The following is a 112,871-nucleotide window of genomic DNA, read 5'->3' as shown; positions in this document are numbered from 1 at the left end:
TGTATAGGTCTGTAGGGGATAAAAGTCCGAGCTGTGCCTGTTGCACACAGGTGTGCCCAGAACCTCGATGTCGGCAGGAGAGGGGAAGGATCCAGGAATTTCTGTATTTCCTGGGCACCCCCTGCAAGAGCGCAGCTGTTCTTGGCTGCGGCAGGATGCCTTTGCCCGCTCTCTCCTTCCCTGCCCACCCCCAGGGATTAAGCAAGGGAGCAGTTAGGACAAGCTGTTGGGAGGGCAGGCTTTCCTTGGGGGGGGATTGTCTAAGAAATACCACATCTGAGTTTTTCCTTAATAGACATTGACAGAAATATTCCCATAGAATAAAGTAGTATATTTGTATCTTAAGAGAAACGTACTCATTTTTCTTTCTCTGAAGACCCTCACTCTTCTCTGTGAACGCTTTCACGGACGTTAATTTTTCCCAGGTACTTGGAATGAAAGATGTTTGCCTTTCATATTTTCTCAGCAAGGAAAGTTAAATCACTTCAAGCTTGACTGGCTGAAAGCAAAGTTGTTAAACATTGTGCTAACTCCTTTTACTTAGTGGCTCTGAGAGAGAAAGGTTTCAGTGCAGTTCGATGATATAATTAACAGAACAAGTAGTTTTAATTTCGATTTCTCTGGTCAGTTACCTTCTGCTTGGAGGCCCTTTGGCAACGGTGCGTGTTGTCCAGAGTGTGCCTGGGCTATCTTTGCCTCTTGAGGAATTTCTAGTCAGCCCGGCTAGAGTTCATGCTGACTTACAGGATGGATTACCTTGAAAGATTAAAATATATTTATAGATTATACATACAGGATCAAAGTTCTGAACACTTAGACAAAGTTGTTTATAATAAACATACCTGAATCATTTGCTGACTGTGCAACAATGTTTATTACTTGAAATATTCTTTTAAAGAGAAAAATCACGCTGTAGTCTCAGTGTAGACAGAGAAACGACAAAGATGAGTGTGAGAAACAAAAATGGAAGATGATGCTTCCTGCTAACAGGGTTTCTGTCGCTATGCCTTCCCACGGCTCGACACGCTTGTTTAACTCCCCTTAATTTTCAGCCTGCAGGGACGACGGCATAGCTGCGCAGACCAGTTTGAGAGCGTGGAAGTGAGCGTGTCGTGTCACTCGTTACCGAGTGTATTCACAGTTCTGGCTGCTAACGCAAGTCTTTGGATTTTGCAGAGATTTTTGTTTAAAATGCTTCTGGGGTGTGGCTAGTAGCTCCACGGCGCCGGCAGTTTCCTGGCAGTTCTCACTGCGGGAGGTGCTCGGTGCAAACCTGCTGCTCTCTCCTGGCTTCGGTTGACTAAAGAATGAAACTGGGGGCACACTGAATGCCACAGAATTAGGTGCAAAAACAAGGTAAATTATCCTATGAATTATTCTGCCAACTACTGATCTAAAAGAAGCCCCTGGATTTCTGTGGCAGTAGTCTCCAGACGAGTGATGGCTCCTCAGAGACTTGAAATAAATCAGCGGCAAAGTCACTCAATTCTCGTTTCCCCAGAGTGTGTTCCCACAACGGCGCAGCTCCACCAGTGCTGTTTTAGTGCCAGGGTCATAGAAGTGACTCTGAATGTGCAATAAAGTCTTTGTTTTTTGGTAACAATCTCAGTAACTCTTCCCAGTCCCTCGAGCAATAGTTTCACTGTTGCCTTAAATAAAAATTAAAAAAAAAAACCAGAACAAATGCTCATGTATAAAATCCTTACGGTGCTCTTCTCAAACCACTGTCACCGTTCTCGCCGTCTAGGCTGGAGTTTTGCTCCCATCAGCACAATAGGTGTCCCCTCTTTTTCTTTCATGTGTCATCCATTTTAAACATTCCTAACAGAACAGAGGCAAAATTAAGATGTGCTGTCTTTTATTAAATAGCTGCTCGTCCGCAGTATGTCCCCAGTAGCATAGTCAGCCTTACAAGCCTTAAAGAAATAACAAGTTTTGAGCAGTTTAGTTACTGAGCAGTTATTGTTCCTTTCTTTTGCAAGAGAAACTAGCCAGTTTTGAGGACAGTGTTTTGTAACCGAGTGTGAGCACCAAAAATCTGTAAAAATCATGGACCATTGCTAAGGAGAAAGTCTAGAAGGAGTTTTAGGAGCAATGAAGCTGGATGGGAGTGTAGGCTGCCTCTTGGAGTTGCAGCTCTTGCCTCGCTGATGGCTGGTATGAGTGGAGCAGGCATGAGCCAGCGCTTTTCATCTCCTCATCCTCGGCAGAGGAAATGGCAAGACTAGTCCCTACACGATCACCTCCCTTCTCGTCTTACTGTGGTCAGCTGCTTGAGAGAAATCTCTTTCTCCAGCGTGATGGCTGCAGATGTGTCAGGCAGGTAGGACTAACTCTGCTTTTGTGTCTTCCCCGGGAGGAAACGGTTGGCTTGAAAAGGGGGGATAGAGTGGTTTTGCACAACGCTATTGCATTTGTTAAAAAGTTGACTCCAGCCTTTTCTTAGAAGTTGAATTTTTTAACCTAAGGAGAAAATTACTCATTTAGTCTGACCACTGGCATGAACAGATCCCCTCTAACTTCATCCCATGGCACCTATGTCAAGCCCATAGCACCTGGCTGGGCTGTAAGATCTTGCATTTTTATCTTCAGTTTCCTCCCCCTGCCATTTCCAAGAAGCATTCGATAATTTTTGTGTGGTGCTTTATGAGGAAACTATTTTGGACGCACCAGAAAGGGAGTAATAACGGAGCGAGCGGTGGCAGAGGAGCCGTTGCAGGGTGCTGGGAAGGGTCTGGGCGGTGGGATGCTCTTACTGTGTCTGGGCTGGTTTGGGCAGGTGGGCAACTGTACACGGCAAGAAACTAATATGAATATTTAAGTGTCTGGGTTTCATCATTTTATATTCAAATTGGACGCTATTAAGAAAAATTAGTGAATGTGGGCACGGGTCATAGATAGGACAAACTTAGAGACAACCTGGATTTAAAAGCGTTTCAGTTAAAAGTATGCTTGCTCTTCTGCTGTTTTGTGGCAAACTGCAGAATCCACAACAGCTTTTTTATTTTTCAATTTTCATCAATAGATGCTGCTGCCATGGAGGTCATTAGCGCGCAGTCGATGGCACCAGTGCTAGGTCTGGTCCAGGGAGTGGACTGGTTTTAAGAGTCATAAAGGCTCGAAGGAGCCCAGGCATCTTGGATTCTTCTAGCCACGCTACTTCAGTGTCCTTTGGACAGTAACATTCACTAAGCTGATGGTTTTTCAGCAGAGATACGGTTTTTATTAAAGAAACAAAACCTGAAATATCTTAGATTATCACCTGCTTGGAGGGAAAGGGAATTTGTTACAATTAAACAGTCAAGCTAAACAAGGCGTCAAACACCAAATCTCAAAATGTGTCCCAAGTGCACAATTTTAATTAACACAATCCTGGTGTTCAGACTTGCCAATGCAGGCTAAAATAGCCCCGTGAGCTACAGCTTGGTGAATTTTGTGGTTCATAGTCAGCTATTAGATATGCCAATGGACGGCATACCTAGGGTCTTAGGTCTACAAGTCTTGGACTTTTTATTCTCTCTTCTACATATTTGTAACACAAGAAGCCAGAACAATTTGAAAAGCTCTTTTTTCGACCTGCTGGGAACCAGGCTGCTTCTTTTAAGAGAAGGGTATGGGTGACAACTTGACTTTCTCCCCAGTTAAGCCACTGACTCCTCTTATAGCCCAGGAGCCAGCATACATGTGATGTCACTACTGTTGTATCGATGAAGCCTCATGTTTCGTCCCTTGCCAATGTGTACCTCGGTTGTACCCACCTGTAAATTGGCCAGATTTTCCTACCTCGTTTGGGCATTATGAGGCTAAATTCTGTAGGATGCTTTGCAGCCCCGTGATGAAAGGTGCTATATAACTGCAAAGTGTTACTTCAAAAGATTTAAATAGGTCACCAGTGCATCATAACCTATATTAAAAGACTTTTTCTTATATGAGAATTTATAGAGTTCAATGTATGGTATTAATAAGTGAATTATTGAGACCCCAAAAATAGTTTTTGTTTGAATCGTATCTGTATTCTGGAAAAGTGATTAAAAACCTTTAACCTTAATAAAAGAGTACATCCTCATTTCCTGTATGATGTTGGAATCTAAGTTTAAAAGCAGAATCTCCCAGATTTTAAGGGGCGGGGGGGTTAGTTGTTTCTAAGCCAGCATTTAAATAGCAGTTTAATATCTTCACAGCAAGGCTTGGTTTTTCCCGCATAGCCATACAGCAGCTCACACTGAGTTTTGCTCCTCTGTGAAGCCTCTGGGATTGGCTGTAATTAGATCAATCCCCAGCAGAGTTTATTATACGCACCCCTGCCCCCAAACCAAATGCAGGAGAAGTGGCTGTTTGAGCGGTGCCTGACGCCATCAGCGAGCAGGAGAGTCCTCGGGACTGAACATCGCCTTTGCTCCGTCGCCCTGAAATGCCAGAATCGCCCAAGAGCCACAGTAACACAGAAACACCATCGCTGAGAACCTGAGACCCCCTTCCTACGGCGCGTGGTGTGGCTTCCAGCAAAGGCAGGGAAAGTCTCACGGGTTTCCGAGCGAGGTCCCCAAGCCTCCTCTGTGTTAGGAGCCACCAGCGCTTTACTCAGTGCAGTTTCTAAGGCCCCGATCGGGCAGCTGGTTTACACCTATTTTGAACTGTGCTGGTGCAGCCACAGCCGGCTGAGTGCGCGTGCAGCCAGCATAGCCTCACTGGGGGAAATAAGGGAAGATTGGCGAGGAGGATTGTAAACATGCTCAAGCGACTTGCAGCTGGGGTGTCGGAAAACACGTATATCACACTAATTGTTGTTCCGCCTTGTGTGTTGGACAAGTAGACCATCTGTGTTTTAGATAAAATCCCCAGGCACTTGGTGGGTACGTGGGCCCCGACCCCACACCAACCACCACAACACCCCCACGTGCAAACCACCTTTATTGGTTTCAATGCACTCATTGCTCAAGAGGATCCGCAGCTCTTAAAAGGGCGGCCAAGTTGCTTGGGGGGTCTGCGGGGGCTTCCCAGTGCCTGCCACATTGCCTGGCAGAAACCCTGGGCTCAGGCACCTTCTTGGCTTCACTTGGGTTCATCATCTGGAGTTGTTTTCCCTTTGAACAGCTTGACACCGGCTGCTGCACCGAGCAGTCCTAGCGTAGACGTCAGCCCAATTTTGGTACCAGGGGAGAAACCTGCAGCTCCTGCAAGGACAGAAAGAGGTGGAGTGCCCCGGGAGCACCGATGCTGCGTGCTGAGGGACCAAGCACTGGGCAGAGATAGCCAAGGACTTCTCCTGGGCAGAGATAGCCAAGGACCTCTCCAGACTGTGCCGGGGAGCTGGCCTGGAATGGGCTCTGCTCCCTGAATACAGCCAGCCCCTTTCTGGCTCTGGCTAGTGCTGCCGACGAACGCAGGCATTGTTCTTGGCAGAAGAGCAGACGCCTCCTGCACAGCCCCCGATGTCCTCAGCCGTGGGTGCCCTATCCCAGCAAGTCCTGACTCTTCCTACCCCATCATAGATTTATCCCTTCCCCACAGTCTTGGGTGATTCAGACCAACGCTGGTTTGGCCCTACAACAAGCTGAGTGTATAACCCCGTGCAGCCCTCGGGGATGAACCCAGCGCAGCTCAGCTCCCCTGCCCTCCCCACTCACCGATCGACTGCAGCACGGCCACAGTGCTGCCGGCAGCCACTCCTCCGTTGTTGTCTATGGCAGCTGCCGACATCATCTTGGCAGCCACGGACCCAGGGGCGATGCCGGTTGCTGTAAACCCCAGTGCACCGATGCCCGCCGGGATGCCAGCGAGTGCCAATCCTGCAGGCAGGACATCGTGGTGTCAGTGTGGTCTCTGTGACCCACATCTCCCTCGACACCAGCATGCAAGATTCAGCCTCCCAGAAAGGACAGAGGCATCAGAGCGAGGAGCGAGGGCTGCGGGGTGCAGGGATGGGGACACCCCACCCTCGGGGAGGAGAGGAGAGGCGTGCAGGGCTGCAGCAGCGGGTGCAGACAGATTTCCAGGCACAGGCCAGCGCTGTCCCCTCCCTCGCAGCTGCGCCCAGAGTCTCCCCGGCGCTCGCAGCCCCCCAGCCTGCTCAGGTCCCCCACTGCCAGCCCGGGGACAGGGCCGGACAGCGAACCCAAGCGCTGCTGATCCAACGCCAGACCCTCACCTACTCCGACAGCGGCTCCAGTGATGGCTCTTTTGAAGATATCTTCCATGGCTAAGAAGGGAAAAGGCAGGCAAGAGGGCGGGCAGGCAGCAAAGCTTCGCTCGGACGGGGCCGAGCGCGCTGTGCCGGGCAGGGCAGGGGCGGCGGTGCCGGTAGCGGCCCCCTCAGCCCGGCCTCCCCTGGCTTCGGCCGCCCCCGGTCCCTGCAGACCCCTCGGGAAGCGGCCGGCGACGGGAGCGACCCCGCTGCTCCGGGGTCGGGAGGAGACGGGAGAAGGGGCGCACCCCGCGGTGCCCACCGCCCAACCGCCCGCCCTCCTGCCCTCCTGCCCGCCTGCCTGCCTGCTCACCTGCCTGCCTACCTGCCCTCCTGCCCGCCTGCCTGCCAGCCCGCCTGCCTGCCTGCCTACCTGCCCTCCTGCCTGCCTGCCTGCCTGCCTGCCCGCCCGCCGTACCTGCCTGCCTCCTTGCCCGCCCGCCCGCCCGCCTGCCCGCCGTACCTGCCTGCCCTCCTGCCTGCCTACCTGCCCTCCTGCCCGCCTGCCTGCCTGCCTGCCTGCCCACCTGCCTGCCTACCTGCCCTCTTGCCCGCCTGCCCGCCTGCCTGCCCTCCTGCCTGCCTGCCTACCTGCCCTCCTGCCTGCCTGCCTGCCCGCTCGCCGTACCTGCCTGCCTCCCTGCCCGCCCGCCCGCCTGCCCGCTCGCCTGCCTGCCCTCCTGCCGGCCCTCCTGCCTGCCTGCCCGCCGTACCTGCCTGCCTCCCTGCCTACCTGCCTGACTGCCTGACTGCCTGTCCGCCTGCCTGCCCTGCCCGCCGTACCTGCCTGCCTGCCCTGCCCGTCGCGCCCCGCCCGTCCCCGCCCCGGGGCCGCCCCCGCTCGGCGCATCAGGACCCGGGGGAGAAGGCGGAGGTCTGTGTTGGGACGTCTTTATTTGGAGGGATCAGATACAGCGGGGGGGGGGGGGGAACGGGAGAGATGCAGGGGGTCCCAGAGGGGGTTCGGGGCGGTCGCAGCGGGGGTCCGGGGTGGGGGGTCACGGCAGACATCTGTGAGGGTCCCGGTCGGGATCCGGGGGATCACCGCAGGACGGACGCGATGGCAGCCCCGGTGGCTGTCACGGCAGCCTTCGCAGCTGTGGAGAGTCCTGTTACGCCTGAGGAAGAGGAGGAGAAATAAGCCCGAGCCCCCCAGCCCAGCCCCAGCCCCGGCATGGGGCCCCCACTGCGCCCCATTTCCCGGGGGAGCACCCCGAGAAGGGGGAGCACCTCCCAGACCTCACCTCCCCGCTGCCAGGCCAGGGCAGCCAGCGGGGCTGCACCGGGCACCCCAGAGCGGGTGGGACCCCAGGGATCCCCACTCCCGTGGCCACCCCCGGCCCTCGCCACACTGCTGGTACCTCCCGGGGAGGCCAAAACACGGGGTGCACTGCGGTGACCCCATGGGCGTCCCGCGGCACTGTGCCGGGAGCACTCACCGAGCGACTGCGCTGTGGCCACCAGGCTCCCGGCAGCTATGCCTCCGCCATTGGCTATGGCCGATAGAGACATCATTTTGGCGGCCACGGATCCGGCTGCAATTCCTGCGCTGGTGAAGCCCAGAGTGCACAGGACTGCCGGCACTATGACTGTAGCGAATCCTGCACCAGAGAGCAGCAGCGGTGACACTCCCGCAGGCACACGCGTGTCCCCAGACTGCGAAACCCTCAGCCCCGGGTTGCCCCTCTGCCACACGCGTCCCCTGACCCCGAAACAGGGGGTGCATGGAGGCAGAGCTCCAGCTTGTCCGGGACAGCCCGGAGCAGAGCGGGTGGTGCAGGGTCCCAGGGCCAAACCTCCCTAGCCGGGGCAATCAATGGGGTCCTGCGCACGGGCTTCCTGGGACAGGAGGAGGCAGTGTTTTGGGGAAGGGGCAGCACCCCCGAGAGGGTCTGTGCGTGCAGAGCAGCAGCATGAAACCCTGGGAAAGTGAATTATTTCCGCATGGTGTCAGCCATCCCCGTGCCCACCAGCACCTTACCGATCCCTGCGATTGCCCCGATGGCAGGACTAACAAAATCTGTAACAAAGGAGAGATGGAGGGCGGTCAGTCGGCAGGGCTGAAAGCCAAGGCAGCACTGCAAGGGGGTCCTCCATCCCCTGCCCGCACCCCCAGGCCCCCTCCTGCCCGCTGGAGCAGCGTGTGCCGCTTCCCGGGAGCATCCCGGCGCCTCACACCACCGGGACAGTGGCTCACGCCTTTTCAAAATGCCAGGGAATGCCCTGATGCCCACAGCCAGCCCAGGCCCTGTCCCACGAGAGCCCCTCGCCCCTGAGCCCCCCCGTGCTTCACTCAAAAGCAGAGGGGGGTTTGCCGCACACCCAGGGGCCGGTGCCCCGTGTCCCCCGCGCTGTCCCGCTGCAGGGCCCATGCCCCTGACCCCGTGAGCTTACTCATGGTGGGCTGGCCGGAGGGGGCAGCCACTGCAGTGAGAGCTGTGTCGGATCCGGTCTGAGTCTGGTCCTTCAGGGAGCAAGAACAAGAGTTTCTTCCCAGGGCGGTGTGGGCGGCGAGCGGGGCCAGCGGAGCCTTGCTCTCCTGCCCGGGCGCCCACAGCCACCACCCTCCCACCCCGTCCTGCCCCCCAAGAGCCCCCAGCCACTCCACAAAAGCAGAGCCCCCCTCCCCAGCCTCTGTGTTTCTTCCCAGCCCAGGGCTCCCTGGTCACTCTGCCAGCCCAGCGGTGCGAGCAGCCCCCTGCTTTTGTCCCCCCGCTTGGAAAAGGGGTGCTGTCCCCAAACACCCCTTATGGGGTCCCAGCTCCCCATGCCACCAACCTGTCCGTTTGCCACCCAACGAATGTGCTGATCAGTGCTGGAGTGCGCCTGCCGCTGGTAGGAGGGGCCTCAGGTGACGTCAGGACAGCAAATTTCCGAGAAACCACTCTGCTGAGTTTCGTTTTCTGTGAATTCTTGGCCCGTGTCGGTGTTTACCCTTGTTGTGCCTGGCTCTGCCGGCGCAGGAGGCGGCCGGGCAGCGGGGCAGTGGCTCGCCTGTCCCTGGGGGTCAGACCCCGGGGCTGGTCCCTGCGGGGACCCCTCTCCCCCCTGACCCTCTCGTGGGGACATGGGGACAGGAGGTGCCGGGACTGCGGTGGGGAGGATACACCGATGGGATACACCGTGACGGCTGGGGCTTTACGGAGCATTTCCCAATGGTTCAGGACCAGTGAAGCTCCGCGGTTTTTGACGAGGACTACGAGCAGCACGGAGATTTCCACTGGCTGGCGGCAGAGGTGCAGCCCCTCTGGCTGCCTCCCCTCCACCAGGCATCCTCAAAAAACGGCCAAAGCGCCATTTTGCAAGCCCCCTTTCCCCGACTCCCTGCACCCACTTCTCACCCCGAGCCCTCTCAGGGCAGGACGCAGCCAGCCCACCCGGCGGCAGCCCCTCTGGGCCGGGGCGGCGAGGACGCAGCGGGTGCCGTAGCACATGCGCCGCTGCAGCTGGTTGAAGGGGACCAAATCCAGTTGCAAGTTGATCTGGTTCCTTTTTACCAGCCCCAGGGACGCACCATCTCTCCGGAGGCGCCGCCTGGGCTGGTGCTGGCGTGGGGGTCCCGGCACGGGGGTCCCAGCCCAAAAATACATACTTCTTAACATTCCATAACGCCGGCCGACTCCATATGGGCATATGAAGAAGTATGTAGGGTTGGGAGGGAGAGGCGGGCGGCATGGGGCTGGGCATGCAGGGCACAGGGCCACCCGCCGCTCCCGGCAGCGCCCGCTGGCTCTGGGCTGTGGGAGCCTGGAAGGAGCCGGAGGCTGCAGTGAAGCCCGCAGCCGGGCAGGGGCTGTGGGGAGCACCTCCTGCCCACCCCCCGATCCAGCCTCTGCCTGCGCCCGGCCCCAGGTGCATCCCCAGTGGTGGCACTGCCCGTAGGGTGCCGTAGTGCCCACGGCCATGCCAGAGCAAGGCAACCCGCGTGTTTGGAGAGCGAGACAGTGCCATGGCCAACACGTGTGCCTGGGACGCAGAGCCTCTGCACCGGCCGGACGGCGCTCAGGCTGGCGACGTGCCCGCTGCCTGGCATTCTGGCCGGTGGCTGCCCTTCGTGGGCAGTGGGACGCTCCAGGACACGGCCGAGGCTCAGAAGTTTGGGCCTTGGGGTACCATGGGGGGCTGCACCTGTGAGGAAATGGGGTCACGGCCAAGTGCCGAGTCCCGTGAGGCCGCACGGGCCAGCACGGATGGTGGCGGTGGGTGCCTGCACTGGGAGCCGCTTCTGGATTGGGGGTCCCCCATTGGTCCTGGCTCTTGGCAGGGGTCCCCACTGCTGCTGCGGCGCTGGGTCAGGATGCACCAGCTGCACCCCCCTGGCACCCTGCCCTGCCCCAGCACCCTGCAGCACCCCAGCACCCCCCTGGGCTCCCCCTGCACCCCACACCGCCCTGTCCCCCGCCCTGCTGCAGCCCATGTGCCAGAGCAGTAGTTGCAGCTTGGTGCAGCTGGGGCCAGCGCTGCGGGGGACCCACCTCCCACACCCCCACCCGCCCTGCCCAGCTCGTTTGCAAGGCCGGGAGAAGGACCCGGGGGTCCGGGCCCTCCCCACGCCGCAGCTTTGGGCAGGGGAGGCCGGCGATGCCTGTGCCCATGGGAGGGGGGTTCAGCTGAGATCTCAGGGGCTGGAGACCATAAGGGGGCGCGGGGGGACTCCCCAGCCCCGGCACAGCGTGGCCAGGGCAGGGCAACGGAGGGGGCAAGTGTCACCACAGCCCATCCGTGCCTTGACCCCAGTGACCTTCCTACCCCTAAATTCGTGGCTGGAGCGGTGCGACGGCGAGGCGCAGGGAGCCATGCCGGGGGTCCCAGCCCTGCCCCCTCCCAGGACGGGGGAGCGAGGGGTGCGTGGGGGGCCGGACTGCAGGGCTGGCCAGGCCCGGCGCGGCTGTGACTCAGCGCCGGGAGCCGTGGCCACACGCGCTGCAGCTCTCTGCAAGGAGCCGGTGGGTGCCAAGTACGCGCTCACCACGCCGGCCCGGCTCCGCAGGCAGTGGAGACACTGCCTGGTGGCCCCCGGAGCCGCCAGCCGTCGCCATGGGGTGCAGGGCTGCTGCCAGCATGGCCACGGTCCACCCGGGATGCTCTGCCAGCACCCCGGGGCCTCCCACATGGCCAGTCCCCAAGGAGCCAGCGCTGGGGACCCCAGAGACATGGCTCCCAGGACCCAAGTCCCCAGCCCGGCAGCAGTGGTGGGGCAGAATGTGTCCAGCTGGACCAGCACCCCTGTCCCCCCCAAAAAGCAGACTGAGCGGGCATCCTGAGGCCGGAGGCTGCGGAGGTGTGCCCTCTTAACCCTTCGGGCTCCGCCAGCCCTGCAGCGCAGCGGGATGCTGCCGCACAGTTTGGCTGTAGGGGTGCAGGGGATCCCAGGGGCTGGCGCGGCTGTTGGGGTGCAGCGGGAGCCGAAAGCCGGCAGTTGCCCCCACCCCAAACCCAGAGCCAGGGCGCAGGGTCAGGGCTCTCGCGTCCCAGCCCGGTTCAGCTCCGCCACCTCGGCCGACCTTGGGCAGCCTCCCAGGACTGCAGTGCTAGAGGCACCCGGGGGCCACACGGCCCCGTCCCATGGCTCTCCCGGTGACCTTGGGGGGCCGCACTCAGCACCGCGGGATGCCCACCGCATCGGGGGCGCCCCATCTCACCCGACCCCAGTCCGGGCCATCCCTGCCCATTCCCATCACCCCTCCTTGCCCCTGCCTTGCCCCACAGCCCATCTCTGCCCCATTGCCCTCTCTGTGCCCAGAGGGTCCCAGTCATCAGCGCAAGCCCCTCCGCAGCCCTGGGGGTGGCCCCACCGCTGCAGGCAGCCCCAAGCCCTCCTGCTGCCCTTGACGGCTGCAAACGCGTCCCTGAGCCAAAGCCTCTCCCTGCCTTCGGCGCAGGGAGCTCCGCGCCGGAGCAGCCCCTCTCCCACGGCTCCTCTGTGCCCCCACACCAGCCAGGAGCCCCTGACCTGGGCAGCCCCCGGGTCCCCCACCTGCCCCAAGAGCAGCTCCCTGCCCCTGGCAGGGCAGCTCGTGGGCACCTGGGGCAAATGGCCTGGCAGGGGGAGGCGGAGGAGCCGGGGCCCGCCGTGGTGGCACCCACGCTCTTGCATGGCACCCAACAGCCCCAGCCTGTCTATAAAAGGAAGCGATTTTTTTCCCCGCTCCCCCCAGCGCCGCGTGCCCGGCCGTGCTCTGCAGTCGCTGCCTCGCAGGGCCCTTTCCAAGTTTTACTATTCAGCGCTGCCCCCCCCGGCTCATCCATCCCCGGCAAACCCACTGCAGCAGCCACTCCAGCCGCTGAGCGGCTTAAAAAATAAAAAAGAGGCCCAGCGAGGAGGTGGGAGGTGGGTACAGGAGGAGCACTGGTGGGGGGTGCCTGGGGGAGCACCCCAGCCCCTATGCTGCTGCCCCTTTGCCTGCGGGCATTGGTTAGGTGCTGCGGGCGCATGGCCCATGGAGCCCTGGTGCACCCAGCTGCAGTGGTCAGTGCTTCCCCCCATGCATGTCCAAAATACGATGCTGAGGTGCCCAGGAGTTGGGCTTCCCTTCCCGCCCCATCCCACCGGCGTGGGGTGTCCCTGCTTTGCACGGCCGAGGGCACCCTGGCTCCCTGGGGAAGGGGCGACCGGCCCTGCTGCAGGGGGGCACCCGCAGGCAGATGGGCCGGGCTCTGCCCCGCTGCGCTGCCCGCCGACCCAAGCACCCACCACCCACGACCCCCCTGCAGCCGGGACCTGACAGGGGTGCCCCATTGCCCCCCTCAGCCCCACAGAGAGTTTGCTGCCGACCCCGCTCCTCCGCCTCCACCAGGGCCGGCCCGAAGCGGCGGGGGGCCACGGTGACCCCCAGCCCCGGGGCTCCCCCCTCCCTGCCCACGCCGAGCCGCTGCCCGGAGCTGAGCACGGGGCTGCGAGCAGCAGCAGCATCCCCAGCCCGAGCGGGGCTCGGCACCAGCCGGGCTCGCTGAAGGTTAAATGCCGGCGGCGGGGAAAGCCCCGCTGCCTCCCACAGACCCCGCACGGCCACTTACGGTCCTGGAGGTGACACCGGCCGGGCGCGGGCTCGGCTGGCAGCAGTGGGCTGCGGTGACATCCGGCACGAGCACGCCGCTTCCCCGCTCGCCTTGACTTTGCCACAGGACTCCTCCGGCTCGTCCGCAGGAGCTTGCAGCATCTTCCAGTTCAGCGGGAGAAGTTCCTCGCCAGGGAGGGAGGGAGGGAGGGATTTAAGGCAGACCCTGCCTGGGATGCGGACGCCTCCGGGTGCAGGTGAAGACCCTCCGCACGCTGGGCACCCCGCAGCCCCCTCCTTGCGCACCCCGTCCCAGGCTCCGTGCCCCGGCACACAGCTCGTGGCATGCCCCGCTCTGGGGATGCTGCACAGGTGATGTCTGCCGAGAAGTCCTCTCCCTCCTGGACGAGGCTGCCAGGGCTGCCAGCAGCACGCAGCCACCTCTGCCCCCCACCGCTTGCCCTGCGTCCCCCGGGTGCCCAGTGGGGGTCCCAGAGCACTGCCGTGGGGAGAGCCAGCGCGCATTGCTGGGCCCAGCAGCAGCCTGGGGCAGCTCGGAGGGGAAGCGGAGCCCGTGAGTCGCTCAGGAGGGCGAAACCTGTCGCCACTGCAGCCGCAGGGGCTCCCCTGGGCCGGGGAGACCCCACGGGGCTGGGCATCCCCGGGCTGCCCTGGACCACCCACTCTGGGCGTCCCCAACATTCACAGGGTGGCTCTTCTAGCATCCAGAGCAGCAAAGCCCGGGGGTACAGGGCTGCTCCGCCGACCCCAGGACCCTGCCGTCCCTGGGCTCCCGCCAGTCCTACCTCTGCCTGCGGAGGGCTGGCGGGGCGAGGGGGACCCCCCGCTCGGGGCTGTGGCAGGGGCAGGACTCCGGGAGACACCTTATTGTGGTTCCCAAAGGGAAAAGCCAGAAAAAGCAGCACGGCGTCCCTCCCGCGGCGGTCCCGGCGGCTCCCTGCCTGCCACGACGCCCTCCCCACCCCGGGTGCGCTCTGTTTGCCTGCTATTTTTGGCAGCCTCCTAAGAGCTCCTCTCAGGCTATTAATAATGAGAGTGCGAAATTCGTTTGGCCTCTCCTATATAAGGAAAGGTAGAGGCTTAGAGGCAGCTAAATATACTGGCGCGTGCGGGAGCAAGCGGGGAGGCTTTGGCACCGAGTGTGGAAAAGAGATTGTTTGAACAATGGAAAGACGGACTCACTCGGTGCACGGGGCCCCACATGGATGGACGGACAGACAGTCAGAGGGGTGGATGGAGGGTGACGGTGCCCGTGGGCCTGCACCGCAGCACCCGCATCGCACCCCGATGCCCCTCGGGGCCCTGCTTCGGCAGGATGAGCAGCGGGAGAGGGGAGGAGATGCTGTGCAAAGCCCCTGTCCCCAGCCAGCCGTGCTCTCCCCAAAATGCCTACAACTAACCCACCGGGCCAGCAGCGACCAGGGACAAACACTGGGTCTGCGCCCGGCCAGGAGGGATGGGCGGGTGTCGGTGGTGGGGAGCAGGGCGGGCTGCGGCAGGGACACCGCCAACATGGGGCTGGGGTTGCTCCTCCAGCCGAGCCTCCCGCAAATCCCGGCCTCTCCTGGGGCAGTGACCAAACGCTCCTGCCCCGGCGCTGCCACCCTGACACGGCCCCAGTGGCAGCTCCCGCAGTCGGGGACCATGCCAGGGTGCCATGGTGTCCCCAGCTCCCCGGGAACCGCCAGCATCTTTGCAGTGCCCTTTGCTGGCAGGGGCTGCCCACACCCATCGTCCCAGCGACGCTGCCGCAGAGTTATTCCCCGCTTAATGAGCAGGTCGTTACCGTTACCATAAGGTGTCACCTCCGCTGCTGCAGGGGCCCCAGGCGAGGTGTGGGAGCTCCTGCCAGTGCGGCCGCCGAGGCCGGGGAGAGCCCGGCTGGAAGAGGTAAAGCAGCAGCAATTCAGGGAATCCTAATGGCAGGAAGGCGCTGGGGAGCAGCGCCAAATCCACATGGTCGGAGCAGGGACAGCACAGGCAGAGGGGTGAGAACAGTGCGCAGAGAAAAAAAACCACGCTCTTCCCCCAGGCTCCAGAAAGAGCCTTTTTCTTTTTTAACTCCTCCTAGCCACAGGCACTGCTTAGGGAGGGACAAGGGAGCCAGGGAGCTCGGGGTTGTATTTGCGGCTACACTGAGCTCCCCCGCTCCGTCACCCTGGTCTCAGCCTCGGCCGGCTGCAGCACCGCAGCGCCAGTGGCCGCATCCATGCGCCCCCTTCCCCAAGAGGCCCCAGGGCTTCCCTGGGCGGCTGAACCACCAACCTGCGAGGACGGCCACAGCAGCGGTGGGCAGAGTCCCTGAGCTGCTGCCTTGGCCATGGTCACCGCTGCCTCGGTTTCCTGAGCTGTGAAACTTCTGCAACAAAACCTGTTTTTCTGAGATTTCTCTCAAATGATGAGCCTGGGGTTGCTCTGAGGCTCCAGACCAGACCCAGACCCCCCCGGGGAGGTGATGCAGCTGCGGGCAGGAGCAGCAGTTTGCCCTTGGGGCAGCGAGAAATCCTGGCTCTCTCCCGGCGCTGCCCTGGGGCTGGTGCAAGCTCCCCCCCCAGAAGCCAAGCCCCGAGAGCCCGCAGTGGGGGACGTGGGGCTCCCTCGCCTGTGGCCACCAACCCCTGTCCCAGCACTCGCTGGGTTTCCTCCCGCTCCTCTGCAAGGAGCCAGCAAATGCTAAGTGATGCAAAGGGAGCTGGCTGGGAGCAGCAGGGAAAGGGCAGCCCTTTGGAGAGCTTCCCACAGGGACAGCGAGTGAGCAGAAGGGAAAAAATAGAGCTGGGTGACACAAAGCAGAGAGCACGAACACAACTGGAAGGGACCCAGCTGAGCACCGACGGCAGAGGGGCGGCAGGCAGGAGCCTTCGCTGCTTTGGATTTCCAGAGACAGGGGCTGCTCCCAGGCAGGTTCCTGCTGGGGGACAGTGGGGCTACACCTGCGCTGATGCCAGGCAGAGCTGGGCTACAGCATCGGGAGCTGTTTGATGCCCAGAGAGGGTTGGGGTGGCTTTATTTTGAAGGCAGCTGCTGCCGCACTTCTGGGCAGAGGAGCCCAGCAGATTTGGCTTCTCACGTCCTTAGGTGACATTGAGCAGTGTGAACTCCCCCACCACCCATGGACCACGTGAGATGCTCACGGACAGAAGGGCAGCTCTGAAGGCGAGTCTCCTCCCCCCTCTGAAAAATCCGTGTCCCGTGGTGCCATCAGGTCCCTGGTGCTAAAGTGCGTTCCCTCCAGCAGCCAGCCACAGGGACAGCTGGGCAGCCGCCTTAACCTCCTTCAAGGACTCCACTGATGAATAAATGTTCCTCTCCTCCATTAGGAGGAACGGTTATCCCAGGTGTGGGTGCAGCTTGAGCCCCGACACTGCTGCTATTTTGCTTTCGAGTGAAATCAACAGCCAGGCCCTGCCTCGGCTGTCAGGGAACAGGTCCAGGGGACTCCGTACCTGGTCAGCAGGAGACCAGGGGCAAGAGCCGTTGGGGGCTTAGGCCGAAAGTCAGCTTCAAGAAGCAGAAGTGAATTTTGGTTGTGCTAAAGCAGGGGCAGATAAACAAACCAAGGGTCAAAACACAAGCGCAGGGCCTGTAGCGTGAGGCTCAGCATCTCCTGCTCCCCATGCAAAGCACAGCGAGCAACACGTAAAGGTTGCTGCGCTGGTCGCCGAGCAAGGCGCGGACTTGGCTGGCTGTCAAGCAAGCTCTTGGCAGCCCCGTTAGCTGCGCTGGCAACAGAGCCCCAACCGCTCCAGCGGCTGGAGCAAAGGCAGCCCCTCGTCCAGCAGCACCCGCCGAGGCCCCGCTGCCGGGCACTGGGCGAGAGGAGCGAGGGAAGACTTCCAACTCTTACACAAAGAGCACAGTGGTGGTGTTAGGAACTGTCCCACAGCTGAAACTGGAGAAAGAAGCAAGTTGAGCAGCAGCAAAACATCTTCCCTGTTTATTTGCAAGAAACATTTTGTTTAAAAAAATTACTTTTAGTCTTGATCCAAGTAACACTGCAATCAACAAACATTGTTAAATCAAAGTTCAGACAGGTTGGGCAGCCCCTGCTACACAGAAGAATGAAGAAAAGATTTAAGAGCAAACTATTTTAAAACTAGATTGTAACATTTGCCTCAAACATCTTAACTAGTGTTTGAATACGTTAAAGAAGAAAACAAAATCAAGTGAAGCTGGTGGTTCATCTAACAGATGTCTCAGCTTTTAACTTCCACACACGGGTAACTTGTAGCCAGCGTCTCTAATTGTGAAATCATAATGCATAGCAATGCAGACACCTTCCCGAGCAAGGTCAGCCCCGCTCGTGGTGCTCGGGTAACAAAACAGCAGCGATATTAGTGATGCCACGGGGGAGGAGGGGAGCGTGGCAAGGGATTTCAAAATAACGCGTTTGGTCTTTGTGCACGCCCCTTGGCAGAGGCCTGCGCTACGGTGCACTAAAGCAGACAGTCCGCCCCGTCCCTGCGTCAGGGGGTTCCTACGCCGGGCCAAAAGTTACTGCCTTCAGCCTGGGAGGGTCTCCTCGTCTCCGTCAGCCTCCCAGGCCCTCGTGCTCCCACGAGGCCGGGGGGCGGTTGCTGCGTGTCCCTGTTTCTTGCAGCCCCGCGAAGGCGAGGGCTCAGCAGCACCGAGGGTTAACGTGTGGAGCGAGGAAGACGGCTGCACAGCCCGGGAATGCTAATGGGAGCCAGAAGTCTAACGGGAGCTTGCGCTATGCTCTGTCACAAACCTGCACTCAGCGATGACAAATGACTAACGAGCCAGGAAGCCGTCCTAACCGAACCGCTCGGCGCGGAGGGAACACCACAGCCCACCGCAAAATCCAGCCCTCGCGGGCGGTGCTGCCAGCTGACGAAAGCACCCCAACCCAAACGTTTGTTACCCCAGTGAAATGTAAGGACAAAGAAAATAACCTCAGCTAAACAGAGGTGCTGGCGATAACAGCTGCACAGATTTTAATTCTTCCCTCTTCCGTAACAAGAAGCCAGGCTTGCTTGAAAGCACGCTCTGCGTCTCCTGTGAGCGGTACCGATCTCCGCAGCAACGAACGCCCGATGGCCAAACCACTGCACCCAGCCCCCACCTACGGCAGGGGGGACTTCCCTGGGGACTTCCCTGGGACCGGCAGGAGCAAGAGGCTCAAAAAGCACAAGCCCCAAGGATCAGAATCCGCGAGAGTCCAACAGCTCTCCTCTAACAGCCCAGAACACTTTCAGGCACAGTCCCAGGACCACATCCGATCGATCCCTGCAGCTTCAGAACCTCATTTTCTCGCAGTTTGTTCATCTTACATCCAAATGAAGGTGACACCACGCATCAGAGGGTGGTGTCACCCAAGAGTTAAGTGCCCGGCCATCCTACAGCTCGCAACAGCGGCCGCAGCCAGCGCTGGGCCGTGCCCCTGAGGCACGCCGCAGGGAGCATCCCGTGTCAGCCATCCCCGTGTGTGGTCCCAGGCGGGCTCGGAGGGAAGGAGCCATTGGGAGAGCGGGTGCAGGAGCAGCCCGGGAAGGGGAAGCCTGGCGCGGAGCACCAGCTGTGCGCCAGACAGACAAGCCGGAGGGTGGCCCGCACCGTGACGCAGGCAAGCGAGAGGCAAGCCCTGTGCCTGGCGGAGTTGGGAGGGCACGAGGCTACTGCCTCTGTACTCGGGAGAGCAGCAGGCTCCAGCGCTGGTGCCTGAGGAAGACAGCTGATTGCCCAGAAAAATAAACTTAGCAGCAGCCATGACTACATTCAGCAAGGAAACATTCCCTCGCATTCAATAGTGTTTAATCTTCATCTAGCTCAACACAAATCAGTAGTGCAGCAATATAAATACAACCGAGGAAGTTAAAGCCTTTCGGCTTTCATAGCTCAAAAAAAAAAGTCAAGGAAACAAGTTTCCAGTTTTTAAATTAAACACAAAGAAAGGCAATAAACTGCCCACCCATCCACAGAGGAGCAGTGGCATCCTTCGTGCCAGCAAGAGGCTGACTTCTGCCCGAGGACAGGGGTGCAACTCATGAAAGCAGCACAGTGAGACAAAGGAGCGGAAAGGACCGCCACGCACCCGCCTCCCAGAGCCCAGGCAGCAGAGACACACGGCCACTTGCTGCTGGCACTCACCATGCGATGCCCTCGGGTACCGAGAATTCCCTTTTCCACTGACTAAAGGACACCAAGTGTGTACCTTGCGCTGCACTAGGAGCAGGCAGGGCTCTTCAGCCGTAACAACGTGAGGCCACTAAGCTGCCAGCCAGAGGGACCTGCCAGCTCCTGGGGACTGAAGATACCAACCCCTGTTTACTTGGGTTGTGCAAATTTTAAGGAAAAAAACAAACCACAGTATATAGTGTTTCATAACTGAGATATGGTTAATGACCAGACTCACGGACGGCTTGGCAACCAACAGAAGGTGCTGGGGCCACTGAACAACATCTCACAGCTTTGAAATTTAAGCCAGACGTTAGACAGAGGTACCAAAGGTGTGTGTCCCCTCCCGGTTCTGGTACCCAGCAGGAGAGCTTGCTGCAGGAGGGGGTCTCGCAGCCCAGCCAATTACCGCAGACAGGTCAGCTCTTCACATCTGAACAGGCACCATATCATCAACGCTCCCAGTGAGAAGACCCTGACAGTAATTTCGAACAGCTACAAAACCCTCTCCTACCTGCAAGCTGATGGAGTGTGACCATAGTGTTTAGATTCCCCCTCCTCTACACTCCAAAAGCAGCCGAGTGCATATGAAAGGACAAGTCTGAATTAAAATAGTGCTTAAACCATTAGGGAAGGTGGGAGTAAAAGAGAAGAAAGCTGTTCGACAGCAAAAGTAGCCCCGGTAGGCTACTGGAGCCTGAAGGGAGCTCAGAGCACAGCTCAAAGCACAGCCTTGACCTTCCTTCACCGATGAGCTCCCAAGGCAAGTGAGCTGGAAGTCCATGGGTGTTTCCTCCACTGCAGTCTGAGGTGGGGCAGGAGGGTCCTGTACATTCACAGTTGCTCCAAGTGGTTCTGTCCTGCCGCTCTCCAGATGCCAGCTCTGTCCTTTTCTGATGCTTCGCCTGGGGTTCACAGTTGCCTTCTCCTCCCCTTGATTTCCCTTGAAGTTCAAATTCAAGTACAACCAGTTTTAACTGAATGAAAAGAAACCCACAAAAACAAAGTTATTTTCTGTGAAACGAGTTAGCAGCGTTGTCCTAATCAAACTGGCCTCCAAAGGCCCTTGTAGGATAGGGACAGGAGTGGCCTTTCCCACCGAGCTCCAGCAAAAGGCCACCTGAGGGAAGCTATAGGATTTCCTCCCTCTGGTTCTTGGGTTTCAGCATCACTTGTCCATTGCGCAAGGAGCCATTCTGGCTACGGAGCAGTTTCCCTTTTTCACGGTCAGGCCATGTGAAGATGGCTTCATCGCTGTCCAGTTCAGACTCCGAGTGCATCAGGCTAGTGTTGAGGACCTGGGCTTTCTGTCTGCCGCCTTAGAAGGAGAGAGATTCTCAGGTTAAAAATACTTTTAAAACTGGTAACAGTTTTAAACAACTTCACCCTACTCCATTCCCCCTTTAAGTCTCCTCTCCTGTCATGTCAAAGGGGCAGCCTAATCAGACTTTCCTGTGTCTGTCATTTATTCCCTCAAATGCTGAAGCCAAAGCAATCCTGTTTCAGATACTCTGGCATGACGGAGGTCACAAAGACACTTCGAGACAGTGCAAAGCACAACAAACAGGTAGGAAAGCAAATTACGTTACCAGAAGGGGCTGTGAGTATGCGTGGGAGCTTTGTCTTCCTGACCTTGCTCGGGGCATTGCCTAGAAAGCTCTCTGAGGGCTAACAGCTGTAGTAAAGAGAATATGCAGGTGTGCAAGGGAAGTTCACTGCCTTCTTACTACCCTCCCTACTCTCATCTCTGCTTCTCTTGCCTGCAAGGGAAGAGAGATAAATTAGCGGGCTGAATTTAGATTAATGCGAAAGGACAGGAGAGAGACATTTACCGATATTGTCAGCAGAGGAAATATTTAAATTTAGCTTTTCCTTAATGGAGAAATGCAACATCTCTGTTAGCAGAATGCTCCCTGGATATACCTAGCAGGGAAAAAGGCTTTAGTCAGCAGCCAGCCTCGGAAGAAGCAAGATGAGTTTAGTTACCAGAGAGCAAACGGTTGAGGCACATTTGCTACAGACTGCAGCACAATGAGCCCTTTATTTAACAGTGGGGCTCTTCTGTGCGAGGTGACAGATGGTCAGATTAAAGCAGAGTTGGGTGCTGAGGGAGGAAAACACACACGGTTTTTCTTCAAGGGTATCCACATTTGTGCAGTTGGGACAGCCCGGTTCTCAGAGGAATTGTCTGATCAGCTCTGTCGCTGCAATGCCCTCCGATGCTGCTGTTAGGCACTGTTCGCTTTGCTGGAACACCATTAAATGGGATAATACTAGGATGAGCAGTTATTTTCCACTAGCAAACAAGTATCAGGGACCATTTCCCACGCACAGTCAAAACAACCCCTCCTCTTAACAAAAACAGGACAAACACTTGTATTTGAAACACGTATTTCAGCAGCTGAAGTGCTTTGGTGGGGCTGTGCTTTGCACATACTCTTCCACGTCTCCCTCCGTTCTGGTCAGTCAGCAGGTGACCACGGCTCGGTTCAGGTATCAGATACAATCACAGCAAAAACGCTCCAGCCTGAAATAACTCAATGATCTTTGCAAAGCACCTGACAGGCATTCTCAAGGACAGCAATGCAGACAGGAAAATGCTGGCTAAGAACACTGAAGACAAATGACTGCCTTTCCGGAATGGGCCAACAGGCCTGTAGCCACATGGAGCACCAAGGACTTCATGGGTCTCCCCCCTAAGATAAGCATCTGCTTCCTGGAAAAATGAGAGGGTGAGCTAAAATGTGAAATTTTCAGAGCCTGATGCTCACAGGACAAGAATGAATAAATTTATGAACAAGTCATTTGGGGTGGGAGAATATGGGGGCAGAAATAAACACCGCTTTCTCCAGTCCATGAGTATTTTCAGATTGCTTTCAGGTGTCCCTTTGCTTACTAGGGAGAGTCGATCAGTTTAGTGAAATGCTTAGTGACACTGAATTCATGCTTTGCTGTATAACAAGTCCAAGGAATTGCATATTGGCAAGAAGGAAACTACGAGAATCCAGTGGAAAACTTTAGAGCAGGAGAAGTTACAGTCAAGACCCAGTTTTGGGCTTCCTGGATCAGGCTGGTCTCTGCACAGCTTACACGTATCCACTTGCTACTTCTGTGATACGAAGTGGAGGCATCAGGACCAGGCCAGTTTCAGCCCCAATTTCTAAATCAGAGAGTTAGATAACTTGACTAAATACCCTGTATACAGATCTGAAACAAGCCCTTAGGTCTTCTGAGACTCGTCTGTCAGTGCCTAACATCACATTTGTTTCACTCTGTGATTTTTAGTCCCCTGAGGAAGAGTGTTCTTAGTCAGCGTTCTGGAAACACTGAGCTCTTCCCTCTCATGTTTTACCTGCTTTGGGATTTGGTTTTAACTCCAGGCTTTCTTGATCTGTTGCATCCAAAATCTTGTATTTGCTTTTTCTTTTGGATTTTCCTTTTCGTCTAAAGGGGAAGAAAAGGAATTAAGAGGCAGGCCATTTCTGAAAAAGCCAGAAGAAAAAAACAACTCTGATCTTCAAAGCTAGAGTACTTGCTTATTTCAGATTATGTTCATATCAGAAAGCAAAACCTTAAAAACATTGGTTTAGTTGCACATTTATAGGCTAATCCAATTCTCGCTTAACTGAACCCAAGGTTCTAGGACTTCCACGTTTCACTTGAAACACTAAGTGACAAAAACTAGTATCCCAGGGCTAAGCAGATGACCTGCTGGGATGATGGGTTTGAATCTTTCACCTCCTAATGAAGCTACTTGGCTCTGAAGCACTGATACAGTGCAGGTTATGGCCTCAGTCTCACCTCTTGCAACAGCAGATCACCATCCAGGATAAGATTCCAAAGGCAACCACAATGACGAAAGATGCAATGATCACATACAGCACACTCCACTCTGAAAGCAAAACACCCCAGAGATAAAGACGTTTTGGCACCTCATACAGTTGACAGTGTGCACTTTAGATGACTATTCTTGAGAAAGAAAAAGAAAGGCCCGACGCTTTGCAGAATTAGAGGCTAGCATCCACCACTGACAGGACTACTGACTCACCTACGGAAGCCAGAGGCTTGATATCCAATATGCGGGCTTGCTGCACAAGGGCATTTTTCTAAGTGTATTGATCTATAAAATTTGCTTTCCTATGGCAGGAAAGCCTCTGTAGGGGCACAACAGAAAAGAGCTGTCATTTATACACCTCTTGAATGGACTCAACTCTTTCTGAGTGTTCACCAAGAGGGTCTGAAGAGAAGTCGCTTCCCTATCAAATATCGCCTACTTAGAAGCTACGCGTAGCGAGACTAGGGCAGGGACTATCTCCTTGCGTGAGCGTCGTGTCAGAGATGCTGGGAGAAAGCAGGTACCTGCTCCTCTGCCTACCCTGGGTTTCAAACACTGTCTGCTTTCCAAAGGTGAACAATCCCAGGGAGGTTGCACGTACCACAGTTGCTTTCGCCGTCCCCCATCTGCACCCTGACGAAGTTCTCCATCCAGAAGGGGTCACAGACGCAACGCTTGGTGAAGGAGTCACAGCGTCCGTGCTCAGAGCAGTTCAGCTGACACGCTAGGGACCAAAACCAGCAAGGTGAACTAAATGACTCGCACGTGAGGCAAAAATGGGACAGTACGGTTCAATACAGCCAACCCCCGTAGGCTCTAACTTGAACCTTGTCGCTCTGTACTTCATCCTCTTAGCTTAGCTGTAATCGCAAGCAGTGAGAAGTGCAGACATAAGCACCTAGGCCTCATGCCAAACTAAAAAGTCCCACTTCACTAACAACGTAACACGGTGGCTCTTACTTACTGACTGTGTTAATTTCTAATGCCCGGAAGATGAGGAAGTCTGACTGTTGTTTCCGTAGTTCGTTTTTTAGCGTCCAGGCTACCTCTCGTCCTTTGAATATTTGATGAGGTGGCTGGTTCTGTACAAAAAACACCATCTTCGTGCTGGAAGTCAGACAAAAATGATTATCTGCTGCTTTTCCAAACATCAGGCAGAGAGCCATTCTCCCCAGTCTGTCATCAGAGGGACTTATTCAGAATCCCAAATTTATCTGAAGACCAGACTTCTGTCTCCATCTTGGAAGCAGTAACATTAGACCTGGTCATACAGTAGAAAACCCTTTGGGGCATCTGATCCATCCATATTTTCAAAGCTAGGGCTGGACTGTTCTTGAGTTTGCTAATGGTTTTGTCAAGTCTAGTTTCAAACACCATCAAGCACATCTTTGCATATTCACACTAAGTATGCAAATCCCCAAACTTTAAGGTCCTGCCATTTTCATAATCTCCTCCCTCGCTGTGGGATCCTTGGACCTTACTACACATGGAACTTGGGGGCTCATTTAACTGCTCAGCACAGAGCTCCAGCAACAGAGAAGACAGTGAAGGTTTACAATCTTTTGCAAAGCTTAGTTTGAATGCGCAAAGTGTTATAGCCAGAAAAAAAGGACAGGTGTAGAGGATACTGTATTCTGCACCTTTTAATGCATTAACTTTATGATAGAAGACCTCGCTCCCCTAGGCTTGCTAGCCTTGCAGAGCCCTGTGTATCCTTCAGATTCACAAAAGGATGCATGGATGTTTCAGGTTTATTATTACCAGTGAGCCTATGAGTCAACAGGATATTAGTCAAGCCCACAGAGTATGTGAAAAAACAGCAGCTGGGGAAAAAAGGTATTTTTTAAATAGTACGAGTTACTTAGATAGTTGAGGCAAAAACGGGATCTTAAAGACATCTGTCAGAAAATAATCTCTGCTCTTTTGTAACACTTCCCACTCTTTTGTCTACTTACTAGACATATAAACAGATGAAGCATTAATTACGAGAATCCCTTACTTGCCTTACTTGGTGAAGAACAGTGGCAACTGGTCTGGTCATGGCAGAGACAGAAAGGTAATATTACAACAGAAAGTGCTGGCTCTTCCGTTCTGAGCTCTTTAGGTTTGCATGGACAATGAACTCTGATTTTACTGCTACAGCAGGCAACATGGACATAAAGAAATCGATACATTACTGAACTCAGGAAAGTCTAAAGTATAACTGCAAATTTATTGCTGACTTGCTGCATGACTTTAAGCACGTCCCTTAAGTCTTTTCCAGTGATTTATCTACCTTAAAGCTACTTCACTTTCAGTAAAAATTAAGTGCAATATTGCACTTATTTCCATAGATTACCACTCTGCCCTTGATAAGCTTGTTGCCAGGCCACTCACATGCATGTTCAGGCATCCTCAAACACACCTACAGTAACGACAGGCTGCTGTTAGTACAGATACGTGCAGCTGTTGCTGTGACAACGCTGAAGTTTTCTGCAGAACAGTGAATTTCCCAGAGCAGCCATTTGTGCAGAGGTAAGAAAGCTAAACTCGATCAGGTACTTTCATGCCAAAGCAGCACGGCTGGGATCCGGCTGGGCCAAACCATCCCTTGTCTGACTTGCTGGTTGCTGTACTTGGAGCTGAGCAACACTGTCCAGGCGGGTAACATGACCTTGGCCTACAGCCCCGCCTATAAGCAAACCTCCACTTGTTTAGAAGAGACCAGCAGTAGTTTACTGTAAGCTAAATAGCAATCAAAACCAAGTTTTCCTTATCTCTTCAAACAAAAATTACACTGGTTTTCAACATTTTATTTTACGTTAAATTTAAGCAGATATTAGTTTTATATTAGCTCTACTGCCTGCACAAAGCTGGCATGCAGGGCTACTGCTAAGGGGATTGCTACACCACCACCTCTGGTGCGGCGTCAGTCTTTCACCAAACTGCTCCTGTTCCAAGCCCCATTATTTGTCCAGTTATAAGTCACAGCTGTAGAACATCCTTCAGATAGCCTTCACAATTTTCAAAACCAGATCAGATTAGTTCTTAGTTTACAGATTTGGGGGGCAAAGACATTAGCAGCTGAAAACAGCTTTTGAGGACAATGCAGCATCTCCAAAGGGGAAAGACACCTGCTTGGCAACCCACCTTCTCTGACCCAAGCAAGTAGGAATATCAATTTTAAGCAACATCTCCGCATGTTCCGATTGTCCAGTCTGCTTCCCAAGAGAAAACAGCCCTTGGTTTACTTAACCCTCAAGCAATCCCCCTCCATGTACACTCACAGACGAACCCTACCTTTGTTCGGTGTATGGCTGGATCTTCTGCACAGTAATGTCCGAGTCGAGGACCCCCAGCAGAACACCTATTTGTCGGATGAACATGCCCTTCTGCCTCTCAGTCAGCTGGCTGACATTAACATCCAGAATTATCTCCACGAGGTTATTTTTCCTAGGATCTAGTGAGAACGTAAATAATACAGATCTTTAGAACTTCTATTTAACAGTCTGGATACAAGTCAGGTTTCTAGTGTCTTTCCAGATGGATACTTTCTGTTTTGAACAGAAGAGTAGAGAATCTCAGTGTAGGAAAGGCTGTAAGTCTATGACTTTCACAGGTAATGGCAAGCAATAAGAATCAGCCCCCAAGAACCACATGAAAATACAATCACATCCCTCAAAACTTTTGACCTTTTACAGTTCTGAGCTGGACTAGACTACACACTTCATCTCAGCACACTGTATCCAGAAAAACAGAGGGCTTGCTAGTGCGCTGTAGGCAAATGTGGTACAGCACGAAACCCAGACTGACCAGGTTTGACTTCCACTGTGCTCCTTTCCACATCACTTTCTCCTTTGGCATCTGTTACTCTGAGGTGGAATGTGTAGGTCCCTTCTACCAGATTGGACAGGAGAAGAACAGGATGATGGTCTGAATTATTTAAGACTTCCTGGAAAGCAGAGCAAAATAAGTATCAGGAAACAAAGGATCAGACTAGCATGATACAACATCATACTTAAGGATATCACTAGAAGGTAACAGGTGCAACAATCAGCTTTACATTTCCTCAGGAGCTGCCAACACTACCTCTCACTGACTTTTGTGATGCTGCAGACTACCATTTAAAAAAGAAACCTCACCCCAGCTGCAGGGCTCCCCTCGTCCCGGGTCCACAAGTAGCTGACGATTCCCTTATCATCAGAAGACTTTGATCCATCCAACTCAGCCGTATTTGTGGGCAAGGTGATGACAACATTCCCAGCAATCTTTGCAACTGGTGGCTTGTTTATCTCTAAGTAAACAGAAAGAAAGCATTTGGAGAAAAATCTGGTAATGCCCAATCAAAAACTACTGCATTAGCTCTCCCCTGTAACCCAGAAATCCATATCTAGCCCTGGGGGAAGTGAAGGAAAATTACGTACTGCAGGATTCAGCTGCAGATACTGTTCCTCCAGAAAAGTGTAAACCCCTGACTTGGAGAAGGCCGTTTCAGTGCTCTCCACATTATTTTTCACCCATTCCTTACTCTTATTTTGCCTCTGAACACAGGTTTTGCTGAACTGCTCAGAGATAACCCGTGTCTCAGGCTGGACATACCTTCTTTGACAATGACGTTGACGGAGCTTTGGCTCTGCAAGTTCCTCTCATCTTTAACTGTCAGAGTAAACTCGTATGTTCCAACTTGAAGGCCTGTTACAGTGGCAATGCTGCTGTTGGCATTCTCCAGCTTGACACCATCTGGGCCCCTAACCAAAGCACAAGAAGATCAGTTTAAACTTTGCATAGACCATGGGAGCTAAACAGGAGGCTCAAGCTCAAGCAGAGTTTATCAGGATGCAAACAGACAGTTGCCTGGAAATACAGAGTCTATGACAAAAAGCAAAATTCTTTTCTCCAGTTACAGCAAGATAATCAAAAGAGTAAGTGCAGCATTCAGAACAAAAAACATAATTTCTGTGGTTTAGTGTTTTGGTTATTTTTAAACCAGGGGAGCACCGATACCAGCATTTAAGTAGGGTTTACAAAAAGTGGTACTTTCAGCAAAATTGGCTCACGTGAACTGCACAATAAGCCAATTTTTTAAGAAAATGTATAGAGCAAAAATAGTTCCTTCATTTATAAGAGCTTTGCACAGACTTTGCATTAGCAAACAGAAAAAGCTACTGCAAGTTGCTCATAGGCTTTTTCCTGCATTCCCTAAGCACTTCAGGGAATTGAGTCTGAAGGGAAGCATGACAACGAGAAGAGAAGAGCACTGCCTCATTCAAACATACTGTAAAGGATCAAGTTGGAAGGCCTTGCTGTTATTTGATTACAAGAGTCAGTCTCTTCATACGGCCAAGACCACATTACACTGCCGTGATTCGAACAGCCGGTCTCCTTTACATGCCACAACCACGCTGAGAATGGGAATCAGGCCTAGAGATGAAGGCAAAGGTATTTCTAATGCTCAAACAAAACTCCACCTCTCTCCAATTACACATAAATCCTTGTCTCATTCTAGTCACTGCTAAAGCTTGTCAGGCCTGATGTGACCAGGGTTTAACACAAGGGAGGTATGTGGGGGCATGTCTTGTTCTAAATGAAAGACCAAGATACTTCCATAAGAACAATCTGGAAGATGATACGCACCGTGTTTTTTCCCAAAGAAAGGAGACTATCTTCTGGTCATCTGAGCTCTTGCTGCCATCTAGAGTGGTGCTGTCCACAGGAAGAGTTAATTCTTTATCTGGACCAGCATCCGCCTTCGGGGGCTTATTGTTCTCTGAAAAAGGATTGCACGATTTTTCATACACATGCCATAAAAGGTGGAGCTTAAAACCCCAGCATTAAAAAGTTTCTCCATGATCCATAGTGTACTTGTTACCCGTTATCTCAACCTTGTACTCAGAGGAAGTGAGGTTAAAAGCAGTTAAGAGTTCAGATCAGTGTTTCATGCACACATCTGCAATAAAATGAGAACGAAATCTAGGAGTTCTGATTTTTGCTCTCATTCTCTAAGCATTACTCCACTTTTCCTGCTCCTGTACCAGGACCAAGCACTGTGGGCAGAGACAGCTGCTTGGAAATACAATCCTGCCATTATGGTGGGATAACGTCAATTAGACTACATTGTGTAAAATAAAAGAACAGCCTAGAAAGGCAATATTCCTAGAAACTTTCTTCTGTTGGTTTATCAGCAATATACCGGTCCAGAATGGTCCTAAATTAGAGCAGCTTTTCTGAAAGCAACACAAAGCTACCATAAGATCTAGAGTATGTTGACAGATTGATGCTCGCCTCTAACCCCTGGAATGGAAGTGGCAAAATCACCTAAGGGCAGCTTACCTGGCTGGACTATCACAGTGACCTCTGCAGTGGACTGGTGCCCAGCAGAATCAGTCACTATTAGCTGGTAAGTGTAATCACCTTCTTGCATTGCAGACAGCTGTAAGACTGGTGTCCTCACCCCCTTTGAGAAAACATATTCATGTATTAAGAAGAATCTTTACACAGATGATGATAGACCAGAAGGCTCTGCTTTTAAAACAACTATTATCGGCAGATTCTAGGGGCTTATTATTAACTCCTGTTATGGGCCCAGAAGCCTGTGCCACTTAAGCATGCAAGGCACTTACAGCTAAATTTATGCACAGCAACAAGGACACTGTTGCGGAACATAACAAGAGTAATGCCATATAGGTGTTCAGAGCTTTTCAAGAGTTAGCAACCCAAGCAAAACCTCTGGGGAGTCCTGTGCAAATTATACACATTGTGAACCTGATTCATAGACTTTCTTATTCCATAAATTTGACAGTAGTAATAATCTTTAAAAAAAAAAATGATGACACAGAAATAAGTTCCAGCTTTTACTGTTTAGGACTGAGGAGTGTCTGGCCAGTATCAGCAAAGTTTAGACTCCAAGGTTCAACTCAAAAGATCCGGTCCATTGTGTCTGCCCAGCTTAGGAAATGCACGACCTGGCACAACGGGTTATCCTGTGCACCTAAATGCCATCCTGATGGATAGTTACCTAAAAGATCACAGAGTCTGGCTTCCACACCTGCTGATCACACTTAAGCACCCCTATTATACCATTATTGATTTAGCTATTACTGATATTCTGAGAATTCAGCAACTGAACAGAGAAGGAACACACTTCCCTAGCAGCCACATAGGTTAAAGTGAGATACATGGGTGTGATACAACAGGTGCTGAGACCTGTTGTACGGGACATCAGAATCCAAAGCCATAAAGTTCCTGTCTCTCTCAATCCTCCATTCTTGAGCAGTATTTAAAAGTGCATTGCTCAAGAAAGGAAACAGGATGCCATTGAAAACCTGTGGTTAGACTGGTGCACGAGCTCAGCCACTAAGCCAATACCAGCTTCGTGTGGATTTAGTTTTAAGTATATATTTAATCATCACATGCTTGCTCTGTAAGATTATACAAAACATTTGCTAACAGTCAATTAAAAATGGTTTGATTATAGAAAAAAAAGCCAGCTAGTGAGTAATCCAGGATGAGTACGGGAGACCTGCACTGACCTGCATCTCCATCACTTTCCCTTTGCTGTTCGGGCTGAGCAGCCACTCATAGCTGACAATGCTGTGATCATCGGTGCTCTGATTCCCGTAGAGGGTGATGGAGTTCTGAGGCAGGGTGATCACTTGATTTGGGCCCGCATTTGCCACTGGAGGATAATCCACTGCTTTGTTCACAGTCAAGTTTGCAGTGGTGGAGTTGCTGGCACCGTCCGAGTCCACTACTGTTAGACTGAAGAGGGGAGGAAAAAAGAAAAAAGTGAAAGCAGCGAAGAGTCATGATTATCAGAGCTGAATACAAAACACTGGCTGGAGTTAACTGAAATGCAAAAGAAGAGTTAGAAACTTAAGACACTTTCAAGGACAGGATAGTGGGGGTTTTTTCAGGAGTGAAAAAAACCTATGGTTTGAGGCAACTGTGCTTTTTCTGAATAGAAACTTCCCCCACATGCCCAATTATCAGCCTCAAATCGATGCAAGAAATTCAAGAGTCATGTCCATCTCTCACTTGAAATCTACCAACTAGTTCCAAGATAAAACTGTGCTAGTGAAAGATCACCAGCTTTCACATACACAGTTGTGATGGAAAAGACCTCCCTGAGTATGACACTGCCTCCCAACAGAAGACGTTCATTAACATGGACACACAAGTTCACACAAGTGGCCTGAACACAGTACGCCTCTTCAGGTAGGCTAGTACCATAAAATAGAACTGCTTTTTGCTAAATCTAGATTTGAACATCGATCTGATTAGTTCATATACCAACTGCTTAAGAGGAAAACAGTGTTCAGTTATAGGTCTCAGGTTTATTTTATTTTAAATAGATCTGCTGATGCAGTGCATGGACATCACACCAAAATGCAGACCAAAGGAAAAACACAGAACAAACATTAAAGTAAAATCAGCCACTATCTATTACTCAGAAAACCATTAGGTCTCATTCACTTATCTGGGACAAACACATTGCACTTAAAAACTGGATTTAAAGACCGCATTTCTTCCTAAGCCTTTACCCAAACAGCTTAGATGTGACATTTCAAGAGACATTTTGTAGTGCTGGCAGACCATACATTCCCTTCTGCCATCATCTTAAACCAGTGCTACAACTTAAGAATAAGAAGTAGCTGGATAGTTTATCTCTTCTGAAGTGAAAAGCCATGCAACTACCTGAAAGTGTACGAGTGGAGAGAGTACATCACAAAATAGAGTTCTCTCCCTGTTGTTTTGTTGGTTTGGTTTTTTTGTGTGTGTGTTTGTTTGGTTTTGTTTTTGTTTGTTTGTTTTTTAAACCAGACTAACACTTCAGGAATCTTGTACATGACAGCTGATCAACTTTTCCAGATATAACCTACCTGAATGTGTAATTCCCGGGTACCAAGTTGGTCAGCGTCAATATGGCAGTATCGCTAGAAACTTTCTCCTCCCGCAATGGACCCTTCAGTTCTTCCCAGTGATAGCTGACAATTTTATCATCATCGGTGCTTTCTGTTTCAATTATGGGAGAAAATGCACGTACAAGGAGTTAGAAAATGCTGCTTCACAAAGCCCAGATGTTCAGTCCCCCACTTCAGCATTGGGTTTAGTGGGCAAAGGCATTTTGGTCCAAGCCCAGAGCTCTCTATTATGTGCAGATACCCAAACTGTATGCTCTCCTCTGTTTCACAGGTATACTCGAACACCCTTAATCCCAGGTTTGCATATATGCTGAGGGAAGATAAAAAAAACCCAAAACAAAACGCTAACAAAATAATACTAGTTGGGGGTAAGACAACCTGAACATATTTAAAGAAATTCCTGAAAAACTCTAGTGTGGGCCAGGATCAGTAAAGGTGGTGTGTTAGCTAACTAATACATTTGAAGCTTAACTCAAGAGGCTAGTAATTTTGACTGAAGGTAATTTTTTTAATTCTAAGCAGCAGCCTCTAGAGCTTTTCCTTTTTTAGGAGATTGGCTCAGGCAGTGCCCTTCAAAGGGGAAACATGGAGAGGTGCTGTCGTGTGCGTATTCCCCTCTCCTGGCAAGAGAGGGTGATTCTTTTCACTAAAGTGTGTTTGATAGTATCACAGCCAGTTCCTCTTAAACTTTATCCAAAGGGCCAGCGCAGAAGCAAACACACAGAAACCAGGCTTGCTAGACTACTGCATTTAAAACAGCAGGTACTCACGGCTGCCATCAATAACAGTTGAAATGGTTGGCAGTGAAATCTCCTGGAACTGTGGGGACACGATGGCAACAGGAGGCTGATTCACCCGAGGCTCTGCAACAACACCCGAGCTGTTACAATAACGTCTACAAGCAGATCACGATAAAAAGCCCTGGCCAAGGAACTCTGCAAAACTACTCTGCCGTTGTGCACCAGGAGTAGCAAGCAGAATACATATGGCACATCCTCTTCCCCCTCCCCAGCCCCATCTACCCCCTCAGTCCTGCAGTCAGCGAGTCCAGAAGAGGAGTCCAAAGAGTGGAATTGCTGTGCCACACAGCTCTGAGACAGCCACTGATCAGACTGACTGCGGAGAACTGCACAATCAACGACAGTGATTCGTGCTTTCAGCAAGTTGTACACCAATGCGGGGAAACAGTGCTAACAAAAGTGATTTAAAAAAGCAAGGAGGTGAACTGCCGCCACACCAGTACTTTGGAAATGGCTGCACTCAATCAGTTCTCCCATACTGGGTCAAGCGTGCAAGCACAGACCATTCTAACAGAGCAGCACCTAGCGCTTCTTGCCAAAGTTTGGCTGCTGCTCTGAAAAATGAATGATTTTGATGCATGCTGCCAGCTGCAGATTCACTGCTTATAAGGAAATGATCAGCAACAGCATCCAGAAGGCCAGCCACACACTCTTGCTAATTTAGGGCGTGCAAGAGCACTTCTTTGCCCACAAAGGTTGTAGAACAAGTCTCACTGAAGCGTGCAAATTAAAGGGGTTTTTTGCATAAAAGGAGATGCAGAACCTGTGGTTGCCTCTTTACACAGGCCATCTAAAAAGTAAGACCTGGTGAGACAGTCAGGACGAGCTACTGTATCCACAGCAGCTCATCTGCAAACCATGCTTACAGTAAGGAATGACATTTGACTTCACCTGCCTGTGGCTGGGAATGATATTCTTTACCAGACAGGGAAGAAAAGAACCTCCAAAGGAGCTTCAAAGCTCTGGCTTCCCCTCATTTTTTGCTCCTGCTGCTATAAGCTTTTTGCCCGGTTACAGCTAGTTTTTACTGAAGCAGTGGCTTTCCAGGGTGAGGCATTTGCTAAGCACTTTTGTGTCAGTATTCCAGCTCTTTTACTGAGTGGTTGGCCTGTATGCAGTATCGCAGAAATAGCTACGTCTATTAGCAATAGTTTCGCATCTCAGGAAATGACTTGATACACATACATATATACCGAGTTCACAGCACAAAAAAAACAGGGTCCAGTCAAATAAGCAAAACACTGTGAAACAGGTATCATGGTTTGTCAGAGACAGATGAAGTTAAGAAAAGATACAATTCTACCAACTCACTTGGATTCACTGTTACATTCACGTAACCCTCTCCACGTGCGTTTTCACCATCAACAACGACTTTGAATTCGTACAGACCAACAGTAAGCTGGAAGTAAACACGAAAGATTATTTACCTTCAGGATGGTAGCACCTTGTCAGGAGCTGTTAGAAGGTCAAGCTACCATGCTTTGGCACAGCAGCACATTAGCAGCATAACACACAGGCAATTATGCTTCAACCTCTGCATACACAGCAAAGGATGGTTTCCATGCCAAAATGGTATTACGCATCTTTTAGTTTACAATGGCTATGCAGAAACCAAAGACCAATATTCCTTTCTACCACAGGTGCCATAGGATTGTCAGTCAAGCTTTATTTTCTAGCAACAATAGGCAAACAAAAGAGAGAGAACAGAGATTAGTTCAGGTTGTCTGGCCACAGGAATCTGTACTAGCAGATTGCATTTGAGATGAGAAAGGCTGCATGTAAGAGAAGAAAATCTCTTCTTGTGTGTTTTTAAAAAGGAAAGTATTTCTTCTCTTCCTTCTAGGTGACATGAGTCAGGCAGTCACCCCTTCATCGTTCACTGTTGAACCAAGATGAGAGGGCGAAGGACTAGATGCTGGACAACAATCATGGTATCCAAAAGGCTGAAACCCTAACAGAGATAGAAACGCTCCTTTCGAAGGGCTTCTCTCTGCATGATATTGTGACTAAAGCCTGTAGATTTTTTCCGAGTGCAGCAGAATCCAAGATGCTCAAAGGAATGTCTCATAAATACAGAACTGTATATTCACACAACATTTAAAGCCATTTCCTTGTTAAGAATCCCCACGTGCAGAAACCGTCAATCCTTTCACTGTTAGAGCTTTTCTAAAAGCAGCAGCCAGGGACATGCTACAAGGTACTCCACAGCACTCATTAATGGAATCAGCAAGTCCCTTTTTCAGAGGGTAGTACAAGGCTTCAGACCTAAACAGACCACCACACCGTTTCACTAGCAGAAATATTCACAAACCTTTGTTAATGTGAAATTGTGCCATTTGTACGGCTCGACACACTACTTGTAGGCAGCTTTTAAATCCTGAAATCAATTTCTTCTTTCCCTCATGCCAGATCAATCTCCTTTTTATAAGACTTAAAATAGGGCCTGCCTTAGAATGTTGGCTGCCTGCCCATCATGCAATTTCCTATTCATCCTGAAATCACATACAAGTCTTTCCTGGCTGCCAGGGTCCCCGTCTTCTCCATTTGGCATTTAACACAACACGATACGAAGCAGCAAAAGCTTTACCTTAGATAACTTAAGGGTCTGGGAGTGCTTCCCTTCCATTTCTCCACTGTAGTCTTTTGGATGAGTAATCAATTCCCACTCATAGGAATAAGTGGTTCCTTAAAAAAAAAAAGGTCCACACATTTGTTTTTAAAAGACTGCCTTTCTGCCATGCTAAAGAAAAGCAAAGGTATTAAACATTTACAAGGCACGTTCTGCTGCACTGTGGAGAAATGAGACAGCTTGGAGTTTGGGCTGCAGCTTTTTGGGAATATACCCAGGAAAAAGAGACAATCTGTGCTTCTACACGCATTTACTCTGGAGCCAAAACCCATCTTTCAGCCTCTAAGGCATTAAAGAGCTTTGGAACAATCACAGCTTCAGGATAATAAGAGAGAAAAGTCTTATTATGCCCTCAAATCCTGCAGACACAACATAACACCAGTTTTTGAACAGGAATGCATCTATCCCTGTTGCTGCACATGTAACATGCTTGCCTCTCCTCTGCAGTCTCCCACTGCCATTGTGGACAGAGCTATAGATATGAACTTTACAAATACCTGTGAACAATTTGCATGATGAAATGAGGAGTGTATAGAAATGTGTTCCTCAGCATGTCAAATCAGATATAAATCTGCCAAATGAGAGATCACTTGCTAAGACAGCTTATCACCTATCAGTAAATATCACAAACAGATGCTGAAGATCCACTGCTTCCTCACATACCACTTTAAGAATATGCAATCTCCCAAATCTAATGACTTTGTGGCACTTTCAATGCTTTTTGCGTCTTGCTATTTTCTGTGAGAGGTAGCATGAGGTAATAGCACAGAATGAAAAATTTCTACAGGAAAGCGTTCTCTGACAAAAGAGATTTTCAAGATTGTCCTTATTTAATGCTGTATATAACGCCTATTTGCCATTTCACCATCACAAGCCCTTAGCAGAATTCCCAGGGAAGCCTTACCAAGTGGTGGTTCAGGAAGCACAAACGCATTCAGCTGAACCTCATTCTTTGGCAGGGTCACTTCGACGCTGTCTCCAGCGGAAACTACCAGCTCCTTCATAACTGAGAGGGAGAAACACAGAATTGAAAGAGGAACAGGAAAAAAAATTAGATATGTACATAAAAACTGCCTTGGCTTCAGAGTCTGTGGACTAAAAACCAGCTACAAATGGCTGTATTTTGTAAACATCCCGTCACTTAATATAGCTCCCGTTTCAGGTTTCACTCTCATTGTTAATGCAAAAGCACTAATGGGGTTTTACCATTTTAAGGCAAGCCCAAAATCACTCAGTCATCTCTCTCTCTTCGCAGATACTGCGCAGCTCCTGCGCCTTTTCTAAAGAGCTGAAACGTGACCCTCGGCCCTGTACAGGGGAATCTATTCACCCAGGTCCAGCAGGATGGGAAGGGTTTTACCTGACAGGTTTTCGCAGAGAACCCAGCTGCAGTCTCATGGCAGAGCAAGACAAACACTGCTATTTACCAAACTGCAATTTCAGATCCTCACAAATATATGAAGAATCCACGGTATTTCTTTTTTGAAAAATTGCTGGGGGGCTAAGAGTTTTTTTTGAAATCTGCATAGCTACCACACTGAGTACGGGAACTGAACATACAAACCTGTTCCTTTTATTTGTATTTTCTTTTCATCCCTTTCTTAAGACTTTTCTTGCCATTCCATTTCAAATAAATTGACAGGTAGTTTGTTTTTAAAGACTATTGGGTAAAGACTTGAAAACTATGGCTGGTGACATTTTTTTTCCTGCTTGTTATTAGCATTAAGATGACCAGAAAGGTGACCACATTTCTTAAGAGTACCTCTTGGCCTCCTCATCCTACTCTTTCCTCCCCATTTGCTTTATTTTTGTCTTTTTATTATCGGGCCTGAGAATTATGCATAGAAAACAAGAATTAAAGTTGCTTTACCCTAGTTTGACCCTGTCAAAGACAATGTTTCAGAGATATGCACAAAAAATCCAAGTTAAAAAAGATGGAGAAAATGTCATTAAACATTTAGCCTTTCTTCCATCTGTTTATTAGCTACTGGAATTAACCAGTTAACTAAAAGAAAACAAATTCATCAAACTCTCATTTTCCCCTCTCAATTACTCCAGATCCTGGGATATTACAACTCCATCAGTCTTTCAGCTGCTAAGAGTTCCAAGGCAAAAAGAAATCTGAATTGAGCAGGAAAAAAACCCCAAAACACAACAAACAACAAAACCCCAAAATCCCGCTTGGAAAAACTACCCTTCACGTCATCTTTGTATTATTTAGCAAAACAAGGAGGCCCTCGCTACGTTACTTTTCCAACACAAGCCACTGAAGACATTTGAAATATATTTTCCAGTTTTAGCTGGGGTAAATACTAACTTGTTAGCACAAGCATCCAATGAGCTTCCTGCCAAAAATGTCTTTGGATGCAGCGTTTCCTTTACACTTTCCATTTTTTCCCTTGTAAGGGAAAGGAACCCTAAATTCGAAAGAAATTCAGCTGTGAATACTTCAGCAAACTGGATTAACTGAATTCTGAGATATCACATGACCAGTATACACCATTCAATGTACGTACACATCCTTAGAGGGTGAGCTAATGGCCTGGGTGAATTAACAGAGCTGTCCAAAGTGCGTTTTGGCTTTTATGCATTTTCAATAGTTTGTTTTAAGAAATACCAGTGCGAACAGAAACATCATTTTACTGCAAAGCAAAGCATGGGCTAATGGCCAAGTACACTGCTCTCCACAGCTGAACTGTGCATTGACATTTCAGGGACAGAAGATAAAAGAATCAGTTACACCCCATTTTGAGTAGACATTAAGATTTCTGCTCAACTTGATAGAGAGCAGTTTGTCAAGACTACTGAAAGAATGCTTCACAGGACTACGCCTTGCACCACGTCTCAACTTTCACTTTGGGAATTAAGATATCACCATTACTTTCAAGCTGTTCCTGGAAATAGACCCAATGGTCACGTGCAGATTTATGATGCCAAAGTCCCATTCTCAGACCTCATGAGGGAAACCCCGGGGTTCAACCGGCACGTGCGCTGAAGCATGTATCTCAGCACTTTTTCAAAGGTACCATAATTTCTGAAATTATCTCGTATTTTTCAATACTGCAATGGCTTGTCAGCAAAACCTGAACAGATGACATTTGCCGGAGCACTGCATGTTCTGACCTGGTGTGGTGGCAGTAGTACTTGGTGATGCAGCAGTGTTGGTCTGGATTGTAGAAACACTGCCATTTGTGGGAACACCACTTGGCACAGAAGTAGCTGTCTGCATCTTCGTTGTGCTTTTCCCCGGCATGGGGCTGACTGTGGGCAACACATCTGAGGAGTCAGGATGGACCGAAGCATCATCTGGCTGCCCAGGCTTCTCGGTCTTCCCTGTGGCCGTCAAGCCCTGTGCTACAGGACTGGAGAATGTAGCCAACACTGATGGTTCTGATGCAGATGTTCCCGTGTGGATCTGTAAAGAAAAAAGTTGTCTTAGTTTGACTTGAACACTGAATGTCAGTTTTGTTTTGCTGTGTTTAAGTTGTACTTCACCTCCTCCAGTTAGGGAGGCTGAAAAGTCCCTGGTTTGTTTTTCCCAGAAGCAGGATATTTTACTGCTTCCTCTTCTCTCTTCTGAATTGTTTCTCCATGTTCTTCGTCCACCACAGATAGGCCATTTCTAGCTCAGCTGAACACCGGTTAAGACCATAGATTTAACTACAGCATCTTAAGTACCATGGCTGTTGATGTGGCAAACGTGACAGAAGATCTAGGTTCAAAACTGCAGTGAGTGGAGCTAAAAGAACATAGAGGTGGGATAAGAAGAAACAAGAAACAGGGACCAGGAACTGGCGTTCATTTGGGCCATTTATTTTGGTCAAGCAGCCCTTTTTTCTAAAGCTGTGCAGCTGGCAAGCACAAAGCAGAAGGATTGCAATGGCATTTTTATGTAATAATCAAATCATTGCAGCAAGAGGAAATTTATTAAGAATCACTCTTCAAAGCAAGGTGACCTGATACAAACAGTTCCCTGCGTGCATGCCACAGGAGACGCTGCTGGGGCAGGGAGCTGAGCTTGCGGGCAGAAAGTTTGCTCACATCCATACAGGATGAGCCACTTTATTGAAAATAATCAAAGTGGCAGGAACAATTTCCCTTCTTTCATCAGAAAATTCCTTTTACAGTACCCAGCCCCATTCCAGTTCTTAGCCTGCCAGGCAATACTCTTGACAATTCACCTTCCACCATGAAGTACGTGTGTGTGTCACATTTTGTTGAGCTAACTCTATTTTGAGAACATCTGCTAAATATTTAAAATGGAGCAATTTACTGTCTTTGACTTGGGAAGTGTTTTGGAGCTGAATTGCCCACCACTACTCCCCACTAGAGGAGCTGATCAAAAGCTCATATTGGAGGAAATATTCTCAAGCTTTTATACCATGCTGTTGGCATTCAGTCCAGGAAACAGGTACTGGAAAAATGCTCTAGACCACGGTGGGCAACATCCTGGTCAGTAAATGGGCTGGGCTTCAGAAAACACTGAATGCCAGTTGTAAAAATAAAGCTGTGCTACACAGCTGTACTAAACAGCCAGCCAAGCCAAGGGTAGCAATGAAGGCATTGAAGGCTTCTCTGCAAGAAGGTTTTTTTGCAGTCTTGGGCAAATCATTTCCTCTCCCCATATCTCAGCTAACTTTCCCTCAGTCACAGAGTTTAAAACATCTCAATTCATTTGTACATTTGATTAACGTCTGAGCTTCATGGACCAAAGAATCAAACACTACTTGTTAGTGTTATGGACATAAGCTGTTTTTCTCTATTTGCTTACTTGTTGATGGGCTTCCTTTAACAAAACTATGGATTCTTTGGAACAAAGATGCAGGCAAAATCTGGCATACTGTTCTGTGCTGCTCTTCATTGGCTGTCCCAAGCAGTACCATCTTACACCCATCCGTAACTCTGGCCAACTCAGGATACTGACTCCCTTTTGCCAAGTAATCCAGTAAGATAAAGTTAGAAATATTGGCACAACAAGAGGGGAACAGCCAGGCAGGAACTCAGACACTTGAGACAGACTCTTTAGGAAAGGCACAGGCGCAGAAAGTCTCCGTGACTTCATACCGCTATGGGGAACCACTTTTTGCTTAGCAAGCATCAACCCAGACAGGTCACAAGAACAGCTGTCACAAACAGCACGCAGGAGACCAGCATCCGCCCGCTGGGCACAGCAGCCGAGTCTCCACTTTACTTGGCAATATTTTCAGTGAGCTGGATGCTTCCTTGACTCACTTTTTAATGACTAAAAAAACCCAAAAACTTTACAGTTAAGAGAGATCCTCTTCCTCCCAGAAGTCTTCAGGATGAATTGACAGCCAAATGTCTGCGGAGAACTTGAATTAGATAAGCTTTGCCTGGGGCAACATAACAGTCAAAAATGCCTCTAATGCTTGCAAGCTGAGACATTTCTTACCTTTACTCCATAACCAGGAATTCTTTAAAGCAAAGAACAGAAGATTTCATTCTTGGGAATAAACAAGGAAGAGACTAGAAGTTTGCCAGCTGTCCTACCTTATTAGCTCAGAAAATAGAGAGAAGCGGCATATTGGCCTGAGTGAATGTAGGAGTGTCAGACACTTCTGATTCCGATCCTTAACTGCCTTTGGCCTGGGACAAGTGACCTGGTCTCCCTGTCTGAGAGTTCTATGCCTCTAAGATGGAACTAGAACAGCTATGTGCATCAGAACCTGCACTGAACCTAAGTTACTTGAAAGAAAAATACCTGTGTTCTGGAATTTTCTTTTATTTTTTAATTTAAATGGGCCTTCCTTGGCTAAGCCTAATCTGAATTTACAAAATAGGCTCTTTTCAGCTTAGATTGTATCCTTGGTTGTTTGCACTAGGTGCTGTGTCTGTGAAGACCCTTAAGACACAAAAATGTGGGTAACGTCACAAACCATTACAGAATTAGTGCTAGCTGTGAAGAGAGACCTCTCCTCCTTCTTCATAGGGTAAAAAGCACCCAGTACTAGCAGGAAGCATAACAGAAGAGTCAAACACCAGTAGCCAGAATTGTGAGTGCTAGAATGAGCTCTCTGGCTCCGTTGTAACAACTCCACTTTAAAGGCTGCAGCTTTTTCCATAGTTTGCCTGCAGAGCTGCTGCAGTGCTGCTGCAGCCCTGGTCATCAGCAGTGCTGCGCTTAAATACTTCTCCTGACCGGCTATTAAATGCATTGCTATATCTTAAAATTGACAAGTATTTCTACAACGAGGCAGAAAAAAATTGGTGCCTGGAAAATGCCACTCACTTTCATGGAAAAGCACAAATTTCTCTTCCTTAGTTAAGGGCTGATGAGCAGGGTGCACTGCAGTTTATCCTGGTACACTCTCCTTCACCCATCTCTGGCTCTATAGCATGGATATAGTAAAACAACAAATTAATGCTAGTTGCACATTAGCAAAGAACATTGCAGATGGCTATGGAGCTATCAGAACCGCAAGAGGAAAATTAAAACTCAGTGAGGCAATGTTTTCCTAAAACAGTCACTTGACTTCTCCCTGAATCTCTAGGAGCAAAAGAAAAGATTTGCCTCGCCACACATTCAATGCTTGTCAACAAAAGGGGGGAATATCCACATTAACTTCCTTCTCCTCTTCTAGAGAGAAGTTAAGAGCCACTTTGACCTCAAATGTCCCTCCCCACTTCAGATGTTTGATGCTTTCAGGTATGAACTGCTTTGCATGCAGTAACAGTCCAGTATTCTCCCGACCTTCTAGCCCACCTGCCAAACCTTCTTTAAGAATACATAAGTATTTTTAAATGCACGGCATTCACCTGCTGAAGCCATGTGTTCCATGTACTGGACCAAATCTAGCCCAGGTGAAATTCTACTGATTTCAGCATGTGTATAACTTTACTTACTCTGGCCCATAACCAACCCAACTTGGAAAACTCCCTGCTTTAGCATCTCCCTCCTGCAAAGGCTGGCCACGTCCCAAGTACACAGCCTTGAATGTTATATCCTTGGCCTAAATTAAACTGCTCTCAGATCAGCAATGCAAGGACAGCTGCATAGCTTGCCTTATATTTTGCCAGTGAAAGCTGGATGGTTCAATAATCAAGGAATTAGCCCAGGGCTGGGTAGAACCAGCTTCAGCTCAATACTCCTGTTAAGGTGGATTTTTTAATTCTTTCTCCTCCTCAAAAACTCTATCCTAAACCTCAAAAATGTGACTGCCAGGAATTCCATCACAGCCAAATATATTTTAGTAAGAAGTTTTTATTTTGATGAACGTGCATTTTTTCAAGAGATACAGACTTTCCTACTATCAAAAACCAGTAAGGAGAAGAAAAACTTTTCCCCAGCATACATCCAACAGTGCACCTTAATGACAATGGAGAGCGCTTCCTAAAGATGGGACATCCTGGATACTCAGCAATATTCAGAAGCTGATTAATCCACATCATTTCGTATTTGCAACCAGTTTACTGACAGGCACTGAACAGTAATAATACAACTCAGAATGCAACACTTCAAACTGAACAAGCAGGGACATATAACAACTATTACCCAAGAGCAACAGAAGACATTTAAGACTGGCTGTGAAGAAGTCTCCCCAGACGTTGCATGCGTAACAACTGAGAGAATGGGGTCACTGTGTAAATCTCACTGTGTAAATTAGGAGGAAGAACGAACAGGCAGAGTGGAAATGCTGCAATACTGCAGGGGAGAGAGAAAACTGAGATCTTGAGTCAGCCCTAAATGCTGCGGGGTTCTGGAAAATCAAACATTTGTAAAGTTTTAGTGCATGATTTCACACACCACCCGGGTTGCCCTGGAGCTCTCAGCGGTGTCCCTTGGCTGCTCTCCACATCCTGCTCTGCAGGGTGGTGGCTCAGACCAGTCACAGCCCTACCTGGAACCAAGATTTGAATACAAGGGAAAGAAATAAATTCAGTCAAGTTTCCAGAACAAGAATCTAACTACAGGAAAAGGCATCAGGCTTCAACAGTGGCAAATCTTAGAAACGTGGCAAAAGGTATTTAAAGAACAGTTTCACAAAGTAGAATTCTTTCTATTTCACCATAACCATAAAGTGCATGGGCTTTTTTGTATGATAAGGCTCAAAAAAATATTTGCAGACTTAAAACGACAAACACCATTTAACAATTGAAATGTGCGAATTTCTCTTTAACATCTAGATTTACTAGATTAACATTGTACATGTTTGGAGTAGAGACTAAACTGGTTTCATTCAACCAATGCCAATGTAAGCTTTTGTGGATTTGAGAAACTGAAGCAGTCTTAAAAACAGAACAAAAAAGTTGGCATTAAGATGCCAGCTCAAGCAAGCAGGCTGACATGAAAGTACACTGGAAACTCTATGCATGAGTCTATAAAATAATGTATTTAACTGCCTCAATTCAGCACTCAAAGGAAAACAGCTTATTTTATTTTGTGGACCTAAAAAAGTACTTTTACAGGTAACAGTTTTCAACTCCCAGGTACTTCCCACTGACATCACATCTCACCTTTCCTTCTCATCTGGCAAGTATGCTGTGTGATTACACAAAGGATAAGCATTATCATGACCTCCACCTCCCCTCAACTTCCCACAGACGGTTTATCCCAGCTAGGAAGAGGGGGAAAAAAAAACCTTACCCCCCAAAAACCAAATAAAAAACCCAACCCTTGGCCTTGCCTTGTTGACAGGAGGCTGAAAACAGGCATCCAGAAAAGTACCCTATCACTTAAGCATTTTTAAGTCGAAGTCTACATAAAGCAAGACTGAGCAGGAGGGTGACAGCTGTCCAAGAAAACCCCATTCCACTCCCAGCAATCACACTTACCTGTGGCAAACCAACACTGTCTGCATCGCTTGATCTATTCACATTATTGCTTTTAGGAGAGAACAGGCTTTTGGTTTTCTGCTCTCCTGGATTCTGTCCATTTGTCAGCGAGTCTTTCTTTTGATTTGGATGGCCTTCAGGAACAGGCGTGTCTGCCACTAAGTGCTTCAGTACTTGATCCTTCAAGCGCTCTGCTTCACTTCGGCTGCTCCTAGATTTGCTGTCTGATGCTCTGGCTGCAGCCTCACTGCTGGGGCTCGCTGCTATATCCCTTTTCAGGAGTTCCACCCTGTTACCTGCCAAGCTCCACTTCTGGAATGACCTCTGCAGTCTTTTTTTCCCCTGGACAGGGATGCCCCAGTCCAACCACTTGTGAAACCAGGTCTTCACATCACCTTCTGTTTGAAACTTTAAGAAGTGCTCTGTGCTTTTTGATTTCTTTAAAAACACCAAAACAGAGTCAGAAAAGCCAGTCCTGTTTGCCTGACACATGCCAGGCATAGTGCAGTTCACCTGGATGCACATATTTTCCAAGAACCAAAAGGCATCACAGGTGGGGCTCTGGCAGCAAGCAGTCTGACAGGACCGTACAGTATGAAATCCTTCCAGAAGCTGTAAATGGTGATCTTCCCACGATCTCAAACGGCCACCAAACAGGATCTTCCCTGGCTCGCATTTAGATCTGTTCCAGTTTGCATCTGGGAAAGGAGAGGGAAGACAAAGACAATTCTCAATCCTTTAAAGCAGTGTACAATAGATCCTCATCACTATTGTCGAGATGAATTCAGGGCACACAAGCAATGTGGGAGAAAGGGTACAGGACAGTAAAACGGGGGCTTCTTGGAATCTATACCTGCCCTCAGTATCTAGTACTTGCACAAGATTTTAAGCAACAATCCACTATCTGCACCTCCTATCAACAGGGCCACCACGCTTCTTGATAGCAGTGCAGCTAAATCCATCTACAACAAGATTCGTGAAAACAGAAACATTCCTGTTCCAGAGAAGACTGTAAGGCACAGAGTGAACAGTGAGGGTGAGGTTACACAGCAAGTTAAGAGCCAGAAATTGAACCCAGGAATCCCGAGTGCAGTTTCGTACTATAATCAGTAAACAGCATTGCCTCTCTGCCCACGTTTGCCTCGAAGGAGAGCTCTGGAAACAGTGACACTGGCTTGGTTCATAGTATAAAGGCATGTTTTCCTCTTCCATGCTGATGTTTGAAGTCAGTCAACTTAACTGAAATTGCTCCATTTGAGAAGTCATTACATCTCCTAAAACAGAGGTCTGCAAGGCCTCTCCTTGCCACCTGCTCCACCGTAGTGCTTTCTGTAACAGAAATTATCTGTCAAACATGTTTTTTAAGAGTCAAGTGACTTCAGATCTCAGATCAGCGGTAAAGCAGCAACTGCTTTGCATATGGATTTTTTTTCTTTCTTAGCACAAAACATTAGAGTGCTTGCGGGGATCAATGGATTAAAGGCTTCCAAAATTCAGAGCTCTGAAGATTAAGGACTCCCTAAAAATAGACTAGCGACCTATGGGACTGTTACACTGTGCCGTGTTCAGCATCCAAGGGATAATAGGTCACTGGAAGATTACTTTAGAAACTATGTCGCTGGACTCTGAGTAGTGCAGCTGGAGAATATGCTCCAGACCTAGCTCCCTGCCTGTCAAGAATGGAGTTCTTGAACACAACACAAATGGGAAACCTTTTTCTCCATTAAAATAAAGAAGTCTGAATTTAAATTATAATACCCTGATCGCCATTTCTTGACAGCATACAAAGAAAAGTTCAGTAACATATTACTATTCCAGTAATTCTTAATGAATACAGACTTCATGCTGCATTATACCCACGTTCACTACAGTGGGAACTAAACAAATTAATAGGCATGGATATAGAGGCTACTGATCCATCTGTCTTCCCTGAGAAGAATTCTCACCCCACTTCTCTTGTCACTTCCAAGTTACAAACACGTTAAAGATGGAATATGTTGAGGCACAGGAGAAAGACCACACAGATCTCCATGTCTCATCCACCAAATAAAAGTAATTTGGTGATGGTGCTTTTTATGATGCTTTTTTTTGGTGCAGTGCTTTTTATGATTCTTGGAAGAAATCATGCAAGGTCCCCACTGCCCGGCACAACTCCGACAGCACTGCTGAGCCACAGCAGGCTCACAAAGCAGGAAGCTTTTCAAGTGCCAACCACAACACAGACAGAAGTGCAGAGGGGGAAGTATTTTTCTGATCAAGTCAGGAGCTCACAAGCAGTCGTCAACCTCAACGTCCTGAAGCACCAGTCCTGGAAAACTCTCTGTGAGACTAGAACAGCACAGATGGATGCAGGTGTCTTCCACTCTGGCTGTTTTAGGCTACTTGAAGCATTTGACTTCAGGACTTTAAACTCCAGCCACAAAGACACTTACCTCACACTGCTGAGATGGCAAGGAACTCTGACCCTCTGAATCATAGCTAATACCCAAAGTTAGTGATATAAAAGTGCTATGATTTTCCCCTTCCTCCCGCACCATCCCCCAGGTGCAGGAGGAAGGAGAAAATCATAACACTTTTATAACCTTGTATGACCTGGATAACCTCATATGACCAAAGAAAGCAAGTGGGGAAGACAGAGGACATACTTCATTGTAATTTAGTTATCCCAACCACCACAGTAGGTGTAACAGCTTTTGTACTCCTGATCATTAAAGGTATCCACGTACAATGATTTTCTCACCCAGAATGGATTAGACACTTGTTTAAAATAAAGGGTGATGGCCATATTCCTGTACCTTTCATGTGGAATCTCCTGCTACACCAAGAATTTCAACCCAAAAAGGGAACTCACACCATCACGAGGAAAAGTTTGTTTTTGAGACTTCAGAAAGCAGGAAGCAAAAGTGTTATTTATAGCTTATTATGAAGCCAGCTCAGCAAAGGCAGTTTGAAGACAAGGCTCCAGAAAGTTGGAATCATCTGCAACAGAATGCACTTGAGATCTGTGACCAAGCCACAGGGGACCAGAGCTCCCCGTGGGTGTCTGAACTCACAACTGCACAGAAGGAGGGGAAGCTCTTCACTTGAGAAATGTCCAACTGCAACGTGTAAATGAAACTTTGCCTGTGTTCAACAGACAGAGAAGTTGACAACAGCACCTTTAAAATCAGCACCATCCTTGTCACACTTCATCAACACAGCATTTCCTTCGAGAGCAAGCAGACGGGCAGCCTGTCTGCCCAGGGCAACAACCGACCTCATTACACGCCGAAGTGCTTGGACTGACTTGGACTGACAGTCACCCTGACACGACTGTGCACACAAGCAGGGACAAGCACCTGGCATTAACCTGATGGGCTTGGAATTAGGACAGAGTACAGCGTGGGAGAGGTGTACACACAAAAGGTATGTGTGTGTATATACAGGCCCCCAGACTTAGAGAAACAAGTAACAAATGGAAGGATAATACTATTGTTGTGAATTTCGAGAGGATCTTATCCATTCAGACTCAATTTAGCCTAAAAAAAGTTCACTTTCCGTTAAAGGTGAAGCACTGTCCCTAATATATCCTGTGCAAAAGGGAAATGCGCTGCTTCCCACATCCCTAAAATCCCTCCTCCTCCCTGACCACTGCTCATCCATCTCTCCTTAGATGTCAGCCCTGGCTCATACATACTACTCAAATTAAGGTTTGATACAGAACCCACTGATATTCAGCAGCAGCTTTCTAGTAACAGGCTTAAAACTAAGCACAGACAGAACAGGACATATTTAAAAAAAAGTCTTCCCAGGGAAGATATCCCTTGTGAAAAATCACTACATACACAAGTATTGTATTTATTCGTCTAAAATGTAAAACCTGAATCCCCATAAGCATCTCCTAGGTATGCCAGAGCCGTGACTTAGCCCAGACGACACACTACCATGCTGAGAGCATTCTGCTTCTCTTTTAACCCACTAAATCAAGATGCAGAGATTTGAATTATATTTTGGCCAGATTTCATTTCCAGAACCCTGCTAATGCCCACCTAGAACATGTTTATTTGAAATTAGCCAATATGACTTCTGAATTGCTGTACACGGATAGCTTAAAACTCAGTTAACTCTCAGGAACGATAGAAGTGAACAGGCAACTCGCAACACGCCAGCCCAACATTCTAGATGTACATTTTCCACAGAACCATACTGATTTTCATCTAAGCAAGTCCCATGGTCTTTGGTGGGCATCACACATTCAGACAAGTCTATTTAAGTGCCATGGCAGAAAGCAGAGCTCCTCAGTCTACACTTGCATTTCATCTCTGAAAAGATGAAATATTTTCTGCCAGGAAAATTCACCCAGCCTGTTCACAAAACACTTCCTCCCTGAGAGTCCTGCAGGAACACACTATGGGCCAAACGAATTGTTGTGACGAGAAGCCACACGTTGCTATTCGCAGTCTTGCAAATGGGGACCTCCACAGAATCTGGTGCAGCACCTGCACTAGGTGGACATGGACCTGCACCAAATGAGAGAAGGCAGCTGTGAGTACCGGCAGAGCTACTAACCCCTGCTTACTGACAGCGCAGCCTGTTCAGTCCCTTCCAGTTCCTTGTGCTGGACCCTAGGCCACCACAGGCGTGCAGGAACTCGTAGGGTGGGTCAGACCAGCAGGCCAGTAAATCCAGTCACTGACAGCAGCAATGCCAGCAGCTTCAGAGAAAAGCACGAGAAACCCGTCGGCAGGAATGTCCCCGAGGACGAGTTCCCTCCTAAGCCCCAGCAGCCTACCCAGCCTAGCACAACACAAATCACAAGACGCCTGCACAGTGGGCGTGCTTAGTCACTTCTTAATATTGTTTTTGTCTTTTTTCTTCCCTAGTACAAAAAACGCTGCTCTTCTCAGGAATTTGGGAGTTCCTGTCCCGGCGATGCAGCTCACAGTTTTGCTGAACAGCAGAGGAATGGAACAGACACAAACAGTTTCTATTAATAAGCTCAGGTTCACAGACTTGCTCAGGCAGTTAATCCCTCCTGATATCAGATTAATGATTAAAGACTTGACTCTATAGACTTTTTAAATCTGTCACATGTAACCAATTATGTCAACATAGTTCCTCTTACGCAACTCCACGTGACCACACTGATTTCTAGGCCGCCATAATTCCTCTTCAGTTTAACAAACTCTGCTGCCTAAGTGACACAAACAAGACCAAAAGAACAAAAACTCTACAATGGAAAAAGTGTCTACATCAGGATAACTATGTCACATATAATTATATTTATTTCCGCACACGCATCAGCCTCCATGGTTTTAACTCTCCCAAGCAGCCCAGCCCTCAAACACTGCAGCACAGTCCGGAACACCCTCTAAGAGTGACACAGGATTCACAGCTCTCGCTCTAGACTTCTAAGATATTACTAAAGACAGGAAACGCCACGCAGGAAGCCCAGTCTACAAGGAAACACGCGATCCACCTGACACACCATCCAAACACACGGCGCTGAGAACCCTTGGCTAGGACCAGGAATACAAATATGTCTTTCCAGGTTCTAAATTAGCAAATTAAGGTCACGCAGCTCATTAGCTTAATCAAATCTGTCACTCGGTAAGTGTCCAGGAAGGCCTGGTGAAACCACAGAGACACTGCAGCAGCCTAGAGAACATGTCCACATAACCAAGAAACAAAGCAAAACAACCCCCATTTCAAATTTTGCTACCATCAAGACATAGCAGCCTTCCAGCAAAAAGAAAGCAGCTGGCAGCTGTCACACAGGTTGACATATACTGAGGTCACCACTGCCTCAAACCTGTAATTCACTACAACTTGAACAAAGAAAAAGAAGAAAAGGCACAGGACAAACTTTCTTAACTAGGATCTGGTGAATGCTACATACACGCATGGGAAAAATACCACCTCTCGGTGAAGATGTGGCCTCAAAACACTCACAGGAACTTAACACGTCTCTCTGAAAAGTCAGAATCTGAACTTTTTAAATAAAAAAAACCCTACACAATCCATTATGTGAAAACTTCCATACAAGCCACTAACTTGGTTATTTACTTGAGCAGGAGGTTGGTTACTCAAGTTTGAACAGGAAATAAAAAAACAAACTCAATAATTGCCTGTAGGCAAATACAGATTATTGACATACTGCGTTTGCGGAGTCTTAAACATTTGAGGGCTAAAAGAACGTCCCTGCCTTCCCAGCTTGCTTCAAGTATTCCTTAGGTGAAATTATTTTGCAGAGTATAACTTGTTCATTTTGCAGAAGAAAGATTCTCAGCTCAGAGAAAGCTCTCTGAGATTACAGGCAAGTGCCTGAAAGCCAACACCACGTGTGAAGATGCACACCACTAGCTGCGTGGGACAGACAGACACCCTGCTGCTGACCTCTTGGTTACTCAGAATAGCAGTTGGTTATCGGAGCAATACAGTGTTATGAGACGTGACCCCCTCACGCTCCACATCTCTCCTACCCTTTTGACAGCTCATTCAGTAACTATTACGGGTGGGGTTTTGTTTGGTTTTTAAACCAGCTACAATGTCTAGCAGCAATATTTTCACCTTCCTCTTAGAACATTTTAAACAAGCGAGAGGGATAAATATCATAAAAAATATAGACACAGTCCCAGACAGAACAGAAGAATCACCTGCTGAGGAGCACAAGGCACACAGGCAAGCGCACAGGTAGAACAGCTGCAGAGTTCTCAGCTCCCTCGCAGGTTTTCCCAGGCAGTATCGTGACAGAAATCGGGCGCTAATGCTGAACTTGGCTTCCAACCTCTTCTCCATGGCCTTTGTGGGCAGCAGCGGGGTTCTAGAAACACACAAGATATGAAACACAAAACATCCCCTGGCAATTGATACGTTCTTGCACAGATTCAGTTGACACTATGGAGCATTTGCGGAGGAAAAGGAATGTCTTGTCTTATCTGCTGTGACTTAGTCCAGCTGCTGCTAAGTAACTATCAATACACGATACTAAAGTGAAATCCGTAGTAGCAAAGTTTCCAGGGTTGAACTGCAGCGGGCCACCATGATGGCCTTTCCCATTACCCTTGTGATTTCCTTCTCCAGACCACCACTTTCAGTGGCAAAACATCTAATATCCGAGTCTACTGGATTCCAAAGACGCATTTGGGAAATCTCAGTTTCAAATACACCACAAGGAATGGACACCCGGCCAGCACCCCGAGCATAACACTGGCGCTGATAAACCCAGCACATCTGCCTGGCGATGTCATCCCTTGCATGTTGGTGCTGGCCGGTACCAGCCAGAAACCCACAAACAGAAACAAGAAGACAGCAATGCTGAGAAACACAGAGCCGAAGACCTGTTTTGCCTCATATTTTGCTCCACAGGGCACAGATCACAAAAGCATTGATGCTCCTTCTCAGCCTTTCTAATGCCAAGGGCTCTTTTACAGCCTCGTATGTCACTGAAATCTACATTAGCTCTAGGTGATGTGATATGAAAACATTAATTATTTCACAAGTAATAAATATGATCTGTTTTCAAAGAGTAATGAAGCACCATCAAGCACAAGGAGTTAAATCTGCCATTTCTGAAGAATCAAAAGGGAACATTGTCAGAGATCTGCCACTGCATTGCATAAAGACTCATCGTCCGTTAAACCTCGAGGGAATTTCACTCAACCCTCCGTGAGCTGCAGGAGCACTGGCAGGGATGGGCACAGGAGGAGAACAGGGGGGCTCATCAACCCGCGGCTGTTCAGCCGACAGGTCGGTAAGGAAACTTTCCGCCCCCCGGGTCTCCGGTCCGCCAGCCCCTGCGGAGACCAAACCGCGCTCCCGCGGGGGCTGTCCAGGCGGGACGAGGTGACTCGGGGCCGGGGCGTAGGTGCCGACCAGCCGGGTTCCCCCCGCACCAGCCCGGCTGGCAGGACACGCCGAGGGCCGAGGCCCCCCCCGGCCCCTGTAGGGAGCCGCCCGCAGCCTGTCAGTGCCCCCGGGGCCGGGACAGGGCCCCGTCGGGACGGGCGGGAGGAGGGAGCGCACCGGGCCGCCGGCGGGTACGTACCAGGGGCGCATGGCGAAGCGAGCTCGGCGGCTCCTCGGCGGCCTCAGGCGGGCGGCGGGGCCGGGCGCCGGGCGGGGCCGGGCCTCCAGCGCGGCGGGCCGGGGGGCAGCGCGGCCTCCTGCCCCGCGGCCATGGCGGCGGCGGCGGCGCCTCGGCAGCGGCGGGCGCCCGCTCGCTCACCCTTCACCCGGAAGCTGAACCGCGGCCTCCCGGAACCGGGACCGCCTCTGCGGGCGCCGTCCAGGTGGGTGCCGGGGCTCCGGGGCCGGCTCTCCGGGCTCGGCTCGCGGGGCGGCGCGCGGCGGGGCGGGGCCGGGCCGCCCTCCCGCAGCCGGCGGGTGAGGAGGCCGCGCAGCCACAGGTGATTTGCCCACAGGCCGCGCGGAGGCGGTGGCTTCGGGGACTGCCCAACAAGGCGACAGGCGGTTGGCCAGCGGCGCGGTGGCGGCGTGCGGATTGGCTGGGAGGCGGCACGGGGACGCGGGCGGCCTGGCGGAACACGGGTGAGGGAACGGGCTGAGAGACCCCGGGTGCCAGAGGCGCCGGTTTCACTCCCTGTCCGTAAACCGACCTGCCTGGCCATGGCCTCGGGCTCCGGAGACAGAAACTCGACGCTGAAGAGGTGCCTCGGTGTGCTCAGAGACGCGAGGAACGACAGCGAGCAGTTCGCAGCCCTGCTCCTGGTAAGGGACCGCCGCGGGCGCCGTCGCCTCAGGAACGGGCAGGGGGAAGGTGAAACGTGAAACCCGCCGCTGGAAACGGGAGTGCTTCGGGGCAAGGCACTTCAACGCCTTGGTGTTCCCGTCAGCAAAGTGGAGGGAGCCTGGCCTTGGCTTGGGCGTGCTGAGGGTTAGTCAGCGTTGCCGCACTCTTGAAGCGCCCTGGGTTAGCACTTAGACCAAGGGCCCAGCTCAGTGGGTACTAATGAAAGTTGTTTAGGCTGCTTCTTTGCCTGTTCCATCCTGTAAATTTAGCAAAGCCTCTTGCTATGCTGCGCACTCACCCCTGGTTTGCCTTACAGGTGACCAAAGCGGTCAGAGCTGGAGAAGTAGACGCTAAGACCCGTCGCCAGATCTTTGACGCAATTGGATTCACGTTTCCGAATCGCCTGCTCACCTCCAGGCAGCCCCCGGCAGGCTGCCCCGAGCACACCTTCCGGGCACTGGGCCTTACTCTGTTGGCATGTTTCTGCACCGATCCAGAGTTAGCTGGTCACTCTCAGATCCTGAACAAAATCCCAACCTTCAATGACATCCTGGTTTCCCCCTGCAATCCGGACAGCACGTCCATGATCGATGACGTATACCAGTGCCTGAGTGCTGTCATGGCCACTGCCAGGGGCCCCAGAGAGTTGGTGACCAAAGGGACGGTGTCCGCCCTGTGCCAGGCCTACGTGAATTGCAGTTATGGCTCTGACCGTGCTTTGACGCTGCTCCTGGGGCTGTTGGCCATAGCAGAGGCAAAGTGCTGGCAGAGAGACGCTCCGCACCTCCTGGCCGTGCTGAGCAAGCTCTCCGATGATTTTCTCAAGGCTGAAGACATGACTAAATTTGAGTTGTGTGAGATTCTGCCACACTTTGTCCCCCTGTCACCACCCCTCACACAGGACTCGCAGGGCTGTGAGTGCCTCCATAGACTTTACAAAGGGCTGGCTAACATCTTGGGCAGTAAACTCAGCCAGTCGCAGCGGGACCCTGCTCTGAAGCTTGCTGCCTGCCTCGTGCAGGCCTGTGGATCAGAGTGGATTCCAGCAGGGAGTGCTGGAAGCAAGTTCCTGGCCTTGCTGGTGAACTTGGCTTGTGTGGAGGTCCGCCTGACCCTAGAGGAGCCAGATCCCTTGGAGGTGGAGGGGAAGAAAGAAGTGGTAACAGCCTGCTATGTCCTTATTGAGATGGGGATCCAGGAGTGCCTGAGAGAAGAGAAACCGCTGCTAGAAGAGGTGCAGAAAATGCAGCTCATGAGGATCATGGAGGAGGCATTTGGAGCTGTAATATTCTACTTGAGACAGGTAATGCAGGGCTTTCAAGCAAAGAGCATGTTTTTGTGGGTTTCTCTGGGAGGCTTCGATCGCTGTTCACTGGGACGCTTAACGGGCGCTCAGCAGCTCATGGCCACAGCTGTGTAGAGCAAAATGTGCATCTTGCCCCACGGTGGTTTTCATAACTGCGGTAGCTTGATAGGACAGCAGCCCTAATGTGTCATTTTCTGTCTGCTTTCTTCTTCATGCAGGTTAAACAGGAGGAACTACAAGATCCTTTCATATTTGCTTCTGTTCGAATCCTTGGAGCCTGGATGGCAGAAGAGACATCCTCCCTCAAGCAGGAAATCTGTGAGCTCTTGCCTTTCCTTGTTCATTATGCCAAGAAGCTTTTTAAAGAGGGCAGCCCAGCTGCGAGTCTTCCCCAGCCAGAGCTGGTGAGCGCCGAGGGCGCTGGCTTACCCCAGGATGCTCTGAGGTGTGTATTTTAAGCACAGAGTTGATGCATTTTAGCACAAACCTGCTCAAAGCTTTTTCTATTTTCCGTTCTCCCTGCAGTGCTGATTCCATGGCTCTCTTTTCCCCCAGTTGGATGTAAATGCAGGGCTTAGACCCATTCTACCTCACGTTCCCAATTTCTTTCCCCTTCCAGATTTCTGCTACCTGGCTTTTGCCATTTAACAGCAGAGGACAGGCCCCGGGACATCCTCATCTCAGAAGGGGCACCAGCACTGCTGTATGAGTACTTCCTCCATCAGTGGGAGGTGCTGACCTCCGAGCCCAGGCCCCTGACTCCACTGACAAGCACTGAAATGAGTCTACAGACTGCGTGTGGGATTTTCCTTAACCTGGTCGTGACTGCACCGGACCTCATCAGGTAACAGAGCCGCAGGAGCTTGCTTTAAGATTGTCAGTGGGAAGAAAGAGGGTGCGTTGTGAAATGAGCTTGCAGGATCTTTTAAGACACTATGCTGAAAAAGGGATGTGCCTTTTTCGACACCAATTACGTTACTTTTTTGGTGCTGCATTTAACCTCGATGTTTTCAGGTGCTTCTGGCTCTGCTAAGGAAATGTGTCTCAGGGTTTGCTTTCTCTCTAGGCAAGACAAAACCTTTTCCTCCTTGATGGACACGTTGCTGAAGTCTCTTCCGCTTCTGCTGCCCCAGAAAGATCACCTGGTTCTAGCAGCGAACATTGCCACTCTGGGCCTGTTGATGGCCAGGATCCTTGCAAGTTCAGCAGGTAAGAGGACTTCCCACTGACAAAGTTGCACGTTGCTCTGCGTGGGCAGAGACCAGGTCTGGGTGGTTGGGCTGGAGAAAGCAATACAAGGGAAACAGGTCCAGTTTCTGTCATTGGAAAAGCAACGAAACCAAAAACCTGGAGGAGCAAGGAATATGCAGAAAATTCAGTAGGCTGATGGGCTAGGATTAAGAGATTTCTAGGGCAGGAGGATGGTATTCTGCAGACAGACCCACCGAAGGGTCCCTCCTTTGGCCAAGCGAGCTCTGTATCCAGTCATTATTTCCTTTTTCTTCCAGTTCTCCAGGGGACCCAGTCTGCCAAGGAGTTTTTCGGAGCCGCCATTCGCTTCCTATCACAGGCCCACACCGCCCAGGCAGAGCCCGGTAGCGACGGCTTGGCTGCGGCCGTGTCGCCCGCCTACGCGAGTGCCTGGGCTGATGTCCGTGAGCTCTGGTTCCTGGGGATGCAGGCCTTGGCCGGCTGCGTGCCGCTTTTCCCCTGGCTGCCGCCAGCCGTCCTCCAGGCGCGGTGGCTGGAAGGCCTCTCGGAGTTACTGACCCGTGTCGCTCCAGCCTCGGTGGATTTTGAGCTCGTCGCTGCTTTCCAGGGCGTGTTGGTAGAGCTGGCCAGAGCCAGCAAGCCGTGCAGGGACGTCATCCTGTCACACCACGGCAGGGAGTGGGCCAACCTTTACGGTATGGCAGCTTTGGAACAGTGTCTGTCTGAGCAGTGAAGAGCCAGCAGCACCCTGCTGTGGGAGATGAAGCCAGACACCTGCACAAGATCTGTTCAACATTGCTCATGCACCCTTTGGTGCCGGATGGGGACAAAAAAACACATTTAAATGACCAAACTTTATGAAACTGGTGTGATGCAGCAGAGCTCAGCGGGATTTGCACTGTCCACAACCTGATGTGCAGAACTGTTGCTGCCTCAGAACATTTCAACATGCACCTGCTTGACCTTCTGTCAGTATTTCTTTTTGAAAAAAAGTACTTTTTATTATTAAAGATGTTTTCTGTTGCTTTGTTTTTCAAACTCCTGCAGTGTTGGGATTTATTTCTGCCCAGGGCCCCGAGAGGTTGCCTGCTTCTCCCTTTAACATGCTCTCCCAATTTTGTCACAGTAAGCCCTTCAGCATGTCACCTTATTTTCTGTCAGAGGCCTGCACATGTTAGTAAAGTAACTTGGCATTACACGTAGAAAGCTGCAAAAGGCAGGAACAGGAAGAGCTTTAAAATTTACCAATAGCAGTGAGAACAACTCTGTAACTTGGCACAGACCTGTCCCCTTCTGGGGTGAAGTTGCACCAAGGCCCTTTAACCGTGCTGTGGGACGACCCCCCTGCTCGTATCCGCGACTGGTACTATCATCCCAAATTCACGCCTAGAAAACCCTCACAGCACCACTTGCCGTTGCCTGTTTTGCCCTGTAAAACACCCGCGCACGGCACGGCCACGAGGATTTGTATTTGCTCAGGCTCCCTCTCGCTGCAGGGATGGGATGTACAGGGGGAGTTTTCCACTCTTGCGAGGCGAGGGGTTCAACCTGCAAAGGCCTTGGCTCCCTTTAGAGCCTTCGGGTAGGGATTGTGAAAGCAGAAATGCGTGAACTACACCTCGCTGGCTCCCTGCAGACCGAGGAGGGCTTTGCTTTACGGAAGAGAAAGGCCCCACGTACGATGGGGGAGTAAGTCACCTGTACCGCTGGCTTTGCAGCCTGGGCTGCCGGCGCCCGGGTACCCCGTGAGCCCGAGCGTAACAACTCCCAGAAGGAGCAGCCGGGACGGGGTGGTGTTTGGGAGCCTGGCTGACGGAGGGTGGCTCGGGCCGGAGCAGAGCTCCCTGCTCGGGCTCTTCCAGCAGGTGTCAGCCGAGGAGCTCTTCGGGAGCGGCAGCCTCGCCGGGACCGGCCCTCCTGGCAGACCGGGCAGAGCGAGGCACTGCTCCAGGCTGCCTTCAAAACTCGTGCTCGGGGGGCTGTGGAATCCTCTGATTGAGCGAAGATCGAGCGAGGAGCTGTCTCAAAAGGAGGGCTGAGCCTGGGTGCATTCCTGCTTTATATATACTTTTAGCTCACCGTTTTACAAAAGCAAATGTCTTACACAACCGGAGAGGACGCGCCTACTGTTGCTCAGGAAAAGTATCTTTCTGATCTTTCCAGCTCAGCCCTGAAAAGTTAATGCAAGTCGGAACAAAGGTAGGTGCTACCAGAAGAAAGCGAGGCAAGCCAAACAAGCAAATGAGCCTCCTGGCCTTGGAAAAGAGCATAACTCTGCTAGAGCGTGGGCTGGGAGAGTCTCCCCATCCTGCCAAGAACACCTCATCCCTGCACTGCGGGGAAACATCAATGCGTTGGAAGAGTCAGAAACACATTTCAGATTGTCAGAAAAAACATCCAAACCTTCAAATGCTTACCTTCGACTATTCCCAGTCCCGTACACTGTTCTGCCTCTGGTCAAATGGTGTGGGCTTCCCATTAATGAAAGGCTATCATTAGCACTAATGAGAGATACATGCCTGTATCAGCAGGAGGGTGCTCTCCTCTCTCCCAGCACTGCACTGGGCTCGCTGTGGTTAGCGGTGCTGGCTTGGCCACCGTTCATCCCCGCGGGCAGTGGTAGGAGCTTCCACAACACCTTGACCGGAGATCCAGTCTGGGCCTGCAGGACCCCATCCAAGACCAGAGCAGTCCTAGACCCAGAGGCCTTTGGCTGCTGGTCTTTAATTCCCAGGCAGGCTACCTGCTCACGGCATAGCCAGGCTCCCTGGGAGCAAACCAAGAGCCCAGGGAAGTCCCCCAGTTTATCCTTCACCACATCCCAGTGGGTTTTGGCCACCAGCAGGTGCCTGGAGAGGAGCACCTGTCCCTCGTTCTCACGCTCTTCAGTGGAAAGTCCCATCAGGTGCGGGAAGGAGCATCCATGCCTCGCCAGATCTGGACCCTCCCAGAGACCCTGATGGCTCATCATATACTTGTTCCTTTGCATAACATGAAACACACCCCTCCTGGCTGCCTGTGAGCTGAGAGAGGACGGGGTGAGACACCTTGCTCTGGGATGTTACTGAGCTGAACACCGGAGGAGATGCATTGTGTAGATGCTGGGGCTCCGTGAGCAGTATTATTGCTCTCTTGTCCCAGGACATCACTTTCCAAACACATTCTTGGACAGAGCACCCTTCAAAGGCTGGTTTCCCTCCTGGGACTCCTGGGCTCCGACAACAAGGAGTGCAGCATGTTCAGGAGGGGAGAGCACCAGAGCTGGTGGAGGCCTCCTGCCATGCGGGTATCTCCCTTGGCTCTGCTTGGGCTGGTCTGCAGGACCCGGCGTGCCCGGGGCAGCTCAGCCCAGTGCGAGGGAGATGGTGCCCCTGCAGCCTGGCCAAGGCTTCAAAGGCTGCGGGGTGACTCCTCGGCCACCTCGAGCTTTGCAAGCCCAACCCAGGTTCTGCCACTGGCAGCTGGCATCTGTGGGCATCGATCCTCTAGTGCCAGAAAGGTGGATGATGGTATCACCTAACGTCTCCTGTCTGCCCCAGCGCAGTGGAATCCCAGAGCAAACTGTGCTTTATCTCCCAGTGCATTTTCAACGCCAGGGCGAACTCTCCAGGAACGAGATGATCATTCACCATGGCTGGGACAAGATGGATAAGGCCCCAGAGGAGCAAATGCACATTCTGTCTCGCTTTGACAGCTTAAATGTCATAATGTCATTGCAAACCCGACCATGGCATACGTTATCTTACAGTGTTTATTCATATCACCCCAAAAGCACTGGCAATAAAATTAAATATTTCATAAGGTTGTTATTTGGCTGCTGTGCTGCAGGAACCAAGCACAGCCCCCTCCCACAAACCTCTTGCCATGAGATGTAACAGTGGTGCTGAGGGTGGGAGGCCTGAGCAGCGAGGGGGGCTCTCCCGTTCCCTGCCCACCCCTCGACGGGGTCCCTGTCCTTCTCCCCGAAGCCCTGCCTGGCTCTCCAGCCCCCTAGCAAGGAGCTTCTTTCCCCACCTGGATTCCCAGGGAGGGGATGTGGGAAATGTCCAAATTTCTCTGAGATGTCGGGAGCTGGGCTTCTGGAGAAGAACCAGTTCATCTTTGGCTGGGGCAGAGACCTGTGCTCACATACTTTTGTTCCCGTGCCCCTACCGCCCTGCTCGGCAGGTATTTTTGCTGCTGACCCCCGAAAGCAGAGGTTGCTGCCTCGAGCCACTCGCACGCTCCTGGAAGAGCCGACACACGCATTGATCTCCCTGGGAAGGAGCACTGGGATCTTTGTTACAAAACCAGTTTTTCAGAGATTTCTGGCTTTGGATGCAAATGCAACAAGTGGTCCCCGGGGTGGAGACACGGCCCACACTGAGAGCGAATGCTCCCCATAGCTGGGGGGCGAGGGGGCAGCTCTCGTGTTGAGGACCTCAGCATGATCATGTCATTCTGTTAGCAAACATGAAGGATGTTTGGCAGAGCAAAACACGAGCGCAGCTGGATGTGCACATGGTCCTTAAACTGGGAGGCTAAAGAGCAGGTAGTGGAGAGCTGCGTTGGAGCGCCCTGTGTTTAGATGACCCCCAGTAATTGCTCTGGCCAGTAACAGAACCAGGCAGCTGCTGGGACAGCATGTGTGCAGCACCCGGTGTGACAGTCCCTGGCCCTGTCTGGGACCTCGGGACAGCAGGTTAAAAAGAATAGTTGTTCGTCATCACCATAATGGCTTAACAGCTGCCTCCTGCCCATGGGAGGCCCATGGGTTTAGTTTGCTCTCGTCACCAGGTGGGTGAAAACGCTCTTAGCAAAGCTGTACAGAGGGGATGGGGTGGTGAGGGACTCGGGCAGGTCTCAGGCGTCTTGCACGGATTGTTCGGGTGCTTGCGGGGCTCTGAGTGGGTTGCTGGGCAGGACCAGAGGGCTGGGAAGGTGCTGCTTGTGCTCCCAACGGAAAGGGTGCCAGGGCGGAGGAGCTGCTGGGGGCTGCACAGAGCCCCGGGGGAGAGGAATGGTCAGAGGTCGCCTTTGGCATGGACACACACAGCCCCCAAGAGCAGTCACAGCCACTTGCTCTCGTCTGCTGCGAGGTCCCTTGTCCCCTTCCCGGGCACCGCTGGGCTGGGGAGGTGAGAAGCCCCAACCCGACCCCCTGGCAGCCCCACCAGGGTCGGGCTGCCCCGGCCCCCTGCCCAGCCCACCGCATTGCCACGAGCCCGGTTTGCCCGGCATGTTTGGTGGCAGCGGGGCAGCTTTGCCTTTTGTTTTTCCTTCCCTTTGTCTGTCAGTGCTGCAGGTTTCCTCTGTTCAGTCTTATTTTTGGGTGGAAACACGGCTTCCCTCCGAGCTGCCACCGGGCAGCATCCTCCCTCTCGCCCCACGGACCCATGCGCAGGCCGGCTCGCAGCCCTTCCCGCCCGGATTTTGCACAGTTTCACCTCTTTCTGATGAATAAAGACTCAGCATTATACGGACTAGACGAGCAAGGGACGTTAAGAATGAACTGGAACATAACTGCAAAATACAGCATGTCCAATCCAATTTTTTCTAGCAAATGAAACAGATCTGGTGGAAAATAAATACAGAACTTTCAGGAGCAGCATCCTTGAACAGCATTTGAGGGGGGATGAAGAGATTTGAATAGATCAGTCCTTTATACCTCTGCACATCCCTCCTCCCTCCCTTAAATGCCATCTTTAATAGAAATAAATTAGAATAAATGATCAGCCCTTGCCTCCTAAAGACAGGTGGCAGGGTAATATTAAAAGAAATGAATAAAAATTCATTTAATGAGCATTGTTAATTAAACCTGGAAATCAAAGAGGTCTGAGTTGTGGGAATTCAGAGGAAAAATGAAAATGAAGGGAGCTGTAGCTTGGGGCAGGAAGAGTGGAATTAAATTAAATGCAATGTGGGATTGTGTTTGTTAATGTCTATCACACATCACGGTGTATCACAGCTGGGGGTAAAGGGTTTGTTCTCTGCTCGCACACAAATTACACGCCGCCACCAATGGAAACTCCTGCACAGCAATGGGCAGCCGGCTCCCGGCGGGTGGCACGGTGAGACCGTGGGGACCCTGCGGGGACACGGCCACCCCGGAGCCCAGCCACGGCGCCCGTGGGCCGCGCGGGGCGTGTGCGAGTGCGCGTGTGTGTCCGTGGGTGCCCGGGTGCCGCGAGTGTGTGTCGGGGTGTGCGAGTGTGCGTGTGCTGGTGTGCATCCCCGTGCATCGCTGCGCGGGTGCATCACTGCACCGGCGTGGGCGTGGGCGTGTGCAGCCGCCTGCGTGTGCGTGTTACCGGTGGGGGGTCAATGGGGATCACTCTGTGCCGCTGGCAGGGCCGCCGCCGCCGTCCCCAAGCCCCCCGGGGCCGCCCCGTCCGCCCGGCTCGCCCCGCCGGTGCCCGGTGCCCGGTGCTGCGGGCCCGCCTCGCCCTGCCCCGGAGGGAGGGCCCAAATAGAGGGAGGGATGGAGAGGAGGAGGGAGGGATGGAGGAGGGAGGGATGGAGGAGGGAGGGCCGGGCCGGGGAGGCAGGCACGCTGCCTGTCGTTGCTCCCCGCTTTCCCCTGGCTCTGCCTCGCCCTCCCGCCCGTCCCCTCGGGCAGGGAGCCAGGCCCGGAGCACCCCCAGACACTTCTTTCTCTCCCCAGGCCCGGGCTGGGGCTCCCCGCTCCCCGTCGGGGAGAGGGGGAAGCGCCCCGGGGGGAGCCCCGGGCTCTCCCGGCAGGACCGGCCCCTGGCCCCGCTCCGGCCGCCGCCGGGGCCCTCGTTGTGCTCACGGCCGGGGCACCCGCCTCCCTGCTCGGGCTAATAAAGTCAAACTGTAGAGCATCGCCGCGGTCCAGCAGCCCGCCCGCACCCCCGGGCCCTCCCGGCCCTCGGAGCTCGGCCCCCGGTCCGGCCCGGGGCGCTCCCCGACAGGGCTCTCAGGCGGCGTGGCCCCGGGCGGGGGGAGCCGGGGGTGGCACCGGGGGAGGGGGGGGGTGCGGCACCGTGCGGCACGGGAGCGGCGCGGGGAGCCGCAGGAGCGGGGCCGCCCGACGGCGCGGGGAGCGGCACCGGCCGCGCTCCCGGGGGCGGCGGGTGCCCCTCGCCCCCCGCCCCGGCCGGCTCCCGCCGCCGTCCCGCTGCGCCCGCCGGCCGCCGTCGGGAGCCGTCGGAGCCGTCGGGGCCCCGCGGGAGCGGGCGGCGCGTCCCCGGCCCCGCGCTCTGACGCGCGCTCCCGGCACGGCGGGCGCGCCCCCGCCGCTATAACTGGCGTGCATGGAGTCGGGGCCGGCGCAGAGGAGCGGGCGGGCGATGGGAGACGCCGCTCCGGCGGGATAGAGGGGCGGAGACGGGGGCACCCCCGGGGCCCGGCCCGCCCGGGGCTCGCCGCGGGCCCGCACAGATGCTGGTGCACAGCTACCCGGGCATGGTGAGTGCGGGCCGGGGCGCGGGCGGGGCGGGCCGGGCCGGGCCGGGGCCGGACCGGGGGGTCGGGGCCGGGGGGTCCGCGCCCGCCTCACCGCCGCTGTCTCCGCCGCCGCAGGACCGTGCCGAGGGGCTGCCCGGGGCGCCGGCCGGGGCCCGCCTGCCGCAGCTGCCCGCGCTCAACCAGGCGCCCTACGGCTCGGCGCCGCCGCTCTGCCACACGCCCGCCGCCGACTTCCAGCCGCCCTACTTCCCCCCGCCGTACCCGCAGCCGCCGCTGCCCTACCCGCAGGGCCAGGAGCCCGGCTACCCGCACCTGGGGGACCCGTACGCGGCGCTCAGCCCGCTGCACCAGCACCAGCAGCCCGCCTGGCCCCCGCAGCGCGGCCGGCAGGACGACGCGGGGCTGCTCTCGCAGACCCACCGCGCCCTGGGGCTCGACCCCCGCCGCGAGTACCCCGCCGTGCCCCGCCTGCTCCACGGGCTGCCCGACGGCGGACACGGCCTCGCCGACGGCCCGCTGGGCCTCCACGGCCTCGGCCACCACGGCATCGAGGACATCCAGGTACCGGGGGACGGAGGGAGGCCGGGGGAGTGCCCGCGGGGCGGGGGCGGCACGGCGGGGACCGATCCCGCCGCCGCCCGTGCGCCCGGGGGGGTCCCGGCCGGGCCGGGCCCGGCCCCGCGGCGTCCGTACTCCCGGGCAAGGAGGGCCGCCAGGCCGGGAGCCCCGTTACCGGGGCGAGGCCGTGCCCGAAGGATCCCTCCTGGCCGGGGGCAGCGGGTGGACCGGGCCCCGGCCGCTCTGTCCCCACGCCTCGAGCGGCCGGTGCCCGGCCGCACCGGGAGCCGCCGGCTGACGGCTCTTGCTTCGGTGCTTTCAGGCCGTGGACGACGGCGGGATGAACCTGCTCGATCAGTCCGTGATCAAGAAAGGTAAGAGCGCGGCGGCACCGCGGGACGCGGCACCGGGCCGGGCTCCGCGCCCCGCTCCTGCCCTCGGAGCTCCCCCGCGTCGGGTTTCCCCCCGCGACAGCCGTCCCGCGGGGCCGCTCCCCTCCCGTCGGGAAGGGCTCGCTGCTGTCCCCGGCGAGACTGAAACGAAAGCGGCGTGTCCCGGCGGGCCAGCGCGTCCATCCGCCCCCGGCCCGCTGGGCTCCCTCGGGCGGTACCGAGGCCGCCGCTCCTTCCCGGTACCGGGGACCGAGGGGCCCGGACGGGCGGACCTGGCTATCGGGGAGCCCCGGGGGCCCGCCGCGTCGGCGGCCGCGGGCGGTTTGCGTGGGAAGCACCGGGGATGCCCCGGCGGGGCTCGGCGGCAGCTCCCGGCGCTCTCGGTGCCGCCGCCGCCCCGGGCCGGAGCCCTGCGCCCGGCGGCGGGGGAGGCAGCCCGGGCCACGCACCGCCCCGCACCGCCTCGGGCGGGGAAAGCGCTGGGCCATGGCGGAGCGGGCCCGTTCGTACCGGGGGGGAAGGACGCCTTTAACGGGGGCGAGGAGGTGGCGCGGCCGTAGGAATCGGTGCTGCCCGTCCCTGCGGACGAGGAGCATCCCGCAGACCCCCGGGCGGCCGCCCACGTCCCACCGCCGCGGCTCGTCCCCCGCCCCGGCAGCAACCCCGGGCCTGCGGGGACTCCCCGTCTGCGGCTGCAGAAACGGGGCTTTGCCCCGGGGACCGGCGGGGAGGCCAGCCGCTCCCTCCCGGGGCCGACGCGGGGAAGCGGGGCTGCGGGCAGGGGCCCCCGGTGTCTCCCGCCGCCTCTCCTAATTTACTGCCGATTCTCCCCGACCGGCTAAGCAGCCCCTCCGCTTCCAGACGAAGCCCCGTAGTTAAAACAGCTCAACTCCGTAAAAATATTTTTCTAATAAAATCTTCAGAGGGGCATTGCTGGGAGCAGGGGGGACGCAAGCGATTTATGCGGCTGCTCGGGGCGGTAGCTCGTCTGCAATGTTCAAACGCGGCTCTTGGCTTCTCCCCGCGATTTTTTGCAAAAATCTGTAGATGGAAAGGACGTGTTTAACTGCTGCTCCGTGGTACGGTCTCCAACACAGGCGGGCAAACGAAACCGTGCGGGCTCGGCGGAGGGTTAACGGGGCAGGCCCGGTGCCCGCAGCCCAGCGGGGTGCGGGCTTGCCGGGTGAAACGCCGAGCGCCCCGGGGGCAGGGGAGCTGGCTCCGGCCGGCCCGGGCCCGGGCAAAACGCCGCTGAAACCGGGAGGGTTTAGGTCATTAGCAGCGTCCGGGGCTGCAGCGAGCTCCGGTCCCGGTCCCGGTCCCGGTCCCATACCGGTCCGCCGCGGCCCGGGGGGACCTTTCCCACTGCCTGGCCGCAGCCGAACCGCCGGTAACGGCCCAGCCCCAGCAATCCAGGAAAAATATCCCGATCGTGCGGCTCTTCCCCCACCGATATCGTCGGTGGCGGTCGTTACACGGGGGAGCAGCGTTCACGGTGCGTTACAGCCCCCTTCCCATGAAAATTGTTGTTCTAAGAACACAGCTTCATTACACGCGGCATTTCTGTGGCGCATTAATGACCGTAATTATTTTAGCTTTAATTAGAACACATGAGAGGCATTTCATTAAATATCCTTGCATGAGAAATGGTTGCAACAAGCTGCGGGGTGCGGGTGCGCTCCGGTTAGGCGGGAGCGCTGGCCGTGCGTTCGCTATTCGGTGTGTGCCAGCGGCACTCGAGGTGCCTTCATAAAACACTCGGCAATGAGAATATTTGTCTGGAAGTTTGGTTGAAGTTTTTTGTTGGTTGTTTTTTTTCCCCCTCCTTTTTTCAAAACACGCCATTATTTAGAAATTTTCGTCTCTCATCGGGAGGATTTGTTGTTGTTTAGTGCCAGATTTGTGCCTGCAGATCCTCTCGTCTCTCTTTCAAAAAAAAAAAAAAAAAAGAAAAGAAAAGAACCAAATAACCCTGGCTGAAAAGCGGGGCCCGTGGGTGCAGGGCGCCTGCAGCCCCTCTGCCTGCGGACTCTTGCTCTGCCCACCCCGGTTCTCTTGGTTTTTCCCTGCTGTGTTTGGCATAAAGATGCAAACTCTGTTTTGGAGAATAATGGGATTCCGACGGCAGTGAGGGCGATGCTGCCGGGGTGTCCCCGTCGCTGCTCGGGAGCTCAAAGCCCCGAGTTTGCTGGAGCAGCCCGAGACATCGATAAATCTAAAGTGAAGTGTGTGTTTGGGGGGGGACGCGGCGCGGCCCCTCGAAGCAGCCAGCAGCGATCCCGGGAGCGGCGGCACGGCCGGGACGGAGACGCCGGGGGGGGGTTCTTGTAGAGGAGCCGGAGCGCGGGACCCCCGGCCCCGCTCCGGGCGGCGGCAGTACCGGGGGCCGCGCGGGGCCGCGGCTCCGTCCCGGGAACCGACGCGGCGGCTGCGCCGCGCGGCCGCATCCTGCACCGCTGCCCGGGGCTCGGACCGGGCTCCGGCGGCGTCCGGGTCCCCGTTCGCCCGTATTTCGATGGCCGCGCTCCCCGTTCTCTGCGGGGCGGCCCTGGAAGCGATGCCCCAAATCGAGCGATTTGAGCTCAAAAAAAAAGCTGGGGAATTATGGAAGCTGCAGCCGGGGGGGGTCCCCGGTCCCGCCGCAGCCCGGGTGGCCGGTGACCCCCGGGGACCGGGACGGGCCCCGGGCGGGAGCCGGGAGCGGCGGCTGATGGTGTGCGGATCTCCGAATCACCGGGCGGTTTGCTCTGCGTTGGGGGAAGCTGCCGGGCGGTAGCGGCAAACGCCGCTGCCCTCCGCTCAGACCGGGCGAATTAATTACTTTGCAGTCTGATTTATTTAAATTTTTTAATATATAATACGGGGTCGTTTCTACTTCGCTGGCTCTGTCTGCTTTGGGCTGGCTCCCGGGACTACAACGGGGGCGAGAGCTGAGCCCAAGGCGAAGCCCCGGACCCCGCGGCCGGAATGAATTACACCCTCGGAAAAAAAAATTTAAAATATCGAGACAAATCCCGAGCGGTTTCCAGTGAGGGCGAGGAGGTGTGCAGATGAACAGCGGGGATTCTCGGTGCGCCTGTCTCCGTGGGGAGTGAGGGTAAACGTTAAAAAGCACAGTTTTGTCATAAATCGCGCCGAGATCTCAAATACCGAACCGGGGGTGATTAATCCTTGAATTCCTGACGGTATGGCCCTCGGACAGAAACCTGATATAAATCTGTGCATGTGAAAACAGATAAATCTCTCCTTAATTAGTTGCCGAGATACTGTTGTCCTGGTTCAACAAAATATTAATCACCTGCCCCAAATCCCTAAAACCACCTTTTAATTCCTCTACTCGCAGGGGCTTTTCCTCCGAGCCAAGCGCAGGGACCCCCCCGTCAAAATTCGCACGAAACGGGGGGGAAGCGCTTGCAGCCCCCGGCGGTGCCCCCGCTGCCTCTCACCTCCCGCGTCCCCGGGGGCTGCGGGGCCCGTCCCTGTGGCGGGGGGGCCGTGATTGCAGATGTCCCCCCCGCACCAACCGGCGCGGGGGTTGCTCTGCCCGGCGCTGCGGGAAGGAACCGCCCGGAGCCCCGGAGCGCGATGCCAGAGGATCCCTGGCCGCGTGTTTGCTTTTTCCCCCTTTCCTTCCTAAATAAACTTCAACGGTTTTAGCAGTTAACATCATCGCAGGGGATTTTGTTGGAGATCTGAGGGATGCAGCGCCCTGAGACACCCCGGGTGTGTTTTGCCGAGCCCGCAGCGCTCCGGCCCCTTTTGCTGCAGGTGGCCTCGAATTTAGCAAGCGCGGAGGGAGAGGAGAAGGGGGATATGGCCTCGGCAAGGGCTCGGGGGGCGGCTCCGGGGTCCCCTTCCCGCAGCCCCGGCTGTGGCTGCGCGGCTCCCGCATCGCCGGGCGGGGGTAGCCGGGTCCCGCCGGCGGGGTCAGCGCCGGAGGCAGATCCGGGCTGAAAACAGGCGTTCAAAATTCAAATTTCCACGATCGCCCCCGGGACTGGCTCCGGTTCGTTGTCCCCGTGGACAGGCCGGAGGTGGGGGGCGCAGCCGCGGGTGATGCGGGGGTCCCGGGGGAAGCCCGGGGCGGGGGCTCCGGTTCGGCTGCGGGGACACTGCGTGCGACGGGGGTAGAGCTGGGATTCCACTTCGAGCGCGGAGAGCTGTGAATAGCACTGAAAAACGGAGGATGAGCTTCCCCCCGTACTGGCATGACAAATAGGGGATATATTTAGTTGGGAATTAAATGCATAACATCTTGGCTAGGGCAGCAGAGCTTTTATGAATATCTTTTGTATACACGTTTGTTTGTTCTCCCTCTTTTTCAAAAGTATTTCAGAAATGGTTTTCTGTGTCTTTTTTTTGTTGTTGCTGTATTTGTTTTTCTTTTGCCTCCCAAGCATTTCTATAAGACCAGGAAGATATTTGACTTGAAAACAGTAAAATTAACTCTGAAAAAGTTTAGTCCGATGCTCTGGCTGCTTTAAGCTACAGCAGCTACGGGCATTTTCTGCTCTGTTCACCTGCTGCCCCGGTGTTTCGATGCCTGGAACGGCTACTCACGTCCAGATGTGAAGCCCCCAGACAAATGGCTGGAGACCCAGTGAGCCCCGAGCAGCCGTTGCTCCTGGTGCGGGTCCTTCCCTCGGCTGGGCAAGGAGAGGATGATTTTCTGTTTATGAAATCAAGCATTTTGCCATTGCACTCGGTAGCAAAAAATTCTGCAGCTTGGTCATAAAATAAGGAGGGGTTTTATTGCTTTGACATGCTTTCAGGATCAGTGGAAAGCTTCTGATAGAATCTTTTTATTGCAGAGAAAAATACAAATCTCTCCCCTGGCACCTGGAGCCTGGGGGCACGCTGGGGTGCAGGAGCAGCCCGGGGTCCCGCCGGCCATGGGCCAGGGTGAGACAGGGCCCTGCGAGCAGCGGGAGCGGGGAGAGCCGCAGGGGCCTGCACACCCGCTCGCGGGCAAGCGTTTTGGCTGCAGCATTTTACAACCTGGAGTACAGACGGAGCAGGGTGTAGCCAGTGTGGGCTTGCGCTGGCACCCAGGCATGCACGGTGCACAGGCGCTGCATGGCTGCCGGGAACTGAGCTCCCCTGGCTTCGCGTTGGGGCAGCAGGATTCGGCCGCTGCACTCCCCTTCGTGTTTGTGACTTGTTTAAATTTCCATCCGAGGCTTTTCAGCTGCTCCGGAGTGGCAGCACTAGCGTTTCTGCTCAGGAATGTGGACCTGTTTGGCTGGATGCTGGACAGACGGACGGAAAGCTGTGCCTCAGAGTGCTCCGAGCCCACATTTAGAAATATTGCAAGAAGTAGCTGTCACTACTAAAGAATGCAGCAGAGGAGGGAGATTAAGACCGAGATCCTTAGATCCACTCGCCACTGCATGCGAGCTCCAGGTTTTGATGCAAAATCTCCCCATGAGCTTTGCGTGCGGGGCTGCTGGTGGGACCGGGGTGCCGGCGTGGCAGCAGCGGTGCCATTTCTCCTTCATTTCAGCACGAAGAGGGATTGAGCTGTAAAAAATGCTGCGTGAAGCCAGATGTGGCAGGAGAAAAAAAAGAATTCTGAAAGAATGGTAGATTAGATAAACATCATTTCCTGTGACGAGCCAGGTAATAAATGAGGTCATCCCGTAAAACACCCGGGGCTGCGAAGACACGTCTTTTATAAGACTGTCCACGGATGTGGGCGGAGGTGCTTGGACTGCAGTCAGATGCAGGGTGCTGAGCTCTGCTGGCAGAGCCCTCCCAGATTTCTGCAGCTTTATCTGCTGCGGGAGTTTGCCTGAGTGGGAAAAGGGGCTCACCTGGGACAAGCCGGGTCTTGACTGGAGGCTTTGCTGCCTTAGCGCTGCTCACAAAGGCTTTAAAGTTTAGACAAGCCCTCGCACACACCAGGAGATACAGCGTTCATCAAAACACAGTCACACCTCCCGATCCGGGCGCTGCTCCCTCGCGCACACATGCGTGCGCGGCAGGAACACCTACTAATCAAACAGAGAAACTTAAAAGAAAGTTTTTACTCTGAACTGCATCCAGATCACCATTCCTCCATTAAAATTATATTTTTAATGTCCTATAATTGCACCAGGATAAAACCAGGTGTGTGTTCATGTGAGATAACACACGCGGGTACTGGTGAAGGCGCTGGGCTTTGTCTCAACCTCCCCGGTGCCTCCCAGGCATGTGTTATCTCCAAGTTTCATGTACCTTGTCATGACTTACTGTTTAATTAGATGTTTTTAAATGAATTTTTCTCTTTGTTAGAAGTAAAGAGCAGTTCTTAAAGGGTAGGTTCAGAAAAGCCAGCTTGGGTTGCTTTTTGGCATGTGGCTTGTGAGTCAAACCAACAGCACTTCTCCTCCAGGAGCGGGACCCCAGGTGAGGCTTCTCCATGGGACAGCACCCAGCGAGGCACCGCGGACACACTGGGCTGGCTCTGGAGCCGCTCTTCCTTGATTTCTTGATTTCTATTTTTGCGGCTCGGTGGTTTGGCCGGCGTTCGGCTGCTGCAGACCCTGCTCGTTGGGGCAGGCAGGGTTGCAGCCACGCGTGCTCGTGGGCGAAGGGGTCACCAGGGGCTGGCTGTCCCTGGCCACCCATCACCCCACGTACTCCCTGTGTAATTTGAAGAACTGTGTAAAAGCGTGAAAGCTTTTGGGGAAGAGCACATGCTCCCACCCTCCTGGGCAGCAGGTCACTGCCACGCCACAGCCCCGGCTCTCACGGGGACTGCTTTGTCCACTGGTGGGTTGGCAGCAGGGCCAGCAGGAGTGGCCTCGGCGGGGTGACAAACACGCCATGGTGCTTGTCCCCACAGCAGCTCCACAAAGGAGGTGGTGCCAAGATCTTCATTTTGCAGACGATGCCACGCAGCAGGCACATATCTCGCAGGGCACCAGCCCACGGCGGTGTGGACACGGGCAGACCCATGGGAACCCATTCATGTGCCTCCAGCCCAGGGACGTGCCCAGGGTCACATCAAATCTGCAGTAGAGCAGAAGCAAATGTAGACCATTCCTCCCTGTTTAGTAATATTCCAAGATACGTGATCTCAGAAAAAAAATGTTTGCAATCTGTCTTAATTATTTGAAGAGCCTAAACAAGGTTCTCTGAAGTCCTAGACTAGCACCCTAACCACTAAACCATCCCACCCTTTCCTGTGTGATCCTAGGGAATTACTCATTCTTGCTGTCCTTCCATTTGTTTGTTTATTTTAATTCTTAATGGAGGAACTAATTAGCAAATGTGGATATTATGCTTGGAGCTGCTGCATGCTCAGCTCTCGTCTCTGTGCCCTAACCCACACCCAGGTGGGTATCACCTTTGGTTGGGAGAGAGGTTAAGTTTGTGGCTTGGCAGAGAAAGGAGCAAGAAAGAATTGCTAGAAATGAGCCCAAACTACCCATTGCAATGAAATATCCCAGAATACGTTGTGTCCACAGCTCAGGAGCGGGACGAGAGGAGCTGCGAGCAGGTTCACCTTTGCAGCATAAAAAGCTGTCGCAGCTTCTGCAGCGTCTGCGGCGCATGCTTGGGATTCCAGCCGGGCCGAGTCTCCCCACCCTCTATCTCAGGCATTTATCTGGCATCAGTCACCCAAGTGCCAAGGCGCCAGGGAGCGAGGGATCGGGTCAGGCCCTATTCCCTCTGGACTGGTCGGACAGGTCCCAGGGAGCACGCGGTGTCCCCAGCGAGGAGGTGGCTGTGTGGGGATGGCGCGTCCCCAGGGCTCCCTGGGAGCCCCGAGGTGGCCCCATGCGCCGGGGCTGCAGTCCTGGGCTTGGCGAGGCGTGAGCGGAGGATCTGACCAAGGGTGTTCAGGGTTGCTTCAAGCACAAGATCCAAGTTAGCAAGAGAAGGGGGCAGTCACTGAAGAAACGTCATGAGAGGGTTTGTAGACACCACAAGAGCTGCGCCGCAGTCACCTGTGTGCAGACGCGTCCCCTCCCGCGCAGCCGGCTGGATTCTCCCCGTGCTATTCCTGTGGCTGGGCAGAGTTGTTTTCCCCATAGAAAGACGTGGAGGTTGCTCCTTTCCCAGGGCTCCTCCCCGGCACCGTGCCGGGTCCCGGCCACTGCAGAGGGGTTTCCCGGTGTGCGCCCTGGCAGCCCTGGCCGGGGCATGGTGCTGACCGGGCTGCAACGCGTCAGGTTTGCCCGATGTCCCACCAATGCACAGACGTTAGAAACCCAGGGCATCTTCTGTGCAAGGAAAAGTAAAAGCGTTTTAGCTTGATAGTGGGCGAGCGGTGCCTCTCCCCAGAGCGATCCCCAGGCGAGCCGGCGACTCCAGAACTGCAGGTGAACCGACAGATTTACATTGCTGCGGTCTGAGGCTCAGATCGAAACCCTCCCGCATGCTCTGCGGATTGGCATAAGTTCTATATGAAGAAAAGTATTTCTCTATTATTATTCATGTCTAATCTTTGCTGAAGGGTCTTTTGCCCTTCAGTAATCTAAATACATTTTAACAAATTGATAGCAACATTACCATGGCTTACATAGGATCCGCCGCCGCTCGCAAAAGACACTGCATCTTTGTTCTCCTTTTAGATTATGTAGATCCAAGCCACACAAATTCAGGCGCTTCTATAGGGAATACAGGGAAAACCTCTCAAGCATGTTACTGTAAAATGGATTATACTCTTTAAACACATAAAGATCGCGTAGACTGGTTGCCAGAATGTAATGGGAGTTTGTGCTGCTAAATGAATAAACCTGTGATGGTTAATGCTACAGGGCAGAGCCGTGGAGCGTGTGCGAGTCCGGGAGCGCTCGCTGCCGCGCGGCACGGCTGAACCGGGCTGGGGGTGACATTGGATGAGAAACTTTCCTTGGCGTCAGCACGGAGCAGCGCAGGTTTCCCGTTCCTCTGGCTTAAATCCTCGGGCTCTCCAGCCTCCCGTTGCAGTTTCTTGCCTTCCCGACACCTGCGTGTTTTGTGCTGTGGAACACACGAATTCTATACAAGCAGAGGCAGAGCTACGTAGGTCCATCCAGAGCAGTCAGCAATTGAACTGAATTTTAAATAGTTGTTATTTTTCTAATGTAGGTATGAAAGGGATTACCTGCAGATTCAGAAAAAAAAAATTTTTTAATCGGGGGAATGAAATAATCTGAATTACCGCACTGACTTTTCAAATGAAGTCGCAAAGGTACGAGTGAGAATTGCAGCGGAGGGGGGACGGGGACACCGCTGTATCAGAGCAGCTCCTTCAACGGACAGAAAAACCATGTGCCGTAAATATCTGCAAATACACTTTGACATTCAAAAGCAGAATCCAAATCCTTTTTCATTCATTTCCTGCGAAGGTTCGAGCACTTGGGTTTCACTCGTTGGGAGGACATTTTAATCATTAATATTTGCTGCTTTCCAGTGGGATATTCCTGAGGTTACTGTTCAGGCTGCCACATCAGAGGCTCCCAGACAGCACGGCCCAATCCATAAAATGAAGTACGGCAGGGAAATGTGTGGGAACTCACAACAAATTGTTTGTGAGCAGTTTCCAAAAAATTCACAAAATATTCTGAACGAGCAGCACATTTGAGGCCGAGTCATTCCTAAATGGTAAAGCAGGGAAATGCGTTAGCTGAAATTATTAATTGCAAACCGCTTACTAATCCCCTTCCCAGTCCTGAAGGAGCACAGGGTGCTTTTGCAGAGGTCTGAGTAAATTTTGTTGTTATATTGACTGGCCATTCCTATCAAGACACAATGTACTAAACAGGTACCACCGTAACTCAGACGACGTATCCGCTGGTCTCGGGGGAACCTTCCTGCCCCATCGATCCAGCCCGAAGCTCCCCAGGAGCAGAGACCTGCAGTGACACACGGCGGGTACTTCGCTGGGTAAAACAGAGGCACAGAAAAGAAATGCAATTAATATCACATGGCACCTTAACATTTAGTTCGTAACTTAATGTATTGATTTGCATTGGAAACAAAATGTTAAGTATGGGAGCTTTGCATAGGCATGGGACCTCTCCTGATTAGCTTTCTCATGGGAATAGTTTGAGGCTGCCGAGTTGTATCCCTGCTCCCTCTCTTCTTCCGAGGGTCCGAGATCCATTTCCCTATCAGGACTCAGCAATCTGGAAAGCCCAGAGATAAAAACAAGATTCTTTCCATCCTTCCATTTGAAAAGGCCTTCGAGCCGATTGCGGCGTTTCCTAGAGAGGCTCTTTGACATGGGGACTTGGTTCAGGTTGTGCATTCAAGATAAAGAAAATACCTGTATAATCCCCTCTGGGAAGAAAGGATAATTACAGACTGCGGGTTTGAAATATAGCTGATGGCACTGACCTCCTTCCCTGGACCATCAATAAATACCTCTCTGCTGAAACACCAGGAAATTGAAGCAGCTGAACTCTGCAGCACCTCCGCAGTGAAAAAGGGCTTTTAAAGTGATGGTAGGAGCAGTTGCCTCTGGCTCACACCCACATGCAGATACTTCTTTATATATGTATCTCCGTCTTATAATTTACATCAGAGACATTCAAACGAAGGTTAGATTAGTTCACTGAAAGCTCTTCCTGAAAGACAGCAGTAATCCCTCACCTTTCTGGAGCACCTTTCATCAGGGGCTGTGCACAAACACCCGTCAGCCAGAGCTTCCCAGCGCTGCAGGAACCCCGTCTGCTGCAGGGAACGGCCCGGGGAGGCTGGGGGCTGTCCTCACTGGACCTGCAGTGTCACGGAAGCAAACCTCAGCAGCTGCAGAGCGGCCAAAATGGTTTGCACAGTGCAGGCGTCCCCTTTGCAGGGCAGCACGACACGGGCCTCCCGCAGCCTTTTTTTGGGTCTGCAGCGATGCCCGAGGTGGCCGAGCTGACCGATGCGTGGCCCCGGAGAGGGACCGGTGGGCTGAGATGCTTTTGGGGTGGCTGGAGACAGCACTGTGCCTGAAGATGAGAGATTGCTTTGTCCCAGGTAGTCTCCTAAAAGGATTAACTGATACCTCTTTGAAATGCCATCTGAGCTGTAGCACACTCCCACTTTTGAAAGAGATGTTGCAACAAAAGCTCCAATATCCAGGGATTCGGCGCTGCTGAGGAGGAGGATTTACCTGTAATGTATCTAAGGAGAGAAGAAAACAGACTTGTAAGCCGGGCAGCGATTTGCATGTTCCCTCCGGACTTGTTTTTCCCCTCGCAGCACCCCGAGCTCCAGCTGGAAATGGAACTGAACAAATAACACCACGACAAGCAGTTCAGTTTCCAAGCAGCACAAATTTTCTTGCTTACAAATCATTTTGCAAGCAGGTAGCACATTTCTCATATGGAAATGAGGCAGGACTTTGTCTTTTTCTTTTTGTAGGTAAAATCTCTTTTCCCTTAAAAAACCGAAAGTTGATGGTGTGCAGTCAGCCCCCGAGCACGGGCACCACGATCCCGCAACTCCCGGCAGCACCCACAGGCAGAGCCTGAGCCCGGGCTGCAGATGTGCCTTTGCGCTGAATATTTACATGTAAAAGTGGCCGTTTCCAGGAATCATAGTGGTAATTTCAGACACAAACGTTTGTGAATGCAGACGAGGAAGGAGAGGGAGTGCAGGAGCTCGGGGACAGAGCATCGTCACCCCGGACCACGCGGGAGCGGGATGATGAGGCAGCAGAGGGACAGGGCTGCGGATCGGCCCGTGCTGAAACTCGTCGGGGAAAAGCAGGAAATTCTCCGAGGCTTTCTAGCTCCCTGGGTAAAAGCCTTTGAAGAATGGGTTCCTTTTGCTCCTTCTTCTTTGTACCTGGAACTTAAAAGCCGAGGGACCCACCTCTGCAAACCAGAACAAAGGTGTCAGAAACTTTATGTTTTATCTTGGGACACCTTGAAGGCACAGGGCTCCTTACTCCTTCCACCAGATTCACAACCGAGCGATCCTCAGTTCAGTGTGTTTCTTCTCTTTCACCCTGCTGCCCGGTATCTCCTGAAAAGCCCTCACAGCAACAAGGCTGTGGCATCCCATCACACCTGCAGCATCGCCGGAGGCGTCAGGACTCGTGTTCACGGGGATTGCCTTTCCACGCCTGTCTGCCTCTCCAAGGAGCGCCATCGCGTCCCGCACTTAGGCGCTGGACCGACTCCTCCTGGCTACATTTACCACCCAGGGCCTTCTCACCTGGAGAATTCTTTCATCCAGGGATCACTTGGCAAGTTTTAATCAGGTATCACAGCATCCGTCCCAGGTAGATGTTATTATCTCCTTTTGCTGGAGACAGCCAAGCCCAGATTGGGGAGGTGACCTGCCCGGTGTCATAAAACCATTCCCCGGCAGAGCAGGGAGCGGCTGCAGCCGTCCCAGCCGCGGGCTCCCCGCTGCCTCCAGGCTGCTGGCTGCGCAGGACACGGGGAGACACCCGCACCCAGGCAGGGTGCTCTCCAGCTCAGGAGAGTCAAGGACGAAGCCTTTGGTGTTCTTGGAAACCAGGACCTGTTTTGAAATCGCTCGCTCTCTCTGAATCGGGGGTTTTCATGCCACGGCAACTGGCGCTGTGCGAGTTTCATCATCTGACAGTTACACCCCAGCTACGCTTCAAAGACAAACGAGATCCGACTCGGCACACAAAAGGCATCTCTGATGGGAGATCACAAGCCGCGCGGGTTCAAAGGGAAGACGAAGCCGTGTGTACCTGCTGCCCAGCACCGGGGCCCGCGACTGGCCTGGAGTTTGTGTCCCCGCACCGCCGCTCAACGCACACGTGAAATGTGTAACGTATTGCAAGTGGTACCTGCCTTGCGACTTAACTGCCTGTGAAAGGCAGCAGTGAGATGCTGAGCCTCACGGAAACGCTTTCTGTGACGTTATACAGAAGAAATGAGGATCGTTTCCCTTCCACATTCACCTGTTGCTGACCCACTGCCATTCTCAGCAGCTAACTTCAAAATACAAGAGCATCATGAGACAGATGATGCAGTGACAAACGCCTCTAGTTCACAGCATTAAAAAGAAAGTCTGGAGTTATAAAAACGGAGGCCATACTTAATCAGTTTTCTATACAGCACTTCTTAACACTTGGGAAACAGCTAAAGCCCAGATTGCTTAGAAAAGCATTCCCACAGAGCAGAAGTGGGTGCATTCAGATCATGCCCATATACCTGATCTTTGGTAAATCATTTAACTTGTTCTGTGCCTCAATTTTCCCCAGCTGCAATAATGAGCCAGCCCACACGGGCACTGGGAGCAAGTTAATGACTTAAGTGGCTGGTCCTGTACCAGCACTGGGCTGGGGATTAGCAACGTGTGAAGCTCTTTGAGGTCTGTCAGCATAACCTTAGTTCAAGATCAGTTTTCCCTTTCAAACCAGACCCCTCTGACCCGTGTGCTGTGCAGCCCCGCCGCTCCCTCGCCCAGCTGCAGCATCCCTGGAGCCTCAGCAGGTCAAAACGCTTCACCGGGGCTTTAGTTTGTGAAATCCACAGTCGAGCTCACCTCTACATGAGGAGCCGAGTACCAGCAACACCAGTCAAGGCCTTTTGGATTTGCTGAGTTAGAAGTAGCAGGATGAATCTGAACTCAGCAGCCCTCCCATGGGGAAAAAAAGCCCTCGGGAGAGCCTGGCAGCTAAAGGAAAGAGCAAACAAACTTCAAGGGGCCATAGCGTGGCAACCAAGCCTCAACGACCAAGGGGTTTCAGGGAGCAGACTAAGATTTTTTTTTCCTTTCCACTATGTAGACACATCTACATTCTCTCCAGTAACTCACCCTGCCAGGACCGTGCCCAGGGCTTCGGTCTCTCTGCCGCCACCCCCAGCTCCCCCGGCGACCCTAACCCGCTGGGCAGCTCATTTTCTCAAAAGCCCCCCACACTCACAGCACTTCTTGCTTGAGAACAAGCCTGCCGGTCGCCCAGCACGGGTGGCCACCCTCGCGCTCGCGTTCAGCTGCGTCTTTGCTATCGGGCTCCTGATCAGAGGCCACCAGCACGGCGGGTCTGGCTGCAGCGCCCGGCTTTTGGGAGCAGCCTTTCCCCAGCGCTGCTGCAGGCTCCCAGCTCACCCTCCATTGGCACAGCTTGCAGAGCTCACGTGGGGCCAATTAGGAAATAATAATAATAAGAGAGATAGCAAAGATGGACACAAGAAGAGAAAAAGACCCCATGCTCACCAAGAGGATTCTGAGCAGTCACTAAAAGCCCAACAGCCCCTTCCCTCAACTGAATCAATCCAAACACAGCCCTGCAGAGGAAGGGCAGCTTGTCTCCTGCCCTTTATAGCTTCCTGGGGTGGGCTGAGCCCAGCTGAGCCCTGTCCCGCTCGTCAGGCAGGGCCCGGAGGGAGGGGGCCAGGCACCTGGGCACCCGGCGGTTTGGGCACCCGGCGGTTTGGGCACCAGCACCTAACCCTTTCCTTGTCAGCCTGTGTAATGCGTCAGCCCATCACCGCATGAACGAGCATCTCTGGGGCGTGTTTCTGCTGAAAACCCTGTTCTCCACGGTCACGAGTGGGAGCGAAGCCTGCCTAAGCCCCTATCTGGGTTACTTGCCACGGGGATGAGCGGGGCTCGAGCCGGCTCGCCGAGGGAAAGGCGATGTCCTGCCCCCGGCCAAGGGCAGTGTCTCCTGTGGCCTAACCCAGGAAACCTCAGAAGGGGCAGCCAGTGCAGCGACGCCGACGTGACATTTCTGTTCCCAGCTGCAAAGCTCTGCCTGGGGCTCGGGTCCGTGCCTCGCCCGGCCGCTCCTCCGCTCGGGCACGATGGCACCGGGTGCCTCCCACTCGCGTTGTGGCTATTCGGCGCCTGGCGCCCAGAAACCTCCTCATGAAAACCCCGTCTCTGCTCCAGCGGTTTATTTCTCTGCCCTGTAGCTGGGATGAACCCTCGACACGAGGCTGCGGGAAGCAGCACGTAGCGCTTCCCAGCGGGGCCGGGCGCCTGCATGCACCCGTCTTGCTTTGGAAGGGTCCCGCGGCCCCTGCCCGCGGCCGCAGCGGACGCAGGGGGTCGGCGTGCTCGCGCGCCGGGGCGTTGGGCTGTCGGCTGCGCGCCGTGCCGACCCGCAACGGTCTCATGCTTCCTTCTTGTCTGCAGGCTGGCTCAGGTGCTCCGATCACCTGCTGCTTGCGGGAACAGGAAAGCAGCAACTGAAGATCGAGGGGGACTTTTGGTTTACTCAGATGACAAGAGACAATTTTGGTTCCCCAAAAGCCAAGGAAACAAAGCTGTCAGGCTTTAATGGTAGCTTGTCTCCCTCCTGCAGCATGTTTATGGGCAAACAAGCTGCAGATCAGACCAGGCAAACAGCAGCAGGTGAGGCCAAATAACAATAATTAATAATTAATGGCGAATGTGGCTATGTTTATTCTTGTTGTATTGAGGCAACGTTGTCTAATGGATGAAGCACTGTTACAGGACTCAAGAGACCGGCTCAGTTTCCAGCGCTGCCGCTAACCTCTGCCTGATGCCGGGCCAGCCACCCGTCCTGTTTCTCCCTTCGCATTCTGTGTGCCCCGCTGCTGAGGGTGCCAGCGCCCGGCGACCCGGGCGGCCCTGTCCCACGCCTGCATGTGCCGAACGCGACGGGGCTCTGGCCTCGGCTGAGGCCTCGAGGCAGAAGAGCAATGCCAATGTTCATGTGCTGTGACGGGTGCCCGGTGCCGGTGCCTGCACGGTTTGCTTGTGGCACGGAGCCGGGCTCACCTGGCTGCTCTGGGCATTGGCCTTCGCAGCGGCAGGCTCTGGGTCACAGCTCTCCAGGGGATTTGTTTCTGACAGCGGCATCATTCCTAAAAATGCCAGTACGTGTTTCAAAAGTGTCGTGGTGTCTCCATGTCATCGCCCTCCTGTGCAGCGGCGTCCATCCGTGCCTTCCCAGCGCCCTGCCCTGCCCCTCCCCGCACGCTGCCGCTGCGCGTGAGGCGACTCGCAAACACGCCGGAGCTGTATCGGACCGATCTCCAGCCTGGTTTTCCATAGGCGCCGGTGTTAACTCGCACTGGTGCCAGCTGGGTTTGCCTCCTCCCCAGGTGCCATGTCTCGTGGACATGCGTGGTGAGGCACGATTCCCCTCTCCCGCATGGTTGTTCAGTCCCTCCTGTGTATGCAGGTCCCCAGCCACGCATGCGGCTTGAATGCACGCCACCGCATGATTTCAGGCATGCGCAAATATGCGAGTATATAAATTATGCAGAGCTCTTCGTGGACAGACAAACTGTTTGATACTACAAGCAACACCAGCTCTCCAGGGGTGTCTGGTCTGGGGGTGGCCCTTGCTGCAGCAGAGCCCAGATCCGCTGGGTACCTGGACCTGAAGTGACACACGCCTTGGCAGTAATGCATGGATTTTTGTAAAACATGCTCTGACTTTTTATTTTAAGGGTGTCCCCTAGAGACAAATATAACCTGTTCTGGGACTGTGGAAGAAAGCTTTGAAGTTGCTACTTCCTGGAAATAGCTCTGGTTTCCTACATCGCATGGTGATGTTCCCATATTTGTTCTTCCCTGAACATCCCTCAACCAGCTACAGTCGTGGCAAACGCAGTGGCTGACTCCAGCAGGGCACCAGTGCATCTTGCCCTTCAGTCCCCTGACTTTGTCCAAGTTTCACGCTGAAAGGAAACTTAATGTACCTCAGCTCCTTTCCATTCATCTTTTAGTCTTAAAACGTTAGCCATTTTTATGTAACATGTGCTACTTTTTTATTGCCACACTAACAAGGTGTTGAGCTGTATTTACAATACGCTGATTGTAAGCGCCCCCCAATAGGTCCAGTCTACGTACCCTCCCCCATTAATTTTTGGGTTTTCTGTTTATTTTGGGCATGTGTATTTCCTGTATAAAACCTGCATCTCACCCTGGTATTCGTTGCTGCGTTACTTGCAGCAGCCATCTGAATGTGGATTGTGGAACAGTCATTACCGAGGAACCACAAAGAATGCCAGGGCTGAAATGATCTGGAGCGATGGCATTTGCAGTCCTCTTTGGATTCTTTCAAAACCTGCTTTTTTCCAGAGTTAAACTGATTATTAATTTCAGAACATAAAGCCAAAGAGATTTGGCACAGGTTTCAGCCACAGTTTTAACCTATAAACCTTTATTGCGTCTAAGAACGTTTCTTACTGGAATGACGTATGGGAAAACCGTGCCCATTTCACCCCGGCTGCGATGCCACGGGCCTGATGCGATGCGGCAGTCACCATTGCCTCTCTAACTTCTTGTGTTACTGACTGTTGCCCATTAAGTAAAAGGAAGTCTGTGCTGGACTAATTGGGTTTGAACTTCTCAAGCTTCCTTTAAGCCAGGGATGATGAAAGTTTAGGGCTGCGGCTTGTTGTGGGGCTAATCCCAAAGCTGAAGTCAAAGAAACTCTTTCCACTCGTTCCTGTGGGCACGTGCTGGCAAACACGGCTCTCGGCCACCTCAGCATCTCCCGGGTTTTACGCAGGGTACGAAGGTCACGGCTCAGCCCCGCTGGTCCTGTCCGGTGGGACGCAGCCGTGTGCCTGTGCAGAGCTGGGCTGCAGCCGCGATCCCGTCCCGAAGCCGGGAGAGGAACGGCACCCAGGGCAGCGACGAGCCAGCGCTTCGCCCTGCTGCCCCACCTCCGCGGAGCGCCCAGAGGAGCCAGGGAGGGGAAGCTGGTCACAGGTCCAGACAGCGATGCTGCGGACAGTCCTTCGCCTTCCAGGAGACCAGCCCAAAACCTTGGCTTTAATTAGAGTGGAGCTGGGAGGCGTGGGAAAACAGGCGAGAGCGGAGTCCAGGCTTCTTCCATTTTTTTTTCTTTTAGTTTAGTTTCATCACCCCACCTCTCTTTTATTGAGGAAAATATGAACTGAACCAAGCTATCCCAGCCGGCCGTGCTGACATCTGCGGATGGCCGGGCATGGGTGCTGGGGGCTAGAAAGCTGCCAGGAGAGTCACCCAGGGGCTTCCCTGGCTCTGGAGTCTCTCAGCCACGGTCTCCTCTTCTCTCTCCCTTCCTTGTCTCCCAGTGCCCATCCCCTCGAAGGCCAACGGCACCACCATTTCCACGCTGTCAATGAACAAAGATGGCCTGATCGGAGGGGTGACGAATCCCAACGAGGTCTTCTGCTCCGTGCCTGGCCGCCTCTCTCTTCTCAGCTCCACCTCCAAGTACAAGGTGACCGTCGGGGAGGTGCAGAGAAGGCTCTCGCCCCCCGAGTGTCTGAACGCCTCTCTCCTCGGCGGAGTCCTCCGCAGGTAAGCTGCTCCCGAGAGCCCCGGGGCAGCCCAAGGACGCAGGGCTGCGCCGCACGCCGAAATGCAGGGGGTAACGCCGAAGCAAGCTTTGTGTTCAGCACCGGCTCTTACCTCTTAGATTAACGGACATGAGAAATTACTGGTGTGTGCTATATTGGGGAATTGCATTTTTGTTGCTTTTTCTTCTTTCCTGTCAAACCTAAAAGCTTAAACTGGAATGACAGTTATTTTAACATCAATGACATTATAATTTTTTTCCTCTCCTTGTTTTCTCTTTTCAGAGCAAAATCAAAAAATGGGGGTCGGTGTTTAAGGGAAAGGTTAGAGAAAATCGGACTAAATCTACCTGCAGGAAGGCGCAAAGCTGCCAACGTCACCCTGCTGACATCCCTCGTGGAAGGTAAGAGTCGCTCTCCCCTCCCGCGGAGGATGGGAGTGCCGAAACTTCAATACCCTTCATTTGCAGCTTTCCACAAACGAGAGCACTTAAAACAAAGTATGCAGCGGTCACCACCGACCGAGACTGGAAATATCCCCGTGTAAGTCTCCATGCTGATTCAAGCACGTCTGTCTTCCGAAACTCAGACGTTTCTGTTGGACCAGTCATAGCCCTTTAGGAGAAGGCGTCCACAGCCTGAACGGGGCTGCGAGCCTCCTTTCGGCTACAGCTAAGCGTACCGTTCACTCCTGTGAACGAGTTCTAACAATGCTTAGTCAGGTTCACAGAAAACAAATACAAAAAAAGCTTGAATAAAGCTTGAATAAAGAATTTAGCAGCTGTTCTGTAGCACTGTGCACCCGCTTAGGACACAACTGAGGTGCTGCCGACCGTGCCGCCCTCGGACAGCATCGACCTGTTCTGCCGAGGCTCCACCACCGCGCCCAGGTCCGCGTCTTGTCTCCCGTAAGAAGGAGACGCCCCGTGTCCGAGTCCTGCCCTCCTCCCCGGGACAGCAGGGGACAAGTGAGACATCGCGGAGAAGCCGCACAGCTCTGAGGTCTTGCAGGTGGAGGTAAAGGAGTAGCAGTCCTCAGAGCGCGGCATTAAGGGCTAAGCTGCGGAGAACGTGCTGCGGGCAGCACAGCCCTGGCAGGCAGCGTGCGACCTGCCCTGACGTGCGAGGTGCCCCTGCTTAAAGCCGCTTGTTTATCTGCTCCCCTCCTACTTTTTGCGCTATGGAAATGATGATGTCGCCACTGCATCTTTGGAGAAAAGGACACGGGATGCAAACAAATGCAATGACAGCTCCGACTCCCTTCGAGCTTTGGAATCCATTGTGTTTGCGCCCAGCGTGTTGGAGGCAGCTGCCTGCAGTTTCTGAATAGAAAATCATCTCCATTGTTGCCAGCAAATTAAATGACCCGCTTCATTAGGCGGAGGTTGTTACTGAGGGCAGTTGGTTTGTGCTGAATGAAAGGCTGATTTCCATTAAAAGAAAAGAAAGAAAAGAATGAAAGAAAGAAAGGAAGGAAGAAATGTACATTTTGATTTCAGGTGGCTGCTAATGTTTTGGTTACTGCTCACCAGCTCATAGTAACTAAAAGAGCGGTGCCATGTGTGCTTGATGGATATAATTTCCTCCTGCACATAAGCATTATGGTACTGGGAGATGTTGCACCCAGAGGAAGGTGCTATCGCATTGTTATTACTCAGCACGCAGAAACTGGCTTGTGCCCCTATGCCCCAGGCACCCTCTTTCTTGGACATTTGCTGTCTTGGTTTAATTTGTTTTCTCCCCTCTGCCTTCCCAATGTCTGTTTGTTTAGAAAAAACACTGGGTGTTTTTTTGAGTGCTAATGATATACTTCTTACACTGACCCACAGCCATTCGTATAGATGGGGGAGAATGGGTACGGGGAACCCAGGGAGCGCTGCGGGGGCTGCAGGTAGCACAGCTTCCTTTGGGAGCCCTTGCACCGAGCACTGGCCCTCTCTTGGGCACCTGCTCCGTGGGAGTCGCGCCAGCATGGACCCAGGGGAGCAGGAGGGCTAGATTTCAACTTCAGAAACATCCTTACGCTCTCAGAAAGAGCTGTGCACTCAGATGGGCTCCTGCCCCACGGGCGCTCTCCTCCAGCCTCTCCTCCCCTGGGCTCTGACTTGGTGTGGCCTTAACACCACTTTGGAAAGCTGGGCCGCCTTGTCCCCTCCGCTGAAACCTCTCTAAGCCAGCATCCAAATTGCCTTTCAAACATTCAGCTGTGTAGCCACTCGCACACACTCGCGGAGGAAATAAATCCTGGCTCCAGCCTTGGCGCTCCCCGTGAGGCCACACAGCCCTTTCGTGTTGTCGCAATAACCGTTTTTCAGCAGCTATTACCTTCTGATTGGTTTTTAACATACAAACAACTGCAGTTCCGATTCTTTAGGTTTACCCTATTTGCTCCTTCTTTGGAGGAAGAGATAAAGTGGAAAGTATTATCATTATTCGGGAAGCACGGACACTTTCCCCATGACATGGCTTCACAGACTGAGCTCCAGGAGCTGGGGAGACTGTGATGAGATCTAGGTTAATGCTATTAGGATGGATGGTCTAATATGTATGAGCAGCAGGGGGGCAAGTCAAATTAGCCCTGTCTGCCCGACCAGGATTTCGGGTGTTGGGCATGATCAATTGCCATCAGCTCTGATTATTTCCACGGGGACGCCTGGGGATAGATCAATTCCATCAATGGGTGGGCATTTCCACGGGGTGATGGATACGCTGCCTGCGCGTCCAGCCCGAGGGCCCCTGCTCACCGCGGGAGGGTGCAAACCCCTTCCTTCTGCCCGTTTCTCACATCCCCGTTTCATCTAGCGGTCATGGGGCTAAGGTCACTTCTTCACCCTCCAGCCCCTGTTTAAGTCTCTGCTCAATTTGGAGAGGCCAAGCAGGAAATTTTGGAAGAAGGAGGGAGAGAAAGATGCAGCGAGGGAAGCGTCCAGGTGAGAAACACCTCTGTCACCCAGAGAGCTCTTGGGTGGCAATGGAGAAAGGAAAGCGCTCCAGCCCCGGCAGAAATAAGCCACATCAGTGAGATGGCTGAAGTCGCTACAGAAGGTGCTCCCCTTTGACACGGGTGTTGACACCGCTTGTTTATCTGTCCTGCTCGTAGGTGAAGCCGTTCACCTGGCTCGGGATTTTGGGTACGTGTGCGAAACGGAGTTCCCAGCCAAGGCAGCGGCAGACTACCTGTGCCGACAGCACTCCGACCCCACGGAGCTCCACACCAGGAAAAACATGCTGCTGGCTACCAAGTGAGTACAGATGGCTATGAGCCACCGCTGCGTGGGTACCCGCAGCCTGGAAGGGCAGCGTTAGCCCTGAAAGCTTACTCTTCTGCGGGAAAGAGATGGTCTCATGTGCTGCACGTAGATCTGAAAGATGTGCAGCAAGATGAATAATTTGCATGGATTTAAGGGCTCGCTCCTACACGGGAGAGGTCAACCTAACCCCAGGGAGCATCCCGGCACTGCCATGCGTGCCCCTTCGAAGCAGCAGCAGCTGCCCCTGCCCCAGCTCTGCTCGCCCGGGCTCTCCCCAGGCTGGGGCCGAAAACTCCTGGAGGGGAGGCAGCCGCTCGGGCAGGGAGCAGGAAAAGAGACCTCCAACACGCCTACATGCCTGCAGCTTTCCAGCAGCACGTATAGTAACACAACCTCTCTCTTTCAGGCAAATTTGTAAAGAGTTTGCAGACTTGATAGCCCAGGATCGTTCGCCGTTGGGGAACAGCCGCCCCTCCCTCATCTTAGAGCCCGGTGTCCAGAGCTGTTTGACTCATTTCAGCTTGATAACCCACGGCTTTGGGGGCCCAGCCATCTGCGCGGCGCTCACCGCCTTCCAGAACTACCTGGTGGAGTCCCTTAAGGGGCTGGATAAAATGTTCATGAACAGCACAGGGAACGGGCACACGGCCGGAGACTCCAAAGCGTCAGAAAAAGAAGTGAAGCATCGGAAATAACGTGCTGTCTCCCTCCCTCTCCCCGGCGGGAGCTTTCCCCGGTCGCATTAGATAGCGCTGGGGGGGAAAGATGATCCAGTGCACTGTTTTCTGAACTGCTACATTTGAACTTGGGATGAAACTCGTAAAGCAAAGACAAGACAGAAAAGAAGATTTAAAAAATTTAAGAAGAAAACAACTCTAATGGACATAGTGAGATTGGGAAAATAAGCCAGGTTAATGGCTTTTGGGTTTTGCCTTTTTTTTTTTTTAAAATCGTGGATGCAGGAAGCCAAGTCATGTGCAATTTTATTTTGTTTTGTTTTTTAAAAACCCATAGTGAAATCCTGACATGCTCCAGGAATTTGTTCCAACTGAAAAACTGAGAAGAAAGAGCAAAAGCCTCACCAATGCAAGAACCAGAGGCAGGAGCAGCAGAGGGCAGGGAGTTGGATCACTCCTGTACCTGGATTTATCAGCTGGTTTTGACAGGCAAACACACAGGAAACCTTCTTCTTTCCCCACCTACAGCCCAGTCCTAAAGCCAGGCCAAGAGAAAATTGCCAGCAGAACTGCTTTGGATTTAAAGCAGTTTCAGACTTCGTTTACAGTCTCCAAACTGAGACTCAGCGTGGATTTTCCCTGGGGCTGAGGATCCCTGAGCCGCACCACGAGGGGAGGAACAAACCGCACACCCGCTGGTTCCCAGGGCAGGAACCGATGGAGGAGAGCCTCCCCGACTGCTATGGTCACAGCTGGGGATAAAGCAGGTTAAGTTAAACCCAGGACGAATTAAAACTCCACAACCTACAGATAACAGCACACAAGTTTCTAAAATTAATAATAATTAATAAAGCACAAGGAGCAGAACTTGAACCAGGCCAAACTGAACTGTTCTAAATCTGTATATATTTATTTATGTGTAATTAAAATCTGAAAGTTTTAAAATGTCCAGTGCAAGTTATTTATATCAAATTGAGTTGGTTTTTTGTTTTGCCTTTTTTTTGTTTTTGTTTTTTGTTTTGGGTTTTCTTTTGTTTTTTGTTTTTTTTTTTGTTGTTTTTTTTTTGAAAGAGGACAGTCTTTGGATTTCCTGCCATTAGAAATGAGAATGAAGTTTTGGATACACAAAACTGTAGCATGGACAAGATAGGCTGTGATGATAATGACTATAGAAGTTCTGCAGGATTTTGTACTTGCTGTTGTTTCTCTTAATGCTGCAATAGATGTACAACACCCACACCACAATGTCATTCTCATTATCTTAATAAACCTCTTTTTATTTGAAGAAAGCACCTCCATCGTCTTTGTGAACAAGGATCTTTCCGTCTCTGTGGTTGTATCTTAAAATATTATATGGTTTTAAGAAACAATATCCTCCAGTTTCATGGCTGACGTTTGACTGATCTGTGCAGTCACAAATCGGGAGTTCAGAGAATGACAGGCGCTGGTGTTAATGCCCTGATCTCGCAAGCCGAGCCGGCCGGCGCCTCCGGTGATGCTGGGGATGAGTAGTGAAATGATGTGTTTGCAGATGTTTCAGGACTACTCAGGATAGTCAAATCTAAACCTGTCTGTGAAGAGCTGCAGAAGAACCTCACGGTATCAAGACAAGGAGTGATAAATTAGCAGATAAAATAATCCTACTAATCTGTATGCAGTGAAGCTCTCTAAATTAGCTGCTATGTTTGGGGCGTTATTAAGGATAGGACTCTGAAAACAGCCACCTCGTACTCACGGGAGGTTGGAAATACAAACAAAATTATGGGAACTGTTAAAAAAGGATTAACAAACCAGAAAGCAGATTATACTGCACGACGTACATGTGCTTACGTGGTATTCCTCTATCTTGAATGCCACTTGCAGATCTGGCCAGCCCAACTAGAGAAGCCATAGAGAAAAGCAGCCAGGGAGATCTCAGGTGGGAACTGACTTCTGTGCGAGGAAAGACCAAGGGATTAGAGCTGCTCCACCTGTAAAGGACACGAGCAGTATATGACAGAGGCGTGGAAAACAACGGTATAAAAGAATACAAACAGGGAACGATGACACTAAAACTAGAGGCAGGACGCCAAATGAAATAGTCAGGAAGCGGGTTTAAATAAACGAACAGAAGACAAGTAAGAAGCCGTGGCATTTCATGGAAGCAGGCATGTAAATGGCTTTTGACACAATGGGGGGGATGATTTTAGAGACCACGTCTGCAGCCTTCCCTACACATCCGTTGCTCATCGCAGCTAGAGAACAGGCAGAGGGACGCGGGTCTGAGTCATTACAGCACTCGTTATATTGGACCTTTCTCAGAGCTGTACTCATCAGATTTGTCTGGAGGTTGCAGAACAGGCTGATTATAATACAGAAAACCCCAAACTGTCCCAAAAGGGACCACAGGAGGTTAGAAATACAAACCCTTCTCCCTTTCAGAAAAGTGTGAAAGGAAACATTTTATGTACTAATATAATTTGTGGGCATGGCTCTGAGTCAGAAACTTGCATCTAAATACTCCTTTCAAAAGCTTAGGGATGCATTTAAATTAGGAATCAGATTGGAAACGTCCCTTGGTAGTTTATAAAAGCAAAGACCTAAATGACGGGCTCTGCAGGTCTGGTTTTGCTCTGGACCTTCCCAAAGGAAGAGCCAGGGAACAAGGAGGAGCCAGGGAGCAGAATAGAAATGCTAGAGACACATTAGAGGCTTGTTTACATTTACACTTCAAAGCTATTTTGGATAATGCAGGGTGTGAGCCAAAAGCACAAAAACTATTCCTATTTAAAATTATTCCAAAGTAGGAGTGCCCTGTTCTGCATCAGCATAATCCATGTTTAAAATGGATTATGATAAAGGAGAGTAAGGTGCTTTTGTGCTACAATACAGGTTTCCCTACATGGAGTTATTTAGGATAACTATCCTGAAATAATTGAATTTGTAGACATCCTCCGGTGCATGGTATCACAGAAGAGCAAACTACACTCCGATACATGATGAAAGTATATGTGTGCACGCTATAATATACAGGCGTGAAATATAATTTCGTAACGTAATCATGTTATGAAAACTTGACTGGGTTAGGGCACTCTTTGAATATCAAGGAATTCTTGGACATAGCAGCGATGAGCAATACAGACCAAGAATCAGGATATGCCTACAGTAATTACATGCCATGTCCATCGGGTGGAAAAATACCTCCCTCCTCATTTTCCTCTTTGGGTAACTGCAAGGCTTTTGAATGTTTTATGAGGAACAGTCTGGAGCCTGAAAGGCCAGGATGCCACCAATTACCTTTTAATTGGGAGGAAGTTTGATGATTTGGATTCACTTGTTGATTCTGCCACAGATGCTCAAGACTGACGATAGACGTGTCATGTGGGATCAACCTTCTAAAAGCATTGAGACTTCCACTTCCCAAAGTTTTGGACACCTTCATTTCTGCAGGCCCACAGAGATACCTGCAAAGAGCACAGCTTTCAGAGGTTGTACCAGGCCAATTATTGTTGGTAATGAGTTAGTACTGGAGTTCCCCTCCCGGCTCACTGTCAAACAAGGCCATCCCCTGATATGTTCTTTGCCTTTCCATCCTAAGAGGAAAAAAAGGCATTTTACACAATTCATGGCTCAACCCAGATATAAATTCCCACACTGATTACAAATATTATCGTGGGAAAATACGTGGGATTGTGTCAAAGAGTAAAAATAGATTTAGGCTCATGGTTTCTACGCTTGTTATAGAACACTCTGGAATTCCAATCCTAAAGCGGAATTGAAAAAAAATCTTTTTTGAATTAATTTTGAATGAATGACAAGTCCAGGGAAACCACATGACAATCCTTGACGAGTGAAAAAGAAAAAGAACATTAACAAAAACTCTTCATTCCCTAACAGTCAGCTATCCCAAGGGTAAACTGAGGTTAACATTGAACTGTGACTCTATACTGTATCATTAATGTAAACAAGCAGAGGTTGTGTTGGCCTTCTGCATGGCTTTGGATAGACTAAATAATTACCTTTAAGCAGGCTACCTTAAAAGCAACAGGGTAATAACAGCTCTCCGTGCTAAAATAACACAATAAACAGACTTTGCTGACCTGTAGTTAATGCATTCTTTCATATATGAGAGAGTCCATTAAATTCCAAACTTTACATACAGAATCCAAGCAGCCACACCATCACTGAGCAAAGGAAGTTTTTCCTGTTAGTGCAACTGAGTCAAAACACTAAAACCAAAAACATTGTCAAATCAGGCAGTAAAACAAATGCTATTTGCAAGGATGACAAAATGCTTGCTTCAGAGATTATTGATTTAGCAGCCTAGACAGATAGCACAGTGTCATGTGCAGCATATGACTATAGCCTTAATTATCCTAACAGACTTTGGGAGAAACAGTCTAAACCCAGTCATTACACCGCATCTGAACATGCTGAGCCAGAAGGTATCATTTTGGTCTTCCTGCCTGACCTCTTTTATATTGCACAGAATTCCCACTGTGGCCACCTGAACATCACTGCATTTTCAACAGGATACCATAAATAGCAATAATAATTCCAGACATTGAATATACACCCAAGCTTTGACCCCATAATCGCAGTGGTGAAGCATCTCAGTAACCTCTCCGAGGCAGGCAGGCAGGCAGCAAAAATTATGCCAGTGTTATTCTGGATGGCTTCTTTGTGTGTTTTTATCCTGATACCTTCAGATGCTTCTCATTTGATTCTTTTCGGCAGAGAATATTATAGCCTGAAATTCAGAAGTATTTCCCATAAGGATAGCTTCATTTTAGTAGCAAAGGTTATAGCCAAAGATGATTTGTTAAATGGAGACAACTCAGCTTTTTTTGGGGTGTGAAATGCGTTCAGAGAAAGATCAAGCTATTGCTCCAAGTCAAGAAGTTCTCCAGCATGTCAAGATGCATCTGGATGCTACAGTCTTCTCGCCTGATGATTGCTCTGTCCGTGCAGAGGAGCCTTGGGTTCCCCTTGAGTTTTTCCACTGTACAGAGCCTTAAACTGGCTAAAGAATCCCCAAGAGGCATTTTCTTGGTGTGACTGAATGACCTGCACTCAACAAAAAACGATAATCAGTCCCCCATCCTCCTCTGTCCACACCCAAAATTTCCTGTTCTATGTGGTTCTATTTATCTCACAGAACAAACGTTTCATCTAATTCTGCAATGGCATCTTTGAGTTATTTATCCTCAAGTGCATGCTATAAGAAGTAAATCACATTCTTTCCATTGGACACTCAAGGTCTTCCATAGTCAAACTTCTACTCTGTTACAGACCTGATCAAAGTGGATCCATGGAGTTTTTTACTGGATGAGCTTCAGAACATTAGTGGCTGAAAGACTCCATGCTTTTATTCTGGAGTTCATGAGAGTTTCATCGCACCTTGCAGACTTCACTCTGACAGCTACGTGGAACTGTAAACAGAGGACTTATCTGTATTCCCTGCGCAGATTGTATCATCCAGGGATGTTTCTTTTCCAACAGGTTTACTTCTCAGCATGCAGCAAATATTTTCAAAAGAGCAGCATTTCCTATGAAATCATTTCATCCAATCCAATACCATCAGCGTATCTGACTATTTGTTTCAGGAGGCTACATTTACATTCCAGTAGTACCTTGTGCCATCAGACATCAAATTCTCATTGTATTAGGCCCTGTGCAGAGAGATCTTACCCCAAAATTTCTATTTCAGTAGACAAGATTACAAAGGAAATAGTTACCTTCATCTTACAGAAAACAGATGCAACATACAGAGTTAAAGCGATTTGCAGAGGGAGACACAGGGAGTTTGGGAAAAAGCTAGGATCCAAACCCAGACAATTCAAGTTTTGAACCATAACTATAAAAAAAACCAAAATCAGTTTCAACAGTCTGTTTCAGACAAGGATATAGTCTAGAAGTTTATTATTTTATTTCCAATGATAAAAAGTTATCTCCTTTAAGAATCCCTGTTCTACTTTGCTGCCTGTTGGTTCATTGCAAAACCAAAGGCAGAAAAGCCTTCGAACTGGAAGGCAGCACATCAGATGTTTGTGCTGCAGGTGCTACAGGCACTGCTGAGGAGGAGACTAGTGGAAAGGCCAGTTTGCTCAGTTCGGACAATGAAAACAGCCTTTCTACACCCTCTTTGTAATGTGCTGCTGTTTTGACTCTTAAATGGACCCTGGCACCACAGGGAATTGCTCCAGCCAGGCCTCCCACTCCTGACCCATTTTCATTTCATTTCCTCTCCCCCAGCCTTGTCATATGTCAGGAGCATATTATACCTTTTACAGTTTCCTGCTAATTTGGTCATCATAGGGAGCCTCCTGAAGAACACAGTAATTACCATGCTAAATCAGACCAGTCTTTTAGCACGGATAACTCCGACTCTGCCCCATTCAGGATCTCTTTGCGAGGAAGTCAGGGTTTGGCGCAGTTCTCTGGGGCCAAAACGGGAGCAAGCGCATCCGCAGCCCCGCGTGGGACAGGGAGCCCACCGCCGCCCCGGCACGGCCACGCGTGCAGCCGGCGAAGAGGCAGGCTTCAGGCAACTGAGAAGCGCTCAGCTGTCCCCCGGAAAGTGAGCAAGGCAAAAGCCTGTCCACCCTCTGGAGCATCTTTCATAATATTTGGAAGAAAGATGGACAGTTTAGAGAATCTACGCTATAGGTCTTACCTGGTAAAGTCTGAAGACTTTGATGAAAAGGTACAAAAAATAAAGGAGCATTCCTGTTTTAAAGTGTTCTTAAAAAAAGGTGCCAGTGCTTTTGAATTTGCTGAGCTAAGAGTAATTCAGCCAAGTGCTCTGAGGAGAAATAGCTCTCTCAGTTCAGTTTGGGGCAAAAAATTTTTCTATTAATGCCATGTGTTAATAAGCTTTTTCACAGCTTTTGAACATAAAGAACCTCTTGGTATAGTTCTCCACAAATTTTGGAGCCAACATGGAAACCAAAACCAAAAACGTATGGCTTCACAGCTCCTAAAAACATCAGTAGAGGTTAACCTCAAATCTTTAACCAGCTTGTGTAAACATCTGAGATGAAGGCAAGCTGACCTCTGGCAGTGTTCACACAACCAGCCTTCCTGATGTTTCATCAAAGCACGGGCAATAAACACTAAAGTAAATACTAATACACAAGCCTAGGAATATCAGATGTACCAGACCAAAGCCCCAAGTGTGATGATTTGGACAGGTTTCTCATGTGCTTTGAGTGAATACTGTAAGACAAATGAAATTAGAACCCAGTTTTAATTGTTTTCTTCTTGAAGGTGCCCACTCGGAGATTTTAAGGATGATTATAAAAAATGAAAGGAGAAACAGGCTTGAACCTTATCACTTTAAATGAGAGAAAATAAGTAGTAAACCCTGGAGATCCTTTTATATCCTGTACTTGGCCTTGCCCACTAACAGAAGTTTCGAAGATTCAAGAAACTGCTGTTCAAAAAAAGAAAACGACAAAATGATCTGACAGCTTAGGAAATGTCTTCCCAGTTCCCAGATGTCAGTCTGGTTATGTACTTTAAAGTTTCTGAATCCCATATACTCCACCTGTGGACACTTTAATTATACAGACAAGTGCATTTTCTACTAAACCCCGGACCGTAACGACAGCCTTCAGCCATGACCTCAACACACTCCATGTTTGTTGGGTAAGAGCAAATGAATGTGTTATAATATTCCACATTCTAGAACAGCCATTTCAGACTTTTCCTGATTTTTTTTCTTAAGCAAATTTTGCTGTGGGATCACAGGAAGTTTTTTTGAAAAGAGTGTCACATGGTGCTGTAACTTTTCCTCCCCAGCATACTGCTGCTGATAAAATACTGTGAGCATCCTAACTTCAAGCACGTAGTAGTAAATGTCAAGAGCACTTTTGCAAGGGAGAATGGCATTATCTTAAAAAATTTAAAGAGGTACTTTAATTCTACGTCCCTGCTCGTTAATGCTTGGACTAACTAGTAGAGGATGGATTCCAGCTACTCCTTTTGGTCATTTTAGTAAGTCACTAGCTATCTTGGCCTTCTCTTGTGGAAACATGGATAAATATCTGTTTCACGGGACAACTGTCCAACACTTGTGAAAAATAAAATGTGCATCTTCCATGTGTACATCCTATCTGCCACTGCTGGACAAGGCATTAATCCGTTCTCCATAACGCTGAGCTTCTGTGACCATCGGATGATCTGCACAGAGATGAAGAGGCCAGACAAATTTGTAAGGAGGCGGCGATGTGCATGCAAGATCACTGCCCTCTGCTGAATGGAAGAGGCTTGCGAGGTGCAGAGGTTTTCTCCACAAACCAAAGAGCTCTGGTAGCAGGGTAATGGCATCTGTTGCATTTCAAGTGCAACATTTAGCAAGAGGAGATCAAGCATCGCTTAAGCCCACAGGCATTTTGGTTGTACTATAGTAGGATACTGTCAATGATCCTAAAAATACTGACACAAAATATGATGGAGCCTGCTTTGTCTTCTGTAAATTAACTGAAGAAGATGCACTATTTTCATGTTTGTGCATAAACACCAGAAATATTCGACGACATCAAGGAAGCCTCTACTAAGCAAAAGGTACTTTACCCAAATCAAAATACACTTAGCCAATTCACCATTTCAGACAATTAGATTATTTAGTTGGCTCCACCTTGTATGGTTGCCTTAGAGTTAATTTATAGATCCAAACTTATACTACACTTGCTGGTATTCAGATCTATCCACATTTTAATTTCTCTCCATAGATTTGATCAGCAGAATTCAATTTTTCACAAATCTTGCTAACCTTTAATGCTTTACTACATTACACGGGGAAGAAGAACATACTGGCAATTCTGAAAAAGATCCTTTTAAACGTCCTTTCCCCTCTCACCATTGCTCAACAGAAAAGGGTTTTCTCTATTCCTTCCACAGCTGTCTTGAGTTAGACTACATGAATAAGCTTATTGGATAACTACCTAATTGCACATTAGCACAGAAACAAAACACTTAAACTGTCACTTTACATTTTCAAGACAACTAACTTATTTTTAACATAGTCCTCAGCAAGTCAGGACTACACAGAAGTTCAAGTCAATGTAGTCAGGAACATGGAAAAAAGAAGTTGCATGCTTTAATTCCACCATTTCCATTTTGCTTTTAAAAATCTGTTAAAACAACTTACATCCATTTAGTTTGATCAGTGCTCACATGAAAATTTCCTGCATTTAATTACTGTTGATGGCAGACCGATAACAACACATGGGCACTCTGTATAAGGTTAAACTTTTAAAGAAAAAGAATTAAAATTGGCTTGAAGGATAAGCTTTTTATGAGTAGGATAAATTTATTTTTCCTTACAGACACAATATGTACAGTGCTTCACAGGTAGCAAAGTCAGACGTTTTTCCTTCCTTAGACACCAAGCTATTTTATACAAAACGAATATTCTGTCCCTGCTTCAGATTGGAACACGGAATCAACCAAATCCTAAGCACCATGAACATAATCCATGTCAGCCCTGGCATTGGCTAATACTTGTTGTAGGAACCTGGTGTCAAAACCAGAGACAAGAGCAAATGAAAACACATCCTTGGTTGAGTTTAGCCTGATCTCTCCCCTCTGCTCCTACATCTTCACTCTGAAAAGCAACAGCTCCATTTGTTGCAAACAAAGTTTCTGCGAGTGACCGTTTCATCACTTCACCGTGAGCAGAAGTCAAACTCCAAGACTGCTGAGAATACCGTACAGGATTGCTCCAGACATGCTTTTTCCCCTGTATCTTTGGTTATTCTATTGCTGTGTAGTCTCACATTGGCTCACTGATTTCTACAAGCACACCTGCTGAGGCCCTCAGGTTTACACAGAAAGGGCAGTCCCTGCCCAAGGCACTTCACCTACCCACGGCCGAAGCATCCCTTGGCTTGTTTAACTGAACGGGGTCACAGACTCCTTGGACTGGAAAAGCCTGGGGGAAACACGTAGGTGAGTCAACTTGGGGCGCTCTCCCCCACCACAAAAAGGCTGAATACAGCAATAGGGGGAGGTAGTTTTTACCCTTCAGCCATTTCAATTTGTAATTGCATGTCTGTGCTCGGCTGCCACTTCCCATCCCATGCGGGGAGAAGCTTCATCACTCAAAACAGCTTCTAGCCATCCAGTCACTTTTAGGACTGCAGAACTGTCCCGATGACATTACAAACTTGTGCTAAGAACAATTATGCCAGCCAGCTGCCTGAGTACTGATGACCTCCTCTGTGCCAATGTTTCTAGTATGCATGAAGTTCTACACAAAACGCAGCTTTTCTTCCGTGAAAAGGTATAATTAACACCAAGAAAAAGACCTATAAGCACTGCACCTACACTCATACTTCTTTCAGCAAAGCACTCCCAACGTAACGTGGCCTAAGGCACAGAGGTTCTGTTCCTTTGTAAACCGATCTTAGAGCAAACTCCAAGCTCTTGAAGAGATGAGCCGGTGCAATGATCTGTTACATGCACAGCGCTCAGGAAGAGACCATCTTTAAACAGGAAACCTAAAACGAGAAGAAGTGCCTTGTTAACTCTTTAAGCCTTGAGGCTTTGGTAGTAAAACATATGGTCAGAATTACCAGCCAAAGCAAAGCAGAACAGCTCACTGTGGCTACAATGCCCTAGGAATACGTTAGCTTGGTTTACAACATTAATTTTTTATAATATGAAGAACCAAAAACTTATTAGTGGAAAGCAGTACTTTCCTGCAGTGCTCAATTCTTTCAGAGATTTCTTATGAAAGAGAGGCCTGTCATGATTAATGCAGATGCTTTTCAAATGGAAAGGTGAATTCTTTCTAAAAGGTATTCCTGGATTCTAGGCAAAATATGGTTTCCAAAAGCTTTAGGGCTAAACTTGAAGCAGGTAAGAGGTTTTCTTCTCCTTAAGTAATGCAAATGGGAAACTTAAAACATTGATTTTTCAAGTAGATTCCATATATTACTGTTAAAAATGAAAGTTGAATGTTTCCAAATTTAAACATCAGCACTGTAGACCTTTAAAACAATCCAGCTACACAGCAAAAGTATTACATCTTTCCTTAAAAAGTGCAAATTTTTGGAAAGTCCTCAAAAGCATCCACTTCATTAGAGGCTAGAGTCCAATCTCATTGCGGGCCAGTTCTTTTGTTCTACTGCCTTGCAATAAAGCTCTATTTTTTCATTCCTAGAGGTTGCTGCTCTGTTGGCTTCTGATGCAACCCCTTCTATCTTTCACTCAATGGGGGATTCAGATCCCGGTCCCTGCCCTCAGGCAAAACATATGTTCCACTCCAACCTGAATCCAACAAGGGTGTTTGCAAGGGAATAATTGTTTTATGTTTATTAATCACCTGCATGCAAATAGGTGCCAATAAAAACTCCAGGCAGATTCTCTGCCAGACTCACATGATCTAATAGCACCACACCCCAGTTTTGGTGTCTGAAATAATGAATACCTCCAATAAGGAGGCATTACGGCTTTGATATGCGGTGACAAAAATATCACATCAGCTCAGCCACTCTGCAATGATGACTTTGAAAAGAGACGAGAAACCTGCAAAAACATTCAACATCAGTGGTAAAATAAATTAGAGATGCTGCATATTAAGCTAAACAAATACATTAACGCAACATGAAGGGGTGAGATTTCAATCACAGAACTAGAACACTCAGACTTTACTCATGTTAAATGTGACCTGCCAAGAGAAAACGATCAGGCTGGGGACTTCCTTTCTTAAAAGTTTGAAAAGGTTTTTAAAAGACAAAGTAAATTTTAGCAAAATGTTTCAGAGTTATATGCCATTGGCCTTAAATAAAAGCCATTGCAGCAATTACTACAACAAAAACCAGCTGATAATTAAACTAATTCTGGAAAGAATTAAACTACAAAGCCTGATGGGACTTCAGTTAAGAATTAGATTTAAGTAAGGGCAGTCTTAAGAGGCAGGATGAGTTAAGGCACTGGAGCTGCAAATTTTTTCTGTGACATGAAGCAAGTCTCAGTCTCTAATCGAGTTCTCACCTGTTCAGTGAGATGGGAATACTTGGTCTGGCAACTTTTTGGGGAAGAGACTAACATTCTCAAACACACTACTGAGGCAAGACCAAAAAAGCTTTGACAAATAAAGACAGTTAGGTCTGTCACTTACCTTTCCCAACTGAGAACTTAGGTGTTATGCCATGCCACACAAGTAATACAGTCTGCACTCAACCTTGTACACATCCGTCCTTCTATTTCCAAGCTTATTGAAACATAAAATAAGCACCCAAACAGTGCATTTTAAATGGTTAACTCATTCAATGCAAATTCAAGTAGGGAAGCAGTCTCAATGAAAATTTTTCTCAGAAGAATCACTTCTGGGCAGACTGCAAGTATCAGCCACATGATAATTACCTGAGGCTGTTCTGTGAATGGAGTTTTTATATGGAAGCATCACCTAGAGCCTAGACAGATCAGTGATTATTCTCATGGAAACAAAGCTCTAGCTGGCTGAGCGTAACTCAAGGATTTATGAAAACTGCTGCAGTTTTATTTGTCATTGAAGTGCTTTCATGTACTTCTAAACGTACAGACATCAATTAAGAAATCATGCAATTGATATATCAGTTTATATTTAAAATACTTAATGTAGTTATGAGCCTACTGTGCCAGCAGGTGAATATTCTTTCCCAGTAACAGAACCATGGCCAGGTGAGTTAAAAATGACACTAGCATTTTAAAATCCATTCTACTTGAAAATCTGTTCTTTCACCTTTCACTTGGATTAGATTGAAACAAAGTATAACAGAAGCAAATTAAGTCTTTGAAAACCTGATTATTATTGTTTTATAGAGCAAACAGTGGTAACATCTTCGGAAAAATAAAGTACATGTTGTATGTTTAGCATTAAACACTTGCCTGGTGTTTGTTGAGCTTTAATTATGAATGGATGACAGCACATTGTCATCTAGAAAATATAGTACCACTTCTCCCCACACAAGAAAACTTACAGGGAGGGGGAGTAAAAATCTCAGAAGAGGAAAGAAAGATAAGTAATCTGAATGTGCACACATTAACAGTAAATCAAGTTTTACCTTCACTGTGGAATGATTTACTTAAATACTCTCAGGAAGGATCAGTGGAATAAAAAGATAAAACTGGCTATATAAATGTCAATCTTTATTCGATCTCCCACTGCAGTACATGACTTGTGTGCTTCAAATGAATAGAAAAACCCAAAAGTGAACAAAAAAGAAGACTGCTGAAGAAAGATCTCAGGGATTAGGACATCACTTTTGGAAGGGGTATATTGTCCACTTCATGGATGCCATCTTTGTCAATGAACCGGGCATTGAAAGAAGTCAGATTTAGGATGAAGCGCTTCTGAAGCTGTTCAACAAAAGACAAAAAGACAAAAGAGATGAGATTCATTCAAAGCTTAGATAAAAGAGAAGAGCATAATTTAAGGGATATGCTGTTGCACATCAAAATTTCCATCCTGGTTCTAGTAACCTGAAATATTAGGAACTGGTTTTTTCACTGCTCAGGGATCAATTGGTATGAGTTTGTTCTCTGTTATAAGACTATCCACGTTAGACAAGCCTAGCCTAGAGATAAATAATACATCAGCCTGTTAACAAGGAAGACGTTTAAGCAGGAAGACGACTAGAGCGGGCTACAACTTAGGGCACAAAGTGTATGTATCAAAAAGATGCTTCAAACAGAACCTCTTCAGAGTACTTCTTCCTGAGGTTTCCCCAGATGTTTCTTCCCAATTACATTCAATTCAACCTCTTAAAGACAAGGATAAAGAATATTTTCCTACAATAAAAGCCTTGGAGTCTGAAAGGTTATGTTTACGCTAAAATTGATCATGAACTTTAAGGTCAAATCTTTACCTCAGTTAGATATCACTTCACAAGCTGGAAGAGAGGTACACTTAGAAGTATATACTAGTTAAGCGTAATACAAGTAACAGAAGGATGCTTGCATTATGTTCAGAAGAAACATAAAAGGAAAAAGTCAAAGACTGTATCAATATTATGCTAAGCATGGAAGAAGCAGAAGTAAAGAAAAGCAATTAAGCTTCAAGTTTACGTTCTGGAGGACATGAACCATGCTAAGACAATGCAAGTGCCCACAAATCCTTTTCCTCAGTAGCTATTCCACATCTGGTCAACGTGCGTTTATTACCCCTTCTGGCAAAGACAGCAAAAAATGCGACAAGAGGAACAGGAAAATATCAGCAAATGAATGCAAACAAATATTCCTTTCCCAAGATCATAAGGGCCTAAGTTTGGCAACTCACCTCCTCTAGACATTTTTTTAGGAGCTCCACAGCTTCCTCACGTGTGATACCTGAAAGAGAAAACATCCACAGATTGATTTAATTAGAGGCCATCTCTCTCAACAGAAAGTTTATTAAATTTAAACAACTTTTCAGCTGAGCACCAAAAACTCTCCCTCCCAGCTCACAGAAAACACTTTCCAGATGTACTGAGGACGCCCTGCACCGAAGCGCTCACGCTGCAACAAGCCATTGAGAATCGATTTGTTACACTGAATGGGAAGCATGACGGAATTTTGCCTCCCATGGCCAGGGACTGGGCTTCGGAGAAGTCCAGCCGTCTCTCTCTCCTCGAGTTTATTACAGTTTTAAATCAGCTCCATCTGTCCACAGCCGGCTGCAAGTCAGTGACAGTAGGCGGAGATTGGTTTTAGTGCTACGTTCCCTGCTGGGTATTAGTTTTAATAATGGGAAAGGCACGTGTGTGATGCCCCTGCTATTCTCACACATTAGGATAAAATCCAGCACTCTATAGGGATGGCAAGCCATGACAACGTATTGTAGCTCGCTATTTTTCTCTTTGCACAAGGAATGGCTGAAAATGGAGCAGTATAGTTTTCAAGGGACATGACTAGAAAACAACTAAGCTCTGTGGATCTCAAAACTTGTTTCTAGAGTTTGTTCCAGACCTGCATCCACTGTTCAGGCAGAGGTCCCATTAGAATAAAATTGTCCGTTTATAGCTACAATTCTTGCAGGAGATAGATGAAAGGATTACTAAGCAAACATATCTGCTCTGAGATTAAACTCAGCTTTGCACACAGGAGTAAAGTAGTTCTGTAGCTAAAGCCAAAGATGTCAGATTAACAGTATTCCAAGCTTTGTACATTTCCTCATCTGTAAAGTGGGGATGGGGCCATGTTTATTCCTTGGCAGTGTAAGAACTGGATTAGCATTCTAAAATTAAAACTTCAGACAGGTACAGACATGGACAAGAATTCTGATCAAGAGCTACCACGTGCATAAAACTGTAAACCAAACCAACCAATCTTCATCACCACCACTTCAGAGTACTGAAGATAATCTTGCTAGGAATATCTTTTCACTTGTATGTTTTTAATATATCACACACAAAGCCAATCGGAGCAATAGGATCTGGGACTGCCCTCTGAAGATTGATACTCTGGGAAAATGTACATGTCATAGTCAACAGACAAGTAAGGAGAAGATAAAGTTATCAAAATGTTATTTATTAAAAACAGACTACCAGCAGCTAATGGTCCAGGAAGGTCTAGTCATGTTTTAGAATAAATTGAAACTTCCTTCACTTACAGTCTGTTATGCTTCAAGCAGGAAAACACTTTAAGGAGTTGACTAGTTTCACATTACCATTTCAGCAAAAACAGAAGGCAATCTTTAAAGCTACGTTTATTGTAACAAAAAGTCAAATTCAAATCTGTAGCATCACAGCAATTGCGCTGGACCACCTGACTCAGCAAATGTCAGTCTCTCAGTTTAAGCCTTTAATTAATTAATCGGTAACAGGATAATTTTCTTCTCTATAGACTCCACTTACTTGGCTTGTAATAGCGGTCAAGGATGCTGAGGGTAAGGAATGCACCATATCCATGTGCTGCAAAAGGAGCTTTAGCCAGAGCCGCAAGGTAATCCATGTAATAAAGGGCAGGACCTTCGTGGTCATCATAGCCAGCCAGGAGAAGGTTGACATGGTAAGGGGTCTACAAACAGAAATAATGTTTTCATTAAAGCAGCCACACCCAAATCTTTGAATCTTAATTCCCCATGCCACCTACAGAATAGCAACATAGTTGGTTTCACAGTTCTTTGCCATAAAATGCTACTAGCAACTACATCAATACTGTCTGCAGATCATGGATCTCAATCTAAAAACGGTTAGGGGTCTTTTGGCAATATGGAATGCAGAAGCAAATAAAAACATAAAACTGATTCTCCTGAAAACTAGTGGTGTTTTTTTAAAAGCTTTCACGGCACAAACTTAAGAAAACTTTATGCTTTCAGACCAGATTCTTTCATCTCAACATAAAACTTGTGGATTTTTACTGTCAACATGTGAGCACAATGTGAACATTTTGCAGTTTGTAAGAACTTCTTTGTTAATTTCGCATGCTCTTTTCTCACTCACACTACTGCTAACCATAGACCATTTTAGCACGTATGAAAGCTTACATACAGTGCAAACAATTATATACAGTGTTACGCTGTCTTGTTAATTGATAGTTAGATTTTTATTGCACGTACCAAGTTTAAATCTTTAATATTAGGCTCACTTGACCAAGTGAATGAAGAAGATCTAAGGAATTGGTTTATTTCTATTCAAAACTGACTACTAAGATACTGCTAACATGATGTTAGCAGTAGTTTTTTTGTTTGGTGGGAAACAGTTCTCAAACTAGAAATTTAGTCTGCTTTAGCTGCTGTCTTCTCCGATTCTTGTTTACAACCTCAGTAAGAGCCTATCAAATAAGACTGAGAAATATCTACATCTTATCCAAAAAGACCATGCAACTGCATTAATGTAAACATGCCTTTTTATTGTGCTGTACTTGCAAGTTTAGCAATTCCTTAGCCGTTTCCTTCATGTTTTAGGTTTAGCGTGTTCCACCATAATGAATAAAGCAGATGTCCCTATACATCTTCTTCCAAGATGTGTACTTCATAAGACCATGAAACATGCATGCACTGTATTATTTTTAAATGAAGAAGAAAATTTTGGAAGTTTATATATTTTTGAAAACTGCTTTTATACACTTCCAGTATTTTCACATTTATATAACGTTTCTTATTAATCATACTAGCAGGATATCTCTTAAGATGCTGGAAAGTCTAGATCAACAAAGCAACAAAATGAGAAAAAAATGATGAATGCAACTAAAAATAGATTAGAACAAGCAAACACAATTTCACCCTAAAGCCAAAATATTAACTTTATCACAGGAAAAAGTTCATTTTGATAGTAAGCACAGTGAATTTGCACTCAAAAAATATTACAGGATACTGTATTTTGACTTTCACCAGATAGTAAGAAAGAATAAAGCAGGCTACAGTTATATATTAAACATCACTGTAAATTGTGTGATTTAATCTTCAAAGCATTCAAGAATATTTGGAACCAAGTTACCATGCAGCTGTATTCATTTAATTACTCTGTATTTCATCATTTATTTATTCTGAAACATCACACAAGTTGATATTTAAGAGCCATGACACAAGATCACTCAAATTATTGTGTGACTTTGAATTACCAACATTGGCATATGCGAGATACTTAACCATAAATAAATGGTGTTACACAGACTTAAACAAATCTGTAAGCTGTTTTTCAGTTTTAAGTTCTCCTGCAACTTCTTAAAAAAACATAAATAAAGCGTCCCCCATGCCTTCCCATTATTCAAGAAAGGTAGGATTTAAACATTAGAAAATATACATAATCTATTTAGTACCACTGTGATTACAAATGGAATTTGCAGACAGCACTTCTTGGTGCTGTCTTAGCAGGACTAATATCTCCATGCTGGGACTGGCATTCCTTGTACATCTCAACCCTTTTGTCCATTCCAAAGGCAGCCTTGGCTTTTGTAACCAAATCCACGCCAACAGCTCTAAACTCTTTAAAAGATTGGTGTGATTAAAGGGCTACCGATGAGTGGATGACTAACACTCCAGGACAGATTAAATTTTTATTTTTTTCCAAACTTAACCTTCCTATTAGAGGCAATATTTCTCACCCCAGTAGCTTTGCGCTTTATGCTGTTTGATTTAAAATAACTACAGCAATTAAGAGATGTGTGAAATCCTTCAGAATTTACAGCTGAAGAGAACAGTTGTGATAAATACACTAAAACAAGGGGATCAGCAGCGGGAGGCTGGGCGGTGACAAGCAGCGGCGTGACATCTGGCGGAAGCCAAAGTCACAGCAAGGGGGGAAAGGTGGGCGTGAGGAAGCATCCTGCCAAGCGTGGACAAGGAGAGAGGAACTGACAGTCTTCCTTTGGACTCAGGCCAGACCCTGTCACCTATAATTAAACATAGCATCACAACAAGAAACTGAACTTCATTGGGTTTGGAGGGGTTGGGGTTATTTTTCCTATTCCTCACCATCATGCAGCCTCAATAGTATGTTAAATGTACTAACCCTGGCACTTGATTCAGCAGGTGAATCAAGAGAGATGCCGGAGGAGGTAACAATGGAAGAGGAACCACAGCACCACTCACCTATGCGAAAGCCAGCTGGCTCCAAAGTAGTTTCTAGGTTTGCCTCAGTTGCAACATACAAACGGAATCAACAAAGATTCTTTTCAGACCCTACTCTGGAGCATAAACCCCATGTTTTAAAAAGAGAAATGTCATGAAAAACCACATGTTGACTATTCTGTAAAAGAGCACAGTAGTGTAATGGCCTTAAGTTACAAGCCCAGTGTCATTACACTTGATACTTTCCACCAAAAGAACAACTTCAAGGCACTGCCTTACAAAACAGCCATCCCCCAGATATCAGGGGCTTGGACTACATGAGCCACAGGGTTCATAAATGAAATCAAACTAGACATCATAGAGAGGAACCCAGATGGTGATTAACTATGCAGAACAAGCTCTGTTTTGGGCTGGGCCACAACAACAGTATAATGCCTGAAAACCTACTGTTTTGGTGTTAGCCACTCCCCTTCACGTACCTTCTAGCCTTCCATAACAGAAACAGCTTCACACGGTGAGTGGCAATACAGCAACAAACTACCTTTTTTCCCACCAAACTTTTTACTTCTAAACTATTTTCCCAATCCTAACAGGAGGCGGTGGCATGTTTTACCTTTTCAATGTTTATTTTTATCATCCACATAATTAAATTAGTAGCCTCCAGGAACCCTATATGCAATTTAAACAGATACAGAGAGCTAGTGTTAATCCTTCTGGTACCCCACAAATTATGATGAAAATGTAACAAAATTCACAGGAAAAAAACTCTGATGGCAAGGTTTTTATCATCAAATTCTAAATCCCACAAACAAATGATTAAGCGCTATGTTTAAAGAAAAAGAGTTCTCCCTACAGTATAGAGATCACTGTAGTGTGACAATAGTGTCAGAGTGCACCGCTTGCTCCAGGGCATTGCCATCTGCAACAGCACAACATTTTGTCTCCGGTAAATAAACACATCTGCCTTTGCCAGTGTCCTCCCCACTGTGCTGCCCATCTGGAGCAGGTGAGCTGGAAGACAGGCGTGGGCTCAGAAAGGAGGGGAGACACAGGGAGGATCAGGCCTCAAGGGACACGGCACAGAGGAAGATGACAGTGCCACATCAACGCCAGATCCTGCTGGCTACGTTTACCAAAAAGCCTGTTAAATTACTCCTGTTAGAGGTACTTTAAATCGTATGTAAGAAATAGCTGCCTCTGCTTAAGTGGGCAGGACATTCAGTGTCAGCCTCACCTAGACCGTCTGTGCAGGTCAGGTGCCCTTGAGACGAGCCACCAGCACCGGGCAACCGACAGCCAGCTGGGCCGGGCACCAAGCAGCATTACTCCTTCACATCAACCTCAAAAACTGCAGAGTTCCACAAAACACACACAGACCTTCCAAATCACACCTGAACAAAAGCTAAAGTAAGTAGCATTACTGACAACCATCATCTACCAACCACGTTTAACCCATGTAGTTGGCTGAAGTCATTTAAACCAGAGGAGTAGCGTTTCGTGTATGGGGCTGAGGCAGGACCCCGCACTCAGTTCTACTGACTCACTCCAACTTCAGTAACTTGAAAACTTGCTACCTTCAGCTGCCATCCATGTCAGAAATGAGCACAATGATCTCCGCTGGTTCCTGCGGATGAGCTCTTGAAGAAGGGTCTGGGCCTCGCTCCACACACGTATAATTCCCAACACAGCTCTGATGTTAATACTGGCCTTTATTTGCAGCACGCTGTCAGAACAGCAACGCGATTCATCCCATGCCCTATCCCTGACAGAGTTGTTCAGCTTCATTCTCAACATCCTGTTTCTTCTTGTTTTCTTTCATACAGCACGTTGAGAAGAATGCTAATGAAATGCTTCCTAACCTTGGACCTTCACAAGTCCGTTTGCCCCTTCATGACATCTTTTCATACTTCGAGAAAATTACCATGAAAAAAATCAGTAATTGCAGTTTAGTAACTTGAAAATACAGCTCCAACTTGGATTTGATATTTACTGAAAGCCCCATGTTGCTGTTTACAAAAGGGACTTGTTTTGCTAAGTACATCAAACAGCTTTGCTCTATTAAATCATTTTCCAAGAAGATTAAACGGATTCAGTGCATTTGCATGAAAACTGACAACCTTATCTCGATGTTAAAGAGGCTTAATTCACTTAGCTGTCTGCAGTGTTTGTGACAAAATGTTTATTAGGCCCAAGGCTGGAATTTTAAAACTACAGTTGTATCAGTTATTGATAAGTGATGTGATAAGTTTTTTTAAATAAGCAAATCAAGTTATATTTTAATAAAACATCCTTTCAGCAAAGTGAATTCATCACTAAAGACAGAAGCTGCCACCTTTTTCATCAGACTCTGTTACTTGAAAATGGAAGTTTTCCCCTGTAAGCCTTTGCCAAAATCTTTCAGCTATTACTCACTCGACTCCGAAGATAGTCAGCTAGGTTTCGTCGTGTAAAGTTTGCAGCTGCAGTAGGAGACAATTCATAACCTGGAGAAGAAATGTTTGTATTTGACAACAGTACAAATCCATATTCGTGTTTCACTTCCTGACTTTCCATTCTGAAATAACAAGATATTCTTTAGTGACAAAATGTTATGCCATTTGTCTAATTCCAGTTTATTCTGAAAGCTACAAGCATAAAAAGGGCCCTCAAAATCCAGGTAGCTCATATCTGTATAGACCATTAAAATACATAGCTTCAAAAAATTAAAATACTATGGGCATGTAGCCTGAATTTTTCAGTCCGGTGTATCAGGAAAACTTATAACAGTTGTCATGCAATGGATGTATTAAGAGAAATATCTTACTAACAAACCTATTATTGTGTCATTTATATTACAAATAGGTTAGCTGGGCTTTGGATAAACCTCATGGCTTAAACTATATAATCCAATCTCCATTTCTTCATCCTGCCTTCACTACCATCTTTGCTTGACACTAAAAATGCAGAAATCCTTAAAGCCAGAGAAACTTTGAGAACAGCACTCTCCACCAACATTCAACTGTAAACTACACCCATCATTAACTCACTGAGGGTTGGGAAGCAGAGTAACTGTTCTCCTTCACTCACCATTTCTCATTTTGTAGAGCTGAACGTTTTTCTGGATGTATTCTGCAAACTGTACAGTGTCTCCAGCCTCCCCAACACACAGGAGTAAGATCTTCTCACTCATCTTAAACATTTTGTCGTGGTCTAGGAAAAGAAAAATAACATTAAGAGCCATGGTCATGAGAAAGAATAAATTATTTTGCCAGTATGATAACACATCATGATTTCTTTCAGAAGCAATAAAGTGAGAGAGTTGGATAACTACATTATGACCTGGAGCACTACCAAAAAAGTCTTCCTGCGCAAACCCTAACATTCAGCTTCTCACAGTTGGTGGCACAGTACACAAGACTTGTTAAACATGTCACCAAGAGAAACAAAGCTGAAATGCACAAAGTGCTTCCTTCAGGACGGGGGGCATTTCAGAAATACATGGTCTTTCTTACATAGAAACAAAGACTAAAACTTCACACAGAATATCGTGTTCAGACAAAGTTTAACATTATACATGGTGCTTCCTGGGGTCAGGAATAAGAATTTTGCTCAGTGACCATTCTACTTTATCTAAATATACCGCATCAGAAGCAAACCCTTTAGTATAAAGCTGAAATATCAACACATTGAGCAAAAGCAATTCTAGGAAACCCAGAATCAAATTCCTTGTAAAATGATCCCCTTTTCCTGATATCCAGGACTGTCTCAAAAATTAGCAGTTTAGGAAAGTGAAACTTTCAGAAACAGGTTTTTGCTTGTCATTATTTTTAAAAAAAAAAAAAGAACATTTAAGTACCGATTATAAATTATAAAACAGCCGACTGATACACACGGACATTAAGGAAGCTACACTTCTATTCATAATCGCAGTTTTAAAAACTTGTCTGTGTGTATTTGAGGGAATCCAAGTTGTCATGATGACAACCCTGAAGACAATTCTGTGCTCACTGTAACACCGCAGTCTCATCTAATTAGAGCAGACTGGCATGCAGATACCCGAGACAGAAAAATTCAAGTAGCTGTTGGTGTGAAAGGAAGACCACTTCTCCACACTGAAAGGAGGTCTGCAGAACAACACTAAACCTCCAGCTCTGAACTTTCAGTTTACTAAATGCTGCTGAATAATCTCTGCTGCAAGACAGGTATGAGGTGCCACAATCCCCTCACATCATTTCAAGAGTTATTAAAGCACCCAGCAGCTGCACAGAAGCTGCACATCTTAAGAGTTCAGGAAAGGCCACTGACACTGATCAGCCCATGCAATCTATCTACAAATTAAAGCAAGTATTAGTAAATGCCAATGCTCTAAACAAATACCTGAAATTTGTTTGTTTTTTTTTTTTAATCCCCTGAAGACAAATAAATCCTATGTCCTAAGTACGTTTTCCTTAAAGTTTATCAATAAACCTACTTGGAACCAGCATTAACTTAAAAACATTGTTTAAAGTGATTATATTTGTATTTTGTATGTGCTGCCACCTTTCTAACGCTACTCCAATTGACTTTTACAGACCTGAAGTGAAATATTTTAGATAAAAGCACTGCTAGCTATACCATTCACGATTTTATGGTAAGTTCATCAATACTACAATCTACAACTTTTTGAAAAAAGAGCTTCTAAAACATTGTATTTAGATTAATTAGATCACCACGCCCTGTAAACAAGCCTCTAGCCCAGGTTATTGCAACAGTTATTTCATCAGGGAATTAGACACAACCTCACCCGCTGCTGTCCCTCACACATCTCTACTGCGGTAGAGAGCAAGGCTTGGGTTAACGAGTCAACGCTTACCTGCATCAGTAAGTTAACATGACAACCCAACACAGCGCAGTCCTACTGCCTCAGGCTTGGAAACTTTACTGTGAGCACCGGCCCTTGCAGACCGAGGCTCACTGAGGGACGGAGACCGGCCAGCAGCCCCTACAGCCAACAAAACCTGAACTGAGACATCCGGCACCTTCCCCGCCACCCACACCTGCCCCTCTGCACAGCCCCTCCTCAGCCGCAGGCAGCGCGCCCTAGCCGCGCACAGGGAGCTCGTCCCTGGTCGCTTGCTCGCGACTGCAGCCCAAGGGCAGCCTGCCCGCCCAGGGCCGGCCCGGCTCGGCCGGGGCTCCCCGCCGGGCCTGCCCCGGGGCGGGCAGAGCGCACGGCCGGCACAGGCTAACGGCCCCCCCGGCGCTACTGGCGCCGCGCGGGCCTCGCCTCTCACCGTGCTTCATCTGGACGATGCTGGAGGCCGCCACCGTGTCGGCGGCCACCAGGACGTAGTCGGGGCCCTGGATGCCGATGAGGTACTCCATGGCGGCCGCGCTCCGCCGTCCCCTCAGGCCGCGCCGTGACACAGCGAAGCGCCGCCGCCGCCGCCTCCCACCGGGTCGCACGCAAGCGCCGGCGCGCAGCGATGACGCCACCGCCGCCCGCCCGGGGGAGGGGTCACGTGGCGCGGCGGTAGCGCGAGCTGCCCGGGACGGCCCGCGGCGGCGGGAGGGAGCGGCCGGGCGCCGTTCAGCCCCGTTTTATCGCCGCCTTCAGCAGCCGCGGGGCGGGCCCCAACGAGCCGGCGGGCCGCACCTGGAACGGGCAGCGCGGGCTGGTCCGTCGGCGTCCCGCCGGCTCCGGGCGGAGCCGCAGGCTGCGGGGGGCGATCCGCCGGGGGGGGAGCTCGGGGGGGCTGAGCGGCGGTGTGCTCCCGCAGCGCCCTGCCCCAGGCCGGCTCACGGGCACGCTCTGCGGGGCCGGGGGTGCCCGGACGCTCTGGGGACGGTTTCGGGCCAACCTGGGTTCGCTGCCGGGCGGAGGCCTGGGTTTGGGTTTGGGGCAAAAATCCCGAGAGTCGGGGTCTTTGGTGCCGTTCCCAGCCAAAACACACCGTGTTCGCTCCCAGCACCGCTCCAAGGCAGGGTCTCGATGCAGAAAACAGCAGTGATAATTGCACGTCCCACTCCTGCCCCACGCTCCGTGGAAGAAAACCGAGCTGGCTCGGCGTCTGTGCCAGCGCGCGTGGCTGCTTGCTGACGGCGTTCTGTGGAGGTCCAAGGGCAGCGAAAAACGCTCTAAACCCTCCTTGTATGGCAGCTATTCCTTGGGCACAAATTCTTTTGGAAATACATGACTGGCGCTCCTGCAGCCTCTGATCTATGTAGTCAAAGGGAACTGAACTGTGAAGAGACAGTGAAATCCTCCCAGCAGCGATGGAGTGATTTATTTGCTGCCCGTCTTTCTGTGTCAGGAATAGCCAGCGGTGCCAGCTGCGCGCAGAGCGGCGCAGGGCTCCCTGCGGCTCCTGCCGTGGTCGGCAGTGACAGCCAGCCGGTCCGCAGCCGGTAACTACGAGTGCATGCTCGGCCCGTCCTGTCCGGAGTCCCTCCTGCTGCCCCAAACACCATCCCAAGCAGAATCCCCCACGATCAAAGGGACAAGCCCTGGCTTGACTCACCTATTGAGTCAATAAAGGATTTTTTTTTTGCCAGCCACCAAGGGAAAACCCCTGAGCCGCAAACGTGCCTGTGGATTTTCCTATCAGTTGAGGGCTTCAGAGCTCCTCCGTGAGCTCAGGTGAGAGCTTGGACGGCGTCTCTCTCTTTCATCGCCTGGCTGGACATGGGTTCTGACAGCCACTGGTCAGCAAATGCTGTTCTCTGCTAGTCCCTTATTCCCCCCCGCCTCAATCTACTTAAATTTCTCAGGGCAAAAAATGTCTTAGGTGGCTGTGCAGCACCCAGCAGCTTCCAGGTGTGGCTGTAATGTGGCTGTAGATAATTAATAACAAGAGAAACAAAACATACTCTAATTGCCTGGACATTGTCTAACTGCAGGCGCCATCCAGACGAGCAGAGTAACTCCAACTGGCACTTGGTTTATTGATTAGACTCTGCCCCTGCCTGAGCCCCATCTAATACATTCACTAAGTGCAGCTCCACAAAGACCCAGCCCCACGCTAATGAAAGGGGCCACCGAAGCATTAAACCCCCACGGCAGTTGCCGTAAAGGAGGCAGCCCCAGGAAATAAAACTCTGGATGCTACAGCACATGGCAAACGCCCAACTGCACCTATACCAAGAAAGTCCCTGTGCAATTGTGAGAACTGGGCATAACCTTTGTGTGGTTTAAAAAATACTGAACGTGCCAAAAAGCAACAGCAAATTGTCTTCAGGAAACATTATAAATGATTGTAAGCAGCAAATTCACCATTTTGACTGTTTTCCAATTGCCTGTAGCTACACTTGTTAAATTGAGTGCTGCGTGCATAAATCAAAACAGGATGTTTTCTTTTACCTAACAATGGCCAAGCTCTGTGCCAGTGCTTAAGTATTTTCTACGTGGATCCAATCTGAAGTTTTAAACACATTTTTCCCTATAGATCTCCGTACGTATTGCACATGAACACACAGCCAGCCAGTCTAACTTAGCAGTTATTTTTTGAGACCTTTTTAAGAGAAGGTTAACGAAAAATCAACAACTACCATCCTTGTTGATTTTTATTGGGCCCTAGGGTACAATTAAATGTTAAGGTTGTTATTGAATTTTCTTGACAGATTGAATTCCCTGTTTAGGAAGCACGCGTGCATCCAGTACACACCTACCTCTCTTCCTGGGGTGAAGGCACTTCTGACATTAGTACATCGGTGTAAGAAGGATAGCAGGACATCTCTGCCTAGCAGAAATCGGGGAATATTTTCCACTGTTAAAGGGAAATTGTCCAGGCTGCAGTATGTCTTAAAATTGAATGTACCTTTGCCTATTTTATATTGCAGTTATGTGTATTTATACGTGTGTGTGTTACACAACTTTGGTGGGGGTTATTCCAAGAACAAAAGCTGTGAATAGCACAGGGATGCTAAGCAGCCTACGTAAAACTCTCACATGTACTGAGATACCTGATACACAACATAGAGTTTCTGATACTGAGATTCTGTACCGAATATACGGAGATATCCAAAGACTCCGTGGTCATCGGGGTATCTTTTCTCAGTAGGTCCAGATAAGTTATGGAGCTGAAGCATCCCACTACAAAGCAGGAATGGGAGCACAGAGAGCAAGAGGCTGTGACAGAGTGGGGAGCTGCCCTCCCGTCCTCCCAGCACAGCTTCTAGCAAGTCAAGTAGGCTTTAGCCGGAAATGTGGTATCTTCTTAAAAAGGAAGGTTGATCCTGTAAGGAACCCTGAAATTGAAAAAAAAAGAAAAAAAAAGAGATCACCCACAAAGGAGGAAGCAGCTTGAATTTATCACATAACTTGCCATAATTCCCTGGACTGCTCCACACCAACAAATTGGTGTAAAGATACATTGCAAAGAAGGAAACTCAGCAAGGACAGACTGGTTGAGAAAGGGAAAAGTGGGAGGGCTGAGAGGTAGATAGAAAAGCTGTGAAGGA

The 112,871-nt window shown here is 50.2% G+C and overlaps 6 protein-coding genes and 1 long non-coding RNA gene across 18 annotated transcripts; 2 read left to right on the top strand and 5 right to left on the bottom strand.

The window, feature by feature from the left end:
* Positions 1-4,894: 4,894 nt before the first annotated feature.
* LOC142092766 (interferon alpha-inducible protein 27-like protein 2A) lies at positions 4,895-6,324 on the bottom strand. The gene is made up of 3 exons (XM_075173193.1): positions 6,149-6,324; positions 5,628-5,789; positions 4,895-5,174 (listed from the first exon to the last, which is right to left on the bottom strand). The coding sequence occupies exons 1-3, from the start codon at positions 6,195-6,197 to the stop codon at positions 5,053-5,055; spliced, it is 333 nt and encodes a 110-aa protein (XP_075029294.1). The 5' UTR covers positions 6,198-6,324; the 3' UTR covers positions 4,895-5,052.
* Positions 6,325-7,059: 735 nt separating this feature from the next.
* On the bottom strand, positions 7,060-10,023 carry LOC142092767 (interferon alpha-inducible protein 27-like protein 2A). Its single transcript, XM_075173194.1, has 5 exons — positions 8,963-10,023; positions 8,579-8,648; positions 8,166-8,204; positions 7,624-7,785; positions 7,060-7,302 (listed from the first exon to the last, which is right to left on the bottom strand). Exons 2-5 carry the CDS (start codon positions 8,580-8,582, stop codon positions 7,226-7,228), a joined length of 282 nt encoding a protein of 93 aa, XP_075029295.1. The 5' UTR covers positions 8,583-8,648; positions 8,963-10,023; the 3' UTR covers positions 7,060-7,225.
* Positions 10,024-17,112: 7,089 nt separating this feature from the next.
* KIAA0319L (KIAA0319 like) lies at positions 17,113-52,429 on the bottom strand. 10 transcript variants are annotated; one of them, XM_075173173.1, is made up of 22 exons: positions 52,322-52,429; positions 50,931-51,097; positions 44,296-44,993; positions 38,626-38,917; positions 36,407-36,508; positions 35,461-35,558; positions 34,185-34,272; positions 32,844-32,936; positions 32,032-32,164; positions 30,682-30,910; positions 29,483-29,606; positions 28,787-28,919; positions 27,752-27,900; positions 27,295-27,446; positions 26,966-27,104; positions 26,453-26,612; positions 24,138-24,280; positions 23,775-23,897; positions 23,140-23,230; positions 22,691-22,782; positions 20,459-20,656; positions 17,113-20,315 (listed from the first exon to the last, which is right to left on the bottom strand). In XM_075173173.1, the coding sequence occupies exons 2-21, from the start codon at positions 51,070-51,072 to the stop codon at positions 20,469-20,471; spliced, it is 3,369 nt and encodes a 1,122-aa protein (XP_075029274.1). In that variant the 5' UTR covers positions 51,073-51,097; positions 52,322-52,429; the 3' UTR covers positions 17,113-20,315; positions 20,459-20,468. The 10 variants fall into 10 exon arrangements, 9 of the variants coding, with proteins under 9 accessions (XP_075029274.1, XP_075029273.1, XP_075029281.1 ...); XM_075173172.1 differs by having other exon boundaries at positions 17,113-20,656; XM_075173180.1 differs by lacking the exons at positions 44,296-44,993; positions 50,931-51,097; positions 52,322-52,429 and adding an exon at positions 43,268-43,445 and having other exon boundaries at positions 17,113-20,656.
* Positions 52,430-52,688: 259 nt separating this feature from the next.
* NCDN (neurochondrin) lies at positions 52,689-56,582 on the top strand. Its single transcript, XM_075173182.1, has 6 exons — positions 52,689-53,004; positions 53,343-54,329; positions 54,551-54,777; positions 54,952-55,176; positions 55,399-55,541; positions 55,841-56,582. Exons 1-6 carry the CDS (start codon positions 52,903-52,905, stop codon positions 56,275-56,277), a joined length of 2,121 nt encoding a protein of 706 aa, XP_075029283.1. The 5' UTR covers positions 52,689-52,902; the 3' UTR covers positions 56,278-56,582.
* A 6,345-nt stretch (positions 56,583-62,927) lies between these two features.
* On the top strand, positions 62,928-86,459 carry TFAP2E (transcription factor AP-2 epsilon). The gene is made up of 7 exons (XM_075173456.1): positions 62,928-62,954; positions 63,069-63,515; positions 63,835-63,886; positions 81,841-82,069; positions 82,351-82,469; positions 85,166-85,307; positions 85,723-86,459. The coding sequence occupies exons 1-7, from the start codon at positions 62,928-62,930 to the stop codon at positions 86,009-86,011; spliced, it is 1,305 nt and encodes a 434-aa protein (XP_075029557.1). The 3' UTR covers positions 86,012-86,459.
* Positions 86,460-87,249: 790 nt separating this feature from the next.
* Positions 87,250-89,719, bottom strand: LOC142092866 (uncharacterized). 2 transcript variants are annotated; one of them, XR_012677203.1, is made up of 3 exons: positions 89,270-89,719; positions 87,814-87,963; positions 87,250-87,491 (listed from the first exon to the last, which is right to left on the bottom strand). It is a non-coding gene; the product is annotated as an uncharacterized LOC142092866 (long non-coding RNA). The 2 variants fall into 2 exon arrangements; XR_012677204.1 differs by having other exon boundaries at positions 87,824-87,963.
* A 9,376-nt stretch (positions 89,720-99,095) lies between these two features.
* PSMB2 (proteasome 20S subunit beta 2) lies at positions 99,096-109,920 on the bottom strand. 2 transcript variants are annotated; one of them, XM_075173168.1, is made up of 7 exons: positions 109,706-109,891; positions 109,285-109,413; positions 107,520-107,642; positions 106,866-106,936; positions 101,797-101,959; positions 100,242-100,291; positions 99,096-99,322 (listed from the first exon to the last, which is right to left on the bottom strand). In XM_075173168.1, exons 3-7 carry the CDS (start codon positions 107,629-107,631, stop codon positions 99,215-99,217), a joined length of 504 nt encoding a protein of 167 aa, XP_075029269.1. In that variant the 5' UTR covers positions 107,632-107,642; positions 109,285-109,413; positions 109,706-109,891; the 3' UTR covers positions 99,096-99,214. The 2 variants fall into 2 exon arrangements, with proteins under 2 accessions (XP_075029269.1, XP_075029268.1); XM_075173167.1 differs by lacking the exon at positions 109,285-109,413 and having other exon boundaries at positions 109,706-109,920.
* Positions 109,921-112,871: the final 2,951 nt, after the last annotated feature.

Source organism: Calonectris borealis, chromosome 25, assembly GCF_964195595.1.
Source record: "Calonectris borealis chromosome 25, bCalBor7.hap1.2, whole genome shotgun sequence".
NCBI classification, from domain to species: Eukaryota; Metazoa; Chordata; class Aves; order Procellariiformes; family Procellariidae; genus Calonectris; species Calonectris borealis.
This window is presented reverse-complemented; position numbering and strand designations above follow the sequence as displayed.

Coding starts and splice junctions, on each gene's coding strand:
- LOC142092766 (XM_075173193.1), bottom strand. CDS start 6,197: ATGGAAGATATCTTCAAAAGAGCCATCACTGGAGCCGCTGTCGGAGTA. Junction 5,790..6,148: donor TGGAGCCGCTGTCGGAGTAG/GTGAGGGTCTGG, acceptor TCCTGCCTGCAG/GATTGGCACTCGCTGGCATC. Junction 5,175..5,627: donor GGCCGTGCTGCAGTCGATCG/GTGAGTGGGGAG, acceptor CTGTCCTTGCAG/GAGCTGCAGGTTTCTCCCCT.
- LOC142092767 (XM_075173194.1), bottom strand. Junction 7,786..8,165: donor CGGGGCAATCGCAGGGATCG/GTAAGGTGCTGG, acceptor TCTCTGGTGCAG/GATTCGCTACAGTCATAGTG. Junction 7,303..7,623: donor GGCCACAGCGCAGTCGCTCG/GTGAGTGCTCCC, acceptor CCTCTTCCTCAG/GCGTAACAGGACTCTCCACA.
- KIAA0319L (XM_075173172.1), bottom strand. CDS start 51,072: ATGGAGAAGAGGTTGGAAGCCAAGTTCAGCATTAGCGCCCGATTTCTG. Junction 38,918..44,295: donor ACAGTGTTGGTTTGCCACAG/GTAAGTGTGATT, acceptor TTTTCTTTACAG/ATCCACACGGGAACATCTGC. Junction 28,920..29,482: donor CACTGTGATAGTCCAGCCAG/GTAAGCTGCCCT, acceptor ATCCTTTTTCAG/AGAACAATAAGCCCCCGAAG.
- NCDN (XM_075173182.1), top strand. CDS start 52,903: ATGGCCTCGGGCTCCGGAGACAGAAACTCGACGCTGAAGAGGTGCCTC. Junction 54,330..54,550: donor TAATATTCTACTTGAGACAG/GTAATGCAGGGC, acceptor TTCTTCATGCAG/GTTAAACAGGAGGAACTACA. Junction 55,542..55,840: donor GATCCTTGCAAGTTCAGCAG/GTAAGAGGACTT, acceptor TTTTTCTTCCAG/TTCTCCAGGGGACCCAGTCT.
- TFAP2E (XM_075173456.1), top strand. CDS start 62,928: ATGCTGGTGCACAGCTACCCGGGCATG. Junction 82,070..82,350: donor CTCGGCGGAGTCCTCCGCAG/GTAAGCTGCTCC, acceptor TTCTCTTTTCAG/AGCAAAATCAAAAAATGGGG. Junction 82,470..85,165: donor GCTGACATCCCTCGTGGAAG/GTAAGAGTCGCT, acceptor TCCTGCTCGTAG/GTGAAGCCGTTCACCTGGCT.
- PSMB2 (XM_075173167.1), bottom strand. CDS start 109,796: ATGGAGTACCTCATCGGCATCCAGGGCCCCGACTACGTCCTGGTGGCC. Junction 107,643..109,705: donor CATCGTCCAGATGAAGCACG/GTGAGAGGCGAG, acceptor TTCTTTTCCTAG/ACCACGACAAAATGTTTAAG. Junction 100,292..101,796: donor TGACCGCTATTACAAGCCAA/GTAAGTGGAGTC, acceptor TTTCTCTTTCAG/GTATCACACGTGAGGAAGCT.